Source organism: Mustela nivalis (assembly GCF_964662115.1).
Source record: "Mustela nivalis genome assembly, chromosome: 13".
Lineage (NCBI taxonomy): Eukaryota > Metazoa > Chordata > Mammalia > Carnivora > Mustelidae > Mustela > Mustela nivalis.
This window is the reverse complement of record NC_139032.1, coordinates 72,282,754-72,426,932: the sequence shown is the minus strand read 5'-3', so window position 1 is coordinate 72,426,932 and position 144,179 is coordinate 72,282,754. Positions and strand designations below refer to the sequence as shown.

At 41.8% G+C, this 144,179-nt stretch overlaps 1 protein-coding gene across 1 annotated transcript; it reads right to left on the bottom strand.

Moving 5' to 3' along the window:
* Nucleotides 1-65,247: 65,247 nt before the first annotated feature.
* UGCG (UDP-glucose ceramide glucosyltransferase) lies at nt 65,248-105,510 on the bottom strand. Its single transcript, XM_082696948.1, has 9 exons — nt 104,932-105,510; nt 84,845-84,986; nt 76,942-77,044; nt 76,087-76,188; nt 74,532-74,644; nt 70,466-70,644; nt 69,355-69,441; nt 68,334-68,523; nt 65,248-67,828 (listed from the first exon to the last, which is right to left on the bottom strand). Exons 1-9 carry the CDS (start codon nt 105,027-105,029, stop codon nt 67,658-67,660), a joined length of 1,185 nt encoding a protein of 394 aa, XP_082553074.1. The 5' UTR covers nt 105,030-105,510; the 3' UTR covers nt 65,248-67,657.
* Between the last annotated feature and the right edge of the window lie 38,669 nt (nt 105,511-144,179).

Below are 144,179 nucleotides of genomic sequence, written 5' to 3'. Positions count from 1 at the left end.
TTTAAGAGAGAGTTTCTGGCTGGCCCAACTTGGCCATAGTTTATTAATCCAAACTGTCATTCCTGTCCCAAGTTGGGCCAGCCAGAAATTATCTCTTAAAATTTTTCCTCTGGACTTCTAAGATGTATACTACTATTTCAGGAATTTCTGTCTTCCAAGTGCAGCCTCTGATCTTGCTACTCACGACACCAGACTCGAGGCCTTCCTAAAAAAATCCGTTTAACAAAACATTAATGAACAATGTGGATTCTATTAAATATTTGCTAGAAGAGACAGAGGAGTGGGTTTCCATCACACACCAACATACAAACCAATCAATAAGCTCCAGGTCCCAGTGGGGCTGAGCCACCTCCGGTGGCCTTATCTGCTCTGTCTTTTTCCACATGGGTCTGAGTCCTAGTGGGATTTTAAACTATTTGTTTTGTACTTAAAAGTCAGTTCTCTAGGGGTGCCTGGGTGGCTCAGTGGGTTAAAGCCTCTGCTTTCGGCTCGGGTCATGATCCCAGGGTCCTAAGATTGAGCCCCACATCGGACTCTCTGCTCAGCGGGGAGCCTGCTTCCCCTCCTCTCTCTCTGCCTGCCTCTCTGCCTACTTGTGATCTCTGACTGTCAAATAAATAAATAAAATCTTAAAAAAAAAAGTCAGTTCTCTAGATCTGTACTTCCACTTAAGCTCTCACCCAAAGGTCTTGGGGATCAAGAAATATGGGTGCCCAAGAGGAGGAGCTAAGGTCCAGGTTGCCCTTGTTAATATCCTTGTGGGATTATTGAGCTCTGTAAGTATGCTACTCCCGCCCCCCAGCCCCTTGGCTGGGACAGCTGGACCTTCTGGTTTAAAAAGGGTCTTTAACCACACTGTAGCCTACTGGCAGCTCCAAGTAGGTCCGAGGAGACCAAGGAAGACAATTGCATTTGAAAGTTGAATGTTGTGACTGTCCTAGAACAGATTCAAGGCATGTGTTGTCTTATCTCATGCAGTGAAACCCCTCTTCCTGCGCTACCATTCTATCAAGCATTGTTCTTTGCGAAGTTCTTCCGCAGAGGCTACCTTATTTCCTCTAACAGTTCTGTGAGGTAAGTGATTATGTCCAATTTACAGGAAGGACAAAATCAGAAATCATACAAAGAAAAATAGGAAAGATGGGACTAGAAAAGAAACTGAACGGATTAGCCTGGTGCAAATTTGTTTAGCTTCTTCCCATGGAACGTTTATGATCTTTTCCTCCCCCACCTCCCATTTGCTTTCTCCCGTAACGAAGTCTTCAGTTCAGTATTTTCCAGGTCAAACACTGGGCTCTACGCCCTTTAGTCTACAGGTTCTCCCAGCTTATTTTAGGCTTTCTTGCAAGGCTCTCAGTGGGGCTGCGGGTCAGCTTGAATAGAGACAAGGTCAACACTACTTGAAAGGAGTAGTTTGTGCCCTGAGGTTTGTAGTGTAACCTTGATTTTCTTTGCCTTGTTAGAGAAAGAGGCCAAGTAGTCTTGCCAAGACTTAAGGGCCAACAGCCTTGTTCTGAGGAAATCTCACTGCATCAGGGCTGTTGAAATGAGGAGTGAGGTCTCAGGGTGTGATGAGGTCTGGTAGGTGGCAGGGAGCTTGGCACATTGAGATTTGTGTATTTCATTGAGCTCTTAGCAATAATTAGCACACAGAAATTTATGGTATTTGTTAGTGATTTCTAAATAATCATGTCACTAAATAAATCCTTTTAAAACTAGGGATAAATCTTATTATTTGTGTTGCCTTAGTATTATTTTTAAATAACTAAGTAACCCAAAGAAACAGCTCTTGGATTTACTTATCTGTTCTGTCCGATTTTGTTTACAATTTATTTCCACCTTTATCTTTATTATTTTGATCATCTTAATTTCTTTCCATTGGGTTTTATTTAAATCTGTCATTAAAATGTAAATGTGTCGTTATTCCTTGTTTTGTTAACAACAACAATAAAAGCATTATTAAGTGGAAGCATCTCATTGTTGTTGTTTTTTTTAAACAAGAAAATATTTTAATTTAATAGCAGAATCACCATCCATTCATAACAAGGTACTGGGTGGCATTTTTCCTTTTGTTTTGGAACTGTGGCTAAAACTGAGGGCAAGGGGAGCTAACCAAGCACCACATATTCTAAGTTCAAAAGCTTCCAGAAGTTGGGGTCAGATGCCTCACAGACAGCTCTGTGACACATGGAAGAATAAATCTGGCCCTGCTGCTCCCCTCAGTCTCCCAACCCCAGGTCTCTACAAGAAAAGGCCTGAGAAGCACAAGGAAGTTGACACCCCTAAATAGAGGCTCTCCTCACACTCCCCTGGGGAGGAAGGAGACACTGATCCTTTCAAGGGCAAGGGGGTTTCAAAATAATCACTTTTAAAGATCAAGAATGACTTCAAAAATGGAGAATTGACATTTTATTCCCTGCTTGGCTGTATGCTTACCAGTAGAGAAGCCTACCTCCTCAACATCTTGTGTGGTAGAAATTTTCCACAGGAAGAGTGAGCACTGACTGAGGAAGGTCGCTGGGCTTTAAGCTTTCTTTCTGGTCCCCTACCAACAGGGCCATCGCCCAGACAAGGAATCCCAGGAGATGGGAGCTGTCCCATGGGGGACAGGGAAAGGTGGAAGAGGCCACACTCGTCGCAGAACAAGCAGGGGAACAACTTTTTTTTAGGGCTTTCAAAAGACCTACCCTGCAAAAGTGCTAGCATTTTGGACGGTGTCTTCGATTTCTGGGGTTGCCTTAACAAAGTCGCGCAACTTGTGTGGCTCAGACAACAAGAATTCATTAGGCCAATATCAAGGTGTCCCCAGGTTGGTTGCTTTGTGGGCTGTGAGACAGAATCTTCCCCATGCCCCTCTCTTAAATTGCGGGTGATTTGCTGGCACATTGTTTAAGTCCTTGGCTTGTAGACACGTCACTCCAGCATCTGTCTTCACTTTTATGGGACGTCCTCCCTGTCTTCACGTCCTCTTCTCTCTGTGCAGGTCTGTCTCTGTGTCCAAATGTCCCTTCTTTATAAGGACACTCATCATGTTGGATTAGAGACCGCCCTAATGATCTTTTAACTTGATTACTTCTCTAAAGGCCTTTTTTTTTCTTCCAAGATTTTATTTGAATTTAAGTTAGTTAACCAATAGTGTAGTATCGGTTTCAGGAATAGAATTTCATGTCATCACTTACATACAACAACCAGTGCTCATCACAACTTGTGGCCTCCTTAATGCCCATCACCCACTTAGCACATACCTACCCACCTCCCTCCAGCAACCCTTAGTTTGTTTCCTATAGTTAAGAGTCTCTTATGCTTTGCCTCCCTCTCTGTTTTTATCTTGTTTTATTTTTCTTTCCCTTCCCTTTAAATTCCATGTATGAGTGAAGTCGTGTGGTATTTGTCTTTCTCTGACTGACTTATTTTGCTCAATCTAATATACTCTAGTTCCATCCACATCATTGCAATGGCAAGATTTCATTCTTTTTGATGGCTGAAGGATATTCTTGTGTGTGTGTGTGTGTGTGTGTGTGTGTGTGTGTGTGTGTGTGTGTGTGTATCCATTCATCAGTCAACTGACATCAGGGCCCCTTCCACAGATTGGCTATTATGGACATTGAGGCTATAACATTGGACTGCATGTGCCCTTTCAAACCACTATGTTTGTAGCCTTTGGATAAATGCCTAGTAGTGCAATTGCTGGGTTATAGGGTAGTTCTATTTTTAACTTTTCGAGGAATCTCCATACTGTTTTCCGGAGTGGTTGCACCAGTTTGCGTTCCCACCAACAGTGCAAAAGAGTTTCCCTTTTCTCTACATCCTTGCCAGTATCTGCTGCTTCCTGAGTTGGTCATTTTAGCCATTCTGATAGGTGTGAGGTGGTATCTCATTGTGGTTTTGATTTGTATTTCCCTGATGAGGAGGAATGTTAAGCATTTTTTCATGTGTCTATTAGCCATTTGTATGTCTTCTTTGGAGAAATGTCTGTGTCTTCTAACCATTTCTTAAATGGATTATTTATTTTTGGAGTGTTGTGTTTGATAAGTTCTTTACAGATGCTGCATACTAGCCCTTTATCTGCTAAGACATTTGCAACTATCCCCTGCCATTCTGTGGGTTGCCTTCCAGTTTTGTTGATTGTTTCCTTAGCTGTGTAGAAGATTTTTGTTTTGATAGAGTCTCAATAGTTCATTTTTTTGGAAGCATCTCATTAGTTTTTATATGTTCTATTTTATAATTTGTAATAGTATTTTAATGTTGGGCAGCACAGAAGTCTTTTCTAGTTTCCAATTGGTAGATATTAAAAATCAAGATGGAATGTTAGTGAAACTTGCCAGTAATGTTTATATCTGGGATTGCAGAAATGCATAAATCTTCTTCATCCAGTCACTCTATACTTCTCCTTGGAGATTCTCACAGAGTTTTACAGAAGAAACATGAATCAAATGGGAATCAAAGCCCTCTCTTATTAAGAGACGAACCAGTTCATAACAATGTTCTAGCTTCTGGAGAAGCTAGAATGGAGCACAGAACTCAGAGTCAAGCCCAACAGAGACCGTGCTCTAAATCTTGGGAGCAAATACCCAGGCATCAGGCTGGGAAAGCTGGCTGGGCTCTAAGGGGTGCCCTGATGGTGAGCACCTGGGCATCAGTGGTCCCCTAATGTGCAGAACTGGAAAAGGACAAAGAAGTGAGCAGAGCTCCACAGCCACCTGGTTTAGGGGAAGAGTGTGAGGGAGGAAGAGAGTGGGCAGAGAAGCATGTGGCATGAGGAGAAGAACTAAAATTTCTCTTCCTCTGTAGTAGAGGTTTTATTTTTGTGTTGTAGTTTTGTTATTAATGTCTCTTAGGCTCTGTGGTCAGAGAATATGGTCTGAAAAAGTTCTATGTTTCAGAGCTTGAGGTTTTCTTGTTGGGCTGTTTCTCTGTGCCAATTTTTCCTGGACATTTAAAAAGAAACTATTTTATACATATTTAATGTATCTACCAATTCAAACGTGTACATATTATTTGATGTTATTATAAACTTATTCGTTGTCTGTTTGGTGATAGACCAATAGAAATAGGTGCAATCATGTATTTAGAAAATCAGAGAATGTTGAGCTTTAATATTTCTTCCCTGTATCTCTTACCTTTTATTCATATAAAATGATTCTCTTTGTCTCATTGAAGGCTTAGCCCTTGAATTCCACTTTTCTGCTGTGAATATTGCCAGGCTTTTATGTGTTTCCTTGATGTATATCTTTACCCACATTTTACTGAAACTTTTCTGAGTATTTTGCATTAGCTGTAACTTCTGTGTTACTTCTGTCACATTGTTTTATATTCTCTTGTGTTAATATGTTAATTACACGTTAATTTATCAATACACAATTATATATCATATACTATATTAATTATATGTTAATGTGTTAGAATAAAATATTTCTTTCTGTTTCTCTTCTTCCTCTTTCCTGCCTACCCTCCACTGGCAATCACCCCCCACTTCACTAACTGAAATATACACTTCAGTAATTTTTTGTAGGTTCACAGAGCCATGCAACCACCACCACAGTCCAATTTTAGAACTTTCTCATCATTCCCCTTTTCTGTGAAATGTACACAAGTGAAACCAGAGAATATGTAGTCTTTTGTCTCTGGCTTTTTTGCACATAGCCTCGTGTTTTTGAAGTCTTCTGTGTACATCATTTCATGGAGCAGTATTTTGTTCCTGTAATTGCTGGATAGTATTCCATTATGTGGATACACCACATTTTACTGTCCTATTCACCACGGGGTGGGCTAGCTTTTGGCCCTCATGAATAATGCCACGATGACTATTCTTGCACAATTATCTGTGTGACGGTATTTTCATTTCCCTTGGGTAGAGCCTCAGGAGTGGACTGTGTGGTAAGATTTATGGTAAGATTCTGCCCGACTTTATTTTTTGCTATGAAAACACAAGTAGACCAGTAGATCATGTTTCCCAGACAAAACTGGTCTTCCTATTCCCTTCATTCCCTTTTTTTTTTTTCCAGACTGAGAAAGGTATCCTTTATGTAATTGGATATATCTATATAAAGTTATTGATTCAGTTCAGACCTTTTGGAATGTGGGTCCCCAGTGTTTTTATTTTTAATTTATTTTAACTGAGATATAATTCATATAACATAAACATTTATCATTTTGAAGTATACAGTTGTGTGGTTTGGGGTATATTCACTATGTTGTGCAACCATCACTACGATCTAATTCCAGAATATTTCCATGAGCCCAGAAAGAGACCCCATACCCATTAGCAGTCAGTCCCAATTCCTCCCTCCCCTGTCTCCTGAAAACCACACTAACCTACTTTCTATCTCTATGGAATTGCCTATTCTGGAAATTTCATAAATATGGAATCACACAGTATGTGCCCTTTTGTGCACACACATAATACGTGTGCTTCTTTCACTCAGCAGAGCATGTTCGATGTTTTAAGAAGTAGTGTATACCAGTTTACATTCCAGATCAGCAGTATATGAGGGTTCCAGTTCCTTTAGATACTGTTTTAATGATCGCAACTCTTGCTGTTGCCATGAAATCAAAACAGAAGAGATGTGCCTGACTCAGCAGTAAACACCTCCCTCTGTCCTGTGTCAATATGGCAGGCGCATGGAGAAGAGTTGGGAGAAGGAGACTTAGCCTAATTCCATGTGGATGGACCTTCTAGTGAGGTGGGCACGCTCTGGTCTCATTTCCTTCCGGTGCTTCCTTGAGCCTTCGGGAAAGTCTTTCTAGCTCTTCCCACATTCCAGGTCTGGATTGAAGTGAGGAGAGAAATAGTACCCTGGCTGATTTAGGAAATGTAAAAAAGCAAAATGAAATAGTATCTCTGTCTAGGATGACTTCCTCTTGCTTTTCTTTTTTTCCTGGAAGGAAAGAATCCTGCTTTCCAGCTGAGCTTGCAAGAGTCATCTCTGTGATTTATTTGATGATATGGGTTAGTTGGAAAAGAGAAAACTTGTAGTTCTGATAACTGCCACTCATCCCTGCTTCCTAGCTGTCCCAGAGTTAGTCCTGTGGCATCCATCTCTGCAGAGTGGAGGCGGCATGGTGTAGCAGGAAGAATTCTGAGTTTAGCAGCCAGATTTGGTTTTGGGGGCTAGCTTTGTAAAGCACGTTGGGGAAGTACTTCATCCAATGTCATTGCTACTGAGTTAGTTAGGACAGATGCTAGAAGAACAAATATAACCCAGCAGAGAAAGGAAGGGTGTGAAAACTGGTTTGCTAAAGGAAAACAAACAAACAAAATGAAATCTAGGCCAAAATTTACTTCTTAAGTCTTCTGTTTGGGGCCCAAGAGCAATTAATAAAGACAAGTTGGATGGGTTTCCTTACAGGTTGAAAGACCAAATGTCTCTGATGCAAAAACAGAGTGACAATGTCCTTGCATATACATGAATGGTTTTTCCAAACACTCTCCTCACGTTTTCAGCAATCACCTGTTGTCTATGGGCTCTCGGAGGCATCTTCATGAGGTCCTATTTAATCACTGTTTCCCTTTCTTACTTATTCTGTAGGTTTGGGTAGAAAGAGAAGTTTGAGAATATGCTCAGTAACCCAGGGCAAATAACATACAGTGTGAAAAATAGATAGATATTCCGAAGGCCACTTTCTTGGTGGAAAGCACTGGGTTTGGAAGGAGGGTGGACCTTCTCCAGTAACTGCAAGTCAGTTCAAATCAACTCCCACGTATTTAAGTAAATTTATAAATGCATTTTTAAGAGTTTGTATCTCTCCAACCATTTTGTGGGGACTTTCCGCCTAAGGCTATTATTATACGGAATGATTTGCAGAAATACTTATTTAGGGGTGCCTGGGTGGCTCAGTTGGTTGAGCATCTTGCCTCCGCCTCAGGTCATGCATGATCCCAGGATCCTGGGATTGAGCCCCATATCAGGCTTCCTGCTCAGTGGGGCGACAGCTTCTCCCTCTCCCTCTGCCTGCCGCTGCCTGCTTGTGTTCCCTCCCTCTCTTGCTCTCTCTCTCTCTCTCAAATAAATAAATAAAATCTTTAAAAATATATTTATTTATAAGGAAGAAAAGGTCAGTTTTGAAGCTATAAGTTAGGCATTTCTAAGTTGTGTTCTATTATCTTGCTATCTTGAACATCAGTACATTAGCTGATGGGATCTGGTTCAACGTCTTGTTTTTTAAGCAATGTTTATCCCTGAGATCTGGAACATTTGAGGGCTTCCAGGTGCATGGGGAGTGAGTATACACAATATTTAATGGGAGTCAGACAAATGTTCTGGTGAATGAATTGTCTACAGGTTGTATTGCTTGATTCAACAGCTGTTTTTATTACATATTATTTATATTATTTGATTCATCCTCACAACTGATTGTGATAAAAGTCACAAACTCATGAAGGCTATGTGGGAATAGTTCTGTAAGTTTGACTCTAATCTTCATTCTATCAAACGTTGCATTCATCCAAATCAGATTTGCATATAGCATAACAAAGAATATAAAATATAAAAACAATGGTGACATGCATTTCCATTTGTCTTTTTTGCCTATTGGGCATAAAGATTATCTACACCTAGATTCTTTCATTTGCAGAAAAGCTCTACAGTTAACTGCCTGAAACTTTCTTTCCAATCTTACTAGTCAGAAATAAAATGTAAATATAAAACAGTAAATCAATTTATATTTAATATTCAAAAATTTCAAGGTTAAAATGATGGGTTCTGTCTACTTTTGATGACATAACACGCCGGTGATTTAGTTCTTCATTTTGGTAGGTGCTTGATTCCCAACTAAACTCAACAACATGTTGTTTAAGTTTTTTGTTTAAAATTATGATTTTTAGGGGTTCCTGGAGGACTCAGTCATCTGGGCATCTGACTCTTGATTTTGGCTCGGGTCATGATCTCAGGGTCATGGGACTAAGCCCCATATTAGGCTCGATCCTGAGCATGGAGCCTGCTTGAGATTCTCCGTCTTTCTCTCCCTCTGTCCCTCCCCCTGCATGGCTCAGTCAGTGAAGCATCTGCCTTCAGCTGAGGTCATGATCCCACTGTCCTGGGGTGGAGCCCCATACTGGGCACCTTGCTCAGCTAGAAGCTTACTTCTCCCTCTCCCTCTGCCTCTCCCCTCTCCCCTTCCCCCTCTGTTTGTGCTCACTCTCACTCTCTCTTTCTGTCAAATAAATAAATAAAATCTTAAAAAAAAAATTCAGAATATATAATTGTTATATAAATTACATTGTTATTTAATTGTTAAATAAGAGAAAATAGAGTTTTGCCTTTACATATTATGAAAATGATCAGATTATATTAAAATGAACTTATACTACACTGATAAGATGTCAATCTAAAATAAATTATTTTAAAATTAAAATTGCTTCTATATTCTATGCCATACAAAAATGATGTTTTTTAATTCCTAAAAAATGGGGACAATATATGAGTAATTAATAGAATGCATTAGATGAACTTTATAGCTATATATAAAGAGCTATAAAATGTAAAAAACTGCACATGTATGTATACAGATGGAGAGATGATGATAGATACATAGGGAGGTAACTAGATGGTAGATAGATAGATAGATCTAGATCTAGGGTAATACCTTTTACTGAAAATCATTTGTGTGAATACATAGTCTATGTTTGATGAGGAGAAATGGGAGAGAGGCGAAGAGTGAAGTAATGGAGGAAACAAATCCTTAGTTTATATTACCAAATCATTGTCTTACATATCTCCTTTTAGTAAATCCTTGTGGTCCCACTTAGAAAGCTTAAGTTTTCTCCAAGCCTATGGGATATGAAGCTCTTCCCCAAATACCGCCCCCCCCCTTTTTGGTCCCCCTAGGACTAACTCCTATTTGAGAAGTTAAGGGTTTGATGGCAGGTGATAACTCCTCTAGACCTTCCAAGGGTCAAGAGAGTAGGCCTGAATATTGGGTGTTTCATCTTCTTTCTCACACTAGCTTCTTTTCTCTTCTACCACCTTCAGGAGGCTGACCCACATGGGCAGAATGTTCCTAGGGACAGACTAACGTGCATTGTGTCACCAAAGAGTAAACAGCTGTCTTGCCATACGGACAAGGGTGCACAATGTTGGCGTGGAACTTGGGCTGGTTTCCTGACATGCTCTCTTGCTCTCAGACTGATTGTTATTTCCCCAGTCTCTGAGTTCTACAGTTTCAGAGTTGGCCCCCTGCTTCTATTTATCTAGATAAAGCATCTGTTCGTAAAAGCAGTCATTATGCAAGTCTCTAGTCCTTCCCCTTACCCCCTAGCCTGTGTCAGGTCCCCCATGTCTGGTAGGAGAGACAAAACAGGTGCCATCTCAGTCTAGACTCTGTGGGATCAGAGTCCATCATTTCAGTTCCTTTCTGGTTTCCTGAGATGGCCTTGGCCATGCTATGACTACCAGACAGATCTCAACTCTGGCACAGCTAGCTATGAGATCTCACTGTGGGTGCAGCAAAACTTGAAATGATCATTGTCCCCATACGCCATGCAGAGTGGCAGGCAGAGGCAGATGGAGAAGCAGGCTCCCCACCAAGCAAGGAGCCCGATGTGGGACTCGATCCCAGGACGCTGGGATCATGACCTGAGCCGAAGGCAGCCGCTTAACCAACTGAGCCACCCAGGTGTCCCGGGATGAAATTGTTTCTTTTCTTTATCTTTGTGTCATCTCTGCCTTCTGCATACTAGGTGGTCAGTAACCAATATTGAACAGTAGGGGAAAAGAGTGGTCTAGTCAAAATTTTATTTTATTTTTCCATTTTTAAAAATTTAAAATCAATTAGTTAACATATAATGTATTATTAGTCTCAGAGGTAGAGGTCAGTGATTCATCAGTCTTATATAACATGCAGTGCTCGTTACATTCCATGTCCTCCTCAATGTCCATCACCCAGTTACCCCAACCCTCCAACCCCCTCCCTTCTAGCAGCAACCCTCAGTTTGTTTCCTATGACTAAGAGTCTCTCACGGTTTGTTTCCCTCTCTGATTTCATCTTGCTTTATTTTTTCCTCTCTTCCTCTATGCTCTTATGTTTTATTTCCTAAATTCCACAAATCAGTGAGATTATCATAATTTTCTTTCTCTGATTGACTTATTTCACTTAGCATAATGCCCTCTAATTCCATCCACTTGGTTTGCAAACGGCAAGATTTCATTTTTTTATTAGCATATAATATATTATTTGCCCCAGGGATACAGGTCTGTAAATCATCAGGTTTACACATTTCACAGCACTCACTATAGCACATACCCTCCCCAATGTCAATAACCCAGCCACCCTATCCCTACCTCCCCCCAACCTCCAGCAACCCCCAGTTCCTTTCATTAGATTAAGAGTCTCTTATGGTTTATCTCCCTCCCAATCCCATCTTGTTTCATTTTTTTTCCCTCTCTACCCCCCATGATTCCTTGCCCTGCCTCTCAAATTCCTCATATCAGAGAGATTATATGATAATTTTCTTTCTCTGATAGACTTATTTTGCTAAGCATAATACTCTATAGTTCTATCCATGTGTCATTGCAAATGGCAAGATTTGGGGTTTTTTTGATGGCTGCACTATATATATATATATATATATATATATATATATATATATCTCACATCTTCTTTATCCATTAATCTGTTGATGAATGCCTGGGCTCTTTCCATAGTTTGGCTATTGTGGACATTGCTGCTATAAACATTTGGGTGCACGTGCCCCTTCGGATCACACATTTGTATCTTTAGGGTAAATAACCAGTAGTGCAATTGCTGGGTCATAGGGTAGCTCTATTTTCAACTTTTTGAGGGACCTCCATACTGTTTTCCAGAGTGGCTGCACCAGCTTGCATTCCCACCAACAGTGTAGGAGGGTTCCCTTTTCTCCGCAGGCTCGCCAATGTCTGTCATTTCCTGACTTGTTAATTTTAACCATTCTGTCTGGTGTGAGTTGATATCTCACTGTAATTTTAATTTGTATTTCCCTGATGCCGAGTGATTTTGAACACTTTTTCATGTGTCTCTTGGCCATCTGGATGTCTTCCTTGCAGAAATGTCTGATCATATCTTCTGCCTATTTCTTGATTGGATTATTTGTTCTTTGGGTGTTGAGTTTGATAAGTTCTTTATAGATTTTGGACACTAGGCCTTTATCTGATATGTTGTTTGCAAATATCTTCTCCCATTCTGTCAGTTGTCTTTTGGCTTTGTTGACTGTTTCCTTTGTTGTGCAAAAGCTTTTGATCTTGATGAAGTCCCAATAGTTCATTTTTGCCCTTACTTCCCTTGCTATTGGTGATATTTCTAGGAGGAAGTTGCTGAGGCTGAGTTCGAAGAGGTTGCTGCCTGTGTTCTCCTCAAGGATTTTGATGGATTCCTTTCTCACATTGAGATTTTTCATCCATTTTGAGTCTATTTTTATGTGTGTTATAAGGAAATGGTCCAGTTTCATTCTTCTGCATGTGGCTCTCTTATTTGTTGAAGACACTGTCTTTTTTCCATTGGACATTCTTTCCTGCTTTGTCGAAGATAGGTTGACCGTAGAGTTGAGGGTCCATTTATGGGCTCTCTATTCTGTTCCAGTGATCTATGTGTTTGTTTTTGTGCCAGTACAATACTGTTTTCATGATTACAGCTTTGTGATAGAGCTGATAAGTCTGAAATTGTGATCCCACCAACTAAGATTTTCTTTTTCAACATTCCTCTGGCTATTTTGGGGTCTTTTCTGCTTCTGTATAAATTTTAGGATTATTTATTCCATTAATTTGAAAAAAGTGGATGGTATTTTGATCGGGATTGCATTAAATGTGTGGATTTCTCTAGGTAGCATAGACATTTTCACAGTATTTATTTTTCCAGTCCATGAACATGGAATGTTTTTCCATTTCTTTGTGTCTTCCTCAATTTCTTTCATGAGTACTTTACAGTTTTCTGAGTACAGATTTCTTTGCCTCTTTGGTTAGGTTTATTCCTAGGTATTTTATGGTTTGGGTGCAACTGTAAATGGGATCATCTCCTTAATTTCTCTTTCTTCTGTCTTGCTGTTGGTGTATAGAAATGCAACTGATTTCTGTGCATTGACTTTATATCCTGACACTTTACTCAATTCCTCTATGAGTTCTAGCAGTTTTGGAGTGGAACCTTTTGGGTTTTCCACATAAAGTATCATATTATCTGCAAAGAGGGAGAGTTTGACTTCTTCTTTGCCAGTTTGGATGCCTTTTATTTCTTTTTGTTATCTGATTGCTGATGCTAGGACTTCTAGTACTATGTTAAATAGCAGTGGTGATAGTGGATATCCCTGCTTGTGTTCCTGACCTTAGTGGAAAAGCTCTCAGTTTTCCCCATTGGGAATGATATTCACTATGGGTTTTTCATAGATTGCTTTGATAATATTGAGGTATGTACCCTCTATCCCTACACTTGAAAGAGTTTTGATCAAATGCTTTGTCAAATGCTTTTTGAACATCTATTGGGAGTATCATATGGTTCTTGTTCTTTCTTTTATTAATGTATTATATCACATTGAGTGATTAGAGGATGTTGAACCAACCTTGCAGCCCTGGAGTGGTCATGGTGAATAATCCTTTTAATGTACTGTTGGACCCTATTGACTATATTTTGGTGAGAATTTTTGCATCTGTTTTCATCAAGGATATTGGTCTGTAATTCTCCTTTTTGATGAGGTCTTTGTCTGGTTTTGGGATCAAGGTAATGATGGCCTCATAAAATGAGTTTGGAAATTTTCCTTCCATTTCTATCTTTCAGAACAGTTTCAAGAGAATAGGTATTAATTCTTCTTTAAACATTTGGTAGAATTCCCCTGGGAAGCCATCTGGCCCTGGCTCTTGGTTTTTTGGGAGATTTTTGATGACTGCTTCAATCTCCTTACTGATTATGGGTCTGTTCAGGTTTTCTATTTCTTTCTGGTTCAGTTTTGGTAGTTTATATGTCTCTGGAATGTATCCATTTCTTCCAGATTGTCAAATTTGCTGTTGTATAGTTGCTCATAATGTGTTCTTATAATTGTTTGTATTTCTTTGGTGTTGGTTGTGATCTCTCATCTTTCATTCTTAACTTTATTAATTCGGGTCCTATCTCTTTTCTTTTTGATAAGCCTGGCCAAAGGTTTATCAATCTTATTAATTCTTTCAAAGAACCAGATCCTAGTTTCATTGATTTGCTTTACTATCTTTTGGCTTCTAGTTCATTGATTTCTGCTCTGATCTTTATTACTTCTCTTCTACTGCTGGGTTTAGGCTTTCTTTCCTGTTCTTTCTCCAGCTCCTTTAGGTGTAGGGTTAGTTTGTGTACTTGAGACCTTTCTTGTTTCTCAAGGAATGGCTTGTATCACTATATACTTTTCTCTCAGGACTGCCTTTGCTGTGTCCCAGAGATTTTGAACCATTGTGTTTTCGTTTTCATTTGTTTCCATGAATTTTTAAAATTCTTCTTTAATTTCCTGGTTACCCATTCATTCTTTAGTAGGATGCTATTTAGATTCCATGTATTTTAATTCTTTCCAACTTTCCTCTTGTGATTGAGTTCTATTTTCAAAGCATTGTGGTCTGAAAATATGCAGGGAACGATCCCAATCTTTTAGTGCCAGTTGAGACCTGAGTTGTGACCTAGGATGTGATCTATTCTGGAGAATGTTTCATGTGCACTAGAGAAGAATGTGTACTCTGTTGTTTTGGGATGGAATGTTCTAAATATATCTGTGATGTCCATCTGGTCCAGTGTGTCATTTGAAGTCTTTATTTCCTTGTTGATCTTTTGCTTGGATGATCTGTCCATTTCAGTGATGGGGGTGTTAAAGTCCCCTACTATTATTGTATTATTGTTGATGTGTTTCTTTGATTTTATTATTAATTGGTTTATATAATTGGCTGCTCCCATGTTAAGGGCATAGATATTTACAATTGTTAGATCATATTGTTGGACAGACCCTTTAAATATGATATGGTGTCCTTCCTCATCTCTTACTATGATCTTTGGCTTAAAATCTAATTTATCTGATATGAGGATTGCCACCCCATGTTTCTTTTGATGTCCATTAGTATGGTAAATTGCTTCCACCCCCTCACTTTAAATCTGGAGGTTTCTTTGGGTCTAAAATGAGTTTCTTATAGACAGTATTTGATGGGTCTTGTTTTTTATCCATCTTGATACCCTGTATCTTTTGACTGGGACATTTAGCTCATTTATATTCAGGGTAACGACTGAAAGATATGAGTTTAGTGCCATTGTATTGCCTATGAGGTGACTTTTACTGTATATTGTCATTGTTCCTTTCTGGTTTGTTACTTTTAGGCTCTCTCTTTACTTAGAGGAGATAAATATATATACATATATATATATTTTTTCTCTTTTTCCCACCCTTTCTGGGGTCATTGCTACTTTTTAAGTATTTTGTTCTCTCATTCATCTATTCTTATCTGGATAAAATGATAAGGCAGAAAAACACACCACAAAACAAAACACCAAGAGGCAGTACGATGGCTAGGGACCTAATCAACCTATCTATCTATATTAGAATGGTGAATAGAAAAGAGCCATACACTTAATTTTGGGTGTATTTTGATCTGTTATAAGAAACTACCTCCCAAAACTTTAAAGAAAGAAAAACACATATATACAAAAATAAGGATAAACACAATGAAGGGATGGAATATGACTGTAAAGATGAAAATTTTAAAAGATTCTAAAAAAATGAATTGATAAGATAAGAAGTTGGTTGAAAAAAGAAAAGAAAAAAAAAGAGGAAAGAATGTGATCAGGCTGGAGACTAGAACAAAGCCATGTGTTAGATTTAGGGTATATTTCAATCTAGGAGAAGAAATTGTATCTCAAAATTTTAAAGAAAAAAAACAGCCTATATGTATACAAAAAAATAAGCATAAATACAATGAAGGGATAAAATATGACCATACCAGTGAAAATTTAAAAGATTTTTTAAAAGATATTGATAAGATAAAATAGTTTAAAATGTTAAAATAGGAGAGAGGGAGAATTTTTAAAAAATAGAATAAGAAAAAATAAATTTTTTAAAATTTTTAAAATTTAACTTTGAAAGACTTTGAAAGGACCATGGGGAAAAAGCCATGAATTCTTGCTTTCTCCTAGCCCTGGAATTCTGCAGTTCTCATTGATTGGTGAACTTGGTCTTAGCTGGATGTTCTTGCAGATCTTCTGGAGAAGAGACCTGTTGTAGTGATTCTCAAGTGCCCTTTGGCTAAGGTGGATTGCGCTGCTCTTGCCAGGGGCCAGGCTAAGTAATCTGCTCCGGTTCGCTCTCGGTAGCTTTTGTTCCCTGAGCACTTTCCATAGAGCTCTGGAGGACAGGAAAGAAGATGGTGGCCTCCCAGTCTCTGGCCTGGAGGAGCCAAGAGCTCGGGCCCCACTCCTCAGAGCACCCTCAGAGAAAAGCGCTCAATCCCTCCTGTCTTCTGTCTCTGGGCACATTCTGAGCTCATCCGGCCTGTGACAGAGTGTTTCTATCTCTGGCGCATGTCCCGTTTGGAGTTTCAAACCCAGCAAATTCCTGCCATGCATTCCCGGGCTGCTCCTCCCAGGGGGAGGAAGGTGAGTCTCCCTGGGTCTGCCACTTGTGGGGTCCTTGCTCGAAGAGCAGTGGCTGACTGTGTGGCAGATCACGGTTTAAAGTAACCAAGCTTAGAGCTCACTCCTCGGCTCCACCTGGGTGGCCGGCTTCCCCACTCCCATACCTGGCAGCTCTGCCACATTCAGACACCCCCGATCTTTCTGTGACCCCGTGGGTCCTGAGACCACACTGTCACCATAAGGGCTCCACCCCCTGCTTAGCCTCAGGATTGATGTCCCTCAGTGAAGCCAACTTCTAAAAGTTCTGATTTTGTGCTCCCCTGCTCTACCGCTTGCCGGGAGCCGGCCTCTCCCCGCCCCCCTTCCTGAATGTTGCCTTGGATTCACTTTTCCGCATGTCCTACCTTCTGGAAAGTGGTCAATTTTCTGTCCTTAGAATTGCTGCTCTTCTTCTCTCTCCTGTTGAGTTTGTAGCTATTTCAAATGGTTTGATAAGTATCTAGCTGAACCTCTGGGACCTGATATTTCAGTCTCCTACTTTTCTGCCATCTTGCTCCTCTCCCCTCAAGATTTCATGTTTGTTTTTTTTTTTAAGATTTTATTTATTTATTTGACAGAGAGAGATCACAAACAGGCAGAGAGGCAGGCAGAGAGAGAGGAGGAAGCAGGCTCCCGGCTGAGCAGAGAGCCCCATGTGGGGCTTGATCCCAGGACCCTGAGATCATGACCTGAGCCGAAGGCAGCGGCTTAACCCACTGAGCCACCCAGGTGCCCTCAAGATTTTATTTTTTCTGATGACTGAATAGTATTCCATTTTATATATATATACCACATTTTCTTTATTTGTCTGCCTCTGGACATCTAGGGTCTTCCCATAGTTTGGCTATTGTGGACGTTGCTTTTATAAACATTAGGGTGCACGTGCCCCTTTGGATCACTACATTTGTATCTTTAGGGTAAATACCCAGTAGCACAATTGCTGGGTCATAGAGTAGCTCTATTTTCAACTTTTTCAATTAGCAATAATCGCGCCTCGGATAACCTCATTGGCTACGATACTGCCACTGCGCAAAGCTATTTTCAACTTTTTGAGGAACCTCCATACTGTTTTCCAGAGTGGCTGCACCAGCTTGCATTCCCCCCAGGGGTGTAGGAAGGTTCCCCTTTCTCCGCAGTCTCACCAGTCTGTCATTTCCTGACTTGTTAATTTTAGTCATTCTGACTGGGGTGATTTGGTATCTCCCTCTGGTTTTGATTTGTACTTCCTTGATGCGGAGTGATGTTGAGCATTTTTTCATGTGTCTTTTGGCCTTTTGCATGTCTTCTTTGGAGAAATGTCTATTCATGTCTTCTGCCCATTTCCTGATTGGATTGTTTGTTCTTTGGTGTGGAGTTTGATATGTTCTTTATAGATTTTGGATACTATAATCAAATTTTTTTTTTAAAATTCATCATGAAAAGATATAAGGATAAGTATGAATTGAATTAGAGACATTGATTTATTCCAAAACACTATCAAAGGTCTGTCATAATAACTTTAAGCTAAGGATCAGAAGACAGAAATCAAATGGGAAAAAAGGAAGCTTAAGAAAAACGCAAAACATAAAATTCAAGACAAGAGGCCAAATTTATCAGTCACAACAGGAAATGTTGAGAGGCAAAACTCTCCACCGAGCCTTCCTTTGCTAACAACAGCTCCTGGAGGGTTGGACACTTAACTTTCAGATGGCCTAACAGAAAAAAGGAAGAGAAGATTCTTACGAAGTTTCATTTATAAACTTCAAAGACTGTTCTTTTGGCTCTCTTACTTTTAAAGGCTCTGCCCCATGTAACCTTGTTAGAAATTAGAAATTAAATCCCTTTTTAATACAGTAAAGATTTGGCTTCCTTTTAAAAATTCTTTTTGCTGGTGGACTATGCTTTTGAAACTATGACTTCATACTTACTTGGTTTGGGATTCATAAACACGGTTTGTGTTTCCCAGAACTCCTACCATGGGGACATTAGGCAGAGAGGCTTTGCAAGGTTCCAGGCATGCAGGCAGCAAAAGTGAAAGGAAAACTAAGACAGAGAGCAGTGCCCACAAGACTGTCATGGGCCCATCCTCAGCCCACCAGGACCACATGTTCTCCCGCTGCATGAGGGTCAGTAGGAAACATCTTGGGAGACCCTTCACCTTCTCCCACTGCTGAGTCACTTTGGAGCTAAGCCTGCAGGATCACGTCCCAGTGGAGTCATGGGCTGAGTCTCAAATCGCCCTTCATGTGAGGACAGGGGTCCTGGACCAGAATGGGGACATCTCTTGCAGTTGTTGAGCCGTCGGGTGGTTCTTCAGTGTTTCTGGGTGCTAGCTTCTGGTCTGAGGGGCAGCTGAGATGTGAGGTTTGCTCCTCTCTTCTTAGAGAGGCGTGACAACTGAGAGAAACGGGACAGGCAAGTCCTTTGGAGAGTGTGTCTCTGAGTTCTCTCTAGATCCGAATCTGTAGTCCAACATTATTTCATTCCTGTGCCTGGCGAATGAGCCATAACCACATGGTAAGAAGAGAACAGTGTCTCCCCAGGCTGGACCTGCAGCCTAAGACTATCTTCATGCTGGATAAGACCATTGAATATGCATCTTGCTGCTCCAGAACCAGAGAAACCTTGGAGCAGAGGCCCACCTGGTCAGAGAAGGACTGTCCTTCTCTCATCTTACCTGCTAAGAGTAAAATGACAAAGGGGGCTCATGCTCCCCATCCGGAAGCCTGTAGCATGTCTGCCGGAAAAGGAATTTCTGTGGGAGGGGTAAAGGGGTGTCTGAGGGTTTTAGTACAGTGGGTGGGTGCTGTATGGGTTTTTTTGTTTTTATTGCTGCTGTTGTTTGTTTTTTTGAGAGTTGGTGTATGTAGTACAGAGGTTGAATCACCAACTTTGGAACCAGATTTCCTGGGCTTCGAGACTGGCTAACTGGATGTGTGACCTTGGGCTACTATCTCAATCTCTCTGTACCCGTCTCCTTATCTGTAAAATGGTGATAGTAATAATAAGAAGAGTGCCTCTTGCAGTGGGTTGATGTGAATATTAAATTACTAATATATGTAGAATACATTAAGCCTTGCTTAGGAACAGTGTTTGCAACTGCTCAGGGCCTTCAGCTGTAGACGCATCGCTGCCACTAGAGGGAGCTGTTAGCCTTAGGGGCACGATCGTTCCCCCTAAACAGAATAGGATTTCCGGACTGAGGAACTCAGCCATGAAATAGCCCCCCGCTCTCTCCCTCTACAAATTCCTCTCTTTCCTAAGAGGAATTTGTAACTGTTGAAGAACCAGCTGACCATGGTGCAAGAAAAGGGCAGGGTGAGGCCAGGCCACAGAGAGACCAAGCAAGCCCGAGTTGTCCTATCAAGCCCAAGCTGGGGTCTAGAATAAATGTTTGCTGTACCCTTTGCAGAAATCCAAGGGGGCTCACAGCTGGTGGCCTGGAGATGTTTCGCATTTCCGCAGCCAGGGCCTCTCCTCGCAGTGGATTTCCTTGATGCACCTCATTTGGACCAACTTACCCCCTCCCTGGCTTGCTCTCCCCGACAATCGCGGGATTGGGGCAGCATTTTCTGTCTACGTTTCAGAGTATGGAAGGGAGATGCTGAGGCAAGAGCGAGAGTCTGGATTGTGACCGAGGAGAAATATTTGTCTCAGCTAAGTGGGTGAGGGCCGGAGAAGACTCGTCGTGTTTGTAGAAATATAGAAATGCGGCATTTCTCACATCTGACTGGGGTGCTGTGGGACTCACATCAGCTTTCCTGATTTCCCAAAGCTGCCTGTGTTCACAAAGGGGCACTTTGTGGTAGAATTTGCCAGACCTTGCTAGAGGTTCCCTGGTTGCCCCGGAATGGCTCCCCAGCACCTTGCCTGTGCCTGGCACTTTAGTCCTTAGCATTATTCCCGTCTGAAGAGTTTTTTCTGTAACAAGAGGAAAACTCTCCCTGCTGTTGTCTGACTGACACGGCCACCTGCAGAGAGCCGGGCCCAGGGCCGCCCCAGTCGGGCAGCTTTGCTCTTTGTGGTTTCACATCTGGTCTAAGAGCTACAGACGGGATGTTTTTTCCCATGTTTTCTCCTTGGCTCAACCGCCTCTAGAGGCACATGGTGTGGTGATGTGCGGCCTCCTCCCTGGGGCCCCTGCCTCCTCTTGCTGGCCCAGAGTCTTCTGTCATCACAGAAGCCGCTCTGACCGTGGTCCATCCATGGCAACACAGATGACAGAAGTACCGTGGGTCCCCGCGTCCCACGGGCCAGCCTTGCTCCCCGTCCCTCGGCTCCATATCAGAAGATAGGACACATTTCCCAAATTTCTTCATTTTGTCTTGGATAGAGTAGCCCCCTTTCAGGAAGTGGGACTGTGAGTTCCCTACCGGAAGCTTCCTTCCGTTCGTCTCTACATCCGTGTGCTCAGGCCAGGAATCTTCACACCATTCAGATTCCTCTCTTTCTCGGACCCTCCCCATCCAGCCCCTCAGCAGGGCCTGGTGGTCTGTCTTCCTGAGGCATCTCAAACCTCAAGGGATGTATTTCACTTTTGTGACGAGAAAAAAAGAAGCATGTGGGTGTGCGCAGGGAACAGTTTATGGGCAGTTTTTCTATTTAAAAAAAAAAAGGCCAGAGAAGGTAGGGAGTAGAGGTCAAGGGTTTGATGGGATGGGAACAAGAGTTTGGGTTTGAACGAAGGATGAAAAAAGCTGAGATTTAAAATAAATTTCCCTCTCCTCCTCCGTGACAAGAAAGCTTCTGAGAATTGGCACTGTATTCCCACTGTCGTCCCAGTGGGAACATACTTCCCCGTTTTAGATACAAGGGTTTGGCGCCATTAGGTCAGATTCCCTACAGATCTGTAAATGTGACAGTGGAGTTCTGCCAGGCTGTGTTAATCTCAGGTAATCTGGCGGTTTCCCTGGAGACAGAGTAGCTCAGGTGTTGCCAAACAGAGGCCCAGCTAAGGCAGGAGACTGATGGTGAGGACTTGTTTCTTGGGTCTGTGGCTCAAGGGCTGGTCTCCTTCAAGGCAGGGACCTTTTCAGACAAGGCCCAGGAGGGGGGTCTTTCCTGAGGAAAAAGGTGGGGTAGGGAACAAGGGGTGGAGGAAAGGAGTTGGTTACCCCCCCGAGACCATGAACCCCTGGGAGCTGGTCAGAGACTGACTTATGAGAGGATCCTGTGAGAAGAGGCTTCTGTCTGATCTGAAGACTGGGGTAACTCTGGGGCACGAAGAGGTGCCCTGCCACCAGCCCTGCCAGGTCCCAGATTCTACCTGGCACAGACATTCCCCAGCAGCTGGGAACTGTGGGGACCAGATAGCCTCCTCAGATTCCTCACAGATATTGGCTTCCCACCCCTAGCGATTGCTTACTGACAGTCCCGAAAGGAAACCCTTATACGGACTTCCCCTCCTCCCTCAACCCCTCAGGCCAATGAGAGGATACGGAAATGGCAACCAGACATAAGGCTTTGGAAGCTCATTTCCTGGGTTCAGATTTCCTGCTCTACCACTTACTGGCTGGTGAGTTTGGGCCAGTTACCTAATCTCTCTAAGCCCATATTTTTTTTTCATTTGAAGAATGGAGGAAGTAACACCGCATGCCTTGTATGTAGGTTTGTTATGAGCATCAGGTGAGATAATGAAGTGTTTGGTGTAATGCCTGGTCAAACCCAATAAGTGCTTAATTAATTTTAGCTGTGATTATCACCACTGCAAGGAGATACATATTGCAGAGTATCTGTTCCTCTGGAACCTGAGTAACAAATGAGACGGCAGAGTTCTTCTTCTTTTTCTTTTTTCTTCTTATTTAAAAAAATTTTTTTAATTTTAGGTAAGTTCTTAGCCCATCGTGGAGCTTGAACTCACAAGCTCAAGATCCAGAGCTGCATACTCCACCGACTGAGCCAAGCCAAGTACACCAAGAGGAAAGAGTTCTAAGGTAAGGCAGGCGAAGCTACGCTGCACAGGGCCTTCCCTGGTGCCCCCCAACTATACCATCCTCAGCCCCCATCCCAGGCTTCAGGGCACACCCCAGGTTTGCTGTCCCCCAGAAATAAAAAAGCTCCAATTTCCAGAAGAGTCACGGTGAAAGACCACCACCCTCAGGAAGGCAATAGAGGTTGGTTAGAATTAACATGTGCCCAAAGAGAGAGACACATGGCCAGAAGAAAGGGAAGAAGTAGCCATCTGCTGGCCAATGCTTGGGGGCCTGCTACTTTCATCTTGGCTCCCGCTGCCCAAAGGGGTCCATGGCTCACCTCTGGGGACGGATGGACAGGTGGGGGCGGTGGGGAGGAGAAGGGGAAGAATTCACGTCTGAGCTCACGAAGCTGGGACTGCTCTGAGGAAGGAAGTGGTTTCATCCGTCTGGGGCGTGATAAGCCCACGCTGCCTTAGGTATCCACAGAGTACAGGAAACAGGCAGGAAGAGAAACAGAACTGAGCAGAAGAGGAAGGTCATGCGGTGGTGATGCTGTTGGTTTTATGTCATTCGGGGCTAATAACCAGCTGCATTTACGAGGTGGCTGCGTTTTGATAACCCCAGAGCAGGCCCCCAGATGACTCACCCATAAATGGAGGGAGGGTCTTGCTTAAGGTCAGTAGCAAATCAGGGTTAGGGTTTCCGGAGCAGGTGTTTCACTAGTGGCCCCTACGGGAGGATAATCCCAGCAGGCTTCTCTCCTGCATGGCTTCTCCGTCCCAGCCGGCTCCCCAAGCTGTCTAGCTGTCCTGTGCTGTCGGTGCTGCCTTCTCTCCCTCCCTCCCAGCTCCTTTGGGGGTCACCACCACTGACCCCATGCCCTCCTTAGGGCTTGACTGTAGTATAGAAGGAAATCTCCGTGCTTCTTCCCCTAGAAGGCCAGCACACAGACTGTCTTCCTCTTAATGATTTTATCCCTGCTCATGAAAGAAAAATAAGCACCATTGCAAAACCAACCCATCTGGGAGAGTTGCAGAATGTATACAGTTCTTAGCACTCAGGTCTCTGATCCATTTCATTCACTCCTTCGTTCATTTGTCTATTAATTCATTTATCCATTCAACAAGCAATTACTGGGCACCTGCTGTGTACCCAGGGACTGGGGATACAGCAGGGAACAAGGCCGACCCTGACGTGTGCCTGCTCTCAGGGCAAGCATCACTCCCCTGAGAATCACAGGTGCTTCTGCATTTGTGTCCTCGGCTCTCTAGATTTCCTCTGGGAGGCACTGCTTCAGAGAGTTTGCATTTTAGGCCAGAGGCAGCAGTAGGCAGCCTGAGCTGTTGACCCTGAGCCACTAGGAGCAGTGAAACCAGGGACAGATGTGCTAGTCCCGCCAGAGGAAAGCCAGAAGTTAGGGCCAAAGGGGCAAGGCTGTGGGTAAGTCTCAGGGGTCAGGGCAGAGCTGCAAAGTGAGTTGAGGCATTTGGGGGAAGAGGTCAGGAGATAGAGAGTAGCAGCGGTGGCTGTTGGGATACAAGGGTGTCAGGAGCCCATCCCGCTGGGAGCCGGCTGAGCGGCTGGAAATCCAGAGTTTAATCATGGTAATGACAAAGGCGATCCTAATACTTGCCATCGATTGTGCATGGGGTGCTCTCAGGGTCTGCGCCAGCCACCAGGCTAAGTGGTCTATAGTCAGGGTCTCGTGTGCAGAGGTGAAGGGCTGGGCAGGACCTCTGCTCTGAAGCATAGAGAGGAATTCACCAAACCTCCCCTTCTAAGACCCTAGCCGAAATCTAAGACCAAGCTGAGCATCCCCTTCCCCACACCCCCCACTCCCCGCTTCAAGCTCTTCCAATTGTCTATGTATTGCAGTGGATAGCAAGATAAAATAAAGGCAGAAGAACAGTAGCTTCACCCCAAGTGGACAGTTAGCATCTCTGAGCAACTCGCCTCTTTACTAAACCTTTGTAAGTTCCAGGAATGATTCTCTTTGGGCATCATCTTTTAAAGGGGCACAGGTTCAAGTCTGTCAGGGGCCAGGCAGGAATGTAAATGAGTGTCACCGAAGAGAATGGATCCTTGTCTTCAGAGCAAGAGAAAACCCGTGGGATCTGAGGCCTCTGGGGAGGTGCTCGTCCTTCAAAGCAGGAAACCCAATGGCCAGATCTTCTGGGGTTTTTTGTTTTTGTTTTTGTTTTCAAGAGAAGACAGAAATCCAGATTATAATATGAAACCTCTAAATTGTTGCACGTTGACAGTACCTCTCTGGAACTTCTATTAAAGAAATCATATGAAACCCAGCAGAGAGGGCTCCGTTGGGCACTCAGCCTCGCAAGAGCTCGGCAACATCAAAACCGAAGAAGTCCTTGGAACTCCTTCCCCTGCACAGAGATAGTAACACCTTTAGGATAGTGCGAAGACCGCTTTTCTCAAATTCTCAAGGAGCTTTGAATTTCCATTATCCACTGACTTTGGGAGAGGTCGGAGGGGAGTGGTGAGAAAAGCCACCGAAGGGGAGGGGAAGGGAGCAGGTGAGCGCCCTGTGGGGAAGGCCACTCCTGTATTCTGGGCAGGACTGTGTTATTGGTACCTAATCTCATTGACCAAACAGCCTGTGGCATGGATACTTCCCTGTTTCCCAGAGGAGAAACCATTCCAGAGCTTTTGTATATTCTGTAGAACTATTTCCAGTATATTCTGGAGAACTGACTGGAGGGCCATCTGGGCCCATGGCCTCAGTGGAGCTGACGCAGCCAGGCTCTTGCTCTGTGTCTCGCTGGACGCACTCAGCGTTGCGGTGCTGAGCACGCACTGTGCTCCTGGCAGCTGGGGCCAAAGGGATGGAAAGAATGCGGGGATTGTCCACAGTCCCTGCGGCAGCCTGGCCTCACGCACTAGCGCACTAGCGTCTCCCACACATACCTGGCAGGCACTTCCTTTCTGTCCACGCTATTGGAAGACTGAAACCATGTAGAAGCAACTGAGAACCCCGCTTCTCCTCGCAGAGAGCTCTGAGTCTGAGAAGGAAACCCAGGACCACCAGAGGACCCTGGGTTGAGGATGTTGAAAAGCAGCCTGTTTCCCAGCGCAAGATGGGGGGTCAGGTATACCCTCTCACGAAGACAGAATTGGAAGGAGGTTACTTAGAGATGGGGGAGGCCCCGTGGTTAGAGCTCTTGGATGTCTTCTCCAGGAAAGAGGCCTAGAGGAAGGGGCCAGGGGTAGGCAGAGCTGCTCATTCGGCCCCATTCAAATCACACATCTGGAATACTATTCGGTCATAAAAAGGAACAAAATATATACACACGACGACATAGATGAGCCTCAAAAACTTTATGGCAACTGCAAGAAGCCAGACACACAGGCTACATACTGAATGACCCCATCAATATCAAATGTGCAGAAAAGGCCCAGCCATGGAGACAGAAGGGAGATTAGTGGTTGCCTGGGTTTGTGGGTAGAAATGGGGTTTAACTGTCATTGCGGATGCGAGATCTTAGTGAATGATGAGAATGTTTAATACTGGCCTGTGGTGCTAGTTACACATGTCAGTGAAATTATTAGTGAATTTTATGGTATCTAAACTTGTTTACACACACACACACACACACACACACACACACACACACACACACACCCTTGAGGAAAGCAGAAGCTCAGCAGCTTTTCATACAAGGCCAAAGAGGAAATTAGCCACTGCGCAGCCAGGCTCTGAGTCCCAGATCTACCACCATCCCGTCAAACCTGATTGGACAGTTGGACAGCTCATAGCCTCCACGGAAGAAGAATGTGGGCACACTCTACACGGGTAGGGGCTGGACCTGCACAAAGGAGGCAGACCTCCATCTCATGCATGAGTGGATCATACCAGAGCCTTCCCTGGGCATGCAGACCTACCGTTGGCCGTGCTTTTAATCAAAAGAAGGGCTGGTTTTACTGTTTCCACAACAATGGCTCCCTGAAGAAGGCAGGGCTGGCTTTGGGAATAAAAGAGTTAACTCTTTCTCTGGAAGAGAGAAATAAGGAACCCAAAGCATGGGTGGTAACCATAGGGATGATGAAATCGGTCACTGGATTTTGGATGATTTTAGGCTTTGTTCATTTGCCAGCTACGTGATCTTAAGTCACAGGAACTGAAATCATCATCTCTTAAGCCCGCTCAGCTCCAGTCTCCTGGTCTGTACGATGGGGGTGGAAACCATGCACGTAAAGCCCTTAGTACGGTATCTCATAGACAAGTGCTCCATTTGTGTACCTGGTTCATTTAACGAATGTATTGCGAGCTTGTACTATGTATCAAGCTTGGGCTGGAGGGACATCAGCCAATACAGAAACAAGTGACATAATATTCTAGTGATGAGTGTTTTGAGAAAAGTAAAACAGTAATGGAATTCAGAGTAACTGGGCAGGGGTTGGCGAAGTGGGGGGTGATAGGGTGGGTGATATTATAGCGAAGTCAGAGAAGAGAAGGCCTTTCTGAGACCATCACACTAGAGCAAAATCCTAAATAATGAGATGAAGCCAGCTCTACAAGGATTTGGGAGGAACATTCCAGATAGAGAACAGCAAGTACAAAAGCCCTAAAATGAGAATGAGTTCGGCTGGAGCCATGGCGAGGACCAGGGTGAGGGGAATGCAATGCTCACTCTCAGGGTCGAGCACGTACAGGTTTAGATCCCGTCTCTCGATGAAATATTTTGGTTGTGTTTTGGTCTTAGTTGTTTTACTGAAGTCTAATCAACACCATGTTGTATTAGTTTCAGATGTATGATGTAGTGATTCAACAGTTCCCTGCGTTGCTCACTGCTCAACACCCAAAGTGTACTCTTTTTTTCAAATTTAAATTAAATTTAATTAACATGTAGTGTGTCATTAGTTTCAGAGGTAGAATTTAGTGATTCACCAGGTGCATACAACACCCAGTGCTCATTCCATCATGTGCCCTCCTTAATGCCCATCACCCAGTTACCCCATCCTCCCAACCCCCTCCCCCCTCCCCCCAGCAACCCTCAGTCATTAAGAGTCTCTTTTGATTTGCTGCCCTCTCTGTTTTCATCTTTCTTTATTTTTCCTTCCCTTCCTCTATGTTCATCTGTTTTATTTCTTAAATTCTACAGATGAGTGGAAATCATTTGGTATTTGCCTTTCTCTAAACATTTTTTTTAAGGTTTTATTTATTTGACAGAGACCACAAGTAGGCAGAGAGGCAGGCAGAGAGAGAGAGGGAAGCAGGCTCCCTGCTGAGCAGAGAGCCTGATGAGCCCCAATCCCAGGACCCTGGGATCATGACCTGAGCCAAAGGCAGAGGCTTTAACCCACTGAGCTACCCAGGTGCCCCTGCCTTTCTCTAAAATTTTGCTCTTTTCTCCATTGTGGACTTTTTTTTTTTTTTTTTTTTTGCATCAGTGCATTAATGTATTATTTATTGTGATGACTAAGTTTCGGAGCACCCTGTAAATTTTGCAAGGCCGACACCTCACTTATCTTCCCCTACTCCCAATGCTGTGGGCAGAAAGCTGTGGAATAAAATGGTAGCTGCTGTTGATGTTGCTGTGAGGGATGCTTTCTATAAAAGCTGGGAGGGGCCTCTGGGAAAGGCCTCTGATTCTGTGATTTTTTTGTTTTAAGATTTTATTTACTGATTTAGAGAACATGCTCACACAGGGCAGGGGACAGAGCAAGAGGGAGCGATCTCAGGCCGACTCCCCCCCCAGCACAGAGGCTGAGGTGGGGGCTCAGATTTCACAGCCTGAGATCATGACCTGCACAAAATCAAGAGTTGGCTGCTTAAGTGACTAAGCCAGCCAGGGGCCCCTGTTCCTGTGATTCTGTGATTTGAGCATGAGGTCAGGATTACTGCAAACATAACCTAATGATAAATATTTCTCTGTTTTCCTTTTTTCGGAAAAATTAAGACCCTGGATTATACTCTGGTGTGTTTGCCAGATTATTCTCAGACTCCCTGATTCCAAGTCTTCCAGAGTCCCTTCTGACCCCCTTTACTAAAGGGATGAACCCAAGTTTTCCTCCAGTCACTCCAGGTAGGGGTAGAATCCTGGGGCTACCCACTGTGGGGCTCTTCCAGCCAGTCCGTCCCAGACCCCGCCCCATGGTAACACCAGCATTCCTCCCCTGCCCCCAGGTGACCTCCCTGTTCTGCAGAATTCCTTTGAGATAAAGAAAATGTGTATAAACAGCAAAGCTGTAACAAAGTCTCATCTGCCGGCTCTTGTAAGGCCTCTCTGATGTCATCAGAAGGAATCCCTTCTACTCTCTGTTCCGCCAACCCCTTGGGAGGGCCAGCTTGGGGTGTTCAATGAAACCATGGCCCCTGCAGGTAACTTTGCTTCCTATCCCCGCGCCCCCCGCCCCCACCCCACCGTTGACAGAGCCTTGTGTTAGAGATCTTTTTGCCTGTGGCCTCAGTTATTTTCCCTTGTTTAGGAACCGGAGAGAAGCAGTTTCCTTCCTTCCTGATTTGTAGCAATCTTTATGCAAATAGGCACCCAGTGGCTGTCTGAGTTATCTTATCTTCCTTCCCGCCTTCCCCTCTCTCATCCAACAGATACATTTTTTGATTGTCTGTATGCCTGTCCCTGTGGTGGGGACACAAGAATAAGTAACACAGGGCGTCTGGGTGGCTCAGTGGGTTAAGCCGCTGCCTTCGGACTCAGGGTCCTGGGATCGAGTCCCCCGTCGGGCTCTCTGCTCGGTGGGGAGCCTGCTTCCTCCTCTCTCTCTCTCTGCCTGCCTCTCTGCCTACTTGTGATCTCTCTCTGTCAAATAAATGGATAAAATCTTAAAAAAAAAAAAAAAGAATAAGTAACACAGACATGCTGAGCTCTCAGTCTTGTCAGAGAGACAGAAGCAGCAATGGCCATACAGATGCCTGGATGAGGGAGGTGTGGGGCGCGTAAATATCCCTAGATGGGGCGGGGGCAGGGATCTATTCTCTCCTTCTTTTAAAATATGGAAATGAGGTTCAGAGAAAGAAAAAGTAGTGTCCTTGGGCATAGGGTCCCAAAGCTCTGGTCTTCTCATTTCCTGACTCAGGCTCTTTCTACTCCTTTTACTTCCTCCTACAGATCTCTCTGGGGGCCGGAAAATCTCTCAAGGGAAAGGAAGGCAGGCGTGTGACATGAAAACAGAGGGATTTGCTGGGGAGCAGTGACTGACCAGGGAAGCTCACTGCTTGAAACACAGGGCAGGGACAGCTCCTGCCAGCCCTGGGCTCAGCCCTGGGCCACGGCCCCTCTGGTGTGGCCAACCTGTAGGAGGGAGAGGCTTAGACCAGCTGGGACCTCCCTGAGCCTTCTTACATGTTCTTTGTGTGCTTCCTGCCCGAAACACTTGGTTCGCACAATATCACTTTTTTAGCAGCTGCTCCAGAAGCCAGGGATGGACACTGAAAATAAGGAGTGTGTTCACACAGAGCTATCAGATAATTCTTTCAACCCATCCATCAAACCATTCCCATTTGCAACTTGCCCTCACCTCCCAAAGGGACAGCTTTCACAGCTTTCCAGAAAGACCAGAGATGTTTCATAATTTCTGGCTCAATAACACATCTCTGGGTGCTGTGGTTACCTAAACAAGTGAATCTAGCAACTGACCCTGTTCAGCCTTATCTGTAGTGGTCTAGTTTTAAGCTGCTCCTCTCCCCGGAGAGCCATGGTCAACAGGTCTCTTCCAGTGTGAGCTCAGGTGGTTAGGCCTAGGAAAAAAGATCCTGACTAGGAAAAGATAAAGGGCTTTCTCCACCGCCCCCCCAATCGCCTGCCTGACAACGGAAAGAGGCCAAGGAATGTCCTCTCTAAGGTTACTTAAAGTTTCCCAGAAACTTTCTGGCCTAGAATAATCTTTTTCCTTCCTTAAATTGTTTAGTTATTAGTGAAAGCTGAGAGCAGGTGGCTGGCTGCTTGGAAACCAGGAAGAAGTTTTGGAGATACAGCAGAACTTTCTGACTTTAGAAAGACTTTTGGTTTCCTCATTATTTCAGGCACTATAGTGGGAGCCTGGAGATTTCTCCGTGTTGTTAACCGACTCAATCCTGCATTTTTAGTAGCAAACGAGTTCCAGCAGTTCAACAGGACCACTGAGACACTTGGGTGGTTCATTCAGTTAAGTGGCTGCCTTCGGCTCAAATCATGATCCTGGGACCCTGGGGTCCTGGGATCGAGCCACACCTCGGGCTTTCTGCTCAGCAGGGACTCTGCTTCTCTCTCTCTCCCTCTCCCTCTGCCTCTCCCCCTATTTGACCTCTCCCTCTCTGTCAAATAAACAGATCTCTAAAAATAAATACATAAACAGGACCACTTACTTTGCTGGGTTTGGGGGGGGGCTACCCAAACAGACGGAGAGGTCCGAGTTCAGCCATGCTGTACAGATTCTTCTCTCACTCCTACCGAGGAAAAGTAAAAATTCCATCCTGTTAGGATAGCTTGAGCAATTAACATTCCTGAAAGAAAATCTAAATGCAAAGTGTGCCTGCCAACTAGGGGAGGAATGCAGGAATAGGGAATCTCTTAATAAACAACTTGTATGAACTTTTGCTCCAAGGAAATGAACCTTTAATATATGATTTTGGTAAAATAGTACCCTGTAAAGTAGTGGCTATTAATCCTGACTGCGTGCTGGAATCATCTGGGGGAGTCTTTAAAAATACTGAAGGATGGGCCCTATTCCAGAGGTGATTTAAATGTCTAGAGTGCCCCCCACCCGGCCGCTGTGGGCTTAAAGGCCCTCCATGTGGGTCTGCTGTGCACCCAGGGCTGAGAATACTGTCCTAAAGCGACCCTATCCACCTGACTCCCAGCTCAGGTGGACACTCTAATTCATAAAAGGGAAGAGAAAAAGCAATAGTTGTGGCACTAAATTAAACCAGCTCACAGGTCCATCACCATCCAGATTGGCGGGGCTCAGTTAGCTCAACCCTCACCCAGCACATCTGCAGAAGGAATGGAGATGCTGTGTTGATGTCAGCTTTGGGTCCCCCCTCCCCCGCCTCAAGTAGCCACACATTTTCCCCAGTGGCGAGATGAAATAGCCCGTACTTTCCCCACTGATTCCACAGTCGTGTTATCCATTAATATCCCAGGATAATGGGGAATTCTCTGAAGTTCATTCATTCATCTAGTTCATTGATCTACCTATTTCTGCATCTGTATCAGACGGTTTTAATTACAGTAGAGTTATTATTCTTCATTTAATACTTTTCTTTGATTTCAAAAGTAAAAACTGAAATGTTCCCCAGAAATAGACATTTTTAGTAACCAAAGTAATGAATACTTAGTAAGCAGCTGCCCTTGATCAACCACTTGTCCATGGCGTGACTGGTTTCATCATTATAGGCCCGGATTCGGTCCCATTATTAGCCCCATTTTATGGCAAAGGAACTGAGGCCTGGAGAGATTATATATCTTGCTGGAGGCTACTCAGTTTGTAAATGGTAGAGCTGGAATCCAATATATGCAGTGTGACTCCGAAGCTCTTCCCAGGCTCTCTATGTTTCTCTGTTTCCCACTCTCTATATAATATATAATATAATTTATTATGTATTTATTATAAATATTATATTAAAATTAAATAAAGTTATATACAACAAATGTAAATTAATATAAAATAAAATAATATTATTATATATTTCATGATATAATGTGCACTTAACAAGGTATGTTACTATTTTTTTTTAAGATTTTATTTATTTATTTGACAGAGATCACAAGTAGGCAGAGAGGCAGGCAGAGAGAGAGGAGGAAGCAGGCTCCCTGCTGAACAGAGAGCCCGATTCGGGGCTCACTCCCAGCATCCCGGGATCATGACCTGAGCCGAAGGCAGAGGCTTTAACCCACTGAGCCACCCAGGTGCCCCCAAGGTATGTTAAGTTTTTAAAAGAAATACTTTACATACTATTTTTGGAGTTAAATTCCCTCCCCTGCCTAACAATGTACCTTGAGCGATTTCAAAAGGAGTCTATAGGAAGCCACTGCTGATCTCACAGATGAGAGGCATGTTAGTGATCACATGCTTTCAGCTCTTAGAGTGAACAGGATTCGAGAACAGGATTCGAATATCTGCTCCATCGCTTCCTACTGCTGTGACCTTGGAAAAATGTATTAACCCTCCTGAAATTAGACTTTTCAATTAAAAAAAAATAGATATAATGGGGGCTTCTGGGTAGTTCAGTCAGAGCACAGCCTGCTTGGGGATCTCTCTCTCTCTCTCTCAGTGCCCCCCCTCCAATGCACACATGTACATGCTCTCTCTCTAAAAAAATGAAGAGATATAATGATGAATATTACCTCTCACATTCTAGTATTTAGTATATTTTAATTGCTTACTTATAGCACACTTTGAAGTTGGGTAACCGTGATCAAGATACTTAATTTCTGGGCACCTGGGTGGCTCAGTGGTTTAAAGCCTCTGCCTTCGGCTCAGGTCATGTTTCCAGGGTCCTGGGATCAAGTCCCACATTGGGCTCTCTGCTCAGTGGGGAGCCTGCTTCCTTTTCTCTCTCTGCCTATCTCTCTGCCTGCTTGTGATCTCTCTCTGTCAAATAAATAAATAAAATCTTAAAAAAAAAAAGATACTTAATTTCTCCATGCCTCAGTTTTCTATAAAATGGGGGATATTAATAGTATGTAGCTCATAGAGTTGTAAGGATGGAATGAGATGAGATATGATGTGGAACGGTGCTTGGCACCGAGTAGATGCTGACTAAGTAGTAGTTCCAAGAACTTAAGGAAATAAGGTAGGGTTAGCCCAGGTCTAGATAGATATTCCATATTTATATCAAAGTCTCACTCTTGTTTAGCCAACTGTCCTAGAATTTTGTCTCTTTCATTGCAGATTTTTAAACTTTTAGACTTGCTTTAATTTTTCTGATTCTGTAAGTTTCCTTTATCATTATTAATTTTATGAGTTAGCATTCCATCTCTTTCTCAGCAAGACTTCCTACTTTTGGGACTATGGTGAGCCTCTTCCTTCAGATGTGCTGAGAAACAATGTTGCTAAGCCCTTGTTTAAAAATGTCCAATCCTCAAAAAAAAAAAAAAAAAAAAGTCAGATTCTCTATTCAATCTTTTGTACTGTGGTTAATTTTTTAAATCTGTGGGATCTAGCGGTTTCTGAGTAAGTGTTAAAACTTCTTCTAAAAATGGTGTTTTTATCTCTTTCTCCCCTAGTTGCATCAGTCATAGCTTTCTCTATTTTAAGGCTAAGGAGTCAGATATATACATGCTTATAATTATTATTTTGGGGTCTATTATACTTGTATAATTTTATGACATCATTATTTTTCCCATAGTCTTTTTTGGGGGGGGCGGGGAATCAAGAGTTTGAAATCTATTTTACCTAAAATTAAGCTGCACCTCTAGCTTTCTCCAGCCCTTGTCATCTGATGTGTTCCTCCTTATCACCTTATACCTTTTAAAAATTTCCGTGTCTTCTCCCCAAATGAGTCTAGTCTCTCAGCACAATTTCACATCCCTGCGACCCAGTCTTCTCTCCCAGAATGTTGGAATTCTCTAGCTGTAGTTATGCATTGTCATGAACACATGTTTTGTTTTTTAATTTTTGCCATTATTTAGTTAGGGGGCAATAAAAGTTAGTTACTTACCTTATTTCTCACATGACATTGCTTCTTCCTCAAAACATCATTCTTTCCATACTGTGGCATTTCTAATTCCTCCCCTGCGTTTCTGAGGACATCAATAATCTGAATTTGACATTTATTTTGCTGGTCCTTAACTCTGCTTCCTCTGCGTGTTGGCTTTTCAGTCCGTCAGCTATATTTTATAGTGTTTGCGTTCTTCGGATGTCTCACTGCTTTTTTTTCTTGTGAGCTCACATTCCCTTATGCCTTGGCCACTCTGGCTGACCATGTGTCTCCCAGGGAGGAATGAAGACCTGAGCACTGTATTCTTCTCCAGATGAGTGGGATAGAGGAGTCCTGGGTAAGCTCAGCTGTTCCACATTAGTGCACCCCCGGGAAATCCTTCCCCCACCACCACCCCCTGGCAAGCCCACTCTTTGAACAATCTCTAAACCACTGTATCCAGGCACAGAACTTTTCCAGAGGTGTATCCTTGTTTGTCCTTTCCTAGTTATAGGCTGGGGAGAGAGGCAAGGTCATGATCAGGGACCAAACAGCCTCCTCACCTGTCATTATCAGAAGATGCTGTGGAGGACAGGAGGGCCTTCTCTGACTGAACTTCTGTGGGATTTGCCGACTTTCTGTAGTTCACCCAGGGAGAGCAACGTTGGGGAGAGGAAATGGCAAGGGAGAGTGTGCTCCTTCAGCCCTTCCCTCCCCCTACAGCTCCTGACACTATAATGGGAGGAGGCAGAAGACAACGGCCTAAATCAGGAGCCAGGCTGCTGGGCTCGAAACTCTGGCTCAGCCCTTACTAGCTCTGTGATACTCAGCACACTACTTATCTTCCGCCTGCCTCCGTTTACTCATCTGTGAAATGGAGATAGGAATTCCTGCCTTACAGAATTGCTCAGGGGATTAAATGACCTAATATGCATACGAGACTTAGAAAAGTGCCTGGCAAATAGTAAACTTGTTGCATTACTTTTATCACGGTTAGGTTTCCAAAGCCCATTTCCCTCCCTCACCAAGACAAGGAATTGAGTTGCTTGCCTCATTATTATGAGCTGTAAAAGTTCTTTATATAGTCTGGGTATGCATGCTTTGGGAAATAGACACGCTGTATAATATTTTCTCCCAATCCATTGCTTTCTTAACAGCATTTTTGGAAGAACAGAGTTTTAAATTTTGAAGTCCAATTTATCTCCCCCCCCCCCCCGCTTTTTAAAAAAATGATTCATGGTTTTCATGTTTTATCTAAGAAAGCTTTGTCTAGGGGATACCTGGCTGACTCTGTCAGTGGAACATGCAACTTTTGACCTTGGTCTCATGAGTCCAAGCCCCACATGGGGCAGAGAGATTACTTAAAAATAAAATCTTGAAAAAAAAAAAGAAAGAAAGAAATTTTGTCTAGGCAAAGATTGCAAGAATTCTCTCCTACATTTTCTTTCAGAAGATTTATAGTTTTGGCTTTTACATGTAAGTCTATGATCTATTTTGTGTTAGTTTTTGTGTACAGCAAGACATAAATGTTGATGTATAGTGTGAGATAAGGAATTTCAACAACATAATTTATTGAAAAAGACTGTTTTTCCCTTATTTGCTTTATTTTGGCATCTTTATCAAAATCCAATTGACTATATATGTAAAGTTCTACTTCTGGACTCTCTCGTATTCCATTAGTTTATTTATTGTTTGGGTTTTTTTTTTAAATAATCTCTGGGAAGCAGCATTTCTTTTCAGGAGTTGTTAAAAAACCCATATCTGTGAGCAACTTCGCTGACTTAGGAGCTTGTCTTTCTGGTGGGGGAACAGTGGGGTGAGTCTCCACACTCCTGTTTGATCCCAGCTTTGGGGAAAGGCAACCATTTTGGAGGAGGCTAGGGAAATGCTAGTGTTTGGTCTTGTTGGTTGGCGTATCCCTGCTGCCCCCCACTCACTCCTGTTCTGCAGCTTCCCTGAAGACCTAACCTGTCCAGGATGGAAGCAGTGTCAAGTCAACAAGAGGATCTACTTACCCAGTGTTCTCTGTAATTTGATTAAGATCTTACAGAACAGTGTTTCCCGAATGTACTATCCCACAACCCACCCCAAATCTCTGCTGGCTATAATGGTGGGACTCGCAGAATTTTGTCCCCTACCAGTACCAGCAATGCTCACCAACTCTAATGTTAATGCTTTCAATCCCAGCACTGCTTTTCAGTTTGGTATGCATTGAGTCATAGCCAGCCAATTTTCCTAATATGTATGAGATGGGGACCTTCTCTATTTGGGGATATTTTTGTTTATTTTAATGAGTATAGGCTGGAAAGGAACTTATAAATTTGCATTGAAATGACCAGTTTCCCAGAAATGTTTATCTGACATATTTTCAACAAGTTGTTTCTTAACTTTCTTGTACATCCTATTTTTAATGTGAGGTTAGGTCAGCTCAGATCATCCCTCACATGTTGTTTTGGCTTTTTTTTTCCCCCAATGGAATGATTGCTTTAATCCCAAATTCAATGGGAAGTTCAATGTCGGTTGCCATTATGTTTGCAGATTCCCTGCGAGTTTATTGAGCCCCAGTGACTTCTGATTTTGAGTTCAAGCTCCAGCTGCCTCACACCGATGGTTTAATTTACATTCCACCTTCTGAAGCTATTCTTTCTTCTCTACTCTGTAACATGGCTCCTTTTCTGTGATTTCTTGCCCCACAACTGCCCCCCCGCCAAACATCCCACAGGCATATGGTCCAGTTGTCAAAGGTTTGAGGTGAAGGGGGAGACGGGGGCAGGTTCTCCACTCCCTGCTTCTGAAGGTTCCAGCTCCTTTTCTCCTAGAATCCCTCCAGCTCAATTCTCCTTATTTGAGCAGGCATGATAACAACAGGTGTATTTGCAGAATTTACTGTGTGCCAGGCACCTCTAAAGCGTGGTACATACAGCATTAATCATGTCATCTTCACTGCAGTCCTGTGAAGGAGCTATTAGTATGATTAGCCACAATTTACAAATTAAAAAATGTAATCATATCCAATCTGCTCTGCTTAAAAACAGACCATCAGAAAATCTAGCAGAGGTTTTAAAATTTTTTTTATTCCTTGTCTCTCCCCACTTGTTTCTGGGAAGGAGGTAAACTGAGGAGTACAGCAATGCATTTTGCCAAAGACATGAGTAATGAGGGGCCAATGTAGGCACATTCAGTGAAGTTTTGGGGACATCGGTTGGGTTCATTCTGCTTGCAAAATTTAGTGTGATTTAAAGTACCCATTTTGGCGCCTGGGGGTCTCAGTGGGTTAAAGCCTCTGCCTTCGGATCCGGTCATGATCCCAGGGACCTGGGATCGAGCCCCACGCCGGGCTCTCTGCTCCGCAGGGAGCCTGCTTCCCTTCCTCTCTCTGTCTGCCTCTCTGCCTACTTGTGATCTCTGTCTGTCAAATAAATAAATAAAATCTTAAATAAATAAATAAATAAAGTCCCCATTTTATAACTTGTAGAAACCAATGATCTTCCCCAAGTTTTTGCAATAGTTTGAGGAGCCTACCTGCTCATGGCTACCTCTGTTCTGGTTCATGTTTCTGCTGAATAAGTTGAGATAGTAGATCATCCGTGACATCACATAGACCTAGATATGAGCACAACCACTGTCCTCTCCACCCCCTCGCCACCCCCACTACACACAGGATTTTCATTTGAGGAGCAAAGGATACTGAGAACTTAAAGAAATGGGGGAGTTTATGTCAAAACAATGCTAACAGGGGTGCTTGGATGGCTCAGTGGGTTAAGCATCAGCCTTTGGCTCAGGTCATGATCTCAGGGTTCTGGGAATGAGCCCCATAGGGGTTCCCTGCTCAGCAGGGAGCCTGCTTCTCCTTCGGCCCCTGCCGCTCCCCCATCCCTACTGGTACACTCTCTCTCTCTCTCTCTTTCAAATAAATAAATAAATAAAATCTTCTTTAAAAAATAGAATATTAACAACTCAACTTTGAATATTGGGTATCTTCAAAGTCCATTTAGCTCTCCCAGCCCTGGGGATTTTACGTATCACTTGTTCTGCTTTTTCTGTCTTCCTTCCTTGTTTCTGTCTTCTTCTCATGGGACTCTATAATTCCTTTTGCTCTCATAAAGCAGCTGAACTCCCTTTTTACACCTCATGACTAGGCTTTGTGACATGAGAACCAACTTTATTTAAGTGGACTATGAAATGTTTTTTAAACTGAATTCTCCCTCCCTAAGATAAATCCTTAAGCCATTTGTTTTGATCATTTGAAGAATGATCTCTATAAGACTTGCCCCTGTCTGTTTAATGAAAATAAAGATTTGATAACTTGAGACAAATTTCTCACTCTTGAGTCACAGCATGGGTCCCTGTGCCCTGCTCTAGCAGCCTCACCCACAGGCCATAGAAGCTGTGCCTAAGTTTTCTTGTTGAGGCCATATCTGTGGTGCTCTAATCAGGTTAGCATTATGACTGGACCTTGTCCGTGGGATCTAAGTGGGAGGTGAGAGTGGTGGGAACTTTTACATAATTTGTACAACTTTTAATTTCCCATATTATAAAGCTAAAATTTTATGTATATTATGTATAATAATATAATATAATACAATATAATCTGTGAATATACTTTAACATTCTGAAATAGATATAACCTGAAAAGCTATTTTAGTGGGGCTGAAGGAAAAGGCTGGAAAAGTTCTATGTTTATACATTATTTGGTATGCTATATACCAAATATATGGGTATATATTTGTGTATAAACACTGTCCAGCAAATTATGTAGGTAGGAAAGATTTGGATAATTTTTTAAATGATATTGGAAAAGTTGGCTAGCCATTTGGAAAAAAGTATACTTCCATATATGGATGAACATTTACATAATCTCAAAGTAAGAAAATCTTTCCTAATGATGACATTAAAGACACTAAAATACATGTGACTGACACATCAAAGCAATGGTCAAGGAGCCCCAAGGAGCCTGCAAAGGGAATGAGCTTCACCTCAGGCTGGGAACATTCTAAAGACTAGAAAGCATGCCCCCAGGACAGGCCCTGACAAGGTCAAGGAAGAGAGTGGAGACATACTCAAACGCATGCGTGCACACACAGACTTCTGAAGGCAAACGATAGGCCATCAGTGTGCATTTGTTAAGTACCGAGGGCAGAACATACAGGGAAGCCAAAGACACAAGGAGGCGAGTAAAGGAGAAGCCACTCACGCTACTGAGAGTTAAACCGGAGACTTGGAGAACACAACCCAGGGAGCAGCAGGCGCTTTCAGATAGCCTGTGCCTTGTTGCACTTCCCACAGAGGAGGATAGAGCATGTGACCTTTATGGAAAAAATAAAGAGATAAAAGATACAATCATAAATCAATGGATTGAGATAAAACAAGGAAGCCAGAAGGGCTAAGAAAAGAAAGCAAGGACATAATAGCATTTTCCAATGAGTACACATCATAGAAGGAGCACACAGGGCATAATTTATGCAATAGCCAGCTTAATGTGGGATCTGAAGAAAAAGCATAAGAAAGTCACATGGACTTTCGATGAAAACACAAAGTAATAAAAGCAATTCGAAGAAGAAGAAAGAGAGGCAGTGAAGGGCCGGCAGAGCTTTTGGACGGACGCTATCGGGAGTTGACCCAAATGGTCATTCCCAGCCTCTTCTCTGAGAAAGCTAAATACTCAGTAGCTCAACCTCTTCAGGAAGACATAGTCTTCAGACTTGAAAACGTGTTGAAACTACAGTAAGCAAAACAAACAAACAAACAAAAACAAAAAACAAGTTGCAAAACTGTGCTGAAAAGGAGTTATTATATGTGTGTGTTGTGGGTGGAATTTGTACACGACCCGCCAATTCCTATGCCAAAGCCCTAATCCCCACGATTTCAGGATGTGACTGTATTTGGAGGAAAGATCTTTAAAGAAGTAATTAAAGTTAAATGAGGTCTTGAGGGCGGACTCTAGTCCAATATGACTAAAAAGGGAAGTGAGAACATAGACACACACAAGTGAAGACCATGTGAAGGTAGACATAGAAGACAACCATTTGCAAGCCAAGGAGAGAGGACTCACTCTGTCACCTTGAACTCAGACTTCTACCTTCCAGAACTATGAGAAAATTCACATTTTTTAAAAAGATTTTATGTATTTATTTGACAGACAGAGATCACAAGTCGGCAGAGCAGCAGGCAGAGAGAGAGGAGGAAGCAGGCTTCCCACTGAGCAGAGAGCCCGATGCGGCGCTTCATCCCAGGACCCTGGGATCATGACCTGAGCCGAAGGCAGAGGCTTTAACCCACTGAGCCACCCAGGTGCCCCGAAAATTCACTTCTGTTATTTAAGTCACCCAGTCCTTGGTACTTGGATATGGCAGCCCCAGCAAACGAGTACAGCGTGTGTATGAAATAGCACCGGAAAAAAATCCATCAAACTCTTGCTGAGGTCATTTCCGAAGAGGTGGTTCTAGAACGGACCTTAGTTATGCACGTGACTTTATACACTTTTCCTTGAACATGTTACACAAAGCACAATTTCTTTTTTAATGGATATAGGGAACTGTAAAAAATTAGATAAGAAGGAACAAAAATACCCTAAAATGCAGAGCAACTGACGTGTCTCCTTGTGAGGCAGCGAAGTCTCCTCCCAGCAATCAATACTTCAGTTCCCTCACGTACGGATTGTTCGGTACAGTTCACCACGTCCATGAGGTAAAAGCTCAGGCCGGGGGTTACAGGTACCCACCCCGTGTTGATAGCATTATCAGTCCGAGAGTTGACACATGAGTCAGCTCCTTATAAGGAGACATTGTAAGCATGCATAGGGTTCAAACCCTGGCTGGGTCCATAATGGCTGCTGTCTCTCTACCAGCCCTCAGCACCCCAGGAAGTGTAAGCAAAGGTGATTTTATGGGGCCAGGATCAAACTGTACTCTCCAGTTTGTCACCCAGGTCACCTGGCCTGCTTCACAGGTTTATATACCTGCCTGTTCTCTGTGGATGTTTACCATTGCAACCCCAGTGTAAACAGAGAGAGCCGGGAGAGAGCTGGGACTTGTGGAATTAGGCCCTCATCTTCCTCCCTTCCCTGACCCGTGCTTTGAGCAAAACCAAAGGAGTGATCCCTGTGACCAGCTGTGGAAACCACAGTATCAGCTACCTAGTAGCTTGGTCTGGGCGCAAGAATTAGAGGTAGGAGGTGTTTATCCCAGGATTTAGGGGGAAAAAAGACTGTACTTTGTTCCTCAAACATGTCCCAAACACTTGCTTTGTGTAAGTCAGTTATGTCAAGTCATTTATTTTTATTATTTTTTATTTATTACCTTATTTATTTATTTATTTATTTATTTATTTATTATTTCATTCAAGCCTGACAACAACCCTCTGAGGTAGATTCTGTTACCATCTCTATTTTGATTCGTGGGGCAGCTGAACCTGAAAGAGGGTAACGTTGGTCAAATCGCTCAGCTAGGAGTGGAGGAGGCCAGATTTTGAGGGTGTGTTGTGTGGCTCTGAGGCTGATGTTCTCTTAACCGCTACACCTTGTATAAGAAGACTTGAGGCCAAGTTCAAATGCAGCTAATTGCTAGATGCATGACTCTGACCAATCTTTTCCTGTCTCTGAGCCTTATTTTCCTCCATGGTAGAGAGAGGTCTTCACTTAGGTACCCTCCAGGAGCCTTTGAGCTTAGCTCTGCCACGCATGGCTTCATACTAATGTTATGGTAAAAGGTCTGGTTGGAAGACTTCAACAACAGATGGGACCTTGGCTTAGCTTTGAGAAGGCACCTATCTCCAGAGGACAGAAGTTGTTGCCAGGGGAAATGTGGTATCTTCTCTGCAAGGTCTACCCTGGGGTATGACTCACTCAGAACCAGGGTAGGCTGTAAGATCCTGGGTGGCTTTTAGAACCTTGCATGCCTCCTCCTCCTTCCCTAACCTTACTTCTGCCTCCACTCTCTTTCTGTGGCCATCTTCCTAGCACTGGCCTGCCCCTCAATGGAGACAACAGATCCTGAAATATGGACAGTTACGAACCAATCAGATACGTCTTCCCAAGCCAACCTGCAACTCTGGGTATTGGGTCCAGGGAATCTGTAAAGAGTAGAACCCCTGTTAATGGGCCATTTTCCAGTGCTACTTCCCATCTAAGACCTGACTGTCATCCCCATCCCACCTGACACTTCACAACTTTCCATGACCTCATTAATTTTCTTGAACCAAGGTTTTTCTAAAAACCTCTTTCTCACAGTCCTGTAGGGCAGGCCTTTCCTGGAGGAAGGGTTGTTACTGGTTTCTTCAAAGTTTCCTCACCCCAGCATCACTCCCACCTGAAACTTCTCTCCAGTGCAGGCCCAAACCTACCTGGGAAGGTAATGGAATTAGGGGGCCTAGAGTTGACATTCTCTGAATCTAGAGTTCTGTGTGAGCATTTAGAACAAGAGACGTCCCAGAGATAAGGCCAGAAGCCTGGATGAAGTGTATTCAGTTTGGGTCCTTTCAGGGGCAGAAATAGGGAGTGAGAGATTGTAGAAGCTATCAGGACAGAGGTCCCAGAGGTTACTGTGATGGACTCCCTTGGTGTCCAGATGGGAAACAGGCCCAGAGAAGGGAAGGGACCTGTGCATCAGTGACAAAGCTAGGTTCCTGAATGTCATTACAAGGTCATTTCCACCGCAGCACAGCAGCATTTGGAAGCTGCCTCTTCTTCCTCTGTATCCAACTGCATGGCTTAGGAAAGGCCTCTGCCTGGTGAATATGGAGATGGTTTTGTTTCCAGCCTCAATATCTGGAGTACACACAGGCAGGGCCTTTTAGGACCCGATTTATACTTCCTTCACTCTCTCCTTTGCATTCAGAGCTTTTGTTAAAGAAAAAACTTTTTTGAGAGCTATCAGTGCTTAGGTGACAACCCATGCAAGCTAGTTAAATTACTGAATACCAATTTTCTTTTTAAATGAGTGGTTATTAGGAGAGCAGCTGCGGCGGCGGTGGCGGTAGGGGGGAGGGCGGCCGGTGGCTTCCTCGCCTGCGGGATGTGTGGCCCGGGACGGCCACCCGCAGGCCCCGCGCGGCCCCGCAGGGGGAAGGGAGGAACCGAGTGGGTGTCGGGGGTTGGGGGGGACGCAGCCGGTCTTCCCGCCGCCCCAGCCGGCTCACGGAGCGTGAAGCCCGCGCTCTCGGTCCCCTTCCGCAGTCGGCGCCGGCGGCGGCGGGGAGCTGTCCGCCCCGGTGATTCTGAACCAGGCGCTGCGGAAATTCCAGAGACAATGATGGTTCTTCCAAGATTGTCTGTGAAAGGCTAGGCACCTGCAAAACCACACATTTGACCTGAGCCATCACCCAAGTAGAATGTAATCCGCTCTCAGATCATAGGAGAAAAAAGAGAGAGAGAGAATCCCAAGAAGAAACACTCACGTCAGGATTTTCATCAAATTTAGTGCACGTCTCACCATTTATCTTCATTTGCGGTAATTTTTTAAATAAACACTAATGTCGAATTGCAAAAAAAAAAAAAAAAAAAAAAAAATGAGTGGTTATTATACCTTTGGAAAAGCATGTGACTTTACTCTTTGCTTACCAAACTTCAAAGACACCCACTGAGGACGGCCAAAAGGCCAAATCCTGTGTGCTGACTTGACAACCCTCCAGGATCTGGCCCCACCCACATTTCTAGTCTTATCTCACACTCTTCACCCACCAAGCTATGCTTGTCCAAGCTGACCTCCATTCTTCTCCCTGGATACATCCAGACTTATCCCAACTCTGAGCTTTTTGCTCACAGGCTAGCCCTCTTCTTCACATCTCTCAATTGTTCAGACTCTTCCAGGCGCAGCTGCAAAGTCCTTCCTCCTTGAAGCCTGTCTTCAGATTGGAAGTGACTTATTGCCCACTTCAGAGCTCCCATTGGACCTTATCAATTCTTTTGTTAAAGCACATACCAGTCCCTACCTCACAGTGTAGTTATCTGATAATGTCCCAACTCAAAAGCAGAAATCGAGTCACATGGAGCATCTTTTGTGTTGCACAGCACCTAGGACATATTAATGATTGATGGAACTCGGGGTACTTGAGTACAGAGCAGGAGTAATAAACTCATTGAACACCATTCCAGAGACTCTGGAGCATGAAGTGTAAGGCTGGAACACAGAGATAAAAGAGAACAGAGTTACTCAAGGGGACATTTACGGTGCTGTGGAATCAATTACTTTAGGCTAGAGGCTCAGTGGAGGGCACATAGGGAGGAAAGGATAAGGAGGGAGAACATATAAGAACTTTGGTTGTGGGAAAGAATTGCATCCGACCCACCCAGCTGAGGGGAAATAAAGGGCAAGATAACGGCAGTACATGAGCTCTCCACACTCTCCTGAAAATCTCACTCGTGGAAGACCCAACTGTGGGGCCATCCAATTAGATGGTGGGCACCGAATGTGGGGTGTCCCAATTGAGTGGGGCCCAGTGGTTCAGACAGTGAAGGAATTCACCCAGGGCAGAACAAAAGAGAGAGAAGTTTATTGACTATGTCACTAAGGAGAGGTGGTCAGGACAGCAAAGGAGAGACCGCCGTGAGGTGGTGGGAAGGGGCCACAGTTGTAGGATAGAGAGAGGGAGTATGGGAAGGTGTGGAATTTTCTCTTTTTTGGTGATCTTAGGAACTGTGCTTGGTTGTCATTGGTCAGTTAGGGTCTGTGGCTATTTTGAAGTGGGTCGTTTAAGGAGCCTGTTTGCATTCATCCTGGTGGTTGCTGTGGGCCCTCTTTCCTTGCTCAAGTTTCTACTCCTCAAGCCTGCTGCCTAAAAGTGGCCTCTCTACCAAATATGTGGCAAAGTTCTTGCTTTGCTTTCCTGATGGTTTCATAGTGGAGAGAAGTTGGGATGGGGGTTGGGGGACAAATCTGTTAAAAAAGCAAGGGTAGAGAAGCAGAGTGATCGTGTGGGTACAGAACAGTGGTAAGTGTGTCTGTTGTTTGCTCCTGTGATCATGGCTGACAGGGAGCTGTGGCTGCCACTACCCAGCATCATGAGAGACAATCCTAATATCACTAGCCTGGAAAAAGATCAAAATTCAAAATTTGAAGTATGGTTTCTTCTGAACATGTATTGCTTTCACACCATCCTAATTTCGAAAGATTGTGAGGCAAAACATTGTAAATTGAGGGTTGTCTGTACTGGACCCTCCAGCCTTGATAGTGGAAAAATGCAAGGAAGAAGGCCTGGGAATGGGTTGATGTATGAGTTTTCTCTCTCTTTCTTTCTTCTTCTTTTTCTTTCTTTCTTTTCTTTTTTTTCTTTTTTCTTTTTTTCTGTTTGTTTTAGAGAGAGAGCATGCATGAGCAGGGCTGGGGGTGGGGACAGAGGAAGAGAGAGAAACCTCAAGAAGACTCCTCTCTAAGGGCACAGCCTGACACAGGACTCGATCCCACAACCCTGAGATCATACCTGAGCTGAAATCTAGATTCAGATGCTTCATGGACTGAGCCACACAGGCATTCTTCATGTATGACTTTTCTGTGGCTACTGCAGCAAATCTACTGCAAAGCCGATAGTTTTAAAAACCCCAAGTTATTCTCTTACAGTTCTGGAGGTCAGACTCCAAAGTGGGTCTCATGGAGCTAAAATCAAAGAGCAAGCAGAACCATCTCCCTTCTGGAGGCTCTAAAGGAGAATCCATTTCTTTTCCTTTTCCAGTTCCAAAGCACCTGCATTCTCTGGCTCATGGTCCCTTCCTCCATCTTTAAAGTCAGCAATGTAGTAATCTTTTCTGGCTCTCTCTTCCACATGTAAAAAACCTTTGTAATCACACTGGGATCATCTGGGTAATCTAGAATAATCTTCTCATTTTAAGATCTTCTGTTTAGCAAGCCTCATTCCATGTCCAACCTTAATTCCTCTTTGCCAAAAATTACAACTTATTTACATTTAAGAACATATATCCCTCCTAATCCAGGGATGAGGATGTGGATGTCTTGGGGAGGAGGAGCTTATGCTGCCTATCAGTTAGCCAAGATTATCTGTCCTGAAAACATGGAGAAAGGATCCTTATCCTTATTTTCCTTTGATCATTCTTATCAAGTACAAAGTTCTTTGGATCCGATAGAGAAGAATAAATAGCTCAGGGTGGGTGAAGGGGCAGAATGTGCTCTGGGCTCTCAGACTGGAATGGAATTCACTCCAAGATACTGAGCATTTAGGAATGAGATGTCCAGATTGCTCATGAAGAGTTTGAAGGACTTACAGAGAATAGTGAACATGTTAAAAGATTAGAAATGTACTGACTTTTAAAAGGGAGAATATAGATTTCTTAACCTATAAGTGAATGAGTTCAACATTGCTTCTGGAAGTAACTCTGGATTAAACATTTAGGTTCACAAGCACTTAAAAGGGTCTGTTGCAATTATGAAATAACATGGGTTCACTGAGAACAAATCACATTAGACAGACCTTATTTTCTCCACTGATAATGTTTCTCCAGAGTAGGTCTAGAGGGAAGATAGGCACTGCGCATCACCAGACTGTAAGAACTTCTTGGAACTTTTCTACAACAGAAATGAGATCTCTGGTTTGGGGAACTTGGGTGGCTCGATCAGTTAAGCATCCAACTCCCGATTTCGGCACAGGTCATGATCTCACCATCATGAGATAGAGCTCCACAATGAGCTCTTCACTCAGCACTGAGTCTGCTTAGAATTCTCCCTCTCTCTGTGCTCCTCCCACAGCTCTCTCTCTCTCTCAAAATAAAAAAAGTCTTAAAAAAGAAAAAGAAAAAGAAAGCACCTATTGTTCATACGTACCTCATCAGTGGTGTGCTGGAGTTGGCTCATGTGGGCTCATAAGAGCTGATCATACACATGACCTCCAATTCCATGTTCAGTGACATCACATTAATAGTTTGGAATCTGCCATTTGGGAAGTAACTTATGTCATGGAAATCAGCAAATGTTACATATTCCAGCACAATACTACCTGAACTCTAGGTGTCTACTACTGCCAAGACAGTTGTCAGAAGGAATAAATAACTTGGACAAGAAACTCAACAAAGTCTCCCATAGTAAGTCTGTGGCCAATAAAGGGACACCTTAACTGTATGCTAGTTCAACAAATATCAAAAGGGAAAAAGAAAGAAAGAGAATGAAGGAAGGAAGAGAGAAGGAGAAAGAGAGAGAGAGAGAGAGAATGAATGAATATATGTCACATTAGAGGGAATTTTCTAAGAGTGGAATAAAGAGCTCTGCCCATTGTCCTATGAGTCTTGGGCAATCTTTGTAACAACATGAGAGAATGAGTATGTTGCATGATACAAAGATGTCTTCATCATCTGGAATGATGAATTGCACCTAGCAGGATGAAATTTCATAGGGCAAGTGTAAGGATTAGTCAGAACTAAAATAATAAAACACATCATGCAAATTAGGATGGAGTAGTGGGAGAACATAGCTTAGTAGCGTGAAATGTGAAATCTCATTTCTCCAAATTGGTCAGAGCATTGTGCCCAGATCGAGGAGTACTTAGTTGAGCATTGGGAGAAAAATGACTTGAGTGATGGGAAATCCAAAACTTATCGTGTGAGACAGGACAGAAGGAATTTGGAGGTTTTCACTGAAGAAGAAAAGACTTAAAAGAATATGAGGTTGACACCAAATATTTGGATGACTGTTACATGGCAGGGCCATCACACTGCCCAGTTCCTTACCGTGTAGTCTACGTGAACAGCAGTCCACACAGCCAGAAGTGCTCTTTTGCATATGGGCAAGGGCTTACTATCCCAAAGAGTAGATGCCCCCAAGAGTTGTATTTCAGCTCAATTTCAGCAAGAACCTCAGAACCCCTAAAGAATATATTTTCTTGCCTTGGAAAGACTCAAAGCAGAGGTTGGATGACCACGTGTGCAGTAGGGGGTTCTGTCAACAGCTAGCAGGAGAGTTTTATTGGATGACTTTCACATGTTTTCCAATTCTGAGACTCACTAATCCCAGAGATGAAAATTATCATTTATCATGGAGTCTAGGTGGCTCAGTGGATTGAGTGCCTGACTTAGGTTGTGATATCGGGGTTGTGAGATCAAGCACTGTGTTGGGCTCTGCAGTGAGCTCAGAGTCTGCTTGGTATTCTCTGCCTCTCCATCTGTCCTGCTCCTGTGCTTGCTCTCTAAAATAACTGAATGAATGAATGAAGAATGAATCAATGAATAAAATTGTTTAAAAAATAAAAATTGGGACAGCTGGGTGGCTCAGTCAGTTAAGCATTTGTCTTTGGCTCAGGTCATGATCCCAGGCTCCTGGGATCAAGCTCCACGGCAGGCTTCTTGCTCAGTGGGGAGTCTCCTTCTCCCTCTCCTGTGTCCCCTTCCTTGTTGGTGCTCTCTGTCTCTCTTGCAAATAAATAAATAAAATCTTAAAAATAAGGGTACCTGGGGCACTAGGGTGGCTCTATAGGTTAAGTGTCTACCTTCAGCAAAGATCATGTGGGATTGAGCCCCACACTGGGCTCCCTCCTCTGCAAGGAGTCTGCTTCTCCCCTCTGTTCCTGCTTTTACTCATTCTGTCAATCTCTCTCTCTCTCTCTCTCTCTCAAATAAATAAAATCTTTTTTTAAATCTTAAAATAAAAATAAATAAATAAATAAGAAAACTACCATTTATGGAGTTTTTACTTGTGCTAGGCATTGTGTTAAGTACTTTATATACCTGATTTAATTTAATCTTCATAACCACCCAATGAAATGGAATGGATGTTATTATTTTTAATATACAGATGAAGAAATTGAGATTCAGATTATTTGATCATAGTCATCTAATTATTAAGTATCTTAGCCAGGGATTATCCCTGGGAGTATATGACTCCTGGATTCTTCCTGGAGCCCTGAGGACTGGAATGAAAGCTCACCATTCCGCCCACTCCGTGGCTACTGGGAAGCAGGGTGATCCGGGTTGATAGCAATATTGCAGTCAGGGAACTTGTGAGAGGAAGCTCACTGGAGGAAACATGGAACCACAACTGTGGGTGCTGTTGACTAGCCAGCAGGGTTGTGTCTCGTCGGTGAGATTTCATACCTTGCAAGAGCAGACTCTGCTGGACCAGACTCTCACTTTGCTCCGTCTCTTGCACTGTCAGCATAAATTCACAAGGCCTTGATGAAAATGAAGAAGCTCACAGAAACACAATATCTGACCAAAAGCTCCCTCATGGATTCAAGGATGTGAGTCAGGAGTATTTCGCTTCAGTGCTGAAGACACTGAAATTTGAGTCTTGATGATGACTCTGTGGGCTCATCACCAGTCCCAGGATGGCTTGCATGGAGCCACCAAAGTCTGGAGCCAGTTCCTGGGAGCTACCACATAGCCGACAAACTAGGAAGCATGATCTTTGACTCATCCGCCCATTACACAACTAATCAGCACTGTGGAGCTTGGGTGTTCACCATGTGTCACCACATGCCGGAGCCACACCTCTCCATTGCTGGTATAGCTTGCCTGGTCAGCCTTTGAAACCTTAGAAGATGTTTGTTGACTTGGAACAATCAATTACCTAATGAGCTGCATCAAGACTGACACTGCTACTTGCCAGTCATTTTTCAGGGTGAGAATTTGGTTGTGGGCTCATGTTGTGTCTTGGGCAATTACTGTGGATTTCTCTGGAACCACCCCTGTTGACATGACTTGTGCTCATGCCTAGGATTAAAGTCTACTTATTATCAGAGGGCAAACACCTGTCCTCACAACACGGCCAACATCATAGTTGGGACACAACTTATTTGGGGCCTTGCCATTTTTCTGTCTGAAGTATCTCCCTGCCATCCAGGAACTCTAGGCCCCACCATTATTCTGTTCCCTCCCTTACTCCCCCATTCTTTCCATGTCAGAGAACTTACCTCAGAATCACCAAAAGTTAATATTACAGATAAGGAAACAAAGCACAGGAAGGCTCATTCTACATCAAATAGCAAGTGAAATGATCTTTTCATCCAATTATCATGCCTCCTCAAATGAAGAACTATTATAATATGTGGCAGGAATGATAGGAAAGGTGGTACATATTTCTAGAGGACTATGATATTGCATTGTAATTCACCATGCTCAGAATTTTATGGAAATGGCCAAGTGAAACTTTGAAAATGATGAGGCAAGGCTCTGGTACACACTGGGTAACAGCCCATGGTGAGTTCTGAAGCCCAGCTCTGGCTCCTCTTTAGATGATTCTGGCAATGACCCTAAAGCAGAGAGGCAGAGGGGTTCTAATTCTCTGTAGGCAGCCCATGTCTCCCCATCGCACACAGTATGCCCTGCACTGGGAAGTCTGGCTCTTTCTCTCTCCCTTTCTTCCTTCCTTCCTCCTTCCTTTCTCTCTCTCTCTCTCTCTTTCTTTCTTTCGATTTTATTTATTTATTTAAGAGAGAAAGAGAGAGAGCACATGTGCACCTGAGCAGGAGAAAGGGCAGAGGGAGGGGGAGAGAATCTCAAGCAGACTCTGGTGCTGAGTGTGGAGCCTGATGTGGGGCTTGATCTCACAACCCTGAGATCATGGCGTGAGCCAAAACCAAAAGTCAGACACTCAACCCACGGATCCACCCAGGTGCCCCAAGGTCTGCCTCTTTCTGGAGGATCCAACTGCTACATGTCATTTTTCTGCACACACTTGAAGTACAATGTTTGGATGCTGAGTCTGGGAATAGCCGAGTGAGGCTGGTGCCCTGAATCTCTTACCCAAGGACTCTGAGTGTACACTCTGCTGGGACTCCTCTTTTCTACCAACTGTATTCATTATAAATTGTGGTGGCAAAAAGGGGGGTTTAAAAGGCTCTCTGGCCAGAGGAGTCCCTTCTTCCTTGAGGTCAGAACTGAAAATGACCTCCTCATTTACACAACATTCTGGCATTTTCTATGCAATTGTACTGTCACTTTTTGCCCAGTATCCCCTATTATGTGGTCACAGTCCTCTTGCACTCTTTCATTCATCAGAAAGTCAGAATAGTTAGGTAATAGTTTGAGTTCTTCTGGTACAATCTCTAAGAGATACATCAAAGTGCTATCTGTGTCGTTTATAGGGAAAATCGAGGAAAGCTTGATGGAGGGAGATGCCCTCTACCTCTGTCCATTCTTGATCCAGACAGACTGTTAGCTATGACACTGCTTCCCCCATATCGTGGGCTGCACAGACTTCCAAAAATTGCTTCTTCCTCATTGGAGCCATCCATAATGGATACCTCCTGAAAGAAAAAGAATGAAAATAAAGTTTGCTATGTGTATATCTTTAGGATAAACTCCTTAGAACTATTAGGTCAAAGGCATGTGATTTGTAGTTTTCATGCTGAAAATTGCACCAATTTATACCTCCACCAACAACGTATGAGAAAGAGTGCTTCTTGTCCTGTACCCTTGTAAATAAAATGGTCTTATAAACTCTGCCAATTTTATAGATGAGAAAATAAAATAAAGTTTGCATTCAACTGTGAAAAACTCATGCTTTTATCAGTGGAAACTTTGGCAGAAGGAGATCTGGATTCTGCAGAAGCTTTGTTGTTTACTTATATCCCCCCAGGGTCCTATAGAGAGGCTGGGGAGGGTGGGGGTGGCGAGGAGAGAAGAGGGGAACTGAGAAAAAATATGGTGAAGAGGGTGAAGAAGTCTAGCAGTAGTAGGTTGGGGGCACAGCCAGCAAAGCTAGAGATGACAGTTGCTAGGTATCAGGTGCATTCCTCTTCTCTCCCCACCTGACTTGCCTCCCTCCACCCAGCGCATACATTCCACCCAGCTGCTCCACGTCTGCAAATAGGTTAGTCATGCCCTGGGCACTTAATCATCCTGACGCCATTCTTGGACCTCAAGACAGACACTAGATATGGAGGCACCTGCTGCCCAAGGAGTCCCTGCCAAGTGTGCCAGGAAAAAGGGAGTTGTTTAGGTTGGTTTCTAAGGCTGCATTAGTGATTGTTTGGAATAGAGAACAGGATCACAAGTGAGATTCTGGTCTGTTCAAAAGACCTGAGTTCTTACTGCCAAGGCGGGGTAAAATTATTGGATCAAAAATTTTAATACTAATGGCTATGGTTTGTACAGGGACAGTTGCCACTGGAAAAGCTAATGTGTTAGCCTCTGGGTTGTAATGAACATAGAGGTTTATCCAGATTACCCTGAGTGTTGGTGGTTTCTGAAGCTACATGTTTTAAGAAAGAGTGACATCTTGGCCATATAACCAGGTCTCTGGTGAACCTATAAATAGCTCAGGACCTAACCTCCTGAGAGCTAACCAGGGCCTAGAACGCAGTTTGATAACTATGTTCCAACATGGTTCTGGCAACTGGGTGATGTCCACCCTCCCTCAGCAGCAGGAGGAGCTAATTGTTACTCTAGAGCTTCTCCATCAGTTGGACCCAGCTTCTCCATCCTTTCTTCTGCGTCCACATCTCTGCCAATGAAATGCTCTTCACGCCACCTGACCTCACACTCCACTCATAGCTTCAACTCATGTCTTCTAACTGCATGTTCTCTGTGTCTTTGCTCTTCCTGTCGATTACTCAGTGCCTGATGTCTCAAATTCAAATATCTTCAAAAGACAGAACCTGGTGGGCTCAATTAGTTACTGGAATCCCTTCTGCTCAGTTTATAGACCGACATCTAGGCTGGCTACTGTTCCATCAGATGGCCATGCTGGAGGAGTCAACAAGGGTAGCATGGGATCAAACGTGAGGAAGCCTCAGAAGAGGGTCATGGGTATGGGATTAAGGTCATTAGACTTCTTTAGAACAACCTGACTCATATCCCAACTCCACGGATTCCCATATGACCTTGACAAACAAGCCTGTCAAGTGAGCAGGGATTTGTTGTACATGATCTTCAAGGTTCTTTACAGCCCTGACAATCTAATTTGGCAGTTATACTGGTCCACAAATAATACATCCACTCTTCCTGGTTACCAGTCCTTCCTCTTATACGATTGTCTCATTTACCTACCATTTGAGATAAGACATCAAAGACCATTGTCTTTCTTTCCTCATCACAATGGATTACATATTGCATCTGTTGATGGTCCCTGATAGATTCAAGATGCCGCAGTGTGGGAAGCACAGTGTTGAGAGGAAGGAATACTTGTTCCCCATTCCTGACGCTGCCACGGAGAGAGCACGGCAGTCATGTTCAGCCTGACTCTCCACATAGTGCTCCCCAAGGGAGGAGGAGTGACCAACTGGAAAATTGTCTTTTGGAGCAGCTTACTCTCTGAAAACACAGAGTCTCTGCTTCTCCATGCAGTGAACTTACCAGAACATATTCTGCCCTTCAGTAGGAAGTCTGGGGAGGTGAAGCTATGGTCTCTTTTATAGCCATAAAGCTAGTGTTTTGATTTTTGTCTTTGTAAAAACTTAAAATTATGTCTCAGTCACTTTGGAAAGTGGCTTAGGAGGGAGGAATATGGTCAAGGAGTACCATCTTGTTCCCCAGTATGTGGCCATCCTTGGGCCTGGGTGCTTGAAAAAGCCTGCCACGCCAGCTTTGATATAGCACAGAGTGATTTGCTTCAAGGGTCCCAGAGCAACCTGAGGAAAGAAGTGGTATCGGCCTCCTATCAGGGAACCCCAGGCCCCAGACTCTATCCAGAAAAATACTCCATGTTTCATTTTCTCCTCTGGCTCAGTCCAGTGGAAAACATTCTGGGTTTAGAGTCAGAGGATTTGAATTCAAACCTTGGCTTTGCTGGTTACTAGTTGCATAATTGTACATATATGTAAGTCTACTGGGTCTCAGTTTCTCCATCTTTAAGATGGACCTCATGATACCTACCCAGTCCTTGTGAAGATCTCATTCAATAAGGAAAGAGGTAGGAACACTTTGATTGACTCTGCAGGTGGGAGTGGTTGCCTGCAACCCCGCGGGGAATGAGGCATTGTGCTCTTCTCACCTACCCATCTCCCTCTGCTTTTCCTCTTGAGTTCTGGTGGTCCCAAGCTGGAGATGAAAAAGATGCAGTAGTTTTCTGGTGATTATAGCATTGCTAAGTTTTCCGTGAGCCCCGTCATCCGGAGCAAAAGAAGAAGTTGGGCTTAGCCAGGCTAACTGGGCCTGAATCAGCCTGGTGGGTGGGAATTCTGAAAACTGTGGGGGAATTCACTGGTTACTCTTATCATCTATAATATGAATATAATCATTCCAATCTCATAACGTTCTAAGGGGGAGTAAATAGGCTCAGAGATCTGGCACATGATTAGAAAGCTAAATGTTACTTCTCTTCTTTCCATTAAATGCTGCATAAGATGCTACTCCTCAGAAAAGTTTCTTATATAAGTAACTTGCTTGGGGGTGCCTGGGTGGCTCAGTGGGTTAAGCCTCTGCCTTCGGCTCAGGTCATGATCTCAGGGTCCTGGGATCGAGCCCTGCATTGGGCTCTCTGCTCAGCAGGGAGCCTGCTTCCTCCTCTCTCTCTGCCTGCCTCTCTGCCTGCTTGTGATCTCTGTCTGTCAAATAAAGAAATAAAATCTTAAAAAAAAAAAAAAAAGAAGAAGAAGGAACTTGCTTGGCAGAAATGCATTTTTTGAGGACCACAGGGCAAAGAAAGCTCACAGAATGTCAAGCTCAAACTTGAATCCACACAGAGAACTGTCATGTGACATCTGGACAGATTGGAGTTTGGTAACTTTTTCAGTCAAAAACCAGAAAAAAGGGGTGCCTGGGTGGTTCAGTGGGATAAGCTTCTGCCTTCGGCTCAGGTCATGATTCCAGGGTCCTGGGATTGAGCCCCTCATTGGGCTCTCTGCTCAGCAGGGAGCCTGCTTCCCTTCCTCTCTCTCTGCCTGCTTCTCTGCCTACTTGTGATCTCTGTCTGTCAAATTTAAAACAAAACAAAAACAGAAAAAAATACTAGTAGTGACCTTTTTTTTTTAAAGATTTTATTTATTTGAGAAAGAGAGCAAGAGAGAGAAAGCATGAGTCGGGGAGGAGCAGAGGGAGAAGCAGACTCCCTGCTGAGCAGGGAGCCTGATCCCAGGACCCTGAGATCATGACCTGAACCAAAGGCAGATATTTAACCCACTGAGCCACCCATGTGCCCCAGAAGTGACTTTTAATATATTAAAGGTCATGATTAGAAAGCTATGTGAGTTCTTTGCCAACAGTCAAACCAGAATGAGACTTCTCCAATTCTGTATTCCTGACCTAGACCCCCATCTGGTCCAAGCCTTGGTGTGCCACCTAGACTAGTGCAATGGTCCCTTCATAGGCCTATTCTTGGCCTTAATTGGAACTTGTCTGAATTTCCTCTTCAATAAAGCTTCCCTACTGTTGATGGTTAAATTTCTTCCAACGTACAACTCTGGTGACCAGTTCCCTGCTCAGAGACCTGCGCTGGTTCCACTATCACAGTTTTTAAATTTGCCTCCCATTCCTTCTTTTTATGTATGCTTCAACCCTTTCAAGTGGAACTAGCACCTGTATGGCTCAGTCAATCACCAGGTCCAAGCGACAGAAACCGTCTCTGGAGATTCGGTAGTTTGTAGACTGATCAACAGGACCAGAGAGTCAGCCACAGCCCTGTATTTCTAGAGCCCAAGCAGCCAAACCACAGAACTGGCTTTATGAGGAGAACACCTTGGTTGTCTCCCTGAGCACTAACCAAATCTGTGGTTTTCCCTGCTGCCATCTCTAGGTGGGAAATTCAGTTTTATTGCAACTGCTATTTCTGCCAACATCTGTGACATCTCTTCAGTAAGAACTCAGTCTGTAGGGCTCTAGAAGCCAGAGTTCTGCTACCCTATGGACAGAAAAAATATATATATATATGCATTACTGTTTCCTTATATTGCTTACTTCAAAATCACTGTCACTGTAAATGAGCCTTATGGATGGGGTCTGGATCACATGTTTATGGTACAGTTGACAGGAACGCTAGGAGAGTTTGGTTTTTACCTTGGGGTGAAGTGGGCTGCTATTTATAAGGCGGACAATTCCTAAAACATAACAAGGGTGCTCAAAAATTACTGGGTAGCCAAAAAATGGGATAAATATTTACACTATATTCAGCTCTGTTTACTCACCATGAACCTATACCCTTCTTGCTTACTTATGCTCACCAATGATCAGTCTTCTGCCTTGAGACAATGCAACTATCCACCAAATTAAAACAGACTTATCCTCTGTCCAAAAAGGAGGCAGCCCAACATTGTCCAGCTTCAAGTCCTGGATTTCTGGGTGACGTACATTCTTCCTCTAGTTTCGTCTGAATTCTGACTTTATATCCTGTAACCTAGGGATTATATTGTAAAGATAACCACCAGCACCATGACAATAATAATTAGTTGCATCACAGAAAGGAAAAATATAAGTACATAACATAGCATTTTGCCCCACTGTTGATTAAATTGGTCAGAGTTGGTGTTCATAGGTTTTCTTTCCTCAGATGTTCTGTAAGTATAGCTTAGAACAAAAATAAGTGTATTGATAAGTTGTGTACTGATTTCATGTTGAAATGATACTACCTTGGGTATAGCACATTAAAGAAAAAAATACTACTAAAATTAATGTCACCTGTTTTGTTGTATTTTTTTCAAGATTTTTTTTTATTCATTTGAGAGAGAGACAAAGAGAGCAAAAACAGCAGGAAGCACAGGCAGAGGGAGCAGCAGACTCCCCACCAGCAGGGACCCTATGGACAGAAAAAATATATATATATGCATTACTGTTTCCTTATATTGCTTACTTCAAAATCACTGTCACTGTAAATTAGCCTTATGGATGGGGTCTGGATCACATGTTTATGGTACAGTTGACAGGAACGCTAGGAGAGTTTGGTTTTTACCTTGGGGTGTTAGTACCATAGTACCTGATGTGGGGCTCGATCCCAGGACCCTGAGATCATGACTTGAGCCGAAGGCAGACACTTAACAGACTGAGCCACCCAGGTGACCCCACCTGTTTCTTTTTACCTTATGGTCAGTAGAAAATGTAAAATCAGATGTATGCTCGCATTCTGTCTCTGTTGAACAGTACTCCTTGGAAGCTTAATTTGTTTCTCTTACCACAGCAGCCCACATGACAGGCCAGGAAGCAAACCTGGAGATGATTCTCATTGCTAAATTTATCTGTGCCAGCTACACTCAGCCACCAGATCGGTGTGGGGTTCCACAGAACCCAAGGTGAGGCTGATTAGAATTAAAATATTTATAATCTGATCGTGAGAAGGATGCCCCTCACTGGTAATCCTCAAAGACATCCTAGCTTGCCATGATTTCAAAGCTAAAGGTTTGGAGATTTTCTTTCCTTCGGTATATATTGATGCTGATACATTGCTGTCCTTTTGGGAGAAGATGAGGAGAAAGAGGCATGTTATCGTAGAAGCTTCTGTCAGGGATACCCACCCTTCCTTTCATTTAAGGGGCTCAGAGTTTCTGAAATAAATCAGGCCTGTGAATTAAGGGAGGACAAGGGCTTTTCTATTGTAGTGGCTCAAGGAAGCTCTCTTTCCACCAGACTGGGGTTTTTTGGTTCCAGAAACCAAGTTACAACTTTGTAGGAGGCTGCCCATCTGTTTCACTTCCGGATCTTCTGCTTATTAATTTGATGATCAGACCATGCCGGTTACCACCATAGTACCTTTGCCACATACGTTAATCATAGATACCATGCTTCTGATGGTTAAACACAATGTTGGGCCTTGCTCCAGAGCCGCACCCTGATCCCACCATCCTTACTGAAATCAGGAAGATATTTTGTACAGCCATTCCCTCCCATCGGCATCTTTGGCCAAATACATTTAAAAGATCCTTGCTCTCCCGGAACAAATGTGTTTCTCAGTGGTTTGGCGATAGGAGTACATTCCTGTTCTTTACCGGGAGATGGACTGAATTACCAGTGATAAATGCATTTCCCAATCCCTGTCTTCCTAAATCTCTCTATTCCTTTCTCACTGTTGCCCCAGAAATTTCTGACTTGTTGGCTTCATTTGGTGGGGTCCATCTCTGAGGCAGTTTCCAGCCAGTGAACTGAGAAAAAACATTCAGATGTACTCCCAGCTACATCTGAGCTAGTATTTCATCCAGAATCTCTGGCAAAAATACCATCTCGAAAAATGTAGCCTAATCTTTGGTCATGTCCCTCACTCTTTGGCCAACCCCTTAATCTCACACATTCGCCAGGGTTTTGCTGATAAAAATTAGCAAAGATTTAAAAATTCCTTTGATGTCTTAGCCATTTTCCTAGTTCTGGGCCCCTGGACATAGGAGGATATAATTCTATTTGTAAGTTTGAAGATAATAAGAGATGATAAGGATGGGGCACGAAGAGGCTGGCTTCCCCTTGCAGAGTAACTCCCTAGAGAAGGTCATTGTGGGATCCCCACTGGAAGAGGAGGAAGAGAATCTGCCTCTCCTGGTGAGAGGCTCCATGGGATTTGGGGTACCCTGAAGCACACGAGTCCCCCCGAATCAATTCTTGGGGATCTACTTCCTTCTCGTCAATGCCGTAACTTTTGGAACAGACCTGAGGAAGCTATGGATTCAGCTAAGGCTTTAATTTAATGAGCTTCAGAATCAAATTTTGAATATTAGATGGCTGCAGGGAAAGCCAAGCTGTGAGCAGGAGACTGGACGAGGGTTAGGGTTAGTAGCACTGAGAGCCAGTCAGTGCCGGAACAAATGGGAGAGTCGTGTCCTTGAGAAGTCAGGTGAAGACAGGAAGTCAGATGGAGAGGGCTGTCATCCTGATGTGGATTTTTCTTAGGTGTCCAGCCTCCCGGGACTTTGAGAAGTCAGAACCTCATGAAGGCAGACTTAAGGTCGGTATGGAACATAAAAGGATTCCCAACTGCAGAAAGCAAACAAGTTGTAGGGACCTGCACAAAGGGAAGAAGGAAGTTTCTAGCCACATTGTGGTCATAAAGGTGGGGATGGTTTCCATAAATAAACAATTCCTCTAGATTAAAGCAAAAACCTTCCTTCTGGTCTCTGCCTTCAGGGTCATTATCACTAAAAACTCTTTTAATTCCATGTAGCCATCAGAGAAATCTTTCTAACACACAAAACATTCAATGGCTCCCTACTGCCTTCAGGATAAAGCTTAAATTCTTTATCTAGGATTTCAAGGCTTCGCATGCTCCTGCCCTGTCTTTCTGTCTGTCTTCATCTCAGGGTCCCCACCTCCACCCCTACCCCAACCCTATCACTTCCCAGTGACCCTGAACGTCATCCAGGACTCTGTCACGAAGAGGGAGGAGATGTACTTTGAAAGTGCACAGCCTTCTAATGGGGTGGATTCTATCAAAAGATAGACCACAACCACAAGGTTTCTGTTAGTCCTTTTTTATTTCTAAGGGAGACATTGTTCCTTTTATCTAACTGAGCATCTTGATGGGTTTTGGAGCTAAGCAGGTGGGTCTGGAGCTAAGTTTGTAATCTGTAGCTAATCTGCCCTGTGTCAAGAGTAAGACATGTATGTGGCTAGGAGCAAAAACAAGGATGAGAGCTGAGAAGGTAAAGAAAGCACACCACTAGGTGAGAGAGAGAGACACACACACAGGCAGAAAAAGAGAGAGAGATTGAAGAGATACTACTAGTACTCTTAGGAAATCCTCAGCGGAAGGACGGACAAAGGACTTTGCATGTCTGAGGAGCAATTTGAAGTTGTTTGTTGTGCCCTGTGGCTTGGCACCGTAGCCCGTTCCTCGAGACTTGGCAAACCTTAACAAAGCTTGAAACCACTTTTACTCCTCATCGCCTTTCAAGTCCCTACTCCTAGGCTTAAAGATAAGTTAGAATTTTAGCCAAGGCTATTGAACTTTCGCCTATAAAAAAGTCTTACCTGATTCAAAAATTTCTCATTATTCCACGTCACACTAGCACAATCCATTCAGAACATGAGTAACACAAGGTTCCTTATTTACCAGTTTCCTTGAATTCTTTCAATTCTTCCACGCAGAGACTTCTGATTGGGGTTATTTTCTTGAGTACCTTCTTGACTAATTTCTTCAGGCAGAGAACATGGCTGGTGTACTTTCTGAGACCCACCGTGTCCAAAAATGCCTTTTTTTTTTTTTTTTTGCCCTCCTATAATAATGTTTTGACTGGACGTGAGCCTTTCTGACCATAATTCACGCCCCCGCCTGACTAGCCGTAGATTTCATTCCTGTGCCTCCCCAAAGCCTCTGGTATTGCTGAGAGTCCAATGCTGGCCTCACTTTCTTTCCTTTGTCCGTAACTTGCTCTTTCTGGCTGATGAGGGTGAAATTCATTCTTGAAGCTCAGAACTTTCACCGGGATGCTTCCTTGTGGGCGTGTCTTTTCAATAAACTCACGGGGGGGGGGGCTTTAGGGGCGCCTGGGTGGCTCAGTGGATTAAGCCGCTGCCTTCGGCTCGGGTCATGATCTCAGGGTCTTGGGATCGAGTCCCGCATCGGGCTCTCTGCTCAGCAGGGAGCCTGCTTCCCTCTCTCTCTCTCTCTGGCTGCCTCTCTGTCTACTTGTGATTTCTCTCTGTCAAATAAATAAATCTTTAAAAAAAAAAAAAAAAGAAATCTTGCCTTTTAGTTCCATAGTTTCATTTGTTATGCTCTAATTCCGTCTTCTTGAACGTTCTCATTATGTTTTCCCACTCATTAGGTTTTTTAATTGAACTTCCCCTCTGTTTCTCCTATTAATTCTGCCTCCACTTATCCACATCTTCTGGCCAGCTTGGTCTCTTTCTTGCAAATGACGTGTTCTCTTCGTTTGCAATTTCTTTTGCCCGATAATTTGGCAAGTCAGCTGTTGGACTCCCTCGAGCAGTGGTGGGCTGGCTGCCACAGTAATATGGGCCAGCAGTAACAGGGACAGGGAGCCTGACATTTCTGTTGAGGCTTTGGGGGTGGGGTCTCTGTTCTCTGATAGAAGAAAGCTCAGTCTTTCCAGCACCACTGCTGTCAGTGGAATCAAAACCAGTGTCTCTCAGACAGGAGCACAGCACGGATGGCAGCAGCCAGATTTGGATCCTCATGCAGTGATTTCAAGCATCCTGGACTCTTTATACTATTGCTGAGTGGTCCTAGCTGGGAGGGACTGAGATGAGAAGTGATTGTGAAAGGGGCACCTGAGTGGCTCAGTCATTTAGCGTCTGCCTTTGGCTCAGGTCATGAGCCCAGGGTCCTAGGATCGTGCCCCATGTTAGGCTCCCTGCTCAACAGGGAGTCTGCTTCTCCTTCTGCCTGCTGCTTCCCTGCTTGTGCTTTCTCTCTCTCTCTCTCTCTCTGGCAAATAAATAAAATCTTTAAAAAATAAATTCTTGTACTAGCTTGGGAACCAGGGAAACCACAAAGCCATGTGGAAGAAAATTCCCCTTCAGATGGCCAGGTCTAGGGACCTCAGGCTCCATGCTCGCTGCTTTCAGTGCCCAGAGGCAGAGAACACCAGAAAATTCTCTTTGAGGTATACAGAGAATTGCCCTTTAAAAGACTGATAGCTGGGGGGTGCCTGGGTGGCTCAGTGGTTTAAAACCTCTGCCTTCAGCTCAGGTCAGGGTCCCGGGTCTTGGGATTGACCCCTGCATTGAGCTCTCTGCTCAGCAGGGAGCCTGCTTCCCTTCCTCTCTCTCTCTCTCTCTCTGCCTGCCTCTCACCCTACTTGTGATCTCTGTCAAATAAAGAAAATCTTTAAAATAAAATAAAATAAAATAAAAGACTGATAGCTGGAAACATTGCAGCCAGGTAAAATTCCTTGAATGTTGCCCCTGTCACGGGTGCACCCCATTCCACACAGGGGTGTTGCCACACTCTGCTGTGAACACCACGTCCTCAGCCTTTAGATTCTTTGGACTGTTCTGGTCAGAATGCAGGTCTGTGCACTGGGGTCTTGCAATTTTCGCCAATCCTTGCAGCTCAGGCCATTGGCTCTGACATTCGGAATAGTATTATATGGGCTACCATAGCACTGTTTAGAACAGTTTAAATAAATCAGACTGATTCTCATCTTGAGTGCTAGAATATTTACTCTGAACCACCCAGGGCTGAGAGGTCAGTTGCCCTACAAAAGATCATGCAACCCTCTCCATCAGATTGTGAACAGTTCTTTCCCTTGGCAGAAGAAGAGCTACTTTGTTGACTCTGTAACTCAGCTTTCGTTTTCACTTAGCGACTTGAGATCCTTATCGGCACACAAGCTTTTACTGAGAACGTGACTTTTCAAACGCAGTACTCCTTTTGATTCTCATGCTGACCCTGAGAAGTCGATCATGCTGGTATCCACTGAGGCACAGAGAGCGTGTCCAGGAAGCAAATGGTGACGCTGGAAGTGGATCCGAATAGGCTGGCTCCACGGACTGCATTCCTATTATGTTATTAGCTCTAGGCCGAAGATTAGCGACACAGGCACGCCTTTCTTTATTTGTTCATTCAGTCAGGAAAACGGACTTTGTATCAGGTCCTAAGCCAGGAGCTCGGGACACAAGGCCAAGTACATTACCAACCCTCCCGATCCTTGGTATTTCCAATTTAATGATAAACACAAACAACTATAGGCCCAATTAAAATAACTAGTATTAGGTGCTGGGGCAGAAGTGCAGGGTGAGGCTGTGGAGGCAGGCACAGGGTCCATAACCTGGGCAGATAAGTCACAGAGGAGCCGGCACCTGAGCAGAGTCCCACGGGCGATGTGGAGGTTGGAGGAACGGAGTTCGAGGAAGCAACACACACAAAGGCCCAGAGCTGGAAAGAGCAGACGTCAGGGAAAGGGCAGGAAGTTTACAATGAGTTTAATGTGAGCAGGTTTGGCAAGAAAGGGCAAGAGGGGAGGTGTTGGCAACGATGTACCCTAAAATGGCCTAAACCTTGAGCTTTATCCTGAAGGTAACATCAAGCGATTCAAGTGTCTTAAGAGGAGGAGTGATGGGGCCAGGTTTTCTTTAGATTATGAGAATACTGGGAGCCTCAGGAGGGATGGCCTTGCCTGCAACTCTGCTCTCAGACGAGAGGTCCAGGTTCAACCAGCACAGGGGCTGCAAACTGCCTGCCCAGCAGCGTCTGCAGCCAGCAAGAGTCTCAAGGGAATTATGAAGATGCTGTGTGCAGCTCTATCGTGTAAATGACTAAAATGGACTTTATAATAGACATAGAAAATGTGAACTGCTCAGTACCAATGAAATAAACTGAAAAAGTTATTCAAGTGCCAAGCCCATGAAGTTTTATGGATAAATCCTTTCAAACTTTCAAGGAACAGATCATCCCTGGCTAAATAATTTCTGGAGCATGGGGGTTGGCAGGGGGAGGGGAGGACCCAACTGACTTTGCAGTTAGCATAACCTCCCTCTAAAGCCTAGAAAATATTTCATTAAATACTAGCAAATAAAGCTCAGAAATGTATAAAAACACACACACACACAAAACCAGTAGTATTCAAAGGCCAAGTAAGCTTTGTGTCAGAAACGTGAATACATGCAGACTGTGAAAATACTGTTACTTCAAAGCTGAAAATGGTTCTGTTCTAAGACAGGGAAGGAAACCACATTTGGGAAGGGTGATCTTTTCGATGGGGACACTGGTGTGGGCCATTTGGTTGCACAAACGTTGATCAGTTAGTTCCACGCCCATCCCATCTTGCCTTGGGAAAGCATTATCCTAAATGCAAAGATTTTAGCATTGTTCTGTCTGGTAATGTAGATTGTTTATTAGGGTTAAAAGACATGGAATACTCAATAAGGAAGCATTAAGACCCTTGCTTAAGTAAGACCAAGAAATAGAAAAAATTCCAGTAGGTGGCTCAGTTGGTTGAGCAACTGCCTTCGGCTCCGGTCACGGTCCTGGAGTCCCGGGATCGAGTCCCACATCGGGCTCCCAGCTCCATGGGGAGTCTGCTTCTCCTTCTGACCTTCTCGCCTCTAATGTTCTCTCTCACTGTCTCTCTCTCAAATAAATAAATAAAATCTTAAAAAATCTTAAAAAAAAACCAAAAAACTATATTGAGGGGCACCTGGGTGGTTCAGTGGGTTGAGTATCCAACCCTTGAACCCAGCTCAAGTCTTATCTCAGGATTTTGAGTTCAAGCTCTGCATTGGGCTCTGTGCTGGGCACGGATCCCACTTAGAAAAAACAAAACAAGGGGCCCCTGGGTGGCTCAGTGGGTTAAAGCCTCTGCCTTCGGCTCAAGTCGTGATCCCAGGGTCCTGGGATCAAGACCCATATCGGGCTCTCTGCTCCGCGGGGAGCCTGCTTCCTCCTCTCTCTGCCTTCCATTCTGCCTACTTGTGATCTCTGTCTGTCAAATAAATAAATAAAATCTTAAAAACAAAACAAAATGAAATGAAAAAAACCTCTGTTTAAACAATGAGGTACAGTATTTTCATCTGTCAATTTTGGAAAGATCTTGAAACTGGCCATTCTGGGTTCAAGCAAGGATACCGAAGAATGAGCAAACAGTTCTGTACGCTCTCTCGAACCCTGAACAGGTGTCAGAAGACTAGAGGGAAATTGTACATCTAACGGTGGTTTCAATATTCTTTTTTTTTTTTTTAAATTCAGATATAGTTAACAGACCATAAAATTTGCCTTTTCAAGTATACAATTCAGGGTTTTTTGTATATTCACAAGGTTGTGCAACCATCACTGCTGTTTTATGGCAAAACATTTTCATCGTTTCAAATTCCTTTTACACTCTTCCTCCCTGGGATTTACTCCCCAGTTAAAAGTACTCTTCCCTCACAGACTTAGAGTGAAACAGGTCTGCAAATGCCTCCAGCTTTGGAGGAGCCTGGCCTGGATGGTGTGTGGGACCACTTAGTCAATCTCCCATCTAGGTTTCCAGCCCCAGAGCCACTCCTTCCCTTTCCTTGGTTGGGCCTTTCCCAGCCACTGGAGTGGTAACATCTAAGAGGCCAAGTCAGGTTGTGAGCTAAGGCTGGGGGGCGGGGGTGGGCAAAAAGGGCCCATGGGTCTCTTCTCCAGGTTGGGCCAGTGCTTCTCACGTCTGCCTGCTCAGAACAAGAACAGCTCAGGCCTCACCCCAGAATAACAACCAGAATCTCTGTGGGTGGGGCCCAGGCATCTGGGTTTTTTTTTTTTTTTTTTTAAAGTTCTCCAGGTGGTTCTAATGTGCAATCAATGTACAAAAGCCCCATGTTATGCCAAAGCATGACTGTAGCACAGGTAAAGAGGAAGATTTCAAAATTATCACCCGACAGAATTCTCCCAGTAATTCTGATGTGAATGGTGGAACGTGTTATTTGTGAAAATACCAAAAGAAGGAAAGACAGTAAACAACAATACATTATTGTTAATGTTTTGATTGTATTCAAATTTTTATTTTGAACAAAAAACTTAATACAATGATTTTAAATAATAAAACGTGGTATATTCTAGACACTTGTTGGTTTTTTTTTTTTAAACAGTTTATTAAATTTGGACTCCTACAGTTCTGTTGTGATGCTTTCTTCAACATTTATAGTATTTCTTACCATATTATCACCACTCTAAACTTGCTAAACAAAGAATCACTCTAAGTGAAGCCTGAAGCTTCACTTTATCACGTAACACACATACAGAACAGTCATTTTTTATATTTACAAAACACAAGAAGTCTGTCCAGCCATTTGGATTTGTTGTTACATTGCCCATACTGAGATTAGCAAAAAGCTAAGTAATAAGCAAGATTTCACTTCAGCAGTGCAAAAGATGGCCTCAACCAAACTTCATTAAACAAACCAACAAATTACAAACATATTCAGCAAAATTCAACTTGTGTAATAGAGATAAAAAACAAACAAAAAAAAACCAAAACAAAACACAAAGTGGGTCACAACTAGACTGGTTTTCACTGTGCAACTTTCCTCAGGGAACAATACTACCCATTGCACATAGAAAGGCGTGTGCATCAAAGCCTTTGTTCATGAAGAAAATGCCCTCCAAACAAATTCGTCATAAGGCGCAAAAAAAGAAAAAAAAAATTTTTTTAAATGAAGCAGTTTGGCCCAGAGAAAAGCTTATACATAATGTGTATACATAGTATATACACATTAATAGATACATTACAATGGAAACCATGTATGTTAGTCATTAGACAAATAAACTGGCTCAGTGTAGTGAAAATGTGTCCATTTTCTAGAAATACGTAATTATTGCTGATAGGCTACACATTATGCTCTGGCACGGAAACTGGAGAAACTTAGAATTTAAAGTGGCCGTATTGCCAGCGTCAAGCCCTGCAGCAGGCGTTCATGAGGACAACATGCCATCCAATCCTAAGAAAAAGCAAAAATTCCACTACAGAAAAAAGGAAAAAAAAAAAAAAAGGCTTATGCACTGTCCCTTACAATTTTGCCTATTAAAAAAAATAAAAATAAAAAATAAAAACTAGTCCAGTTCACCACAAGTTAAGCACAACCTGACAAGCAAGTTTAGCGGCAGGATGGGGAGAGTAGAGTAAAAGACAGCATGCATTTACAACTAGCGCTGATCTAGTCTATTCCATCATACAAACTGGAATACAAAAATCCAATTTAAATAAGACTAGACTAACTGTAAGAGTTTAAAAAAAAAAAAAACACACACACAGTAGACTTAGTTTGATACTGATTAATTTTAAGAGTAAAACTCACCCCGTCCCCACTTAATACTCTACTGCAATTTATTTGATGGCTAGAATATTCACTTACTTAAAAAAGATATTAAATACCTGTATCATGAAATTACATTCTTTTTAACAATAAGACATACTGTGTAAGAAAATAGCTCATGTGTGAAATGTGTCTGAAATGCATTTTTCCTCACAACTATCAAAACATCCACTCACACTAAAACAAAACCACCCCAGCCCCCCCAACCCCACCCCCCAGAAAAAAAAAAAGTTGGGGAAAGATGGGGTGGGGCCGGGTGAGGAGCGGGAAGGAAAGGTTTACCAGCACAGTGATTAACAATGGTTCAAGACAGAACCAACAAGAGTTGGTCAAAAAGATGCCTTCCATACATGGCTACAATTAAAAACCAAACTCAGCCACTTTTGGTTCATTGCAGTGAGACCAAAAAAATATCTCTCACAGATTCATATAAATACTAGACTCCAGCTCTTTTATTATTATTTTTTAAAGTCTTCCCATTTGTTTTTGCAAGGCCTAGCTACCTTATTACAATTTATATTTGCTCTGCAACAACTACAAGAGGTAGGCATAGAGCATGAAAAAGTTTCTTAGTTAGTACCTCACTGTGGGCTATTCACTGCACACCTTTCACTTTAGATGCGTAAAGGGATTGCTTTCCGGTCTTTCCTAAACCCCAAAGCAAAGCTGCTGCCGTCCTGTAAATGTTCTACCAGAGTGTACTCACAAATAAGAAACTTTCTCTACTGAAGGATACTGTCATAGTGTTTGTTGCAGAGCATTCATATAGTCATATATATATATTTATTTATTTTTTAAAAATAAACAAACGACAAAAACCAAACCCAGGTTCCTAGAACCAGTTCTCTTGGTTCACTACTTCCACAAAATAAAGTGTACCATTTGGCCAAGACTACAGATGTGGGTTTTTTTTTTTCTTCACAGATGCAATTGCCATGCAAAATAAATTAAAGAACAGATATCAAACATACATGTGATAAAACTACAGAAGGTAGATCTTTAAAAGCATTTATATAAACATAATTTATAATACTTCTCTTTTTTCCTTTATGTACAGTCACAAAGCTGTCGTTATACATCGAGAATTTCCTCCGCTGTGCCCCCACAGCGCAATCTGTAGCGACCAGTTCTCCAGCTTATGGTAGGGTCCCATAATGCTGACAAAAAAATGTATATTGTCATGGATTCACGGATGAACCAGGCTACTGCATAATCAAGTTTTGAGAAACACAGTGTGCCACCCTGGGGATTGGAAAAAAAGAAAACACACAGAACTGACTGACCAACTGTCGAACTAGACACAGTTAAAAAAATGAAAATTCTTCAGTTTCATTCTTAATATAGAGACTATATAAAATCAAGCCTGCTTCTTGATATAATTTAACTGCGAAGCTGTATCCATTAAAAAGTGTTAACGATGAGTAAAAAAGGCATTAAAATCACGGCTAGACTGACATAGTTTAATCTGAATACTCGATTTTGGGGGGAGACTTAATGAGAGTCATTTTATTAACATGATTTTGGGGGGAGCCTTCAAAAACGTCATAGTGTAACTACCAACAGAAGGTTGAAAATTATATTAAGTTCTGCATCCGCATTCTACTAAGGAAAGTAATGTTTAAACCTGATTATTAACCTCTGGTAGGAAGCCAAAGAATGGCTCAGAAAGACTGCTTCAACCCTTTCTAAATGAAAATAGTTTTAGTTCTCCAAATGACTGCCAACCCTTTCATGCCTATCCACATACCTGGACACCCCTGAGTTGGATGTAGTCAAATATAAACCATGCCAGGCAATGACACATGAAAAATACCATAATATCCCATCTGAATACATGGTGGGCCGCCCATCCGATGATTAAACTGGCAACAAAGCATTCTGAAATTGGCTCACAAATTATTGTAGCAGGAAGCATGTTAATTCGCAATTTGGTCCACCTAAAAATTTAAAAAAAAAAAAAAAAAAAGGTTTTCCTTAAACACCACCACCCTGGTTACAAGACTAATCAATTTTCCCCCCAAATGATCAGCTCTTTATCCCGTTATATAAAGGCCCTCCTCTTTAAAGAGTACTTAATGAAACTCTTTTCTGTTTGTATTTAGTATTATCAAAGAAAAAAGCCCATAAATTTATTTGTATGGCCTACACTCTAACGAATAAAAAAGTCAAAATACAGGGGTGCCTGGGTGGCTCAGAGGGTTAAGCCTCTGCCTTCGGCTCAGGTCACGATCTCGGGGTCCTGGAATCAAGACCCACATCGGGCTCTCTGCTGGGTGGGGAGCCTGCTTCCCCCCCACCTCTGTCTGCCTGCTTGTGATCTCTCTCTCTCTGTCAAATAAATAATAGAAAGTTAGAAAATAGAGATCAGCACATTAAAGAATCAAATTCTCAACATCTCTTTAATTCTTTATTTAAAATTCAATTTAGTTAACATGTACTGTATTACTGGTTTCAGAGGTAGAATTTAGTGTTTCATCAGTTGCATATAATACCCGGTGCTCAGTACATCATGTGCCCCCGTTAAAGCCCATCACCCAGCTACCCCACCCCCACCCACCTCAACAGCTCTTCACGGAATGCTTTCAGGGTTACACAGCAAAAAAAATATATTTAGACAATACATTTAATAAAGATGCTAAACTCTCTTTTCTAGAACTAAGCAAAATTTGCCTTTTAGGTATTTTAAATACCGAGTTAGACCATGTAAAAATCACACCCTCCCCCACCCTTTTCTTTTAGCCAAAAAAGAAGAAAACCAGCTGATTTACCTGATCATTCTGGACTGAAACTGGGAAATGGAGTAAGAGCCGGAGTTTTGCATTGCAACCTGAGTGGACATCGCAAACCTCCAGCCTCTGAAAATTAAGGCAATTATAAAATGTACCAAGACGATGAACACATGCAGGCATGACTGACTATGCATTTACTGGTCACTATAAAGTGAAAGCAACTGCTGGTGTTCGGCCGGAGCCTAGTTCTCAGGATTAGCACCTGCTGGGGGGTATCATCCTTACGATGTTTTAGCAATTACATAGGTTCCGTGACAGCACCATCTACTGCTGGAAGAACTACCACCCCTCAGTCCACAGTTTAAGAAACTTAAAACACAAGACATTCTGGAAGTGCTAGGTGACATGGGTTCTGTATTTCATAGCTTAGTCCCGGATCACTACTAAACAAAACCAAAACCAAAAGCCACCAATGCAATTGTGGGCTGGGGGTACGTGTAACACGTGGGCATCGACAAGGCTATTCGGTAAGAAATGCAACAGAAAGCATTCTGTAGCTCATGGGAAACACTAAGGAACTATGAGCCACGTTGAATAACATCATTTAAGAATTTTAAAAGCACACCTCAATTTTTAAAGTCTTATCTTTACTAAATTATCACACAAGGCAATGAACCCCTTTAAAAGCAAATGAGTAGCTTGTAACAGAGAAATGTTTAAGTCATTCTGTGAATTGTTAGGTGGCTTCTTAGCAAAGCATCACATAATCTACGGAGAAATTTCAAAATGTAAAATCATATTCTTTCAGTTTTCACCTGCTGGCTTATGACCGCACTAGTATTTTCAATTCTTCTAAAACACATAGAAATTCACATCTATAATAATGTAAATTTATAATCACAGAGAAGCTTCCTTTTAATGTCATGCCACACTAAAGAATGTGAAAGAATCAGAGCACTTATTTTCCTCAGTTATTTTTTCATAACGTATCTATGAATAATAGGAATTACTTCCTAAAAATATTTATCTGTTCTGTACTCACTAGCAAGAAATGAAACAGCCCCTTAACCCATAGGTTTAACAAATACAATCAACCAACATAAGTCAGATACTAAAAATACTATAGCCTGATGTAATTTAGTTTGCTTACCGGTCAGCTATGGCCTTGGCCATAAAGTAATCTTCAGCAATGTACTGGGCAAAAGCTATAAGCCCTCCTGCTTGATCTAACACATCCTTTCTCATTAAACAAGACATTCCCGTCACACATTTGAAGCCAGTTACATTGGCAGAGATATACGACCTTGGATGAGAAGTCCCAAAATATACCTGCCAACACAAGAGCAAAAACATATTATGTATAATCAGAATGTTATGTTAAAAGTATGGTAGTTGGGACGCCTGGGTGGCTCAGTTGGTTAAGCCACTGCCTTCGGCTCAGGTCATGATCTCAAGGTCCCGGGACTGAGTTCCGTATCGGGCTCCTTGCTCGGCAGCCTGCTTCTCTCGCTGCCTCTGCCTGCCTCTCTGCCTGCTTGTGTGTACTCACTCTCTCTATCTCTGGCAAAAAACAAAACAAAACAAAACAAAACTATAACTTTTTTTTCCTAACAAACTTCCTTAAGTATGACTATCTTATTATTCTTATATAAACTACCAGAATAAAAGTTATTACAAAATAATGTTTACATGTAGCAGACAATCAGTAATTTCTTACTTGATGGACTATTCCTTTTGTTTGTTTGTTTGTTTTAGAGAGAACAAGAAGCAAGAGAGAGCGCATGTGAGCAGGGGGCAGTGGCAGAGGGAGAGAGTATCTCAAGCGGACTTCGCACAGAGCAAGGAGCCCAATGGGAGGCTTGATCCCACCACCCTGAGATCATGACCTGAGCTGAAACCAAGAGTCAGAGGCTCAACTGACTGTGCCACCCAGGTGCCCCTTAGACTGACTATTCTTTTTTTTTTTTTAAAGATTTTATTTATTTATTTGACAGACAGAGATCACAAGCAGGCAGAGAGGCAGGCAGAGAGAGAGGAGGAAGCAGGCTCCCTGCTGAGCAGAGAGCCCGATGCAGGCTCGATCCCAGGACCCTGAGATCATGACCTGAGCGGAAGGCAGCGGCTTAACCCACTGAGCCACCCAGGCGCCCCTAGACTGACTATTCTTACTAGCACCATTACGAAGAAAAAAATACAGATCTTATACAGACATTAGTGTAACTACACACACACACACCTACACATACAGGTGTATGTAGGTGACTGTATGTCACATGTACTCACACGTGCGTACACACATACAAACACCACCTATAAGTATATCGACCTACAGGACAATCCTATTTTAATTCCTTTCATAGCTAGCTGCTTTCTGCCCAAGTCACCGAGCTTTTCCCCAATTCCCCCAGTGTTATGTTTCAATGAATTTTCCATAAACAGGGTGGATACTAAAATTCTTTCTCCCATTTTACTCCCCCTTTCCCTAGATATGCTTTGAAGTCATGAACTATGCAAGCTGCTAAACCAGTGGTAGAATAAAATGATCATCACCCTAATTATGAGGCATAAAACCCTATTATTTACATCTGAGATATGCTGCCTTTTCTAATTAGCTTGAAGGGAGAAGGGTGATTTCTCTCAATGGCAGCAGCTATGCACACAGTGTGGAACAAGGGAATTATCAGGGGTAATGAAGAAGATGATTCTTGTTACCTACCCTATGTCCAGACTACAGTGAACCTTTGGTGTTTGTGGGACTGAACTGAACCAAGTAAGTACGACCAGATGCCCACATCTTAATTCCTTAAGCAGTTACTATGTGGGGCTTTAAGAATGAGGTGGAGGGGCACCTGGGTGGCTCAGTGGGTTAAGGCCTCTGCCTTCGGCTCAGGTCATGATCCCGGGGTTCGGGGATCGAGCCCCGCATCGGGCTCTCTGCTCAGCAGGGAGCCTGCTTCCTTTCCTCTCTCTCTGCCTCTCTGCCTCCCTGTGATTTCTGTCTGTCAAAATAAATAAAATCTTTAAAAAAAAAAGAATGAGGTGGAAACACGAACTATATCAATGGCTCCCAGGATTTCTTTACAGACTGGAATAATCCTTCCACTTCCCTTCCTTCACTCTGAGTAAGGCAAAAGGGCCCTTTATGGATTATATTTAACCTAAGGGACTGACCATGATCTGGGAGAGGATTACCACGGCCACACACATCAACTTGGATATTTCTAAAACAAAAATACTATGTGGCATATAAGAATAGAAAGTATTTTATTTTGAAGTACCTACTCAGAGTTTCTCTCACTAAACAAAAATTCTGGTATTTAAAGACTTAACAATTTCTTACAATAGGACAAATATATTCATGGGCAATATTAAGAGCTCCTGACTCCAATTGCCAGAGGTTAAATTCCACTCACAATGTACTTTTACCCCCTCAGATCTGTGATAATCACAAGACTCCAATATAAAATAATGTAAGTGCAGATAGGCTTAAAAGCAAGTTGGTATGTTTAAAAGACTACAACAGTGTATCCTTCCCTGATGACATTAAGGCAAGCTTTTCTTCCTAAATGTGTAACAACCCAGGAATGGTTAAATCAGGCACAGAACATACATATGATAGACTGTGATGCAGTAAATAAAAATCACTTTTATAAGAAGTTACTAACGAGGGGGCACCTGGGTGGCTCAGTGGGTTAAGCCTCTGCCTTTGGCTTGGGTCATGGTCTCAGGGTCCTGGGATCGAGCCCCGCATCGGGCTCTCTGCTCAGCAAGGAACCTGCTTCCCTTCCTCTCTCTCTCTGCCTGCCTCTCTGCCTACTTGTGATCTCTGTCTGTCAAATAAATGTGTAAAATCTTAAAAAAAAAAAAAAAAAGTTTCTAACGATATGGAGAAAAGCTAATGATGTGACAAAAGTCAGATACACACAGTTTTTAGAGTACCATCTCAAACTGTTTTTAAAAATGCACATAGGGAAAAAAACAGAAACTTCTCTAACTGGTAGGGTTATGGGTTACTTTTTATTTTTTGTTTCTTATATTTGTCCACAATCTATAGTTTCTATTTGTTATAGGGTAAAGAGGGGAAAAAATGGAAAATACAAAGTAAGTGTGTCTGGGTAGCTCAGTAGGTTAAGCCCCTGTCTTTGGTTCAGATCATGATCTCAGGGTCCTGGGATCCAGAGCCACCACCATGTCAGGCTTTCTACGTCAGCGGGGAGTCTGCTTCTCCCTCTTTCTCTCCTTCTGTGCCAACACCGCCCCTGTCCACCGCCCCCCCCCCCAAGTTCCAGCATGCTCTCTCTTCTCTCAAATTAAAAAAAAAAAAAAAAAAGTAGGACATCAAATGGATTTTATAATGATTTGTACAAATAATTTTCCCTTTTTTGTATATTTAAAATACTCTGGGGACGCCTTGGGTGGCTCAATCCTTAAGCATCTGCCTTCAGCTCAGGTCATGATCCCAGGGTCCTGGGATCTAGTCCCATATCCGGTTCCCTGCTCAGCGGGGAGTCTGCTTCTCCCTCTGCCTGCTGTTTCCCCTGCCTGTGCTCTCTCTCTCTCTGACAACTCAATAAATAAAATCTTTAAAAACTAAAATATTCTGTGATATTTTAAAAAAGATTCTTTTCATATTGGATCTCTGAAAGAACCACATGCCATGTGCTTTTATGCTAGAACCTGACTCTAGAACTGAGAGAGAGAGCCGTAAGGAGAAAGAATATACTGTGTTCAACTGGTGATGAGACCACAAGGATGTTTCCCATGCACATCCACTCACTGCCAGAGGGCAGTAACTTCAGCTGTGATTCCAGGTTCCCAAAGAGGTCTTCACTAATAAAACAACTGCTCTCAGGGTGCCTGGGTGGCTCAGTGGGTTAAAGCCTCTGCCTTCGGCTCAGGTCATGATCTCAGGGTCCTGGGATCTGCTCAGCAGGGAGCCTGCTTCCTCCTTTCTCTCTCTCTCTCTCTCTGCCTATTTGTGATCTCTGTCAAATAAATAAATAAATAAATAAATAAATAAATAAATAAATAAAATCTTTAAAAAAAAAAGAAAGAAAACTACTATTCTCATCTTGAGGATGCCAGCAGGTTAAAGCAGACTTCATTACAGTTAACTTCGGGAAGCTCATCCCAACTCTCAAACTTAAACTAGTCTCAGGTTTCTGGTAGATGAGGGATGTGACAGTAAAAATATGACACACGACCACGATACTTACCTGTTCTAATGTGGCGGCAAAGCCCTGTCTGTCTGCCACATAAGGCAGACCATGAACCAGGCCTACTTTCTCCGTCATTTGGTTAACCATGTCAGTGAGTGTGTCTGGAATTACTACAAGACAAAAAGGTGACAAGGGAAAGAGAAAAGAAATTCCTTTTAGTAAAGCGTCCACTAACATGAAATGCATTTGTGAGATATTACTAAAGTCTTTTTTTTATATTTGGATATAACAGAACTATTGTCCATCACTTTCCTAATTGGAATACAAAATCTCAAAAAAGGCATTAATACATGATAACCTAATTTACATGATACATTTTCAGTCTAATATATACTTAACATGTATCAGAAACAGGCTATACCCTGAAAACGTTACCCCCCCTATTTAAGAACCTCCAAACTCGACTAGAGATAATGTGTCCTAACAGAAAAGGAACAGGAGCAAAGATCAAAGGACCTCAGTCCTTACGCTGGTTCCTGCATTCTCAAACAACAGGAAATGAGCCTCCACTTTTCCTAGACGGTATGAGATGTCCTATCTTGTCAAATTGAGAGCGGGAACTGAACGAGATGATACTCCACAGAGATGCATATGTATGTTATGAAAACGTAATATACGATAAAAATAATTTAGGATAGCAAACACGAAGAATGAACACCATCTCTGGCCACAAACTGAGTGATCTGTATTGGTCCTGATGAATCAGGCAGGACACACTTCCATTAATTTTCAAATCTGCTTTTTAAAACTAATAAAAAGAAATTAAATCATGGTCCCCTCTTCAAACAGCAAACATCTCCTGTCTTTTTAAATGACTTTACTTCCCTCAAGTCTTCACCAACGAAATCTACTCTATGAAGTGTATCTGGACCTTCAATACACATCTTCTAGAGCCTTGGTTCTCCACGGCTGCCCTGCAGCGAACGTTAGCCATGCTCAGAGCCAGTGTTTGGTGCTCCTGGCATTCAGTGTGTAGAGGCCAGGGCTGCTGGCTCACCATCCCACACAGTAGCCTCCACAGCAGAATTACCCGGCCCCGAATGCCAAGGTTGAGAAACTGGTGATTAGAATATAAATGTTTAAAAATGCTAAGATGCAAATTATAATTTCAGTATGTAAATGTCTTCCTACTAAAATAAGCTATGTACGTATTCTGGTAATATATTCACCTATTAATTTTTGTCCCTTTGTGTGAGAGAGTATATTATTGGTGTCAAACATATTAAAGTAGAAGATAAGGGTAGCATGAACAAGGCAAAATTTACAACTATGAAAAATCTTGTAAAAGGGACTGTAAAATGGATCACAACTTTTTTTTTTTAATAGCTGGAATTTTCTCTCCAAAGCAAAGATATTTTTTACATCTAACAGTCTAGGTTAGCATTAAAAAGTTCCTAATCTTAGTAAGTATAACTTGACATTTTACCATGAATTAGATGAAACTAATTACTTCATGAGGCAAACAAAAAGGAATGATAAATATATTTCAGATTGCTTTTGGCATTTTATCATCAAAGGAATAGTTTTATGAAATAAGTAAAAAGAAGCTCACCTCTTATTCCGCTATCACAAATCCATATCAGATCATACTTTGCAACTTCATATCCTGGCATTAAATTATTAATTTTAGGATTAATGCCAACTTTTTTGCCACCTAGAAATGTAAAGTGCAACAGTGAAAGATTCATGAAACACTGAGAATATTTTCTAGAATACAAATACAGGGTAGAGAGAAGTGAAAAGTACTTTCACATAATAATTTAAACAAACATACTTTTAACATTATGCTGTACGTTCCTTATTCTTCACAATATGTTTAGAAAGAAATTGTTCACTCTCAAAGGGAATTAATTTCTTTGAAAATGTATTAGGATCAGTTTTTTGATTCTTAAATTAATGCATCAGTAGTACAAATCAATGTTTAATAGCAAATATCTCTCTACAAGTCTTCAGAATAAGCCTATAGGCTTTTGAAAAAATCCTTTATACAAAATATCTATGTATATTCTTTTTGTCATATCATAAAAGCAAATTCTATCACTCATTCTCAATTACAGTGAATAAGATATAGAAAAGCCCACAGGTTGGAAATATTAAAGAAACAACAATAAGAAAAACCAGACTCTCGTATCTGACTGAGAAAAACGTAACAGGGTAATGGCAGCGGGGGTGGGGGTGGGGGGTGAGGGAGTAGGGTTTTTCTTGTTGTTTTGTTAATTCCAGAAATGGAAAAAACCCTTTGTTTTTAGAACTTAAGCTTTCTCAAAAGGATATAAACACATCCTACTGCTACTCCAACATGCATAAAGCAAACATGCTAGTAACTTCACTCTAGTTTAATGCAAAGATTACTGATACTTAATACTATTAAAGCAAAAGGGATGTTGCAGAATTAATTTTTACCTACCAATAAACAATCTAGCATCAACATTTGGATATTTTCCAAGAAGCTTCTTACATACATCAATGGCTGGATCATCGTGATCTTGTACACAAAGGAGGACTTCATACTAGTCAAAGAACACATTTTATGTAAATTAATCTCTTACAAAAATAAGCACATTATTAGTATTTACTGACTGAAAAAAAGGCATGAGGAAAAACAAGCAATGGTACACACAGAGTTTAGAAGTTAAGAGAGTACTCATAATGGATGCAAACACTTAAGACGTCAAGTGCTGCTTTAACAGAGAGCAGCTTCTCCCTGAACAGGGGCCTATTTGCAAGCACAAGAGATAAGGAAAGGCCCAGCAGCCCTGACAGCTGAAGTCTTGCCATTCCCAGATAGGCAGGACCTCGTAATTAAACTGCATCTCGAGCTTCTCCGTGGCCTCCATCATGCAGCTTTACCAAACACTCACAGGGTGCCCAGGAGTAGTAGCTCCATGTAAAAGCAACATGGAAAGCAACAAAATAAACACCCACTCTGTTCTCTAGAAGCTCGGTCTCCGAATTTATTATTTCGTGAAGGTGCTATAAATTACATATCAACTCCCATTATGATTTAAAGGGTTTCCCCAAACTCTTCACATGAAAAGGACAAAACGAGATTCGTTTTTTGCTGTATAGTAAGTTCTGAAATAAAATAGAATTTGATTGAAAATCTATCATCCTGGGGTGCTTGGGTGGCTCGGTGGGTTAACGCCTCTGCCTTCGGCTCCAGTCATGACCCCAGAGTCGGGATGGAGCCCCGCATCAGGCTCTCTGCTCAGCGGGGAGTCTGCCCCCCCCCCCCGCCGTCTCTGCCTGCCTCTCTGCCTACTTGTGATCAGTCCATCAAATACATACATAAAATCTTTTAAAAAAAAAAAAGGGGGGGAAAGAAAATCTATCATCCTGAAAAGTATGGCTAGCCTTCTAACAATGGAAAAGAAATACCCAGGGTTCTATTCCACTCAGTAGGTTAGGGAGTCATTTCTTTGCACCTGACTGGCTATGTCTGTTACCCTGGGATATTTATTTAAAGTAGAGTATACTGGGCCCCACTCTTAACTTTTGAATTAGAACTCGGGGATGATTCTGACATGTAGCCAGGTTTATCAAATACCTTGAATATTTAATCTTTAACCTACCATTTAGTAAACTACTAAGTTTTTTAAAAAGTATTTGCTTAGGGCACCTGGGTGGCTCAGTGGGTTAAAGCCTCTGCCTTTGGCTCAGGTCATAATCCCAGGGTCCTGGGATGGAGCCCCACATCGGGCTCTCTGATTATTGGGGAGCCTACTTCCCCCTCTCTCTCTGCCTGCCTCTCTGCCTACTTGTGATCTGTCAAATAAATAAATAAAATCTTTAAAAATAAATAAATAAAATTTTTAAAAAAGTATTTGCTTTCACATACAAAGATGCTACTATAATATTTTATGGGCTAAGTATTCCAAGCAGGAATTTTTTTTTCAAGAGTGCTGCTAAATTCATGCTGACCCTGTGACAAATTTCCTACCAATCCTCTTTGTAATATGGGGTGGGCATTTTTAAGCAGAGGAGGGAGGTTAATTATGTCCATGAAAAAAAAGAAAAAAAAATCTATGTGTCCTAAAAAATAAAAAGAGCTAAGAACATAACTTTTTACGTGTCTAACATACAGCGACTAGCTCAGATAAATGGGAAACCCAGCAAAAACTGGCAATATAGGGACGCCTGGGTGGCTCAGTTGGTTAAGCAGCTGCCTTCGGCTTAGGTCATGATCCCAGCGTCCTGGGATCGAGTCCCACATCAGGCTCCTTGCTCTGCAGGGAGCCTGCTTCTCCCTCTGCCTCTGCCTGCCATTCTGTCCGCCTGTGCTCGCTCTCCCCCACCCCGATAAATAAATAAAATCTTAAAAAAAAAAAAATTCGTTTAAAAAAAACTGGCAATATAGAAATTAGTGACTGAGTATGAAAATGGCCAGGACTAATGTCAAAGAAGGTAACACGATTTTTTAAGTGAAAGAAAGAAAATGTTTTCTCAATAATTAAGTAGAGGGGAAAACAATTTATACTTCCCTCATACTTTCTACCTACTATTATTATACATTCTATCAACTACCTACCTATTGTCCAATGATGATGGACCAAAACTGCCACTGAGGAGGTACTGAAAACAACTTTAGAACTACCCAGTCTCCAGGGACCAGATAAAAATCTGAGGATGGGAAGGACACCACTCTGGCCACACCCTTGAACTTCCCAAAGGGTTGACTCTTAAGTCCTATAAAGCATCAGTCATCCTCCCAGCCCGACTCTCAAAACAATGTCTGGCTGAACCAGCCAAAAGGCATTGACCTTAACAATGAAGATCAGAAAGATTAAGTGAACTTCCAAAGGGTAAACGTAACTATTGGCTTTCGTACTAGAGCAAGCTGTTCAGCCAGGATCGCGGTAAAGAATTCCTCGTTTTTCCCAACACCGCATGGTTTCTTTTTTTTTTTCTTTTTTTTTTTTTTTAAAGATTTTATTTATTTATTTGTCAGAGAGAGAGCGAGTGAGAGCGAGCACAGACAGACAGAGTGGAAGGCAGAGTCAGAGGGAGAAGCAGGCTCCCTGCGGAGCAAGGAGCCCGATGTGGGACTCGATCCCAGGACGCTGGGATCATGACCTGAGCCAAAGGCAGCTGCTTAACCAACTGAGCCACCCAGGCGTCCCATACCGCATGGTTTCTTTAATGCTTTTATAATTTATGCTGTTTTGTAGGTATGAGCTAATGCAGTGAAAGGAAATGTTCGTAAGTGATATAATTCCATAAAATATAATCAAAAAGTCAGTCTTGGCTTTTTTTTGCCCCTAGCAAAAGAAAATTTTGAAGAATATTAGTTCTAGAAATGATTTCAAAGGAGGCAGAGTTGACCTTTCTTCAAATGCAAGATTTAAAGTTTTTATTTTAGGGGCACCTGGGTGGCTCAGTCAGTTAGGTGTCAGCTCAGGTCATGACCTCAGGGTCCTGAGAGCCGGAGTTCTACATGGGGCTCCTTGCTCAGCGGGGAGTCCACCTGAGATTCTCTCTCCCTCTGTTCCTACAACCCCACATACACTCTCTAAAATAAATATCTTTAAAAAATTGAAGTTTTATTTTTACTGATTATACCTCTTCAAATGAAAATCAAAAACCACCTGATTAGCCAGAGTGCAAATAAAACTCAATTCACATTATCTAAGAAATGTTCAGATTCTTACTAAACATTTAACTTTTGCTTGTTTCTGATACTGAAAATCATACCAAATAAGAGGTAAGCATTTCAAATATTTTCTAAAGTATTCGATTGTAACCTGAAGTTCATTTTTCAGCTATGATACTCACCTGTGCCTTCAGTCTGATTGAACATTTATTCGCTAGGAATCTCTGTAATTGAATAGTTAAGTCACTCCAACTACCCTGCAACTGGCCAGACCGAACATATCAAATTGGCTAAAGGCTTTTTTAAAGGATACAAAAAATTTCTTCTGAAATTATTTTTAGAAGACTGTCTATTTAATTTAGACAGAAGGGTGCATGAGATGGGGGTGGGGGAGAGGAACACAGGGAAAGGGACAAAGTTGACTCTGCACGAAGAGCCTGATGTGGGCTCGATCTCATGACCCCAAGATCATGACCTGAGTCGAAATTAAGAGGCAGAGGCTTAGCTGACTGAGCCACCCAGGCGCCCCTGGATATTTCTGTATTATCTAAAGGATCAGGCAGAAGTATATATGTTCAAAAACATAAGGTTTATTAAAAATATTATACTTTAGGGGTGCCTGGGTGGCTCAGTGGGTTAAGCCTCTGCCTTCGGCTCAGGTCATGATCTCAGGGTCCTGGGACTGAGCTCCACATTGGGCTCTCTGCTCAGTGGGAAACCTGCTTCCCCCTCTCTCTCTGCCTGCCTCCCTACCTACTTGTGATCTCTCTCTGTCAAAATAAATAAATAAAAAATCTTTAAAATATTACTCTTTAAAAATATCTCAAGAAAACACTTACTTTATGGATTTGAAAGGGCTGTAAGATACAGTGAATTCCATTATAAATCAGTATAGTATAAATACATAAAGTCTAGTAATAAACCTCAAAGTAGTTTAAATGAGAACATTAGTGTTTGACAACCCTTTACTAAGGTTACTATACATATAGCTAAAGTGGCTAATTTTCTGTTTCCCTTTTCAAACAGTGCAACGAATAAAAGGCTGAGGACAAGAGAGGTGTAGTAGGAAATCCACAAATAGGGATTCAGCCCTTTGATATTTAAGAATTGAGTATCTGAAAACCGCAATAATCATGAATGCTACTTTTCAGCTTTTATGAATAAATTCATGAATAAATTATGCATGAATAAATTATGATGCATATATAGTATTAGATTTAGGTATATAAATAACATTAGAAAAACCCCACTGATTCAGCCCTGTAGACATTAGGAATATAAACTGTGTACTACAGCAAATAAGATAAAACATCCTCTTAAAATAGAAAACTGTTTTAATGACATTAATTATATTGCATATCAAGTAGGAATATCTTGAATTGTTCTACAAATAACTACACATCTTTTTTTTTTCCTAAGATTTTATTTATTTATTTGACAGACACAGATCACAAATAGGCAGAGAGGCAGGCAGAGAGAGAAGAGGAAGCAGGTTCCCTGCTGAGCAGAGAGCCTGATGTGGGGCTCGATCCCAGGACCCTGAGACCATGACCTGAGCCGAAGGCAGAGGCTTAACCCACTGACTCACCCAGGTGCCCCACTACACATCATTTTTACAGAAAAATTTTATGATGCTATTTGGATGACAGCAGAATATGAATTTTCCAACATAACATATTTAGAGCCCAAATGCCTAGAACATTCTCTGGCATGGAGTGATTAATACACTTATTAAGTTAATGCATTCATCTTTAGGATAACTTCTGAGTGAAAGACAGATGCCAGGAAGGAGATGTTTTGTAAGAACACAGCTCTGAATTCAAAGTCTAGACAGGTAATGTTATATACTTCTTTATTTTCAAGAAATTGTCTATATTGTTTTCCAAATTTACTTGGCAAATTCCTATCTTGCAGATTTACTAGTTTCACCACATATGTTGTGCTTGGTCTTGTGAAAATGGATTTGCTTTTCTGTCTTCTCTAATTCTTTGTTTAGAAGACCATTCAGTAAGAAATAATTCCTGTTAAGGATAACTACACCACCGGCAATAAAGAGTCCAAACATGGCACCAGACTTGTAACATTTTAAACCAATTCTGTATTTGCAAAAAAAAGGGGGGAAAAACCCACCACTATTACCACAGCCTCATTCTTGTAATAACTCTGATCATTTAATTTAAAAACTCCTCATAGGGCCAGAATTTACTAACGTAAAGCTAATTGCTACTTCTTCCCTCTGTGGCTGAATCTCCCCCCCAAAATGCAATCTATACTGACCCAAGCTAAGTGTTCAGTTTTGCAGAAAATCAATTATATGACTTTTTCATTCTTATTTTTTTTTAACACCCCAAGGAATAAATATCCAAAAATGTGGATCGGGGCCCCTGAGTTACAGATGGTTAAGTGTCCCAACTCTTGGTTTTGGCTCAGGTCATCATCTCAGGGTCCTGGGATAGGGCCCCAAGTCAGGCTTCGCACTCAGTGCAGAGTCCCTGCCCTCACTCCATTGATGCGTTCTCTCTCTCAAATAAATAAAATCTTAAAACAAAACAACCCGAAATAGTGGACTGACAAGATATGCCAAGTACAGAAATGTTTCAGGGTAATTAGTACAGTAACGATTCTCACCAAAATTTAAGCCCAGAAATTCAGGGCAAGTACCAGTAGTAAATCTTCTTGCACGTACCCCAAATTAAATAAAAGTTATGAACTTCAACATGTTCTTTTTCTACAGTGGTCTATAATGTTCTGAATCAAATTAGCAGGAAAATCGTATGTCCGTACTGAAACCAGACATACTTCTGGAAAACAACGTTCGCCCTCAACAAAAAGCCAATATAGTAAAGTATACTGGGCCTGGCAGTCACACAAATATTCGTTTCAGGACTACATGCCTCCTGGGTGACACAGCCACTTGCCTGTTCACACTCAGATTTGTGGGATTTCAGTGGTTTAACTTCAGTTTCCTGTGGAACATTTGCCACTGGGCTTGGTCTTTTTAAAAAGCCAATAAAAATGCCATGAGGTCCAAGTTTTCTTTAGATTACAGGTCCTTAGCACTTTCCCTCCGCTTTCTTTATTTTCTATTTACACAGCTAACAAACAGTACTTTTATAATTAGTAAAGTTCTGAAAAAAAGAATTAAAACAATCTCTTATATATGTGGTTCCTCATTTTATAGTATATATCAAAACCATTTTCTCCACGATCAATTTAAATACCTCAATGATAAAAATGGAAAAAGAAGCAAAAACTAGAGCTCTTGAGATAATATCAAATTGTAATTAAAAAAAAAAAAAAAACTCCATTCAGAAGAAGAAATCAACTATTGACTTATCCCAAATGTTCAGGATTAATGGATACTATATTCCTGGGTTATTCTTAGACACTCTTTCTACAACTAAAGCCCACATTAACTTCCGTGACCAATTCAATTCCATGACTATCATCTCCCAAGGACCCAAAATAAAAGGTCCATAATCAAATTCTCAGAGTGGGTGAATGGGGGGAAAGGGTAGGATGATGATTAAACAACTGAAATGTGACATTAAATTTCACAAGGACAAATATATGATTCTAGCTTAGAATCAATAAAATATTTAATAATAATGAGTATTTTTCAGTAGAAAAATTCTCTTTGCATTTACTTACATAAGGTTTAAAAACCTTCCATTTTTCTTATTGCAAAACTTATTTTGCAACTAATTTATTTGTATCATTCTTTCTAAATTACAAAAGGATACTTTCTCCACTTTTAGTTTCAAAAAATCAAGTATGAATCTTATTTTTAAAAAATTACATATTCAATGTATTGGACAGGTACTGCATGCATGAATCAGAGCTCTAAAATTATTAAATACATACACACACACACACACACAAACTAGAAGAAATAACTATTTTGCTTCAAATTAGCTTCAAATACCTAGACTTCCAAAATTTAAAAGCACTAATATAAAAAACAACACTAAAAAAATAACCAAATTATACTCATGTCTACATACTTAGTAAGAGTTGTATTAAGGCTACATCACATCTGTGTCTTCTCTATTCTTTTCGTTGATGCTACTGAGAAAAGTACAAGCTAAAAGGAAAGAAATGAGTGTGAAAACCTGTCACCATGAGAAATGTGGTGTGTATATTATTTTCCTTCTCACAATTTCAGATGTCCTAAAGAAATGAGGGGAAGAGCCTCCAAATGACAAAAACTATGGACAAACTGAGACACTGAGGGTCAAAACAGACACAAGCAAAATTCACATGGACAGAAAAATCAAGCAACTACCTGCCTGAAATATAAAGACACATTCAAAACCAGTGTTTCAAGCAATTTTAAAAGCTGCAATAAAGCTAGATACATAATCTCTTGATTTAGTAAGTTGTCTAAGAAACTACAGGTTGAATATTAGAGGGAAGAAATTAAAAAGAGGAGGCACCTGGGTGACTCAGTGGGTTAAGCCTCTGCCTTTGGCTCAGGTCATGATCTCAGGGTCCTGGGATCGAGCCCCAGGGCTCTCTGCTCCAGGGAGCCTGCTTCTCCCACTCCCCCCACTCTGTCTGCCTCTCTGCCTACTTGTGACCTCTATCTGCCAAATAAATAAATAAAATCTTTTTTTTTTTTTAAAGACGCCTCTCTAAGCATTTACCACAAGAGAAAAGCCCCCCCCCCCTCAAAAAAAGAGGTCTCATCCATACCTAATGAGTACAAGGTTGTACTTACTTTGGGGTAATCCAATTCGAAGAAGGTCTCCAAGTTGTTGATTAGGTTAGGATCTACTCCTTTCAGTGGCTTTAGAAGAGACACGCCTGGGAGCTTGCTGTATGGCTGTTTGTCTGTTGCCTTCTTGTTGAGGTGTAATCGGCTAAAAAGCAAAGGATGTATACATCATTTCTGGAGAACACATTAGTGCTAAATCAGCCTAATGTGTTAAGCTATCAAGCAATTACTAAATTCGGGCGCCTGGGTCGCTCAGTGGGTTAAGCTGCTGCCTTCGGCTCAGGTCATGATCTCAGGGTCCTGGGATCGAGTTCCACATAGGGCTCTCTGCTCAGCAGGGAGCCTGCTTCTCCCCACCATCCCACCCCCGTCTCTCTGTGCCGGCCTCTCGGCCTACTTGTGATCTCTGTCAAACAAATAAAATCTTTAAAAAAAAAAAAAAAAAAAAAAAAGGGAAGAAGAAGAAATTATTAAATTCTCAGTTTTAAAAAGCTATCTGAAAATGAAGGAAAGTAACCAGATAAATGTCCAGTTTAGGAAAACCAGAACTAAGCAGAATGAATGTTCAGATGAAGCCTGGAGCTTAAGACTGTGGTTTATGCTATGAGAACAATGCCCAGCAGAGAGTATGCAGCCAATAAATAAATACATGGTGAAGAACTGAATTATAGTTAGCCCACATCTTAACTGCCCTTCCTCCCAGCCTGCCATCTATGTGGACCAAGAACTGCAACAACAGTAGTGGGGGGGGGGATCCCCATCTTCCCCAGAAAGAGGGAGAAATGTAACCAGAAAAATCTGAGAAATACTTGTAAGAAGCAGTCCACACAACACACAACTGAAAGAAGCATGACGCTGCCAGCATGGCAAGCTGGGGTAACTAGCAGACCTCCTGATATTCACAAGATCAGAACGGAGGAGTGGAACAGAGTGAATTTCAAAATTAAGGGGGAAAAAAATCTCTATGATGAGCAAAATGTCTATTAATGACATTGGAAGATACACCAGTGCCACGAAAACACAAGTCAGTTGGCCAAGGTTCTCTGAGCTGGTCCATCCCAAGGGTACGACAGCACAGGGCTCCTAAGGAGGGAAGCCACGCCATTTAGAATGTGCCCTGGTTGGGACGCCTGGGTGGCTCAGTTGGTTAAGCAGCTGCCTTCGGCTCAGGTCATGATCCCAGCGTCCTGGGATTGAGTCCCACATTGGGCTCCTTGCTCCGCAGGGAGCCTGCTTCTCCCTCTGCCTCTCCCTGCCATTCTGTCTGCCTGTGCTTGCTCTCTCTCCCTCTTCTCTCTGACAAATAAATAAAATCTTAAAAAAAAAAAAAAAAAAAAAAAGAATGTGCCCTGGTTAATGTTCGTGGCATGAAAACAAAGAGAAGAGATGCCTTTCGGTAGAGTGGTGATGTTTCTAAAGGAAGTTACTGAAGTCTTTCCTCTTTCTTATAAGTAAGTCTCCAAGCACTCAACAGTAATTAGAGGTTAGAACAATCACGGGACCATGCGCAAGATATTTTAAGACACACATTCTTCCACATTTTAACATCTCTGAAATCGAAGGCATCTTAACAATTGGTGGCAGCCAGATGGCAGTCCTAAATTAGTAGCATGAAAACCAACCAACGAAACCTTCTAGAAGATCAAGAAAACGCCAGCATCAATGCATCTCTGATTTGATGAAATACACTATTAATCCATGAATGACTTCTGAAAAGTACACCACTGACGTCAGGCAGAGCAGTGAGCCATGTGTTCATGCTCAGCTAATTGAAGGGCAGGGATGTGCCACAGAGAACATCTGATGTTTCAGATAAGGCCACAGGACATTTCACAGAAAGAAAACGGGTTACCTACAATGGAAAACATTTAAAACAGTAAGAGATATTTTTAAAGAACAAGATGGTATCCATATCAATCTACAGCCCCCAAAAGCTGGAAAATAATGGGGCGCCATTTCCAGTAGTGCTCCACAGTGCAATTAGCACGCAAGTTGTTTTACTGGTCTGCCATGAGAAGAAATGGAAAGAAAGCGTTTAGAAACATTTACAGCAATCTGACATTTACATGCCACCCAAGCATGTGATCAGTATTTATTTTTATTGTAGTTTACCAAAGTATCAGTCCGTGCCAGACTGGAAAAATTTTAAAGAGCTGATCCTCTGCCATAGATAGTTTGGAAAATATTCATCTAGCAAGTTCATCGAGAGGCTGGACAGAGGTAAAAACCACGATCTAAAATTTATATAACCACTGGGGCACCTGGGTGGCTCTGTTGGTTAAGCGTCCGAATCTTGATTTCAGCTCAGAGGTCATGAGATCTCAGGGTCATGGGATTGAGCCTGTGCTGAATATGGAGCCTGCTTAGGATTCTCTCCCTCCCTCCCTCAACCCCACACACATGCATGTACTCTCTTTCTCTCTCTAAAAAGATAAAATAAGGGGTGCCTAACCAGCTCAGTTGGCTAAGCATCCAACTCTTGATTTTGGCTCAGGTCATGATCTCAGGTTATAAGATTGAGTGTGAGATGGAGCCTGCTTCAGATTCTCTCTCTTCCTGCTCCCCAATGCTGCCACTCTTGCATGCGTTCTCTCTCTTAAAAAAACAATAAAATAGGGGCACCTGGGTGGCTCAGTGGTTTAAGCCTCTGCCTTCAGCTCAGGTCATGATCCCAGGGTCCTGGGATCAAGCCCCATGTGGGGCTCTCTGCTCCGCAGGAGGCCTGCTTCCCTCCTCCCCCTGCTTCTATGCCTACTTGTGATCTCTCTATCAAATAAATAAATAAAAATCTTTTTAAAATAAACAAATAAAAATTTTAAAAATAATAAAATAAATAAAAATTTATATAACCACAAAAATGACCACTATTCCATACCTAACAAAATGGCAGACTGGAGATATTTGGAGAAACCTATCCAATACAGAACATATAGACTGCTGGAGAAAAAAAAGTTTATATATTTAATTGATTGACAGTCATATTCACATGGTTCAAATCACTGAAGATATTATGACAGTCACATGAAAGAAGTCTCCCTTTCACCCCTGCCCCCCAGGCTCAGCATTATTAGTTTCTTACTCATCTTTCCAGAAACTTAAAAAAAAAAAAAAAAAACTGCATATACAAGCCAACACACACATACAAATTCTTACATAATATTTATAATGTTTAATATAGATGCATTAAAAACACATTTTAAAATATGTAACAGAACTGTTAGGAAAATAAAGGAACCTCCCAGGTTGGAAATGAGGAGAAATCTCTGAGTGAGGGAGAGCTGGCTGTTTGGCCCAGGGCCATCTGTTGGTCCGTGATGTTTCAGAGATGAAGGCAAGAATGAGGGAACTCTGTTCTGTCCACCTTATGGAAATACGGAATCTCTGAAAGGCAAAGTAGAAAAATGCTGGCCCACAGTAGGAAGATGGGGATGTTGCCTTCTTGGATTCACTCCTGAATAAAGTGGAATAAAAGGAAAAAGTCTTCCAAGAGAACACCCAACCACATGGGTTTGGAACCCATAAGGCAAACTACCTGTGCTGCTTGAACAAAACCCAAGAGAAATAAAAATTATAATCACTGACACTAGAAACTCAATAGACAGACAGGACAGAAGAATGCATAGACAGTTCAAAAGAGAACTGGAGAACTGGAATCTAGATTCAAAGAAATTATTCAGGATGGGCCACATCCTGAAGGCACAAAGAGAATGGGACGCCAAGACACTGAAATCATGGAACAGTGTGAGACATGGAGGATAAAATAAAAAGGCCTGAAATCCCAGGAATTTTTCATCTCTTCCCACTGCATGATCATTACGCGCTATTAAATTCATCAAAACATGCACGAGTTCATGACCAACACAGAGAAACCCAGCCTACTAACCCACTGAATTTGGCAAGTCTTCAGATTAAAAACAACAAGGATAACTTAAACAGTGTTAAACAGTCTAGAATGGATTCCATTTCCCCTTTCCCTTCTTCTTTATTAAGACATTTTACTTTAAATGCTAATACAGATATACCTTCTATCCTTTGGAGATCTTTTCATATCAAGAATGCAATGTTTTATCAGACACATTCTGACTCACCCAACAGCAATGAAGCTGTCTCCAGGTTTATGATGAAGAGAACTGGTTAATACTGTATATGAAATTTCTACTCAAAATAACGATAACCCAGACTGTATTATGGGACTTTTAAAAAAAAATTCCCATTTGTGTTTCTCCCATATCTCTCCTCTCCCACCCCCCAGTATTTCATACCTCAAGGAGTCATCTCATGGCGTATACTCTAGGATACAGGACTCCTACTTTGGAGAATACTCTTTCGATTTACGTAACACAACTGAGAAAGCCCCTTGTTACACATTAGTTTATCAGAAACAGTAAAATATCCATTAAGTCACACACACAGTCACTCGGCACTGTGCTTACCACACAGTGGTGTTCCACGACTACTCAGCAATTCCCCCTCCTGAACAATCACTTCTGAACCCCAAATGTACCCCAGCCATTATCCTGTGCACTGGTGAGAACGGCGATGAACAGGGGAATTCCTGACTGTCTGGGGGCTGCGGTTGCATGGGGGAGTCGCACATGTACAGAAGCTCTTCCCCATATAAAACTGTTATAGTCAATCAAGCTATGTTCTAAAGCAAGAAATATATTAACTTGGCTTGACACCTGGAGAAATAATGCTGGTGGGTGCCTTGCCCATAGCCAGTGTTTTGTAAACCAATCAGTATTTTTCAAAATATGATCAACAGCTTGTCTGCCCAGAGTCTCAACAAGTGGCCCGAGTGGTGGAGTCCTCCAAGTGGGGTGGCTCTGACAGGATCTACAAGGGCTACTGGTTTCAAACCAGTGTTAACTTTGGTATCTCAGGGCAGGAGTTCTGGATCACTCAGAACTGAACTTGAGCCTAACGCATGCATCCACATGCCGGCCACGGCTTTATCATGGGTGCCCATTGCCACCACTTGCCTAAAGCAGGTGACTTGCTTTCTGTCAGGATCCTTCAGGTTCTACACTAGGAATCCAGTTCTTCCTCCAAATCATGTATTTGGCTGTGGGCCTGTCCTTCTTTTGGAAGGTGGAGGACAGTATTTTTTATTGATGGGTAACACACATACAGCAAAGACCACATGTAAGTATACAGCACAATGAATCTCCTCAGAGTGAAACACACATGTAACCAGTGGCTCCAAATCAAGAAGCAGAATTGTTACCAGAACCCCAAAAGCCCTTGGCATGTCCCCAACTAACTACCCTCCTCCTCAAGGGTAACCACTATCCTGACTTCCAACACACTAATTCTACCAGCATTAAAATTTTATCTAAATGGAATCCCACAGGATGTACTCATTTGTGTCTGGTTTCTTTGACTTCAATGTTTGTGAGACTCAACTTTGCTGTTACATTTAGTTACAGTTGATTCACTTTCTAAAAAATATTTATTTATTTTCAAGAGGGAGTGTGGGCACGGGAGAGGGATAAAGAACCTCAAGCCAACTTTGTAGAGCATGGGGCCTGACACAGGGCTCGAGCTTATGACCCCGAGATCATGACTTGAACCCAAATCAAGAGTCCGACGCTCAACCGACTGTCTCACTCAGGTGCCCCTAGTTCTTTCATTCTTATTACAGCACGTATTCCTTGTATTAATACACCACACTTTATTTAGTTACCTTCCGTTGATGGGCGTTTGGGTTATTTCCAATTTGGGGCTAATACACACAGTCTGCAGCCTTGTCTCTGTCTTTACACAAGTATCAAAAACCCTGGCCTAAACCCCACCCCACCCCTGGACTTAAAATTTTGGACAAGATGAAGAAATAGGGACTGGATTTGCTTGCCCACCTGAAGCAATTTTTTAAAAACCAGACAAAACATGGGAAACAATGGTTTGGTTTGTTTTTTTTTTTTAAGATTTTTTTATTTGACAGAGATCACAAGTAGGCAGAGAGGCAGGCAGAGAGAGCGGAGGAAGCAGGCCCCATGCAGAGCAGAGAGCCCAGTGTGGGGCTCGATCTCAGGACTCTTGAGATCATGACCTGAGCCGAAGGCAGAGGCTTAACCCACTGAGCCACCCAGGCGCCCCTGGCAAACAATGGTTTTCTAAGATAACCGGACATACGGTGAAGGAGGATCCGGGCTCCTGCGACATGGAAAACAAATGAAGTAAGCTCTCCAACGGCCCAGGCTTACTGCCTAGAAACGATTTCCAGGCCAGGAGATGAGTGTTTTTCTAAATTTACATATATAATGCCTCGCGGTAAAAGCTGCAGTTTAATGGACCAGTTGTAGAAGTTCAGAATCTGTATTTTCACAAGCCAGTTATCAGTTATTATCCCAAATGATTCTGATGCAGGCCAGCAGTGAGCCACATTACAGCAGACTACAAATTCTCCAGGCTCCAGCAAAATAATAATGAACAGTACATGTATCTCAATTAAGAAAAAAAAAAAAACACCTACTAAATAAGAGTAAATAAGCATATACAGAGCTCAGAAGTTAAGGATAGTTCAGAGACAAAAATATGGAGCCCTCCAGAGTTTGTTAAATACATGAGCTCTTGTGGGCAAAGTGTGCCATCAGCAGTTAGCCACAGATCAACGGAACAGAGAGAGGGCCGGTCATGCATGAAGGGGACTGTAAGTGAGTAACCCAAGAAGCAGAAAGGCAGGAAAAAAGGATTTAGTAAAGAAGGCTTTATTTGGCTAAGTTGTTTCTCTTTTTGAAAGTGTTCAAGAGGGGGGCACCTGGGTGGCTCAGTGGGTTCAGCCTCTGCCTTTGGCAGGTCATGATCTCAGGGTCCTGGGATGGAGCCCTGCATTGGGGCGGGGAGGGGTCCTCTGCTCAGCAGGGAGCCTGCTTTCCCCTTTCTCTCTGCCTGCCTCTCTGTCTACTTGTGATCACTCTCTCTCTGTCAAATAAATAAATAAAATCTTAAAAAAAAAAAAAGTGTTCAAGGAAGAGCAACAGTGAATGCAGCTGAGAGGTCAAGACAAGAACTGGAATTCTCCCCACTGGGTGGACTTGGGGCCCTTGGAGCACCGTGGGCAGGGGCAGGTCAATGAAAACAGGCTGAGAAGCAAATGAATGAGAAGTGCAACGTGGTAACAATTTCTCCTGAGATCTGATCTGAGTAAGTTACTCTGGCCAAAGGAACTAGATGGAGAAAGGTTTTTCAGTTTAATTTTGGAAAAATAATTTTCTTCTTTAATACCTGAGCACACAGAGTATGGGGAACAAGCCAGCCAAAGGTAAAGAGAGAGCATTTAAAATAATTCATGGCACGCTGGGACCCATGGTGTGGAGCAGGAGTTAGGAAAATCTGACAAGACTGAGGTAGAAGGGTGAGGAGTTCGAGGAGGTTCTGCCAGTAATGGGTGACAGGGGCTAAAGAAAGAAAGCACTGCCAGACAGCGCTGAAGGCTCGGCAGAGATCTGAGACCATGAATGTGTCACAGAACTAACCCATGGGGCTGTGTGCTTGCCCTCTGCGGGATTTTGAAAGTTGAAAAGCTATAAATTGTAAGATGGGCTCAGGATAACAAGGCAGACTGACAGGAGGGAAGGTGAGGGGCAAGCTGATGGAGTGATGAACTCTGGAGTTCTGGCAAGAGGGAGAATCCGACAACACCAAGAGATAACAGGTGGAGGCCACAACTGTGGACAGACAGTCTAGGGCAGTTGTTATCAGCCTTGACTGCACAAGAAAATCACCTGAGGCTTTATTTAAAAAAAAAAAAAAAAAAAAAAGCCCGCTGCTCAGACCGTTAAATCAGAATGTCTAGGGCTAAGGTAAGCAGTATTTTTTTTTTTTAAAGGCCTCCCCTGGGGACTCCAAAGGGAAGGCCGAGCTGAGACCATGGACCTGGGAAGACTAGGTAACTGTGACAAGAGAAGGACGCAAGAAGGGCCGGAAGTGAAGGAAGATCAGCCTTTCCGGGACGGCACAGAACAAAGCCTCGGTGAAGCAGTTCAAGTGGCCTAAGAATGGGAAAAGCTACAGAAAAGGAGTAGGGGGTCCCTCCACAGAACTTTCGGTGTCGCCAGTTATCAGAACCTCAAGACAAAGTCCTGCGTAGATACTCTATCCTTGTGGATTACTTCCCGGGTTATTTTTAGGTTATCACTGGCCATACAGAGCAGCACGCTGGTTTCAGAGCCCCGGCTGGAGCGGATCACCTGGATTTTTATGCCAGTTTCACAGCAAAGTAACTGAGTATCCTTGGTAAAATACTTCTTTATCTCATTTTTTTTTTTTAAGTGTGGACAATTAGTAGTGAGAAATAGAGGAGACTGAGCCACACAGTAAGCATTCAATGATAGCTAGTACTGCCAACTTTTCTTAAAACTGCTAATTTCAAGGACATCTCTCACTTCTCTGAGTTACCATAGTTCACTTCTCTGAGTTACCATAGTTCTAGTAAGAGATTTAGAATTGTCAAACATTGATGAGGCTTATACACCAGAATGGAAGAACTGGAAACTCATATATATATTTAAAGATTCTTTCATAGATATTTAAATATTAAGCCATTATGTTGCGGTTTTTAAATATACTTTTATTTTTTAAAGATTTTGTTTTTAATTCAACTCTATACCCAACATGGGGATCAAACTCACAACCCCAAGATCAAGACTGTCAGGCTCCTTGGACTGAGTCAGCCAGGTGCCCCCATGTTGGTGTCTGTTGGTTTTTTTTTTTTTTCCTTTGAGAGCAAGCGAGAGAGCATGAGCACTTGAGGGGTGTAGGGCAGGTGGAGAGAAACACACTTTTTTTTTTTTTTTAAGATTTTATTTATTTATTTATTTGACAGCGAGATCACAAGTAGGCAGAGAGGCAGGCAGAGAGAGAGGAGGAAGCAGTTCCCTGCTGAGCAGAGAGCTCTATGCAGGGCTCGATCCCATGACTCTGAGATCATGACCTGAGCCGAAAGCAGAGGCTTAACCCACTGAGCCACCCAGGCGAGCAGGCTCCGCGTAGCACTCGAGCCTAGCACTCGTCTTGTGACCCTGAGATCATGACCTCATGAGCTGAAATCAAGTTGGACGCTTAATGACTGAGCCAGCCAAGCTCTCTGGGTGGGGGTGGAGGGGTTAAGGAGAATCATCAAAAGTCCCAAATCATGGTTAAAGCAAGTAGAAAGAGGGCGTAAGACAGATTTAACGCAAAGTTTAAATTATATGCAGCATTTAGGCTAAAATTGTATTATAAGTTAAAATTGTGCCCAGTATTTAGGAACCAATTTAAAGTTCTACATATGATCCAAAAGCACAGAGACAAAAGAAGTACAACAGAGAGAAACATAAATATCACCAATGAGCCACTGAAGAGTGGCCTGAGCTCTCCTTTCAAACCACTGGAAACGTTCTCCACTGGGCAGAGGTGCTGCACAGTCCTGGCTTCTCTGAATTCCTCTACCCTCAGAGCCTCACTGAAAATGTGGGATTCTAGTGCTATAAGAACCCTTCCCTTGGCTCTGCGAGAGGGAGAGCTTGCCACAGAGTGGAGAGAAGGCCAGACACAACGAGCAGAGTAACTCCCAGTTACTATGTAATCCGAGCACACTGCCTTCTAGGACGGAGACGTAGGACGGAGACGTTCTGAGGGATTCCAGATGACAGTGTTTTGTTGACCATAAAATCACCATGCCCAGGGCGGTACCCAGAGCAAACGCTACAAGGCACCCTTCTCCTGCTAGTCCAGGTCAGGGGGAGGCCCCTCCACACCACCCCTAACACCAGGAAAGCCCTCAATCCAATGGTAGCATGTCCCAGGCCTCGGGCCCAGCAGAACCATGAATTTGGGACTTTGATAATAATCTTAGTTCTTTATGAAACAGAATCTCCCCTAACACCTATGTCCATTTGGTTTTCAGAAATTTGACTGGATCAAATTTTCAGGAATACACTGGATATAAAAGGAATGCACCTCCTCTACATCCAGTCAATGTTTTTGATTTGTTTCATTTTTAAAGACTAAAATGATCCTGAAATGTGACTGAGCAATGCTGGGGAGACAGAAAGCACAGGAAAAGTTCTGTATGTCACTCCCGAGAAATGATTTCTGAATTAAAGTCTCAATCAGAAGGTAGTCACTCTGTCACAAAACTCACTTTCCTGTAATTAAGACCCATCACCATGGGGGGGGGGGTTTGCTGACAGCAGGCACGGGCACCTGCAGGGGTGTCCCTACCAGTAGGGTGACGGGAGCAGGGGTGCTTCCTCAGAGTAAGTGAAGTCCGAAAGGTCATGAGGGATGAATCGCAAAAAACAGAGAGGCCTTCAGGGCCCTGCTTTCCACTGTGAGCTAGAAGGACATCTATTCAGGGAACACTTCAAAGAACTCCAAGCGCCTGTTAAGAAATATTCAAATATTTGGAGGTTCTGCTGGATTTTATAGCAGCTTTAGCTTGATGAGATCTAATCGCCTCTTGGCACTAGGGTTTTCAACTTCTGAGCTGCTGGAATGGCCTTCTTTTATCTTGGGTGATTTTTATTTCCTAAGAGCTCAGTCTCTAAAATTGTTACTCTTTCTATGGCTTACTGTTTCATCCTAAGCTTGTAGTTCCCTCTCCCTGTTCCTCTCAAGTTTTTGATTTGATAGGGCGTACCACTTCAAATGATTTATTTTACCGGCTCCTCTCCTAATTTCATTCAGGAGGCACGCCTGGTGTGAAGGGAAAGTCCCGGGAGGGCGGGCAGGCTGTGTCCTTTCCGTGGGCGGGCAGCAGCATCTACAGCAAAGAGACACCTCCGGGAAAGGCAGCCCAAGATCCTCCTGCAAGGCTTCCAAGGAAAACGTGGATTCCTTGACAGCAAAGTTCACCTTGCTTACCAGCCCCAGACCGTGCTTTTTTTAACAGTTCTGCTCGGTGGCTCCCATGAACCACTTTATCTGATTCTCAGAATTAATCTTCTCTGCTCCAAGCTTGCGAATATGTGAAATGAGGCTGACTGCTGTATCAGCAGGTCCCCTACTTCAGAGTCCTTGCCTGCGATTTCCCATGATTAAAGGCTTCTGTTGTTGTTACTTGTGACTGTGCCCTGCAAGGCTGTTACCGTGTGTTTATGATGAGTATGTGTCATGACTCATGCTACTTCTGTAATGCACCGATCTTTTCAACAACAGCACTGCATCAAAATGGGATTCTTCAGCAACACAAAGCACACCTTCTGGTACAACCTGAACTCGGCAGACACAAGCTTCCCCACGGAACACATCACAACCAACAGTGAGTGAGTGTTATGGGAAAACACAAACTATTTCCACTGGACCGTAGACTTACATAACACAGAATACAAAAGATTCTATTACCATTGAAAACAAGTCACAGATCTTTATTAATTTTTACCCAAAACACTCCAACTCACTAATTCTTTTTTTTTTTTTTAAGATTTTATTTATTTTAAAGACAGAGATCACAAGTAGGCAGAGAGGCAGGCAGAGAGAGAGGTGGGGAAGCAGGCTTACCGTTCACCAGAGAGCCCAATGCAGGGTTTGATCCCAGGATCCTGGGATCATGACCTTAGCCAAAGGCAGAGGTTTTAACCCACTGAGCCACCCAGGTGCCCCCCAACTCACTAATTCTTTGGGGACAAAAGAGCTGGCCCTAGTGTAGGGGAAATAGATAAGAGCACAGAGCTTCGCTAATAGTAACTAAGCAAGCCAGGCGCCTAGCAGAAGCTATGGTCCCTGTACACAGTGCTCAGAAACATAGGAGACCCTCAAACATACCATATGCTTACACTCTTTTCAAATAAAAGGAAACTAATGGGACTATCCCAATGCTCTTCTACAAAATTCCCTAAAGCAAAATGTGATGTTTAAATTATTCTGTATATAAAATAAATTCTGTGGATGGAGGAAAAGCGGGGGCACGTATGATCTGCACACCAACTGAGTAGGGCACTGGGTTCTGCACCCTCTCAAAGTCAGATCTTAGCGTAAAGATTATTTATCACCAGACAGGCATTCCCATAGGAAAACCCTGGGGAGGGGGAGGGATTCAGATTTCTAAGTAAACACTAACAGAACCCTATTTCCTATTTTAACTTGCTATTCATTAGAAATAGTGAAATAAAGATTCCATTTGGTCCAATAAATTTCACTGAAGCCCATCACTGCTAAAAATATCCCCAAATCCGACCACCTACCTCAGATCACAAGGACCAAATGACACTAAACTAATGACACTGAAAAATCCATCATTACTACTGGAAAAAATTCAGAGTTCATTCATTCAACCAGCAGTAACTGAGTGCCTAATACACACTGGACATAGAACAGTAAATAAGACGCTGCCCCTACCCTCAAGAGCTTACAATCTAATTGGGAAAAAGAGACAACTGAGCACACATTTACAATTTAGATGCATAAATTCAAAGCACTAAAATATAAGAAGAGGTGCCTGGGACACCTGAGTGGCTCAGTCGGTTGAGTATCTGCCTTTGGCTCCAGTCATGATCCGGGGGTCCTGGGACGGAGTCCCACATCAGGCGCCCTGCTCAGCAGGGAGTCTGCTTCTCCCTCTCCCTCTGCCTGCTGCTCACCCTGCTTGCCCTCACTTTCCCTATCAGTCTCTGATAAATAAAATCTCAAAAAAGAAGAAGAAAAAGTGGAGGAGAAGGGGGAAGAGCCACTTAACACAGTAAAAAGCTAAAGCCTAAGGGCGCTTGGGTGACTCAGTGGGTTAAAGCCTCTGCCTTCGGCTCAGGTCATGATCCCAGGGTCCCAGGGATGGAGCCCCGAATCAGGCTCTCTGCTCAGCAGGGAGCCTGTTTCCTCCTCCCTCTCTCTCTCTCTCTCTCTTTCTGCCTGCCTGTGATCTCTGTAAAAAAAAAAAAAAAAAAAAAAAAAAAAAAAAAATTTTAAATTAAAAAAAAAAAAATAAAAGCTAAAGTGTAAACAAACTTGAATGAGAAGTTAAACCAAAAAAGGGGCGGGGGAGGAAAGGATGGAAAAAGAATTCTAAAGAAAACACACAGCATCTACAGTAATTTCAGTAATTCAGTAATTTCAGTAATTCAATATTGCTGAAGAATTGGGGCACCTGTGTGGCTCAGTGGGTTAAGCCTCTGCCTTTGGCTCAGGTCATGATCTCAGGATCCTGGGATGGAGCCCAGCACTGGGCTCTCAGCTCAGCAGGAAGCCTGCTTCCCCCTCTCCCTGCCAGCCTCTCTGCCTACTTGTGATCTCTCTCTGTCAAATAAATAAATAAAATCTTAAAAAAAAAAAAAAAATACACACACACACACACATAGCTGAAGACCTAGGTACAAGGGCTCAGTTCTCAAAGAACTATGCACGTCTCTTGTTAAGGAGCCTGAATGTTAACCTGAAGGCAGTGGGGGAACCATGGTAAAATTTTAAGCACATGGTCTAGTATCAGTGCTCCAGGAGGATAAGGCTTAAGAAAAATAAAGTAGAAACCGAGCATGGCTGTGGGTAAAGATACCAGTGAACAGAGACAGTTTCACTTATCTAGAGTAGAGATAAAGGGTACTGCCCTCCTGATGTAGGAAAAGGGTGGGATGATGGAGTTAATAAACCATCACAGAATATTAATCACTGAATTACAACTGTCATTTTGCTTTTTAAAGCAATCACACTATCGTCTAAATTCGGTATCTTCCCAGGCTCAGGTTAAAGGGGTTCTAGCGCCAACGTGGATGGACCTAGAGGATATTATGCTTAGCGAAGTAAGTCAATTGTAGAAAGACAACTATCATATGATCTCCCTGATATGAGGAAGTGGAGATGCAACGTGGGGGGTTTGAGGGGTAGGAAAAGAAAAAATGAAACAAGATGGGATCGGGAAGGAGACAAACCGTAAAAGGCTCTTAATGTCACAAATCAAACTGAGGGTGGACCGCGGGGTGGGGGGGGCGGGTAAAGGACATTGGGGAGGGTGTGTGATGTGAAGTGTGTAAACCTGGTGATTCACAGACCTGTACCCCTGGGGCTAATAATACATTATATGTTTATAAAATAATTTTAAAAGGGGGGGGGGCTCTATCGCTTCATTCATTCTCCCGGAAGTTGTCCTGGCAGCAATGACCCTGACAGAGCAACACGTGACCAAAGTCCAAGAGCATCCTCAGAACTGAACCTAGAAAAGAAACTCTCAACTCAGGTTCCACTACAACTTAGAACACCAATGCATTACTGAATTTAAGGCAAAGATCAAGCTATCTAAAAATAACATTTGAAATGCTAAAATTTACATTAAAAACAATTCGTTTCTGATAGGATGTTCACAGACATCTGATACAATAAGTATTTAAATTCCACTAAAAAGCTAGGCAGCAAATATAAAAGCTGCTGTGCTAAGAAGGTTTGAAAAGGTAGTATGAACTTGAAAGGAAACTCCAGGGAAAGACCTCTGCTCTACTAGAGGGCAGTTAATATTTACAGATACAAGAAGTATTTCCACACTAGCCTGGCACCTCCTGTCACTTAAAAAGATAAAACCTAGCACTGAACATTAGAACTTTACAAACAGAGGACAAAATACTATAATCCAATGAGGAGGAGAAATGGAAAGAGAGGGAGAAAAGAAAAAATAGGGAGATGGAGGGAAAAAGGCAAGGTGCCTCGCTCAGATACTCTTATCATGAAGCAATATGGCTCCCAAGGGCTAAAAAGAGAAGAAAATTACTGGTTCCAGACTTCTGTAGGGCTTCACTGCTGCTCCCAAGCTATCAAACCACACTAGCTCTCAAAAAGGAAAAAAACTCAAAGATCACTTAACCAATTCTGCCTGAGGTTAGAATCATTAGTTATTTTTAGGGGACAAAAAAAATCTTGGGAATAAGAGCCCGGAATTTTAGGCTCTAATCTCACTATTATCTTGAATGCTAGAGGCAGTAATCCCACAAAAGTCTGTCATCTAGAATATATTACAAAATGACTAAGCATCAGTTCAGTATGAAAATGGGAAAGGAAGGCTGCCTCAGTGGGCTGGGCAACCCACTCCTGATTTTGGCTCAGGTCATGATTTCAGGGTAATGGGATGGAACCCCACATCGGGCTCCCTGATCAGCAAGAAGTTTGCTTCTTTCTCTCCCTCTGCCCTACCCCCCGCCACTCATGGTCGCATTTCTCAAATAAATAAAATCTTTTTTAAAAAAGAAAAGTTTTCTAGCTTATAAATTATCTCAATTTTTTAAATTTTTTAAAAGATTTTACTTATACAACAAAGACAGAGAGGACAAGGAGGCAAAATGACAGGCAGACAGAGAGGGAGAAACAGGCTTCCTGTGGAGAAGGAGCCCCAAGCAAGGCTTGCTCCCAGAAGTCCTAGGATCATAACCTGAACCAAAGGCAGAGGCTTAACCAACTGAGCCACCGGGGCACCCCTCATTTTTTATTTTTTTAAACTGCAGGCTTACAGGAATTGTGAGACATTTGTAAAATCTGAGTAACTTGAGCAAGAACTATTTATTGCATTAATCATATTGAGCTCCCTTTTTTTTTTTTTTTTAAGTTTCTTTTTTTTTAGTAATCTGTACACTCAATATGGGGCTCAAATTCTCAACTCTGACCTCAAGAGTTGCATGCTCTACCAACTGAGCCAGCCAGGTGCCCCTGAACTCCATTTTTTAACACAGGCCAATACTTAGCTAAGTCTCTTTCTAAGGGGACACAATTCAATAGAACATTGAATCTAAATTAACTAGATACCATTAAACACTGTATTTAACTTTATTAATCAATTCATTTTTTAAAGTTTTTAGCTTTCCTTAGCCATCTACTATAATATTTCCATGACTTAATAGCTTTTAACAGTTAGGGGTCCGTGATTCATCTCTTTAACGTGACAACCAGATAATGGTGCAATATAAGTTTTTGAAATAGATTCTATCTCCACCAGTTACAAGTGCAAAGTAGGAGAGTTTCAATATTTGCTTATTTTATGTACACTTTACCTTATTTCAAAAAAGGTTTGAGAGACAAGGAACATGTGTTTAGAAAATTTATTTTTCAATAAAATACAGAATGTCAGCACACTGTTTTAACCAAAATATTGTCGCCAGTGTTCTTTAGCTTTCCTCATCAAAATGTTAAGCTAACTAGTTTGCAATTTCACTAAAGACATTTTGCGGGGTGGGCCACAAACCATACTCCTCTGCCAAAAATAACTCATTAAACTGGGATGTATTTTTATTTCATTAAGAAAGTAATCAGACCAAACACCTAAGTAATTTTGAAGGTGGTACCAAAAGAAAGGAACTTATCCAAAAATGGTGGGGGGTGGGAGAGAGATCAGGATTTAATTTATACATAAATTAAGCTGCTGACTATTTGCTCTATGTTGAATTACCCATTTCAGAAAGGTGTTCACAAGATTCCTTTAATTAGCTGTTCATCATAATCTCTTATAAACTAATTGCATTTTCTTCCTCTATTTTCAGGATCCTGTTACTATCGGTCACAAAGGTAACTACATGAGGTATTGGAAAATAAATATAAAGCCTCTCTGTAGTATTTTTTTTTTTTTAAAGATTCCATTTATTTATTTGACAGAGAGAGATCACAAGTAGGCAGAGAGGCAGGCAGAGAGAGAGAGAGAGGAGGAAGCAGGCTCCCTGCTGAGCAGAGAGCCCGACGCGGGACTCGATCCCAGGACCCTGAGATCATGACCTGAGCCGAAGGCAGCGGCTTAACCCACTGAGCCACCCAGGCGCCCCTCTCTGTAGTATTTTAACTAACCTAGGTATTTGCACTATTCTCAAACAAAAAAATATTTAAATAAAACTCTGCTGTGCATCACTAGGCACAAAATAAATAAAACAACTATGGAGTTGTCTCAGTCTAACAGCACAGGTTACTTGGAATATCACGCTACATCGCTAGCGTTCATTTTAATTAAATAAGTATGACTTTATCATTATGTATATATAATTGAGGAAGGGATATACCATAGTCCTATGTTGAAGGAAGTCCAATTTTCCCAAATTGAGCTGTAAATTTAACAATTCCGATTCAAAAATTGCACTTAAAAAACAAAATTACTGGGACGCCTGGGTGGCTCAGTTGGTTAAGCAGCTGCCTTCAGCTCAGGTCATGATCCCAGCGTCCTGGGATCGAGTCCCACATCGGGCTCCTTGCTCAGCAGGGAGCCTGCTTCTCCCTCTGCCTCTGCCTGCCATTCTGTCTGCCTGTGCTCACTCTCCCCCCCCCCTCTGATAAATAAAATCTTTAAAAAAAAAAATTACTTAGGGTCTTGAAAAAAATTTAAAACTACACCTTTAAGTAAAAATGTGTAAGTAAAAATGTAAAAATGTGTAAAAGCCAATAAAGTTTGGAAAAGAATGGGAGGTTTGCCTCACCAGTAGTAAGGTTATAAATTTCGTTAATTAAAACAGTGGATACTAGTACAGGAACAGATCAATGAAACAGCACTGGGAGCCTTGAGACATATATGTAAGTATACAGAAGAATTTAGTCTATAATAAAAACAGTATTTCAAAACCATGGAACAATCAAATAATAATCCACTAAGTAATTCGAGGACAAGTGCTAAATATTTAGGTGAACCTAAAATTAAGGGTCTGGCTCTCATCATACCATGAAGTAAAATGAGTACATCACATGATAAAATGTAAAAACAATACAAAACAAAGAAAATTTAAATTACTAAAGAAAAACATGTTAACTATATAATAATTGGAGAAATACATATAAAATTACACAAATCAGAAACATTTTTTTAAAAGCCCTGCAAACCCAAAACACAGGCACACATATTTTTCTCCATGTTAAATATATGAACATAGTTGAAAGACCAAAAAAAAAAAAAAAAAGCTAGGGGAAAAAACCTTCAACCTATCACAGAAAAACAATCTTCATATCAAGACTAATGGGGCAATGGATTGCAGCACAAAGGATTATGAGTATATAATTTACAACTAAACGTAACTAGCATGTCAATATATGAAAAACATTCAATGGAACCAGTAATTAAAGGAATGAAAATAAAAGACAGGAAACAGCGAAGAGCCTGATATTTTAGTAAGGGGAAATGGGTACCATCATACATTGTTACCAGGACTATGAACAGATACAATTTTCTACAGGGCAGTATGTATCAAAGTTTAAAATGCACAGGCTGGCCCAGTAATTCCTCTTTCAGGGATATAACCTAAGGACATCCTCTCTCAAAATATACACAAATGAATCTACCCCAGTGTTGTTTGTAATCTCTATGAATTGACAACCTAAATGTCAACTAATAACAACAAATACATATTAGTACCTCGTAAACAAAAATGTCACCATCTATTTAAAATGATGCAGAGATCATACATTTATTGACATGGAAAAAAATGGTCATAACACTTTACATGGAAACTCCATGTGAACAGGTTGGGCAAACCCTGGATGTCTTGTTCTGCAACCTTACTTCAAGTACCTAGAATAGTGCCTTGTACAAAAGAGCTTCCCAAAAAGCATTTCCTAAATAGATTAATTTTAAAAAGCAAGCTACAGAACAATAATCATGTCGACTCCTCTTTCCTCTCTCCCCCTCCCCTCTCACTCTCTCTACAGGTGTGCGCGCGCACACACATACACACACACACACACACACACACACACACACGGAAGAGCAGTCACAAAAGATTAACAAGGTAATGGAGTTTTGATGTGTGTGTTTAACTTTCTTCTTTATTCCCCTCTGTATTGTCTAAATTCTTTACATATTAAGCATTTTTTAAAAATTTTTATGATTGGAAAAAAGTAACAAAATTGATTTTTAAGAACTCATACATTAAAAAAGAACTCCACAAAGTGTCCAGCGACAACAGCTCACAAACTATAAAAACTAGTATCAGCAATATCCAAATTGGTATGTCTTCTACAATGTAGCATGTTTCTCTAATACCAGGAAATGCCACTCCATACTAACAAAATGCAGAATTTCCAAAAGAAAAAGCATATTTTTTCTGTAGTAAGAAAGGGGGGTAAAGCAACAAATTTCTTAAACGTCCTTCCATCTCCTCTATTAACACATACCCTCTTCTAGTTGGTGATAAAGATTACTACGTATAGTCATTTTTTTTTTTCTTTTTCAGGCTAAAATGCCAGTGAGTCCACATCAAAAAAGTGCTCTATGCGATTCTTCCATTTCTTCAGAAAAACAGATTTTATTTTAAAAACATTTAAAAAACTGAAATGTCAAACCAGCTACATACCCTCTGTCATTACTCATCCCACCACCCTGTTTTATATTATTCACAGACTTTTTCACGATATGAAATAACCTTCTTCGAATTTTTATTATCTGTCTCTCCCTTCTAGAATGTAAGCTCTATGAGGCCAAGAATTCTCTCCTCCTCACCACTGTGTCCCCAGTGAATGGCATCTAGTAGGCCTCAAGGAGTTATTTGTTGAATTACGAAAAAGGGGTGTGAGTGAGGAGGGGACAAATCTAAACAACACTATAAATAAGGAATTGGACGAAAGGAAAGAAAACCACAATGAAATGTACAAGCTGACCTGACTACTCAAGGCTGTAACATCAGCCCGGAGGTTTGGTGGACATTTTTAAGCTGGACAGGTGCTCCACACCTTATCTAAAAGCACAGCGCTCTTCCAGGAAGAAGAAAATCCACAGGGAGGTCTCCGGGTAGCTGTGTGCAGCTCCCAGTAGAGTGGGAACGATCATCATCATAATAGAAATGTCGTCCAGATCGAAAAAACAGCAACAGCAACAACATACTATACATTTTGGCCCAGATGAAAAATCAAACGAATTCCCAACACAATGAAACCAAGCAAGCAACCTTCCGCCCGACACGTAGAAAGAGCACAGTCTCCTTCCCCCCTGGCCGTGCAGTCTCCCGCAGCCCAGCAAAACGTTGCCCTCACTCATCACTTTTCCCCCTCAAGGACCCCCGCCCCAGCTGGTCTAAGGGGAAAGGGAATGGGGGGAACCGTATGAGCATTAGCTTTCTCCACCCCCACCCGAATCCAATCCTCTCCAAAGCGCAATGCTTCCCATCTTCCCACCCTCTCACCCGTGGCCCTGGCCCCGGCCCCCGGGCCAACGGCTCCTCCAGCAGCCCCTCACTCACGTGTAGATGATGGCCATGAAATGCATCAGCCACAGCACCAAGAAGAGGATGAACCCGAAGACGGCCATTCCCTCCAAGGCCAGGTCCAGCAGCGCCATCCCCCGGCCCGGCCCGGCCCGCTCCGGCCGCCGCCGCGGACCGCGCTCCCCTAGGAAGACAGGGTGGGCGCCCGGCGCGGGGGCGCAGGAGGGGAGAGGAAGGTGGGGAAAGGAAGGGGCGGAGGGGGGTGGGGACGGAAGGGGCGGGCAGGGCCTGCGCGCCCCGCCCGCGCGCACTCGTTCGCGCTCGGTCCTGGGCGCGCTCGCGGCTGCGGGCGCTGCGGTGGCCGGGCTCCGTGGTCAGAGCGGCCGCGGCCCGCGCTCAGGCTCGCCTCTCCACACCCTCGCGGTCGCCGGCCGAACCCTGCGCGCCTGCGCCCCCGATGCCAACGCCCCGCCGCCTCGCCGTCCGGCCCCGGGCCGCACAACTCCGCACCCTGCTCCGCCGCCGCAGCTCCGCGCACTAATCGAAACCGGCGGCCAGCGCTCCGACTCCCCGGCGCGCCCCGCCCCGCCTCCGCCCACCGGAACGGCGGCGCCCGTCCCTCTAAGGGGCGGTGCGCGCCGCGGCTCCCCGCCCACCCCGGCCGCCCGCGCGCCCGCTGCGTCACCGTCCCTGTCGGGAGCGCGCCCCCGGGAGGCTTCTGCCGGACGCGAGCCTGCTTTCCCCGCGGGCTCCAGTCTCCGGCCGCGCCTCACCCTCGGCGTCGGGCGGCGGCGCCCCGGGGCGGCCAGCACTGCGGCGCGCGCCGGCCTCCCTCGGCGGTGGCGGCACGTGACCCTGTGTCCGGCCCGAAGGCCGCTTGCCCTCTGACGGGCTCCAGTGTTTCCGGGCGCCCCGCAGAAAGACACGGAGTTCTAGGCGGCCGCCCCAGTTGTCTCGAAATCCAGCTTCCAAAGCTGTGTCTGCCGCTTCTCCGGCCCGCACTGCTCGGAGAGGCTTCGGCCCTCCTCCAAGCCACGCTCCTGGGCGCTTGGCTGTCCCATTGCCTTCCTCCCTCACTGCTTTTCATGCTGTGTTGTCGTGGATCGCAACCGACCCGAGAGCAAAATAATCTTACTCCTCACAGATCTGTAAGCACCATGGAGACAGTGTGTGGTGTAAGAGAAATTCTCAACTCGGAATATCAGGAATCAGTATCAAAGTCCCCTAAGGCTACTGTCCTATACGGTTGTTCTACGGGGCGATTGAGCCCTGAAAGTGTGGCCGGTAGGTATTGAGGCGCCCTGTGCGTCTAAACCGTACACAGGATGTCAAAGACCACCTCCTGAATAAATTTTGTTTTGATGACATGTCGAAACAATATTTTTGATACATTGGGTTAAATTAAAAAGTACTAATTTCAGCTTTTGTTGTTTTACTTCTTAAATGTGGCTAGTTACCAGAAAATTTTAAATTACGCATGTGGACAGCTCTGCTCTAAAATGTAAAGAAGCGGTGGCGCTTTGGATAGTAAGTTAATTTAGCCTTTATCTTAATTTTAAATCAGTTCAGGGAGATGTTTTAATCTCGTATTAAATGTTTCTGTTTGTTTCTTTAGCCTGGATGAGTTTATATTGTTTCTTGATTGTTTTATGTTTAGACGGTGTTTATTATTTCAAGTGATTTCCTTTAAATAATCCATGACCTCCCTTGAGAGATTTCAGAATTGAATTCAATTTTGAAAAGAAGTTGGTTACTTTATCCTTGCTATTTATTATGTTTGATATTGATTAAATGAACTACCTTAATTTACAGTTGAACAGTAAGCTAGAATCAGAGAAGAGTTTAAATTAATGTCTGTACTGAGAAACAGTACTGCATTCACTAGACTCTGTTTTACTGGGATAAAGTCAGTAAGAAAGAACAAATGTTTACAAATGAAACTTCTGTTGTTCAGAGTTACTGGTTAATGAACTAAAGTTGTAGCGGGATAGAATACTACCAGCAAATTAACTACAAATGGAAATTTTCAAAACACCAGCATTGTAGTTCATTAATTCTAAGATTCACTTTAAAAAGAAAAAGATGTTATCTATCTATTTATTTATTTATTTATGAGAGAGTGCGCGCGAGCGCCCGTGTAGGGGGAGGGATAGAAGGGGAAGAGAGAATCTCAAGCACACCCCACAATGAGTGCAGACTCCTACCCCCTATGCAGGGCCTTGATCCCACAACCCTAAAATCTGAAGCTTAATCTGAATCTGAAGCTTAACCATTGGGCAACCCATGTATCCCTAGGGCTCACTTTAAAAAATACTTTAGCATAGGGCACCTGAATGGCTCAATTGGTTATGTCCTACTTTTGGTTTCAGCTCAGGTCATGATCTCAGGGTTGTGAGATTGAGTACCACCTCCTAAAAATTCTCTCCCCTTCCTCCCCTCTCCCTTCTTTAAAAAAAAAAGGGGGGGGCAAAAAACACCACTTTAGGGGCACCTGGGTGGCTCAGTTGGTTAAGAGTCTGCCTTTGGCTCAGGTCATGATCTCAGGGTCCTGGGATCAAGCCCAGCATTGGGCTTCTCCCTCTGTCCATTACCCCATCCCCCACGCTCATTCACTCTCTCTCAAAGAAATAAATAATTTTTGAAAAAAGAAAGAGAAAACCCAATTTAACACATTTTAACATTTTTTTTTCTTTTTTTTTTTAAGATTTTATTTATTTGACAGAGATCACAAGTAGACAGGCAGGTTGAGAGAGGGGGGGAAGGCAGGCTCCCCACTCAGCAGAGAACCTGATGCGGGGCTCAATCCCAGGACCCTGAGACCATGACCTGAGTCTGAGGCAGAGGGTTAACCCACTGAGCCACCCAGGTGCCCCTATTTTAACATTTCTGAAAAGGAAGTGTATCTCATAGTAACACTAACTGGTGGATGTTTTTTTCTTGATCATATGTAAATAACAATGCGTCTTACAATGAATGCTCCCTTAGATTCAGTGAACTGTATCAATTTGGTCAATTAAAGCATTGTGTTATATTCTGCTTTTCTCCAAAATGTTTCTTTTGGAAACTTATAACAAAAGATTTTATACAGTATGAATAACATGGAAAATGAGGCCAAGAAAGGCGAAAGAAGCACATATTCGTATGACTTAACACAACTGATATGCTTGAGTATAATCAGTAGATTAAAGATCAGTTATATTGTACTTAGGCCTAGTTAAACTGTCTTGTTCAAATCATTCTATAGTATCTATAGAATATTAGTATTATGTATTCTAAAATTAATATGCATGAATATGTAATCCTAACAGTCCACAGATACTGTAAAGGTGTACATTTCTTCCACATAGCTCAGCAGCATAGGAATCTAACAAAGTCCCTGTCCAATGGTCTTACTTTTTGGCAGTTAACTTTTTTTTTTTGGTCGTCTGAAGAGCCCTCCTCTCTTTTAGTAAACTAATTCACCAAGGTCAGGGCTTCTGATTCTCTCCAGGGACAAACCAGTAGCATTAGCCTGGTTTAGAATTAGAATTAGAATTCACGTACTTTGAGGAGCAATATTTTCAGAGACAAAATTCAAATCTGTCATTTAATGGCCCTAGATATTTTAGTTTATAAAACCTTAACAAGAAAAGAATTCAAAATAGCTCGCTCAATACCAAGTAGTTAGAACACATTTTTGGCTTGAACCAAACCCAAACCAAAATATTTAGCGGATTAGAAACTGAAACTGAAATGAAATTGTATTGGTTCTAGCTCCATGTCCCAGAAGAGATAGCGCAGGAGGCTGGGAGAACACAGGTATACAAATTACTCCAGAGAAACAAAACAGTTTATCTTTGGCAAGTTGACACTGAGTTACATTTTATCCTGTCAGCCTGTGTTGAAAAGTTGGTGTTACATTTTTTTTTAAGTTACATTTTCAACAATCAGGATTCCTGGTTTGAGTTGTATCTAAGAAAAACACCATCTTTGGTGAGACTCTAGATAAATCAAGTGTGAAATGTGGCACTGAAAGGCTATGCACAGAAAAAAAAGACAAAGAAATTACACCAGACGATTATAAGTATTTGTCTTTGAAGAATGAAATGTGTTAATATTTTTTACCTGTCTTTTTATGTTGTTGATCTCCTATAATGAGCATTATTGATTTTATGGTGAAAAATGGCCGTTTTCCTGTTTTACAAAGGAGTTGATAAAAACCAAGTAGAAATTTCTCTCTCTCTCTCTCTCTCTCTCTCTTTTTCAAATTATGAGTGGCACAGTCACTTTGGAAGATAGTTTGGCAGTTACTTACAAAACTAAACATACTCTTACCCTATGATCCAGCAATCACATCCTTTGTGTTTACACAAATGAGTCGAAAACATAACCACACAAAAACCTGCACACAAATGTTTATAACAGCTTTAGTCATAACGGACAAAATGCGGCAGGAGCCATATCCTTTGGTAGATGAATGGATAAGCTGTGGTATGTCCAATGGAATATCACGCAGCACCAAGAAGAAATGAGCTATCAAGCCATGAAAGACATGAAGAAAGCTTAACTGTTTATGACTAAGTGAAAGAACCTTTCTGATTATATGACATTTTGGGAAAAGCAAAACTATGAAGACAGTAAAAAGATCAGTGGTTGTCCAGGGAGGAGGCTAGGGATAAAGAGGCAGATCACAGAAGATTTTTAAAGCAGTGAAACTATGCTGTACAATACTGTAATGGTAGATACACGCATTATACATTTGTCAAAACCCACAGAATTTACAACACCAGGAGTGAATTCTAATATAAACTGGGGACTTTGGGTGATAATGATGTGTCAGTGGAGGTTCATCAGCTGTAACAAATGCACCATTCTGGTGGAGTTGTAGATAGTGGCGGAGATGGTGCATGTGTTTGGGCAGGGGGTATATGAGAACTGTCTGTAATTTCTGTTCAATTTTGTTGTAACCCTAAAACTCCAGAAAATAAAGTCTATCTTCTAAAAAGTCAAAAATATATTGAAAATGTTGTAAGCTAGTTTGTCATCAAACACTAGGGCTTTGCACCTTCTAGTCCCTCAAAAATTTGTTGAATGAGGGGTGCCTATGTGCCTCAGTGGGTTAAAGCCTCTGCCTTGGGCTCGGGTCATGATCCCAGGGTCCTGGGATCAAGCCCCACATCCGGCTCTCTGCTCAGCGGGAGGCCTGCTTCCTCCTCTCTCTCTGCCTGCCTCTCTGCCTACTTGTGATCTGTCTGTCAAATAAATAAATAAAAATCTTAAAAAAAATTGTTGAATGAATGAGTAAAAAATCTACATTGAGACAAGTCACTGGAAAAATTGCTCACCTTTTTCCCATGTTTGCCAATACTTTAAAAATATTTTGGGGTACCTGGGTGGCTCAGTTGGTTAAGCAATTGCCTTCAGCTCAGGTCATGATCCTGGAGTCCTGGGATAGAGTCCCACATCAGGCTCCCTGCTCGGCAGGGAGTCTGCTTCTCCCGTTGACTTCTCTCCTCTCTCTCTCTCTCTCTCTCTCAAATAAATGAATAAAATCTTAAAAAAATATATTCTTTGTTGAAAAAATACACATGTATACATTAACTACGGTAACCCCTCCTTCATATTATACAATTAGATCACAGAGTGAGAGTAACTACCCATTAATTTGCCTAATCACAACCTGAAGACCTATTCCAACGCCCATGCTCTCCTTGACAGTCAACAGCATGATTTTTATGTCAGCATTGGACATATTTTCCATCTTTGTCATTATTACAAAGAATCTTCCATAGTCACATTTTTAAAATCACAATTTGTTTCCCTTAACTTTTCTTGTTAAGGTTTTATAAACTAAAATATCTAGGGCCATATGGTTAATGTGTTATTATAAAAAGACAGATATACTGTAAATTTTCAGCCTTGTTAAAAAAAAATTTTTTAAATAAGATTAATTGAAACAAAAAAAGGTTATCTTCCAGAAGTTGAGTAAATCTGAAGTTTCAAAAAGAAAGTTAGAATCAATTGGTTTGAAATTTGTGGTGTTAGTAACAAAAGAAACAATTTAATTCTTGTTCCCTTTTCACCCCTTAGCATGTTTGCAATTAGTTAGAAAAATGCCTTATCTACTTATTGGCTCAGGTGCTAACCTTACGCTGGTTTTGTTACCCATGAAATGGGTAGCAACAAATCCTGAGATACTATACTGTGTATAGCCTTCAAACGCACAAAGGTTCTGGGCAAACTCTCAGTTCCGAGCCTGATCCTGCCAATCTGCAGGTTGAGTGTGTTTGTTCGTATGGGTGTGGTCTAGGGGAGTGCCCAGAGGGCACTAGAGTTCATTTCATTCACTGGTGTTTTGCTAACTTCTATCCAAACGGCTAATTAAAAAGATTTGCCTCATACTCATTTTTCTTTTCAAATTTTGTATCTCATTTTATTTTAATCCATAGTGTGCTAGTGTGCTAGGTTGCAGAGTTAATGTTTATTCTTAAAGGAGGCTAAATTTAAGATATTTGCAAATATGTCTCATATAAATGTCAACAAATTTCTTTTTCATAATGTTTTAAAAATTGCTTTAAATTTGGTTTAACTTTTAAAGAATTTTGATTGATTTACTTTCTTTAGGCTACTTTCGGTTTGTTTGTTTGTTTAAAGATTTTATTTATTTATCTGACAGAGAGAGAACACAAGTAGGCAGAGCAGCAAGCAGAGGGAGAGGGAGAAGCAGGCTCTCCACCGAGCAGGGAGCCGGATGTGGGGCTCTGATCCCAGGACCCTGCAACCATGACCTGAGCCAAAGGCAGCTGCTTAACTGACTGAGCTACCCAGGCGCCCCAGGCTATTTTTGTTTTTAAAGTAATCTCCAACCCCAACTTGGGGCTTGCGCCCATGACCCTGAGATCAAGAATCACATGCTCCATTGGCTAAGCCAGCCAGGTATCCCTAAAATTGCTTTCTTTTTAGATAGACTCAATTCAATTTATTAAAGTTTATACTGTTAAAAACTTCACCTAAGCTGCGTGTGTGTGTGTGTCTGTGTGTATGTGTGTGTAAACAAACTTGGTAGTTTATTGAAAGAGACACTAATATTTATTGAACTGAGGATGAGACGCCAATGTTTTCTGAACACAAGAACATAACAAACACCTGGTAAGTGAGGGAGGTAGAGTTTGGACCAACCTCTATCAGACTTCAAAACCAATAGTATAAGCAAGAAAATATTAAGTTATTTTAAACAATATATAGTAGATGATCAATCCTCAGTTCAGGTTGCAAAGGAGATTTTTGTTTAGCATTATTTAGTTTGGAAACCAATGTTCTGTAAGGGTCATTTTCACCATCAGAGATATAGAAAAATATATTAAGAATAGATCATATACTTCTGCTGATACACTGGCCATTTAAACACCTTGCTCTTTTCTTTTTACATTTTTTGTTTCAGTTAAGAGGAATTTCATAAAATATGCCATCATTTCAGAACAATTCATCTAAGAGAGTACAACAAGTAGAAGAATAAAAAAGAATAGTCTTGGGGCGCCTGGGTGGCTCAGTCTGTTAAGCGACTGCCTTCGGCTTGGGTCATGATCCCAGGGTCCTGGGATCAAGCCCCACATGGGACTCCCTGCTCAGCGGGGAGTCTGCTTCTCCCTCTGCCTACTGCTCTGCCTACTTGTATTCTCTATCTGTCAAATAAATAAATTAATTAAAAAAAATAAATAAATTTTAAAAAATAAAAAGAATAGTCTTGGGTGCCTGGTGGCTCAGTCATTAGGCGTCTGCCTTCAGCTCTGGTCATGATCCCAGTGTCCTGGGATGGAGCCCCACATCGAGCCCCACATCGGGCTCTCTGCTCAGCAGGGAGCCTGCTTCTCCTTCTCTCTCTGCCTACCTGTGGTCTCTTTCTTGCTTTGTCAAATAAATTTTAAAATCTTAAAAAAAAAAAATGCTTTGTTTTAGAATTTAGTGTAGGCTATGATTTAAACACATCCACTGTGAAGGTCAAAATGACTGGGTTTGAATCCCAGTTCTACCATTTACTAGCTATATGTTATGAGGCGTAAAGTTAACATATTTTAAATATTCAGAACATTTTCAACCACATGTAAATTCTATGAAAGTTTTACTATCCCTTAGTAGAGTTCATTCATTCTAATTTCATCTAGATCACTTGTTTCCTCCACTTCTCCCTCTACTGTTTTTACCTATAAAAAATAAAATTATAAGGATTTTTTTTAGCAAATCAGTCTATCTGTAATAGAAGCATGTAACATTCCCTAAGTCTTGCATTTTACACAAGTAAGAATATCCTATAACTATCATTTTCTTGCCAACATAACTGTTTTAGTCAATCAGAAACAAGTGCAACTCAATGATAATTGTATGGAATAGGAACAATATAATTGAATAGTAAAGAACAAACAAAGATACTTTTATTCCATGAATAAATTCCTTTTATTTCAGGCCTTGAAATATATATTATACCAAGCAAAGAGTAAGATTAAGAAGGTATTTAGATATACAGGGGGTTTTCTGACATGTAGGAAACAGTGATATTAAATAAGTGTTCACATTAGTTGGTGTAATAATACCTTAAAATACTCCGAATAAAATGCATCAGGCTATCAGGATTAATAGAAGGCAAAGCTGCCAGAGTCGGGTTTAAATGACAATATATATATACTTTTTTTTTTTTTTTAAAGCTCAGACTTGGTTTAAAAAAAAAAAAAAAAAAAAGATTACAATGGGAGACCTGGGTGGCTCAGTCAGTTAAGCATCTGCCTTTGGCCCAGGTCATGTTCCCATGGTCCTAGGATGGAGTGCCACTTCAGGCTCCCTACTCAGTGGGGAACTTGATTCTCCCTCTTCCTGTGCCTCGCCCCCCTGCTTGTGCTCTACCCTCCACCCCCCCCGCCTGCTCCCCCAAATAAATAAATAAATAAATAAATAAATCTTAAAAAAAAAAATTCCAACATTTGCATAGCACCAAACTAAGAATGAATGTGTGAAGATGAGCCCTCCATCCAAGCCTAGCAATTTTGTGGTTCAAAAATCCTATGAGATTATTTTTAAACCTTTATTTTATTGTGAGCATAAATTTGAAGTGTTATCTCAAGTGTGAAGAAGCATGAAACAGTCCATTGTTCAATTCCAGGAAATAGAAACAACTATTGGGGCCTTTTTTATACTAAGCTGATCCCTAAACTCAATAGCCCATTGTAATTATTTTGTAATCATTTGGGTTTGGGAGACATCATTAAGAGCCAGTCACTGTACAATGGAAAATACTGAGCAGAATTATAGAAACAAGACTGTTCAGATAACAAGGTAAATAAATGGCTTTCCTATTCAGTTATTCCTTTTCCTTTACTCCTCAACAAATTTCAAAAAAAAAAAAAACCCCACTATGCTGCAGGAGAACTTTGTTCTCATGCTTTGGATATAAAGTTAAAGTTGATATAATCATTTTCCCCCCCAGAAGTTTGCAGGGTACTATGGAAGATAAACATGAAAACAGATCACTATATGAAATTTATAAGTGTTGATAAAGAGGCACGAGGGAAACTGTTTGGGATTGGGAATGATTATTTTTGTTTAGGAAAGTCTAAAAAGACTTCATGGAGAAGTCCTGGGACCTGAAGAAAGAGTAAAATGAGAGGAAAGCAAGATGTCTCATGTGGTTCCTTTGTGACTCCCAGTATTTTAAACAACTGAATAATTTGAGGGAGCACACCAGGAGTCAGCCAAAAACAGTCTAAATGGACGCAACCTGAGAAACATTTGGCCTAGGTTAACTAAGAATTGAATTGATAGGTAATTGAAAATCCAGTTATAGGGAATTTGACCATATAAGTGATTTGTCTAAATCGGTACCCTTTCGAGAAAGAAAGTGGGCACAATTACCAATCACGCCAGGAGAACTGGTATAAACTGAGACTACCTTAGGCAAATTAGTCATGTGGCCACACACAATTTAAAAGACACAGGAGGGGGCACCTGAATGGCTCAGTGGGTTAAAGACTCTGCCTCCCAGCGTCCTGGGATTGAGCCCCGCATTGGGCTCTCTTCTCAGCAGGGAGCCTGCTTCTCCCTCTCCCCTCTCTCTGCCTGCCTCTCTGCCTACTTGTGATCTGTCAAATAAATAAATAAATAAAAGTGTTTAAAAAATAAAAGACTCAGGAGTTAGCCAAAGCTCCATTAGGACTCTAGCTCCATTTTTTCTGTAATAATCTTGGCTTTTTCCTTCTCAATGTGTCAGTTTTATCTTCCAGCTGACTTCTCTCATGGTTGTAAGATGGCAGCTAACAGTTACCTGTACCTTATAGTTTTCCCTTCAAAAAGAAAGTTTTCCCTGCAAGAAGAAGGAAAATGTGTTAGTTATTCAAACCCACCTAACAAAAACCGTTGATGTCACTTGTTAACTGGGTTAGGCTATGGCAAGAGACTAAAATGGTCAAATCAGGACCCACTGAAGCTGGTAGTAGAGGAAATCACACTCAAACTGCATAGCAGTTATGTAATGAATGGAGGAAAAATAGAACTGGAGAGATAACCACAATGTTCACTACAGAGTTTTTCTCAAACAATGGAAAATTTCTAGAAAGTCTTAAATATGAAATCCCATTTAACCTATTTCAACTTTTATTATTTTTATTACACCTTTATTGAGTTATAGTCACATACCATAAAACTCACTCTTTCAAAGATTATACCATTATTCATAATAGCCAAAAAAAGGAAAACAATCTAAATCCAACTCAATTAATAAGAGGATAAGTAAAATGTTGTATATCCATATAGTGGAATATTATGTAGCTAGAAAAAGGAATAAAGTAGTGATAAATGCTACAATGTGGATAAACCTTGAAAACGTGCTATGAAAGATGATAGTTATGAACTGCATAATTCTATTTTAATGAAATAACCAGAGTAGCAAAATCTATAGAGACAGATATTAAATTAGTATTTTTTTTCAAAGATTTTATTTATTTCTTTATTTGACAGAGAGATCACAAGCAGGCAGAGAGGCAGGCAAAGAGAGAGAGGGGGAAGCAGACTCCCCGCTGAGAAGAGAAGCCGATGCAGGGCTCGATCCCAGGACCCAGAGATCACGACCCGAGCCAAAGGCAGAGACTCAACCCACTGAGCCACCCAGGTGCCCCTCCCTTGTTGATTCTTAATTGGTTTTTTATCTTTTTATTATTGGGTTGTATGAGTTCTTTATATATTCTAGATACAAATCCTTTATCAGATATATGATTTGTAAACATTTATGCCATTTAGTGGGTTGTCTTTTTTCTTTTTTTGATGGTGCCCTTTGAAACACAAAGTTTTTCATTTTAAGGTCCAATTTATCTACTTTTAATTTTGTCACTTGTGCTTTAGTATCGTATCAATGACATTATTTCCTAATTCAAGGTCACAAGACTCCCTCCTCTGCTTTCATCTTTTATAGTTCTAGCTCTTGTATTTAGGTCTTTGATCCAATTTGATTTAATTTTTTAAATTAATTTTTATATGATGTGACATAGAAGTCCAATCTCATTCTTTTGTACATGACGTCCAGTTGCTCCTGGCGCCATTTCTTTAAAAGACAATTTTCCCCCTTGAAAGGTCTTGGCATGCTCATTGAAAATCAGTTGACCATCAATGTATGGATTTATTTTTAGACTCTCAATTCTATTGCTAGTACCATGTGGTCTTCATCTCTATAGATTAGCGGTAACTTTGAAATTGGGATATGTGAGCTCTCCAGATTTGTTCTTTTTCAAGATTGCTTTGGCTCCTGAGTTCATTATGAATTTTAGGATCAGCCTGTCAATTTCTGCAAAAAAAGACAGCTGACATATCAATAGAGGTTGCACTGGATCTATAGGTCAATTTGGGTAGTACTACCATCTTAATATAAGTCTTCTGATCTGTGAATATGGGATAACTTTCCATTTAGTTAGGTCTTCTTTAATTTCATTCAACAATGTTTTTCTACTTTTGAGTGCACAAGTCTTACATTTCCTTTCTTAAATTTATTCCCAAGTATTTTATTTCTTGTGAAATTTATTTCCAAAGTATTTTATTCTCATTGATGCTATTGTAAGTGGAATTCTTTTCATTTGTGGATTGTTCATTGCTAATATTTAGAAATATAACTGATTTTTATATATTGATCTTATGTCATAAAGCCCTACTGAACTTGTTTATTTGTTCTACTGGCTTCTTTGTCATTTCATTAAGATTTTTATTTATTTTTTTTTAAGATTTTATTTATTTTATTTGACAGACAGAGATCACAAGTAGGCAGAGAGGCAGGCAGAGAGAGAGAGAGAGAGAGGAGGAAGCAGGCTCCCCGCTAAGCAGAGAGCCCGATGCGGGACTCGATCCCAGGACCCTGAGATCATGACCTGAGCCAAAGGCAGCGGCTTAACCCACTGAGCCACCCAGGCGCCCCTCATTAAGATTTTTATATGTGAGATCATGATCTTCCAATAGAAATAGTTTTAGTTAGGAAAAAAAAATAGTTTTACTTCATTCACTTCAATCTGAGTGCATTTATTTCCTTTCCTTGCCTAAGTGCCCCAGCTGGAACCTCTAGTATAATACATAATGTGAATAGAAATGGCAAAATCAGAAATCCTTGTCTTGTTCCTGATTATGGGGTGGAGGGGGGAACTTTCGGTCCTTCACCACTAGTTACGCTCTTAGCTGTGAGTTTTATTAGGGTGAGGAAGTTCCTTTATATTCCCAGACTTGAATATTTTTGTCATAAAAGGGTACTGAATTTTGTCACATACATTTTCTGCATCTACTAAAAGGATCATACCGTTTCTAATCTTTATTCTATCAATACAGTGTATTACATTGATTGATTTTCAGATGTTAAACCAACCTTGTGTTCCTGGAATAAATCCCACTTGGTCATGTTGTATAAACCTCTTTAGATATTGCTGGATTCAGTTTGCTAGTATTTTGTTGAAGATTTTTATGCCTACATTCATAAGGAATATTAGTCTGTAGTTTTATTTTCTTACAACATCTTTGGTTTTGGTATTGACAATACTGGCCTAATAGAACAACTGGTTAGCATTACCTCCTCTATCTAATTTTTATTTTTATTTTTATTTTTTTATTTTTTTTTTTTTTAAAGATTTTATTTATTTATTTGACAGAGAGAGATCACAAGTAGGCAGAGAGGCAGGCAGAGAGAGAGAGAGAGGGAAGCAGGCTCCCCGCTGAGCAGAGAGCCCGATGCGGGACTCGATCCCAGGACCCTGAGATCATGACCTGAGCCGAAGGCAGCGGCCCAACCCACTGAGCCACCCAGGCGCCCCTCCTCTATCTAATTTTTAGAAAGTTTTTGAGGGATTTGTGTTAGTTCTTCCTTCAATGTTTGGTAGAATTCACTAGCAAAGCCATCTGGGTTTGAGTTTTTCTTTGTTTTTTGTCTTTTTAAAAAAAATTATCATTTTGATGTCTTTACTTGTTATAGGTCTATTCAGATATTCTATTTCTTCCTGAATCAGTTTCAATAATTTATGTCTTTCTAGGAATTTTTTCTACTTTATCTAGATTATCTTCTTTGTTGACAAACCATTATTCATAACTCCCTGGTAATCCTTGTTTACTTCTGTAAGCTCAGTAGCGAAGTCCCCTCTTTCACAGTCGACTTTAGTAATTGAGTCCTCTCTTTTCTCTTGGTCAGTCTAGACAAATATTGTCAATTCTGTTTATCTTTTCCAAGTACCCACTTCTCATTTCGCAGGTTTTCTCTATTTTTTAAATCTCTGTTTCATTTATTTCCACATTCATGTGGATTAGTTTCCTATTTCTGCTTACACTGAGTTTAGCTTGCTCTTTCTTTTTTTCTAGTTTCCTTTTTTAATAAAAGATTTTATTCATTTATTTGAGAGAGAGAGAGAGAGAGAATGAGAGAGAGCCAGCATGAGAGGGAAAGGGTCAGAGGGAGAAGCAGCCCCCCTGGTGAACAGGGAGCCCGAGGAGGGACTGGATCCCTGGACTCCAGGATCATGACCTGAGCTGAAGGCAGTCTTTCAACCAACTGAGCCACTCAGGCGCCCCTTTCTTTCTCGTTTCTTAAGGTGGAAGTTTAGATTATTGATTTGAGATCTTTCTTCTTTTTTTAATATAGATGTTTACAGCTGTAAATTTCTCTCTGCAGTGCCTTAGTATTCCTCATAAGTTCTGGGATATTGTAGTTTTGCTTCCATTCACCTCAAAGTATGCAAATAGGGCAAATGAATATATCATAAAACAAACTGTTCTTACTCAGATTCAGCCATCTTTCTTAAATAATGTCTCCTCAGATGGTTGTTGGTTTTGGTAAAACTTACAGAGTTCTGAAAAAAACTAATTTTGACAGTTTCTGCTAGTGTTCACAATGCTTTTAGTGTTTCAAAAGATAGAATTTAATATTTTTAGGTTGTGATATTTAACCACTTAGCATACATAGTAAAATGGGAGCTAAGTTATATCTTAAGACTGCTTAGGAAAGGGAAATTTTTACCAGCATTTATAACTTCCTATGTTAAAGTCAGTTTCCCAAACTTTTCTTATGTCTATGCCCTCCTAACACGTTGATCAGCTCATCTTGCACATGGGCCTTAATGATGTATTCCATGGTTTATATTACCAAGTAATTTTGCCTAGGATACATACATTTATCGGTAGAACTGGAATCCTGTCAGGGGACTATAAAATGTATATGCAGGAAAGAGGAAATAATCCAATATTCTGGGGCTCCTGGGTGGCTCAGTTGGTTAAGCAACTGCCTTTAGCTCAAGCCATGATCCTGGAGTCCTGGGATCGAGTTCCATATCGGTTTCCTGCTCAGCAGAGAATCTTCTTCTCCCTCTGACCCCTCCCCTCTCATGCTCTCTCTCTCTCTCTCTCTCAAATAAGTAAATAAAACCTTAAAAGGGGGGGGGGAATAATCCGGTATTCTGAAGAAGGAATAAAAGGAAAATCGTTGTGTTAATTTTGGCAATTCATAATTCTTCCAAGAAGGACTATTGGTTAGATCCCTAGAAGAGAATGAATGAGAGGCAGAATCACAAAATTTATACCTTTCTTGGATTTGCAATGGAATCTCCTCGTTATTAATATTAGGGAAAGTGGCTGCTCCACATTGAGCCAAATTACTCCCAAAATTTTATTGAAATCCTCTTCTGGCTCCAAAGCAGACTAAGCACTTTTATCTATTCACTCATTTAACAAATACTTGTTGAGTACCTATTATGTAATAGACACAGTTTTGAGTAATGGGGAAATAGCAGTGAGCAGAGTTCCTTTTTCATGGAGCCTGTATTCTAATAGAGAATGCAGGCAATAAAAATGTGTACATAGTATAGTTTGGTAGAGGGGGCAAAGAGTAAATATCTCTGCAGCTGTCGAGAGAGCTTCTCTGAAGAGTTGACATTTGAGTAAAGATCTGAACAAAGAGAGGGAGTAAACCATGTAAATATATAAATAGGGGGAGTTCCATTTAGTGCAATGTGCAAGGAAAAGGCCTTGCAGAAGAGCACCTTTGGCTTCTTGGAGGAAGAGCACATAAGCCAGTGGGGGTGGAGTATAGTAAGTGAAGGGAAGAAAGGTAGGAAATTGGTCACAGTAAGCGTCAGGGTCTAGACAGTATAAAGCTCTGACAGTCATAGTAAGGATTTTGGATTTTACTTTCAGATTTGATGCCACTGGAACATTTTGAGCACATGGGTGACATAGTTTTGATTAGTCTCTGACTGTTGATTAGTGAAGAAGAGTCCATCAGAATAAGAGTGGAAGCTAATAATCCAGCTGGAGACTCTTAAAGCAGTCCAGGAAAGGGATGATGTGGATTGTATTCGGGTACATTTTTTTTTTATGGTTTGCCTTCTCCATTAAAATATAGATTCTGTGAGGGTGCCTGGGTGGCTCAGTGGGTTAAGCTGCTGCCTTCAACTCAGGTCATGATCTCAGGGTCCTGGGATCGAGTCCCGCATCAGGCTCTCTGCTCAGCGGGGGGCCTGCTTCCTTCTCTCTCTCTGACTGCCTCTCTGCCTACTTGTGATTTCTCTCTGTCAAATAAATAAATAAAATCTTTAAAAAAAAATATAGATTCTGTGAGAACAGGAACAGTGGAGAAGTGAGCAAGCAGTTAGACTTAGGATGTATTTTGAAGGTGGTGCCAACAGGATTTGCTAATGAACAGGATAGAGTATGAGAGGAAGAGGATAGTCATGAATGGCTCCAAGATGCAGAGCCTAAGAAAACTGGGTGAACAGTTGTCCAATTCACTGGGATGATGATCACCACAAGGAACAGATTTGGAGAGGAAATTAAGAGTCTTGTTTGGATGTGTTACAAGTGAGATACCTATTAGGCACCTGTGATAGATTAAAGATGGCCATGGATTCTCTGCTTCCCTTCCCTTTGAGAGACAGAGTCTAATTCCTCCCTTCTTGAATGTGGACCGTAATTGAGACAAGTGACATTTTGGAACACTCTAGCTTAGGCCATGAGAAGCCTTGCTATTTCTACCGAGGCCTACTGGAACATACTCTAGGGTGCCCTCATCCTCCACATAAAAAATCTCACCCTTTCAGACATCATGCTGGAGAGGCTCCAGTAGGCATTTCAGTCAATGATCTCTGAGAAGCTCAACTTTCCAGCTGTTACTACCAAAGTGAAGCTGTCCTAGAGTCTCCAGACCTGGCCATCTGCCAAGTGAATGCTAATCTTTGTCAATGCCAAATTCTTCACCTACCAAATTGTGAAAGAGAACAGTTGTTGTTTTATGCCACTATGATTTTTGGCAATTTGTTACACCGCAGTAAATAACTGGGATAAGATCCAAGTATTGAAAATATAAACCTGAGGGTCATCTACATGTAAATAAACTTTATGAGCTTAAATGAAATTATGATGTATATGTTCTTAGCCTTTTGTATGACACAGAACCCCTTGGTAATCTAGAGATGTTTATGGATCCCTTTTTTAGATGTAAAATATTAAATATATAGTATTAGATAGGAAGCCAATTATACTGAAATATCATTCTATCCACTTACCCCAAGACTGAAAAGCCATCAGCATTGATCAAACAGATTGATAAAATCATCAGCATTGACAAAGAAGAGGCCTACGGACTGAACTCGAAGACACTTAGACTCAGATGTTTATAAGTTAGCAAACTGAATTAACCCACACTGAAAACTGAGACAGAATAACCTGTGAAGTGGGAGGAAAATTAGAAGACTTCAGTGTCATAGAAGCCAAATAAAGAAAGGGATGAAAGGGAAGAACATGATTAATTAGTAAGTAAGCTGAGAAAATTAAGTGTGAAGTCCTGAATACGCAAGGGTGTGGCACATGGAGTGGTGAGTTTGAGTCCAAGTTCTAAAAACGGATTGGCATTAGCCTTGGAGGTTGTAGAATATGTGGATGGCCTCATCTAAAGTCATGTCCTCTTCCCAGGAACCCATAGCCAATGGATGATCACTGTGGGATATAAAGACCCAGCTCTCTTGCTCCAATTTAGGACAATTCTGACAGGTCATCCAGCTTCAGATGGAGACATATTGGTATCTGAGGCCTCCAATGTGACCACATCACAGTTTAACTTCCTACTCTGTTCAATCTTACTTCTCCCCTTCTCCTTCGTAGATATAGCACAGTACCCAAGAGGACTCCCTAAGAAATTTCCTGCATGCTAATCTCTGAGTCAGCTTCCGGGGAGAACCCAACCTACAACAGTCTTTCACCCTGCTTCAGGGTTTAAAGACTTTGTAAGTCAGGTTAAGAGTGTGGACATTATTCATTATTTGCTACATTTTTTTAAAAAGATTTTATTTTATTTATTTATTTGACAGAGATCACAAGTAGGCAGAGAGGCAGGCAGAGAGAGAGGAAGGGAAGCAGACTCCCTGCCGAGCAGAGAGCCCGAGACGAGATGTGGGTCTCCATCCCAGGACCCTGGGATCATGACCTAAGCCGAAGGCAGAGGCTTTAACCCACTGAGCCACCCAGGCGCCTCATATTTGCTACATTTTTAAATAAAGATATTGAGGCTTATAGATTTTTAACTGGCTTGCCCTCAGTCATAACGTAAGTAAGTAGTGGAGGTGGGGTTTGAACCTATGTCTGTTGGGCCCCAGAGCACTAGTGCCTCCCCTCACCCCTCATTCCACACAACCAACCACATAAACTCATTCTCAAAGGCCCAAGATCTGCATTCCTTACCACATGTGTGAAAATGGTCTGCATATTTATTTCCTTTGGCAAAACCTGCCTTACTTTTTCATTTTCTGACATTTTGGAAACTTGAGGCCCATTGCTCTAAATCAATCTTTATTTTTCACAGGCCTGTTTTCAAACCACAGATACATATTCACAAGGTGATAGAGGCTCCTAATACCTCCCTCAACCACTCTGACTGGCTGGAGCCTGTCCTTCCAGTGCTAACCAAATGCAGGTGACTCAAATCGAGATTATGACCCTCTCATCAGACCAGTCAGAGAGAGTGGATGGCCTGCCTTGGTCACACCCAGTTCTCCTTCCCAGACCTTTTCTCATTTACTGAATATGACCTCAAGTTTGCTCCACCTCTATGCTCTTTCTCTCAGAAATGTCATCATCATCTGTCCTGTTGCCTAAGCCAGAACCTTCTGAACCATTCTTAACACTTCCTTCTCTCTCATTGACCACATAGAAGAAATACCAAGCTGCTTCTTCCCTACCTTAAAAAAAAAAAAAGATTTTATTTATTTATTTGATAGACAGAGATCACAAGCAGGCAGAGAGGCAGGCAGAGAGAGGGAGGGGAAGTAGGCTCCCTGCTGAGCAGAGAGCCCGAGACGAGATGTGGGTCTCCATCCCAGGACCCTGGGATCATGACCTGAGCTAAAGGCAGAGGCCTTAACCCACTGAGCCACCCAGGCGCCCCTCTTCCTTACCTTTTACATGTAAAATTCATCCATCCCCTATTGCAGGCCACCACTCTCTTACTGATATTTTTGCTCATTTTTCTTCTTGCTTCCAGTCCATTCTACAACTAGAGAAGCCACTTCAAAATGCTAATCTTGTTATGGCACTCTCCTTTTTAATTTTTATTGAGTTATAACTTAATAAAGATGTTAACTTTGTGAAGTGCCCAAAGTGTAACCTAGTAGAGTGCCCAAATCTTAAATATGACTTGATATATCTTCAGTTATGATTACCAGATCAAGATGCAAAACATTTGGCATGCCAGAAGGCTGACTCATGCCCCCACTTGACTCGTGTTCCACCTCCAAGGTAACTAGTATTCTGACTGCTATCGCCGCAGTTGAGTTTTGTCTAGTTTAAAAATTCATATAAATGGAATCATACAGTAGGTTCTTTTCTGTGTACAATACTTTTACTCAATGTCTGTGATATTCATCCAGTTTGTAGCATATATAAGTAGTTCATTCTTCTTTATTGCTATGTAGTCATTCATTCTATGAATATACCTCAATTTATTTACCCTTTTTCCTGTTGATAGCTATTTGGGCCATCTGTAGGTTTTAGATAATATGAACAAAACTGTTTCCACATTTTGTGTATATCAGTTGTTTAACACATGCACTCATTTCTTTTCGTATGTAACCTAGGGTGGAACTACTGGGTTGTAGAGCATTTTATGAGAACCCCAGTTACTGCATATCAAGTTATCAATTCTTGGTGTTGTCAATATTTTCAATTTTAGTCATTCCAACTTTCAAAAAATCTTTGTGACACCCCACCTAGATAGAGTGTAAACTCCAAAATGTGATGGATAGAGTCTTTCATCATCTGATCTTGCTTATGTGCTCAGCCTCATTTTAAGCTACAATCCTGCCCAACTACTTGTGGATCTTTGAGAGCTCTTTGGTTGGGTTCATTTTGTTCATTCTACTGGTCTTTGCACTATTCATCTCTTGTGTCTTTACATTCAGACTGAGTTCTTCTCATCCACTGAGTCTCAGTTTAGGCAGTACTTTCTAAACTTTTCACCTTAAAGCTTCATTAAAATGCCCTTCAATGAGCACCCAGGGTTCTAGGCATTTACTCTTTTATTAATATGCATCACACTATATTGTAATTGCCTATCAACTTGTCAATTTTTCCTGAAGGTAGGGAGTGAATCTTGTTCACTCTTATATCACCAGTTCTTAGAAGAGTATGGGCACATAATAGGTGCTTAAGAATGCAGGAGTTAATGAACAAATTAATGAATTAATCAATTATCAATGGAGTATTTCAAATTATTATTAGGAACTAAACAATCAAGCTATTTCATGATTAATACTTTGGTTTCTAAATTCTCATTCCTTAGGTTGTGCTTTTGACAAGTGATAGTGAGGGGAAAACACAGTAAGTCTTAAATAATTAGTTATTCAATCCATAGAATTAAATAAATCTCAACTGATAGGAGGAGATGAGAATTTTTCAAAATACATATGCCTCTGAAGATTCAGTCCCTATAATTTTCAACCAAGGCAAAACACTGGAAAGTGTTTTCAAAAAGTACTGATGCCTGGAAACCTAACTCTAGAATTTCTGATTTGGGTTAGAGTGAGTCTTTTTGAGGCTTGTCCACTGTAAAACAGAATAGGGCTATAGTCAGAAAGTTCTGGGCTGGGGGTGGGTGGGTGTGACTTATTAACAAGAAATGAGTAAAGAAAAGCCAATAGATAGTTATCTTCATGCCTCTTAAGTGCTATGAAACTACAGGGTCTGTCATGGTTCATATTAAACTATCGTTTTCAATGGGAAACCTTTTTTTTTTTTTTAAGACTTTATTTATTTGACCGGGAGAAACACAGCGAGAGAGGGAACACAAGCAGAGGGAATGGGAGAAGGAGAAGCAGGCCTTTCACCAAGCAGGAAGCCCGATGTGGGGATCGAACCCAGGACCCTGGGATCATGACCTGAACCGAAGGCAGATGCTTAATGGCTGAGCTACCCAGGTGCCCCAATGGGAAACCTTTTTTAATGTGGAAAGAAGAGAATCATATATACAAGGTAAATATGTATATATTTATGTGTGTATATATATTTATATATATATATGTATATATTGCAAATATCTGCCCTTAAGTTGGAACATCTATTAGGAAAATAAGAAATTTGTTTATCTAGCTGGGATCTTGAGCTTAATATAGATTCTAATATCCTGACTGTGAAAAACCCCATGAAATGTGTCAAGTAATAATGTAAGGACGAACCTTAGAGAATTGAGCCCCAAATATGTAAACTGAATCTGTTGAGGCAATATTGGTGTCACTTCTTCTTCTGCACAGTGCAGGGGGCTTACATTTCACAGTCTTTGCTGCATGCCGGGCTTTGGCTATTTCTGCCCCATTTTCCATTCTGAGCAGGTCACTCTGTCCACAAAATTCAATTTCTTCATTGGTTCCCCCACAAACCCCACTCATACACATAGATTTTATTTAAGAGCAGGGGCTTGTAGAGGGGAGAGTTTACAACACAGAGAACACATTAAACAACTTTTAAAAGCCACCTTACGTATTACTTTTAAAAGTCCTGATTTAGGGGAACTTTCTCCTGATCAATCAGCCTGCGCTGAACCCAGCCTCATATATTCCCCAGCGGTTCCTCTTTTTCCTCCGCTGTCACAACCAACTGTTCTGTCCTGGCTCGCTGCTACCCATCCTCTCCAGATAAACAAATCCTTCTCTTTGACTTGGTAGCAAGGCTGGTCTCCTTAGCTTGCCAATCAGGCTGACCTACATGCTCTTATGACCCCATCTTCTACCCCAAACAGTTCTGAGGCATTTCTCCCTCCTTACATTTCCTCCCTTAGAAACTGTTAATTGAGGGGATGCCTGGGTGGCTCAATAGGTTAAAGCCTCTGCCTTCAGCTCAGGTCATGATCTCTGGGATCGAGCCCCACATCGGGCTCTCCGCTCTCTCTCTGCCTGCCTCTCTGCCTACTTGTGATCTCTATCAAATAAATAAATAAAATATTTTTTTAAAAACCTGTTAATTGAGTACTTTCCTCCGTTTGTTAATTGAATACTTTTCTCACTTTATTACAAACATTTTTGCCAGAGTTAGAGATGGTCCTGAAATAAACAGGATAGCCTTGATTTTCTCAATCCATCCAAACTTTGCTCCTGGCCTGCTTCTCTCCCCATCTCCCCTGCGCTCCACTGTAGGCTATGCAGCAGAGAAAGGAAGGGGAAGGAACAAACGTGGAGAGGACTGTTCAAAGAAGAATTCAGGGAAAGTTAGTGTTTGTGGCTTAGGAAAGAAAAATTGAAACTACAAAAAGAAAGTATTTGTTCCCCCTTGCTGTATGCAGGCCCTTTTCTTTCCTTCTTCCACCTTTTTAAGGCAATACTAGTGGTCCTGAGATCTAGAAACCAGTGCTCTTGGGGTTTGGGTGGGTTCCAGCCTGATCCTTACTTTCATTAAAATTTTGGTATTTTGTTCATCATGAAGTCGTATGGGGTTTTTTTTTTGTATTAATTTTTTAATAACAGCTTTATTGAGATATAATTCACATACCAAAACATTCATCCTTTTAAAGTGTACAATTCAGTGGTTTTCAGTATATTCATAGAGTTATACCACCATCGCGGTTATCTAATTTAATTTTTTAAAGATTTTGTTTGTTTTTATTTTGGAGAGAGAGTGTAAGACAGAGAGCGCATGAGCAGGGGAGGAGCAGAGGGAGAGAATTTCTAGTGGACTGTGCTGAGCACAGAGCCTAATGAGGGGCTCAATCCCAGGACCCTGAGATGATGACCGAAGCAGAAACCAAGACTCAGCCACTCAGCTGACTGTGTCACCCAGCACCCTACCATTCTCTAATTTTAAAACATGTTCATCATCCAAAGCATTTTTATTTAAAGAAATATTACATTAAATATTACTGAGTATATAATCACATACCCTGCCTCTACTCAGCTTTCACATCTGACACACACATCTGGAGCTGTCACACACTCTCTATCCCAGCCCCAGGGATATCACTCATCTTTTTATTTTATTTATTTATTTATTTATTTTAGAAAGGGAGAAAGAGAGAGAGCACATGTGGTGGGGGTGGGGGCAGAGGGAAAGGGAGAGAGAATCTCAAGCAGACTCCATGCTCAGTGCACAGCCTGATGCAGGGTTTGGTGGAAGGCGGGGTTGGGGGGACTCAATCTCATGACCCAAAGATCATGATCTGAGCCAAAACCAACAGTGCAATGCTTAACTGACTAAACCACCCAGAAGCCCCATCGCTCATCTTGCCTCCACTCTCCTGTACCTCTTTATCTTCCTGCTGCCCCCTGCCCCCTGCCAACATCATGCATTGCTCAACTACAACTCTACCACAGATAGCTCATTCTTTCCCTCACACTACAACATGAAGAGAGGAAGGACATGTAAGGATGCCAGGGTTGCTGGGGGGAACAGTCACAATCTCTGTTGCAAAATTTAGTAGCCATACTTGGAGATGGAAATGAAGGAGAGCTTCCGTAAATGGGAAGAATTGGTAACATGAATTGGGAAAGATAAGTGGTTGCTTAATAAACTAAGGATGTATCTCTTAGTTATTTCTGCATTTCTGCTCTCTGCTGACATGGGAATTAGAGAGGAGGCAGAAAATGCAGGAGCGAGGATTTGGCATTAAACAAGATCAGGAGACAAAAAAACTGAAGTCATGGCAATGGATTCCAAGGAAATTAGATGGTAGGCATATCACAGATATTTGGGGCAGCCCAAAGGTCCACAGGTGTCAATGATGCTAGGGTTCCAAGATAAAACACAGGATGTTCAAATAAATTTGAATTTTAGCAAGACAACAATTTTTTTACTCTAAGTATATGTCATGCAATATTTGGAACACATACTAAAAAATTATCCACTTTTTAATTAAAAATTCTAATTCAACTGGGCATCCTATACTTTTATTTGCTAAATCTGGCAACTTTACATGATGCCAATAATTGGTGAGGAAGACAAAATTCTCCAATTTGTGTAAATGGCCATTTTAATTGACTAGTAAACAGAAAGTAAAGGGAGTCCAACTTAAGAAGCCAGAGTTCTAGGTGTGCCTGGGTGGCTCAGTTCGTTAACTGGCTGCCTTTGGCTCAGGTCATGAACCTAGGGTCCTGGGATGGAGCCCCATATCGGGCTCCCTGCTCAATGGAGAGCCTGCTTCTCCCTCTCCCTTAGTAGCCATACTTGGAGATGGCCTGCCTGCCACTCTGGATGCTTGTGCTCTCTATCTCTCTGTCAAATAAATAAATAAAACCTAGAAAAAAAGAAGAAGAAGAAGAAGAAACCAGAGTTCCAATCTCCAATGGGTAGAAAGAGGCAGGAGGAAGAGGTAAGAAACAGGGGAGTGATGAGTGGTAATGAAGCTCAAGGCAGTGACCTAGGGTCCATTACTGGCATAAACCCTGTATTATAGATCTTACATCTTGGTTTTATTGCCAAACCAAAATCCATTTCAGATCATGTACATATCTTAATTTAACATTCAGGGCCACTAAAAATGAGGTGGAAGGGAGCCAGAAGCTATAGACCCCCTTAACAATGCTATCACTTTTTTTTTTTTTTTTTGGTTGAGTTCTAGTTCACTTTGGGATTAACCTGTAATCTGCAATTTTATTCTTTTCTAGATATTAGTATAGCTGACATTATTTGTTAACTCATTTTCACAGCAAATCTTCCTTCTAGGAAACTCCAATCGGTCTAAGAAGAAAAGGGTGTTTTCGACACCCAGGATGGGCTAAATAATTTGTGGGTCTCAGTGGAAAATGAAAATGCCAGGTTCCTCATTTGAAACTTGTTATGAATTTCAAGGAAACATTAAACCAAACACAGGGTCCATCTAAGTGCAGAGCCTTGTGCAAGAGCACAAATCATATATCCATGAAGTCAGCCCCTCCCATACCTTAGTCATGATAGATAAAATCTGTGCTCTAGAGCTAGGGCCAGGGATGGAAGAAGTCTGAACTCATTTTAGAACTCACAGGGATAAAAGGAACTGGGCAGAGACAGGGAGCACAGGGAGGACAGAGCTATTACTACATTCCTCTTGAGTTGTTGTCTGGCTCACATGGACCTTGGGATAGCAAGTCTCCTCCTACTCATTATTTTCCAAGTTTTTTCCACCACTTTCATCTGACATAGTATATAGACCCTCTTCTAGTTTTCTGACCTCTCACTCTCCTTCCCCCTCCATCTACCTTACCTGTTTTGCCTCACCATAGAAAATCAAGTTTCAGATATGACAACCCAGAGTATAATACGACAACTCCTTCCTTTGATCTGGACCCTACTTTTAATTCAGTCTAATAATATGTTAGGCTTTTTAACAGCTGCTTCATGCTTTGGGTTTATATTAAGCTAATATTCAATTAAAACCCTCCAATCTAGTCCAATGAATGAATCCCAGTCAGGACTTGAGTTTCTGCTGGTTCTCTTTAAATTTAACACATTGGACTTTACATTGGCCTGATTTAAATTTCAGCTAGCTGATTTCATACCAGCATTCCAGCCAATTGAGATCATTTCGGAAACTGATTCTGTCATCTATGTCTTCATACACATCCTTATTAAAAGTGCTGAACAGGGCAGGGCCGAGGATGACAGGATCCTCCACAAAAGACTTGCTCCTGAATGACACAGAAACAATAATAATCCCATTCCTCTAGGTGTGGTTCTGTCAGGTGTGGGAATATGTGAGAATCATAAGAGGAATTTATTGGACATTCCTTGACAAGTGAGCAGTCTAAAGAGTTATGTGAAATCTTTTTTTTAGGTAAAATTTTAGAAACCCAAATCACTAGCAGAAAAATTTAAATGCCCAAAGAGGCACTAGTAGGCATAAGACATAAATTGAGAAGAAATTTAGACAGACAGACAGACAAAAAAAGAAAGAAAGAAAGAGCGAGCAGAGAGGAAGGATGAGCGTCAAAAGGAAAGGCTAGAGATCAAGAGGGAGAAATGAAGCGAGACCTCAGTGACATTAGCTCTAAAAATCATGTGACCCTGTTTTAAGGCTTATCACTTCCATCACTTTGAATGCAAAATGAAGCTAATAGTCAGTCCTTAAAGAACTTCTCTTATGAATATAATAATTGAGTTTATGGGCCACACTGGATAAAAATCAGGATTTCCTGAGGCTAATCCAACTGACTCTTTGAGGCTGGGATTCTGCTTGCTACAACTGGTCATACTCCTCTAACTTATGAAAAATAGAATTAACATCCTTCTGATTTGAATGAAATACTGTCAGGAAGGTTGGCTGAGAATAACTGAGACATTGCTCCTTGCCTATTCCCATTAATAACCATTGCCCTCAGCAATTAGTAAGAGTAACTCTTAAAAGTTGAAGAGATGAAAAATTTCCTTTGAGTTTCTTCTTCCTACATCTGATATTAAGGCCCATCTAATTAAATGATATAGAATCAGATTTTATTCTTGCCAGTTTTTTAAAGGATTCTGCCAAAGAAGAGGGTTAAAATTAAGGCCCAATTTTATTTTCACTGGAGTATCATCAGAATAGGTGACCAGACACCCATTTACCCACATTCACACAATATGCTCACTTAACATGTTACCATTTATAATTTCACCAATGTGTTCTCACTCTTCCATGATGCTATTCATCGTATCTCTTCTGTTCCGCCTTGCTTGTTTGGCTACTTACTACTCATCCTTTAAAGGGTGAATTTAAGCATAACCTCCCTAGAAATATTTCCTGGTCATTCAGTTGAGTTAAGGAATATAGATGTCCTGTCTAGTCTCCTGGATGTAGTAACATGTTCTCTCTTTTTCCTACTAGATAGTATTAAAGATAGGAACTGATTATTGTTCATCACTAAAATAATACTAAATACTAGGTAATACTTAACATAGGACCCAGCATGTTGTAAGTGCTCAGTAAATGTTTGTGTAAAGAGGAGGACAAGGAAGAAGAGAGGAAAGGAAGGAAGAAAGGGAAGGAAATAAGAATATATTGTGTACAGATGGCCAACAGACACATGAAAAGATGCTCAATACCTTTCAGCATCAGGAAAATACAAATCAAAACTACAGTGAGATATCACTTCATGCCTGTCAGAATGATTAAAATCAAAACACAAGAAACAGGTATTGGAGAGGATGTAGAGAAAAAGAAACCCTTGTGCACTGTTGGTAGAAGTGCAAACTGTCACTGTGGAAAAGAGTATGGGGTAAGAGTATGGAGGTTCCTCAAAAAAGTTAAAAATGAAACTACCCTATGATCCAGCAATCTCACAACTGCGTATGTACCCAGAGAATGCAAGAACACTCATCCAAAGGGATTTATGCACCCCTGTTTATAGCAACATTATTTACACTAGCTAAGATATGGAAGGAACCCAAGTGTTCATCAACTGATGAATGGATAAAGGAGATGTGGGGTGTGTGTGTGTGTGTGTGTGTAAAATATTCATATATATATTCCATTTTAATTATATAGTGAAATACTTGGTGATAAAAAAGAATGAAATCTTGCCATTATAACAACATGGAGCTAGAGAGTATAATGCTAAGTGAAATAAGTCAGAGAAAGACAAATACATGATTTCACTGATATGTGGAATTTAAGAAACAAAACAAAAACATGAGCAAAGGGGAAAAAAAGGAAGAGAGAAATAAACCAAGAAACATGCTCTTAACTATAGAGAACAAACTGATGGTTTACCAGAGGGGAGGTGGGTTGGGGATGGGTGAAATAATGTGATAGGGATTAAAGAGTGCACTCATCACGATGAGCACTGAGTAATGTAATGAGTAATTGTTGAATCACCTATACTGTACACTTCAAACTAAGATAACACTGTATGTTAATTATACTGGAATTTAAGAATTTTACTAAATTTTTTTTTAATTAAAAAAAGAACATATTATAAAATCTCATCCTACTGAATGACTTATGGTCCAGTGCCTGAATAGAGTAAGGTGACCTTTTTTTTTTCTTTAAAGATTTTTATTTGGGGCAGTTGGGTGGCTCAGTCGTGATCCCAGGGTCCTGGGATCAAGCCCCGAATCAGGCTTCCTGCTCAGGAGGAAGTCTGCTTCTCTCTCTCCCACTCCCCCTCCTTGTGTTCCCTCTCTTGCTATCTCTCTCTCTCTCTCTCTGTCAAATAAATAAATAAAAAAATTTAAAAACATAAAATAAAAAAAATAAAGATTTATTTATTTAAATTAATTAATTTATTTGTATTTATTTTATTTTAATTTATTTGTTTGTCAGAGAGCAAGAGCATAAGCAGCCAGCAGAAGGAGAAGCAGGCTCCCCACTGAGCAAGGAGCCTGATGTAGGACTCCTGGGACTCCATCCCAGGACCCTGAGATCATGACCTGAGCTGAAGGCAGATGCTTAACTGACATCTCAACCATAGGTGACCTTTAAAAAGAAGACTCTTCTAATCTTATAATTCATGTCTTATAATTCTAATCTTTTTATTTCTAAGTTTTCGTCCATCCAAATCCTGTATAAGACCCATGATTCAAAAAGAAGACATGACCATTTAGCAGAGCTGCACTGCAGCTATCAAGCACATTGGTGAATGTCATCCTATTAGTTCACATAAATCCTCATGTTTCTGATGAATGCTCAAGTGTACTTTGTGATGATATTTATTTATTTTTAATAACAGAAACTTGATTTAATTTTTAATAATTTTTAAAATAAACATATAATGTATTATTAGCCCCAGGGGTACAGGTCTGTGAATTGCCAGGTTTACACACTTCACAGCACTCACCATAGCCCATACCCTCCCCAATGTCCATAACCCAAACACCCTCTCTCTGCCCCCCTGTTTTGTGAGATTAAGAGTCTCTTATGGCTTTTCTCCCTCCCGATCCCATCTTGTTTCATATATTCTTTTTCTACCCCCAAAACCCTCCATGTTGCATTTCCACTTCCTCATATCAGGTAGATCATATGATAGTTGTCTTTCTCCGATTGACTTATTTCGCTAAGCATAATACTCTCTAGTTCCATCCACGTCGTCACAAATGGCAAGATTTCATTTCTTTTGATGGCTGCATAGTATCCCATTGTGTATATATACCACATCTTCTTTATCCATTCATCTGTTGATGGACATCTAGGTTCTTTCCATAGTTTGGCTATTGTGGACATTGCTGCTATAAACATTCAGATGCACGCGCCCCTTCGGATCACTACGTTTGTATCTTTAGGGCAAATACCCAGTAGTGCGATCGCTGGGTCGTAGGGTAACTCTATTTTCACCTTTTTGAGGAAACTCCATGCTGTTTTCCAAAGTGGTTGCACCAGCTTGCATTCCCACCAACAGTGTAGCAGGGTTCCCCTTTCTCTGCATGTTATGGTATTTATAACCATTTATAACCAGTGTGTTGTCATCAGAAAAGTCTGTCGATTATGTTAGTTCAAAGCAACATGATATAATTTTTAAATATATGTGAGGTAATTGAGACTGACAGCAATTATCCATCAGAGAAAGCTCAATTTTATCAAAGGGAATTTAGAATACGATAAACTTCGGAGGAGTAGTTAAACCAAAGGCTAAAGACATGCTACCCAAAGTTCATCAGCATTTCTCAGCTTCTGCTTGCTTCTACTCTAAATGTAGGTGATATTCTGTTAGGAGGTGGTAGGCTGAAGCATCTAGAGAATAATTCACTTTGACTCCCAGACAAATAGTAAAGTCATTTTCTTTTTCTTTTTTTCTTTTTTTTAAAGCAAGCCCTAGAGGAAGGAAAGAAGGAAGGAAGGAACTAAGGAAGGAAGGAAGGAAATCCTGCTTTATTATTTTTTTAAGTACACTCCACACCCAACGTGGGGCTTGAACTCACAACCCTGAGATCAAGAGTTGCATGCTTGGGGCGCCTGGGTGTCTCGGATGGTTAAGCCTCTGCCTTCAGCTCAGGTCATGATTCCAGGGGTCCTGGGATTGAGCCCCAAGTCAGGCTCTTGCTTAGCAGAGAGGCTGCTTCTGCTTCTCCTTCTTCCTCTGCCTACTGTCCCCCCATTTGTGCTCACTCTCTCTCTCTCTCTGTCAAATAAATAAATAAAATCTTAAAAAAAGAAGAAAGTTGCATGCTCTACTGACTGAGCCAGCTAGGTGTCCCAGTAAAGTCATTCTCTAACAAGAGTTTGGGGAGCCTTTCTTTTAACAAACATGGCTGCGTATTGACTCTATGGGTTTCCTCAGTTATACAAAAAATGTAAGAAATCCTAATAAGGATCCAGAGTTACACTGTCATTTTCTGCTCTATGACTAGAGAAATTTTTATGGATTCCACATCTGGAGATTGAGATGAAATTCAAAGTTGTAACATCTGGGTTTTCAACATCATGAACATATCTTTAAAATAAATATCTTAATATGCCAAAATCTAGAGGCCCTTTGTAGTAAAATACTAGGAAAAGAAGTACTTTGGGATAAGCCCCATCCCTGTCCTATCCAAGTTAATGGACAGTTATTTGCCCTCAATGTGTCAGAGCAAGGAAGAAAGTTGGATATCTAGGATTGATCTCTCTCCTAAAGATATATGTGTGCATCTCCAAACCTCCTACTTTACATTTCTACTGGAATAGCCCATCAAACTCTGTACTAAAAAGTAAAGCCTGGATGACTCAGCCAGTTAAACATCTGACTTCGGCTTAGGTCATGATCTTGGGGTCCTGGGATCAAGCCCTGCATCAAGCCCTGCATTGGGCTCCGTGCTCAGAGTCTGCTTGTCCTTCTCCCTCTGCCCCGCTGCTCATGCTCTCTCTCAAATAAAATCTTAAACAAGACAAAACAAGACCCCTAAAGTCCCAAATAGCTGTTCCTAAAAATACTTCCCCTTTTCTGACTTTCTTATTTTAACAATGCCAACCTGAAGTGATGCTCCAAGTGGATATTTCCCAGGTGAGGCAAAAGTCTAGGGAACAGGGGCGCCTGGGTGGCTCAGTGGTTTGGGCTGCTGCCTTTGGCTCGGGTCATGATCTCAGGGTCCTGGGATCGAGCCCCGCATCGGGCTCCCTGCTCCGCAGGAAGCCTGCTTCCCTCTCTCTCTCTCTCTCTGCCTGCCTCTCTGCCTACTTGTGATCTCCGTCTTTCAAATAAATAAATAAAATCTTTAAAAAAAAAAAAAAGTCTAGGGAACAAAGACCTACTTGGTATAGAAGCTTCTGAGGTGTAAGTCAAGAGGGAGACATTAATGATCCCAAAGAGTTCACTGATGTAGTAAGGCCCATGAGGAGGCAGAAAGGGATAAAATTCAGACCACAGGTAGCTTCAGCTTTAGATTAGCTTTAGACCAGAGGAGGGAGATGATGGTAATTTTGCATATTGGAGATGAGGGACAGAGACTTAATGTAACTGCTCTTTAACACTTTTTATTTTCTGTGTGAGGTATTAAATATGGCCACCTTGTAAGAATGATGAGGTAGGGTGAGACACAAAAGGGGTAGAGAGTTTGCAGAGAATAGAGAAATTAAAAATTACTCAAGTTTTAGGACTGCTAATCAGTGATGTGTCATGGAAGGTCCAGCTGTTTTTCCAAGTGTGTTAGATAAAAAGTCAAGGGGAATAAAGAACAGAAAATTTTGCCAATCAGTAATTGATCTAAAGAGATGAGAATTTAGGTTCAATAGGGGAGGGACAAATAGACTGGAAGAAAATGGAGGAATCAAACACTGGAGGTCTTGTTAAGATCAAAGGGCAAATTTAATAGAAAGAGCAAGGAGTGACAGAAGTGGAATACTGAAGCCAGAGGATACTAGAGTTATGATTCTGGAGGTGATTCTGACAAAATCCAAGATATCCAGAACTGGAGGGAGGGGTGACTAAAATTACACGGAGATCATGACATTGAGAAGGTCAAGAAATTATTGGGTAGATTATCCCCACTGACACTGTGGTCACCCATGGTTATTAAGGGACTGGACATAGGATCAGGGGCCAGAGGTAAATGCGGGGGAAGGACTAGGAAGATGATAGTTTGAGTCAAGAAAGGGAACTGTGGCATAACCTACTGGCCTGAAATTCAACAGAGGAACATGTTCTACTTGAAGGTATAGGAGTAATAGCTTGAAAATGACACTGGGATGTAAGAATGATGCTCTTTCTTCTGGCAATTGTGGTTGATGGAGTATGGAAAGGGCAGGAGGGGAAGTAGTATCCCTCAGAGAGAACCTGTGTCTCTTAGGACAAGAGGAACAGGTCAAAGATGTAGAGGACCTGAGTTAACATGATCTGGGGTGGAAGTGAAGGGAAAGTGGGGAAGCTGGTCTTAGAAGTGGAAGTAGAGAGTGTGGACCACTTCCCATAGGGAACTTTTCCCCACCAATGCAGTTTTTATTTATCCTTTATTGTCTGCACTTCTTAAAAATTAATGTGTTCGAGTGCAGAAAATGAAGGATATCCTTCAATATTCAGACTGCTTGCATCATTGTAGAATGTTGCCTTCCGGGCATCCTCCTAGATTCTGATGTTACATACCTGAGTTAAGACTTTGTGAATAGTCCAGCTTTCCTCAACTGGTCCAGCAAGTTGAGAATGATCAGGTGTAGGTGGTTATTGCATGCTCTGACTACCAAGAAGCCTTAGGAATCCTAACATACCCTGATTCCTATGCCCCCCGCTTTTAAAAATATTTTATTTATTTATTCATGAGAAACAGAGAGAAAGGGGGGCTGGGGGGGCAGCAGGCTACCCATGAAGCAGAAAACCCAATGTAGGACTAGGTCCCAGGACCCCAGGATCACAATCTGAACAGAAGGCAGATGCTCAACCAACTGAGCCACCTAGGTGCCACCCCCCCCCCACTTTTTTTACATAGTAGGGTAACCAAAAGGCAGATAAACGTTTACCAAGCCCCTTTGTGTCCTTCCTAAAAACTCAGGACTTCAGCATCAACAGCAAGCATACTCTTAGGATTTAGGCATGAGGTCAGAGCCAGGGGTATCTCTTTTTCCTTTTTTCCCCCAAAATTCTCTTAATCAGGTACTCCAAGTCCTGGTGGAGTCATTTGGTAGCTGACACAAGTTGCACAGACTGTGCATAGAAGCAGACTGAGGTAAAGGACGTGGTCTGGAAGCTCGTGGCCATAAAATCAACAAGGCAAAGATAGCTGATGATCAGAAATTCACAGCCATTCCGACCTTACAGGGCTTAGGTGTCCCACCTGGCAGAGAGAGGGACTTGAGCTCTCTTAAATGATCAGGCAGGAAATAAATAAGCAGAAAACTGCTTTTCACATTGAAATCATCCACCTGCTATCTATGGTCTTTCCTACCAGTTACAGTGGTCTGTCTCAAGATAAGTTTTCTAGGAACGGCAGCTGGGTGTATCTCTGAAATGGATGGTTCAAGTTCTAGGCACTGCTCCTCTCACCTACCTGGTTTTATTGCAGTTAACTGGGCCAATCTCAGCTTCATCCTAGGATCTGTGCCATTATTATTAGACATTTATGAGAACTTATGTATCACACATTATATATATACATATGTGTGTATATATATGTATATGTGTGTATGTATACATATATATATGTATATATATGCACTTAATCTTTTCAACAGTCTTATCAGGTTGACTCCATTTTTTTAAGATAAGGAAACTGAAAAATGAACTAACTATACCCAAGGTCACAAAGCTAGTAAGTAGCAAAGTCAGTCTTCAAGATCAAACAGTCTGAAAATGGAGACCTTGCTGTTCACTAATGCATTATACTAACTTGCTTGTTTTATACAAATGGAAACAGTGTATGATTGTTGCAGATAGCACATTTCACTAAAGAGAGTTCTCCACAGATGGAATGGGTTGCCTAGTGGAGGGAGTGAAACTCTTGAAGAATTCTTCTGTTTGGGTAAATAACAAAACAACTGGGCTTTACATCACAGATGGGTGATGGGAGACAGTCAACTTATCAGGGAATGTTAAGATTGAAATTTAAGGGGACTTCCCTATGCCATCTATATATACCCATTGGATGTTAACCTCTTACACACACACACACACACACACACACACACACACACACACACAATTATCAGGTCCAGCATAACTGGAGGAACCTATCACTTCAGGGGGAAAACATACACTTTTTTTTTTTTTTTAAATCATTCTAATGAGACATCTCTTCAGCTGAAACTGTAGTGAAAAAATGGACGGAGTGAGATTTCAAGCCACAAATACCCAAGTGCATGCCTGTTTCATGCCTGAACCTGTGTCATTAGACAGTCAATTCACCCCTGCGGGGTGCAGTATTTTAATAGTCTTTACTGACATGTGTGCACTAGGTGGTGGGGCAACAGCAGGGGGAGGGGGGATAGGTAAGAGAGGAAAGGAAGTTATCATGTGTCAGCCAGGCCCAGTGCTATATGCTTTTTAGACAGAATCTCATTTAATCCTCATAGCAATGCCATGACATAAACATTATTATCTCCACTTTACAGATTAGGGAACTGGAAATCAGTCACATAATTATTAAGGGGTGAAACCGGGACTTCAAAGCTCCTGGGTTTTTACTGTAACAACCTACATACTGACATACAGGTGGGAGGGATGACAACTTCCACAAGGGCTTAACGAATAAAAAGAGAACCTGAACTGAAGTAAGTATAGTAATGTTTGGTATGCCAAGGGCAATTATATCCTTGATTCACTTGGCATGAACTGAATAGGGAGAGAAGACCGGGCTCTGTGCCTTCCAACCATATCTTTCCTCTTGTCCTAGATGCAGACTCCATGGGACTACAAAAAAGCCCTTGCTGCCAAGTCACTTTTATGCTTCCAACCTCTGAAAGCCAAGCAGGGTATAACCACAGCCTGACAGAACAACAAAGACTCCTATTATTGTATAGACCAAGAGACAGAAACTCAGGGAGAGGTGAGGACTTATGCAGGAGCAGGCACAAAGTTGAATCAAAACCACAACTGGAACTTCCAGGCAGGTTTTTTTAGGGGACAACAAGGTTGGCCCTGGGAAATCAGCAGTTCTATGCCACACTTCCTCAAATGCTAGTGTTCAAGTTCAGTTGCATCTTCCTGGGGATTCTCCACAAACTCCCCATACAAAGACGTCAGTGAGAATGAAGAGCATCTATTCCCATTCAGGGGAGAAAAATATCCATGGGACTAATGTGAGGAATGACTGGCTAGAAATCAGAAGACCCCTTATGAAGTCTGAATTCAGGTTAGAAGTTGATCTTCAGAAAAACCCGGGCTCTAGGGTGTTTCAAAGCAGGGGCCTGATGTGGATGGTGATGTCCACTCAGTACCTCACTTTGTAAAGCCTGTGTCTCTTCAACAGCCTGTGTTGCCCCTCTGGTTTAAAACTCCTTCAGAGAATTACAATCAGAGAACTTCCTACAACATACACTACTTTTGTGGGAATTTGAGAAATGCGCCCATGCCCAGCAGCCCTCGCTTGACGGGTTAGTGCCCAGAGCACAGGTAAGATTTCTGTCCTGAACCTCCTCCTCCAGGCACTCCTTTGCATAGCAACTTACCACCACAATACTGGGCAGTGGCCCTTTCTGTTCCTCCTTCAAAGAGCTCAGATAACTGGCAAATCTTTCTATCCGTGTATTTACAACTGCCCACAGGATCTTATCAACAAATCAGGAGTGGGTGTAGGGGAGGGGTTACTCAAGCACAGATAACTCTGACAGGAACTGCTCAGTCTTGATTGGAGTTTGTTCCACTTACTCAGTTAAAGTCTGATAAAAACCCACCTCAGCTTCTAATATAGGGGTCTTTCAGATTTTCCTAATTTTTCCTAAGTTGGCACGTGGGGTGCCTGGGTGGCTCAGTCAGTTATGGCTTCAGGTCACGATCTCGGGGTCCTGGGATGGAACCCTGAGTAGGGCTCCTTGCTCAGCGGGGAGTCTGCTTCTCCCTCTGTCTCTGTGCTCTCTCTCCCTGGCTCTCTCTCATGTACATAAATAAAATATAAAGCTGGCATGTGATTCTTACCACCTTCTTCTTGGAGTAGTGTCTGACACACATAGCTCAAAGCATGCCTAGAGAGTGAAGGAAGGAAAAAGGGAAGAAAGAAAAGAGGAAGGGGTTGGGGGGCCAGCAAGGATAGAGAATTCTCTGTGACAAAGACTGTGTCTATGTGATGAAGAATACAGAATTCCAGGAGCAGCCTTGGGCCATCCTCCATTCAGAGAGCTGATGCAGGATTAACTGGGCTAAATGGTATGCTGTGTGGCAATGATCTCCATATGTCTTTCCCCCACCCCTAGTCTGCATGTGCCAGACAATGCTGTAGTGGATGTGTTTGGCCTCTGAGCGATAAGAATGCATCACTTAATAATATGCTTTCTGAGATTCTTCTCTTGACTAGTGAGCACATACGGCTTCCTGAAATGTAGGTTCCCCGATGCATGGGTCACTCTCAAACACAGCATCAGCTACCAAAAGGAGAAAACTAGCGAGAGTTGTGGCTACCAGATTCAGTGACACCTGAAAATCCATTTTGGGGACAGAATGATATGCTAAGAGAGTACACAGGAGAGACTCCTTATAGCAAGGAGAAGTCATGTTAAGGGCAGTGCCTGGCCCTGAAGGAAATGGGAAATGACATTGTTGACATGCCATTCCAGGGAAACCAAGATGTTGACTATTCACAAAGCTCTGGTGCTTTGGCTTGGGGAGTGATGAAATGAGTTCTTGCCCATCTCATCATTGGCACTGTCATAATCATGATCAACAATAACAACAGCAATGTCAGCAAATATTTGTCAGGTGCCTTCTCTGTAAAAACTGTCAATAGGACCTTTAGGCTGAGGTTCTGAAAGACCTTCTCTTCTTAAAAAAAAAAAAAAAAAAAAAGCCTTCCAGTGAAAGCCTTCAATATAAAGAATATTATCAATTTAAGATTTATAGATTGAAACAGGTAGGTTTCTGTAGACTTTTTGAATAAAAAAAGAAAACTCACTCCCCAAATTTGAAAGTTACCAAAGTATAGACTAAGAAAAGTAAGTGTCCCTTAGACTTTAGCAGCCACCTTTTTTTTTTTTGCATCCCACCAACACTTCACATCCTCCTATCTACCCTCTGCTTAGTAGTCATCTTTATTAGCAATAAATTTCCATCTTGAAATTTTGCTTTTTTTTTTAAACTTTTTTAATTAACCTATAATGTATTATTAACCCCAGGCGTACAGGTCTATGAATTGCCAGGTTTACACACTTCACAGCATTCTCCATAGCACATACCTTCCCCAATGTCCATAACCCAACCTTTTGTTTCATTTTAAATGAGAATCTGTCATTTATTCTATGGCTCTTTGTCTCTTAACCTCTCTCCTTGCACTTCCTTGCCTATCAGTTTTATAGTTGTTGTTTATTTATTTATTTATTTATTAACCTCCAATCAGCCTTCTGGGTCCCTAATTCAGTAGTAGGTCTCATAATAGTGGATCAGAGCTGATAGTGAGGGTAAGGCAGATCCAGTCATGTACCAGTGGTGTCTTGGCTTATATCCCAGTTGCAAGACTATGATCTTGACCTTGGCCTCCTTGGGCCTGCAGTCCATTAGAAGTTATGGTCCCAGGCAGCAGTTAGCAGTAGCTAATTTTCATTCTCTTTCCACGGTGTTGAAAATACCCACGACTGCTCAGAGTTCCAGTCTCCTGTCTCATAGGCATCTTTTCAATCCCTTTCACTTTGTAACAGGCAAACTTCAAGCTGCCCCAGCTTTAGTCCTTTTTACTGATTTAAGTTTCTAATCCTTTTTGGAGTTTTTGCATTTATCTGGTATTTTAGCCTACTTATGCCTTTTGGTTTTCTTTCTTCATATTTTTATTATTGCTATATATATGGAGCAAAGTGGGATTTCATTGTATAAATCCACTGTACCATCTTGATCTGAAAGTCTTTTGTTTCACGTTTGGGTCATGACTTCTTTCTCTATTTCTTACTTCTTTTCCTGGGATTTCTAATGGCTTTAAGACTTCTTGATTTATGTGTATTTATGGTTTCCTGAAGTTTTCCAAGTTGTCAAAAATATTTTCTTTAATATTGGGTTCCCTTGGGACGCCTGGGTGGCTCAGTTGGTTAAGCAGCTGCCTTCGGCTCAGGTCATGATCCCAGCGTCCTGGGATGGAGTCCCACATCGGGCTCCTTGCTCTGCAGGGAGCCTGCTTCTCCCTCTGACTCTACCTTCCACTCTGTCTGCCTGTGCTTGATCTCGCTCACTCTCTCTCTGACAAATAAATAAATAAAATCTTTAAAAAAAAATATTGGGTTCCCTTTATTTCTGTAAACTTTTGTCTAAGAGCCCTTCATCTTGCAGTTTCAATCTGGAGTATCTGTTCTATAGTCTTGCTAATTAGCTTCATCTGAGTGCTTTTTTGAGTTAGAGCAGTGCACTGTTTTCTGGATTCCGTACCTCCCCTTTCTTGGTCTGTTCTCTAAATTTACTGGGTTATATCCTCAAGTAAGTCCTAACTAAGAACAGTTACTTGGAAGGTAAAATTTTTCGTCTTTTTGTGTCTGAAAAGATGTTCTCTTCCCTTATCCTTGATTAATAGTTTGCTCAGTGTTGGATTATATTTTGAAAATAATCTTTCCTCAGAACTTTAAAAACTCTGGAAGGTCTTTGTATGGAGGGACATGTTCTGGAAGTTGGCCCAGGGACATTTATGATCAGAAATAGGTAAGCAGTTCCTTAGGCCTCTGGAGGTCTGACTTTACATCTGGTTAAGGTGCGGTAAGTGTGAGAACATTAGAAGAGGGGATATGTCAGGTTCCCAGATGTCTCTGTGGGGCATGTTAAGGGCTTTGAGAGTCTGGAGGGAGTGGCCAGATTCATTTTAGGACAAAAATAAAACACCCAGAAATGGGCTTCTCTGGCCTGAATTTCATTTCATTCATAACTTTTCCTGGTCAGAACAGTTCCCCTCTGCACTTTGCATTCCCATAGGCAAGCTCTGGGTGGTTGGGTGGTAAGTACACAGCATCTGTATGTTTCCTGTACCAAACAGTGCCCAGTCATCACTGGGGCTGGACTGCTGAGACAGTACAGGACGGAGGGAATGAGGAATAGCAAAGTGTTTATATTGTTATTTCCCTTGTTTGTGAGATAAGGCATTATCTACCTGCCTGCACAGTGCCTGCAGGACAGAAACAAAAAACTGGACCATCTTTTAGGATGTGAGGTAAGCCTGTGGGTCTCAGTTGCTCCAAGCTTACTCCCTGGGATTAGCCCTCATGTTTCTAATGCAGCCTTTAAAACCATTAACTCTCACTCCCACAGGAGGTAGTTGTGGAAGTCAGTTATCTGTTCCTATATGAATATGATAACCCTATATCACAGATAAAAGTAAAG

Coding starts and splice junctions, on each gene's coding strand:
- UGCG (XM_082696948.1), bottom strand. CDS start 105,029: ATGGCGCTGCTGGACCTGGCCTTGGAGGGAATGGCCGTCTTCGGGTTC. Junction 74,645..76,086: donor TTGTGATAGCGGAATAAGAG/GTGAGCTTCTTT, acceptor TTTGTCTTGTAG/TAATTCCAGACACACTCACT. Junction 70,645..74,531: donor TTGCCGCCACATTAGAACAG/GTAAGTATCGTG, acceptor TTGTGTTGGCAG/GTATATTTTGGGACTTCTCA.